The sequence below is a fragment of the Sarcophilus harrisii genome, chromosome 4 (genome assembly GCF_902635505.1).
Source record: "Sarcophilus harrisii chromosome 4, mSarHar1.11, whole genome shotgun sequence".
Taxonomy (NCBI): Eukaryota; Metazoa; Chordata; class Mammalia; order Dasyuromorphia; family Dasyuridae; genus Sarcophilus; species Sarcophilus harrisii.
Window position 1 is genome coordinate 153,799,916 of NC_045429.1, and position 144,179 is coordinate 153,944,094.

Consider the following 144,179-nt stretch of genomic DNA (forward strand, 5'->3'; position numbering starts at 1 on the left):
TGGAGATGATTTTCTGTAGTCTTTTGCTAATATCTTATTTAAGATTTTAGCATCAATATTCTAGGAGATTGGTCTATAGTTTTCTTTCTCTTTTCAACCTCCTGGTTTAGGTTCAGGACCATGTTTCTTAGAAGGAATTTGGTAGGATCCTTCATTCCATTTTATCAAATAATTTATAACATTGGGACCAATTGTTCTTTAAATGTTTGGTAGAATTCACATGTAAACCATCTGGTCACGGATTTTCTTGGGGAGTTGTTTAATTGCCTGTTCATTTCTTTTCTGAAATGGGACTTTCAACAATTTATTCCTCTGTTAGTCTGGGAAGTCTATATTTTTGGAGGTAGTCATCCATTTCTTGTTATCAAATTTTTGGCATACAGTTAACAAGATAACTCATTATTTCTCAATTTCCCTTCATTGGTAAAGTTCTCCTTTCATTTTGAGACTACTAATTTCATTTTCCTCCCTCCTTTGTCTAATCAGATTTACCAAGGTTTATCAATTTTATTTGTTTTTCATAAAACCAACTCTTAGTTTTATTTATTAGTTCAATAGTTTTTTTTAGTTTCAATATTATTAATTTATACTTTTAATTTTAGAATTTCAAGTATAGTAATTGATTGGGGGTTTTTAATTTGGTCTTTTTCTAGCTTTTTAAGTTGCAAGCCCAATTCATTGACCTTCTTTTCTCTATTTTGTTCAAGTACCTCTGAGGATATAAAAGGTTCCCTTATTACTGCTTTGGCTGCATCCCACAAATTTTAGTATGATGTCTCACCTTTTCATTATCTTGAGTGAAGTTATTAATTGGTCTATAATTTGCTGTTTCACCCAATCATTCTTTAAGATGGATTATTTAGTTTCCAATTACTTCTCGATTTATTTTACACCTCTTTTTGTTGAATGTAGTTTTTTTGCATTTTGATCTGAAAGAAAACATTTACTATTTCTGCCTTCCTGCATTTTAATTTTAGGTCTTTATGTCCTAATATGGTCAATTTTGTGTAGATTCCATGAGCTGCTAAGAAGAAAGTATATCCTTTCTATCACCATTCAGTTTTCTCAGGATCTATCATACCTAGTCTTTCTAATATTCTATTTTCTTTAATTTCTTTCTTATTTGTTTTGTGATTTGATTTATCTAAATCTGAGGTGCAAGATTGAGGTCTCCACTATTATAGTTTTACTGTCTTTTCTTCTCATAACCTCTTACTTCTCCTTTAAGATTTAGATGATATACCACTTGGTGCATATATGTTTAATACTGATATTGCTTCATTGTCCATAGTACCTTTTGAATATGGTTTCCTTCCTTATCTCTTTAAGTAGATCCAATTTTGCTTTTCTTGATCTGAGATAGGATGGCTAATCCTTTTTGACTTCACCTGAAGCATAATAGATTCTCTCCAGCCTTTTACCTTTACTCTGTATGTATCTCCCTGTTTTAAATGTGTTTCTTGTAAACAACATATTGTAGGGTTCTGACTTTTGATCCAATCTGTCCGCTCCTCTTTATGGGAGTTCATCCCATTCACATTTATGGTTAAGATCACTAATTCTGTTTTCCTGCCATCCTAATCCCCCAGATTATGTTTTCTTTTCTTGCCCTCCTTCCCACTTCCTTAGTATTAAACTTATTGGTTCCACTTGTGTCACCAGCCTCCTCTTTAGTATCCCTCCTTCTCCCTTTGAATCCTTCCCTTTCTTGTACTCTTCCTTATTACTTTTTCCTTTCTCTTTTCCTCTCCCACTTTTTAATGAGGTGAGAAGATTCTCTATAAAACAAATGTTCAATTATTTCCTTTTTGAGCCAACTCTGGTGGGTAAGATTTGCCTGTTCCTCCCCCTCTCTAAGTTCCCTCCAGATATGATAGATTTCCTTTGCCTCATCAATGCAGAAGTTTCCCTCTTTTATCTCCCTTTCACCTTTTCTGGCCTATCCTTTCCATTTCTACTTCCCTTTTTTATGCTATATCAGTAAAATCAAATTATACATTGATTTTATATATATCCACAACAGAAATACAGTTCTCAAGGTTCAATTTTCTACTTGTCTCAGGTCCTGTTTTTGGAGATCAAATTTTTTGTTTAAGTCTGGTTTTTCTTTAAAAACAGATGGTCTCCGTTTCATTAAATGTCCCATCTTCTTCAATGGAAAAAATGCTCAGCTTAGCTGGGTAGTTTATTCTTGGCTGCATTCCAAGTTCTTTTTGCCTTTCGGAATATCAAATTCCAGGCCCTTGATTCTTTAATGTTGAGGCAGCCAGATCTTGTGTGACCCTTATTTGGCACCTTGGTATTTCAACTGTTTTTCCTGGATGCTTGTAGAATTTTTTCTTTAATCTGGAAATTCTGAAGTTTGGCAATATTCCTTGGAGTCTTTATTTTGGGTCTTTTTCAGAAGGTGTTGATGGATTCTTTCCATCTATTTTACCTTCCGGTTCTAATTACTTCTGGGCAGTTCTCTTTAATAATTTCCTGTAAAATAGTATCTAGGCTCTTTTTCATCATATTTTTGGGTGTCCGATGATCCTTAGGTTTTCTCTCCTTGATCTATTTTCCAGGTCCGTTGTTTTCAAGTAAATATTTGACATTTTTCCAATCTTTCATTTTTTTGGTTTTGATTGACTGATCTTCCTGTCTCAATGGTCAGTCATTTCTATTTATTCAGTTCTGATTTTTAGCGTGTTATTTTCTTCATTAGCTTTTTACTTCTTTTGTATATGTCTGATTGAGTTTTAAATCGTCATTTTGCTCTATGATTTTTCCATTTTACTAATTTTTTTAGTGAGTTATTTTCTTCTCCAATTCCAAATTCTGTTTCCCTATTCTTGGGGTTTTACCTTTTCCAGTTCACATTTCAGGTTTGTTTTCTTTTTCCACTTTGTCAAATTTTTCTTTTATGAGTTATATATCTTTTCTGTACTCTCTTGAAGGCTTCTCTTCCTTTCCTTTTCTTCTAGTTCTCTTTTTAAGGCTTTTAATAGTCTCTTCTAGGACAGCCTTTTGTATTAGGAAACAATTGTCCTGGGATTCTACTATTAGTCTCTTCAGGGTTGAAAGCTGTTTCTTTCTGAGTAGAAACTATCAATTGTCCTTTTGTTTTCTTACTCATTTTTTAAAGCCTGTAGGATCTGCCTTTTTGCCAGGGGTTCAACTTCCTCTGCAGGCAGTGAGCAATGTATGGACAGGTAGCTGACCTGCTGGCGGCTGCAAACCAGCAAGGTACTGGGTGCTCTGGGAAAGGTTCCCCACCTGGAAGTAACTCAGGCCATCAGGGCAGAGCTGGGAAAGTGCCCTGCAAAGAACCCCTGCTGTGTGAGATAATGACTGCCCTGGGGCTAGACATTGAGCAGTGAGAGTTTCACTAGCCCAAGCCAAATCCCGTCCTGGGGCTGTGGGTTTTAGCAGTTGAGCAGTGAATGGATTTTCAGGGACTGGAAGTGTCTCTGCTCCTGGGAAGCACGTCCTGTTGGGTAATTCTATTGCCCCAGGCCGAGGCCCCCACTGTGCTGATTAGAGGCTGCCTGGCTGCCCCTGCCCTGTGGGTTTGTAATCCCTGCAAAAGCCCCTGAACGGATGAGCTGCAGGGCTGTGTTTCAGTCTCCTGAGTCCTTCGAGGTTTGAGTATTACAGCCAGTATTAGGTTCTGGCGTTTTTTAAGAAGTACCCTCTGTTCCAGGCTTAATTTCTCTGCCTGTTTACTCGGTAATCAAGGGGCAGTTTACCCTAGCAGGTGGTCTATAACTTCTCTAGCCACATAGATCACCCCCGCCCCTGGTCTGCTCAGGACGCTAGCCTCTCCCTGCCTGAGCTGGTCTGTTTCTGGCCCCTCAGGACAAACCTTTCCTGGCGATCTTCCAGATTGACTTCAGCAGGTAAGTTGTATGCTTCTGTTCTTCAAGAATTTAAGAAGTGAAGAGCTATTTCTGAGGCTGGATAATAGTTGGTTATGAGGGGAATGAGGGGAGCTTAGAAAGTCGCGTGTGCCTTCTCCGACATCTTGGCTCCGCCTCCCATCATATTTCTTAAGAATGTCTTTTATATGCATTCTAGAAGAATCTTTCAAATCCCCATGGAACCTTTGACATGAGTTGTAGTCTCAAGTTTTGACAAATTTTGGAAGAGTCTCTCATATCTTGGATACATGTTCTAGGAAGACAACATATTTTCTGATTATGGTTATGAGATTAACAATAAAAACCTTAGAACACCGCAGGATATGAGGTTACTGTTTGCCATCATAACTCCTTTTCCTATGACCCCTTCTTAACATACTGTTTCCTTGTGACTTTTATGAATTTTGTTCCTTAGAGAAAAATAAGTTTCATCATCTGTGAAATGTTCAAGTTAAGTTGGTAGCAAAAGTCCTAAATTCATTACATAGTTTAAATGATTTAGTAGAAAAAATTGGAAGAGATCTATTCATTTAACATTACTTTTATAGTAAAAACTGCAACTGTAGTTTAAAACTAGTATACAAATATTGTAATATAAAAATTTGCAACTGAAGCCTTCAAAGATAAAGTGGCCTTCCAAAAGACACATAGATAGAAATAATATAGCTAGTACTCTCATTTCTTAGATTGACAATTCAGTGCTATTGCAAATACACCAAACAGCTTCAAATTTTTAACAATCTTACAGAAATGGACTTATAATCTTATATGAAAACAAAATTTTCATAATAATGTTTTTGAAAAAAATGATTTTAAAAATGACTCATTCCTCTATGCATGGATTTAGAAAGAAAAAGAAAAGTGGTGGAAAAATATTTGCTAAAATATCAATGGTAACTCTTAATTTTTAATATATTAAAACTGAATATGATGAACATATTAGATACTGGTGTTTCCTCCAGTGTTGCTCCACTGGTTTTCAGAACTGTTTTAAAAGATTTATTTTCATACAACTGGAAATAGTGGCCCCATGTAGAAAAAGGTGATTACCTCCATCTGTTGTATGCCACAATGACTCACTGATGGAAACTGGAAAGATTTAATTTAGATTCTTGAAAGAATGGGTATCTAGCTAAGTAAATTCACTTTTGAAAGTGCAAAGGCAGCATTTTGTTTCTGATCTGATGCACAAGTCCCTTCCCTGATTCCTCATTTATTGGATGTTACAGAAGTTACAGGACATGAATCTTCATCTTTCAACACACAGCCAGTCCCTGCCCCAATGGAGCTTACATTCTAGAAGGGGAAAGGTAACAGAGAAGGGCAAAGGACAAAGAACAGGAGATTTTTTTAAAATCTCAGGCCCCCAGCCCTGATTGCAAAAGTCATTCTATGCTCCCAAGGAGCTGACATTCTTTGGGGGAAAGATCACCTCCACTCTTGATTATTCCTTGATGTCTTTGTGGGTTTCAATTTTCTAATTTAAGTTGTATTTCCCCAATTTTATTTTAATAACTTTGGAAACAAAATAAATGCCCATCCATTTCTCACACATCCATGTCTCTTCTCCCCCCACTCCCAAAAAAAAAGAAAATGAAAAAAAAAATCTTCTTAGGTTTTAAGGTTTTTATTATCTACTAATGCTTCTGGATAAAAGATAATCTATTCAGAAAAAAAAAGGTTAAAACAGGAGAAATATCTACCTCTGGAGTTAAATTTTAATGTTTCTTTCTTATCTTATTTTTTTTTTTGATCAAGGGTATGCATATGAAAAAGAATGAAAAAGTAATACATAATATTCAGATAAAGTGAATTCTTTTGCTTAGATTTACAAAAGGCTAGCAAAAGGTGGAATAAGGATGTTATTAAGTACAAAAAGTAGGGATAATAGGGGATAATCTAGGTTTTCATTACATATTTGTGAGTATGACTCTGGATAACAATGGAATGCTTATATTTTTTTGATTATTTATCAAAAATCTTTGATATTGATTAAAATATTTTCATGAGAATTAAAGTTATTTTAGTTCATTACTGATTAAATAATGTCACTAAATAGCTTTTGATAGCTCTAACAATTACACTAATGTGTGTCATATTAATGTTTGAACAGGAGACCAAAGTCAACACATTCAAATATCTCAGGGATTATCATTAATGACTGTAAGTTCAAATGTGTAATATTGAGATTTACTCCCCAGTACTTCTAACAGCACTCGTGCATTTTCAGGTAATTAATTTAAGAACATAACATTTCACTTTCCCCCTTGGTAAATTTAAGACAATGATAGTTTCTCATTCAAGAGGATTTTCATGGTTGATATATACATAATGGTTTTCACATCCAGGGATAAAAAAGCTTTGGTACATAAAAAAAGAGTAAATATTTTAGTATTTATTTAACCATTTAAAGAGACTACAGCTATAAATAATTCAATTTTACAACTCATCTTAAATGTTACAATAACCAGTAGCACAATGCCCTTCAGATGTTTGTGGAAATAGCCAAAGTGCACTGAAACAATATATGGTGCATAATGAATACCCTATGTTCAAATAGAGAGAGCAAATGCCATTATACATACTGAATCAGGGAAACTATATAGCCTTAGTTTACATCTTTACTTTTGTATAAACATATGAATTTTTTAAAAACGAAATTTGCTTATTATTAGGTGTTATCACATGCCATAATTTTATGCACCAGTTAATTTCATTACCTATTTATATGAACAAGCTTTGTTTTTAGTGTGAGTGAAGGTTGAAGAATAGACTCATTCTGGCTATTTTTCCCTACTGCTTGACAGATAGTCAGCTACCAGTACCAAATGGTACCAGCTTTTTCAGAATCATTTTGTTCTCAAGAAATCTCTAGCCAGCATACATCACTTATTTCCTTGTTCTCTAGTAATGACTTCCATCTTGCTTTTCTTTCTATCCCAAAGCTTTCTAATATGGGAACTGGATATAATGAAATAAACAATCTATTCTTAGACTGGATTTATCAGTCTAATTACCTTTTGCCTCACTCACCTTTTCCGTGACTTTCTAGAACAAAGTAATTTACCTTGGCCATACCTCCCCTATGAATGTATGTATGGCACATTTCTTAAAGTTAGGGACTGAATTTACTTGGTATATAATAAATGCTAAATAAATCTCTTCACCTTTATCTTGGTTTTGAACTAGATCTTGACCAATAATCTATAATAGTGGACAGATTTACTTAAAACAGATGGTCTTCTTTATTTTCCACATCAATTTTTCTTTTACACCTGAAATTTACCCCTGAAATTTTAACAACTTTAAGTTCTGTTCCAGCAAAATTTAAGTGTCTAATCTACTTGTTAGGTAAATTTCATTGTTTCAAGAGTCCCAGAGTTACCTTCATTACAGTCTTGGAAGTAAAAACACAATAATCCAGGCTTCTCATTATGCTGAGGTTGTGGCTGCCAGAACCACTTAGCATATCTCAAGACAACTTGGATGCACACACACAAACACATAGAATCAAACTATCTTCCTTTAAACAGCCTGGGGCTGGGATCTGATTGGACATCAATAATTTTCTACCATTAATTTACTCATTTGTTCATTTATTTTTAATTTAATGGTAAAGGAAATTGAATTTAATGGTAAAAGAAATTCATGCACATGATTCCCTTCCATGGCACCTGCACTCTAGTCAAAGTGACCTCATTGCTCTTTCTCATGTGTAGCTTTCTGTTTATTTCCCACATAAAGAGAAACATAATAGTAGTCAAAAGGTTGGATTCTAGTCCTACTTATTCCCAAGAACCAAGAAGTAGATATGTGACCCAAGGAATGTCATATTTCTCCTCTGGGCCTTATTCTTTTTCATCTGAAAAATTAGGGGATTTTTTTTGATCAATGTTCCCAAAATATTTTGTCATGAAAACTTCTTTCAACTACTACAAAATGTATTCTATGATCACCAAAGAAATTTATTATTCAATTCCCAATATTATTTAGATTTATTCTTATTATAAATATTTAACTCTTATTATAAATATGATAATCATTGTCCCTTAAAAGTTATATATCAAAATTTAAATTATATAATAGAAATATCATGATATTAATATTTTATATGGAACAATCCATAAATTTAAAAAGAAATGGTTTATGAAGATCTCATATGATTACTTTTAGGCAAGATTTTATTTTGAATTTCTTTATTTTACAAAGTTTGTCAAATATAAATAATATTTTCATTAAATAAATTAAAAGTTGCTGGATATTTAAAATATATTAATAATACCTCAATTTAATATCAATGTTGAACTTTTTATTTGAAGAAATTTTTGCAACATCTCCCAATAAGCCAAATATTTTTGCATTGGATTTCAGATTTTGCTTCTTTCTGTATTTTCTTTTAAAGCAAGAATAAAATGGGAATATTAACATATAAGTAATAAAATTATAGGAGAAATTTATAAACTGAGAGGTAGACACACATTTTTAAAAGAAAGTATAAAGCAATTAAAAAGAATAACTTATCATGATAAAACATATTTTCTCCTTGCTAATAAAAATGTTATATTAGAAGATAAATTATGAAAAGTTCAGCTGCAAAGTTATTTTTTAATAACAATAAATAAACTAAGTTTCACAAGAAAAGTATGTATTCAGATGTGACTTTCTTGGCAGAAAATCTATTGAATCAATGTTCACTGTTGTCAATTAAGTCATTTAAAATCCCTCAAATAGAAGAATAATTATGTAAGGAATGAATGTTAAAATCAGAAAGTGACCTTAAAAGTACAAAAAGAGGAAATATAAATTTTTTTCTTCCAGAATGTTTGACAGAACATAATGATTTCAAGATGGCTTATGCCTGGCAAAACTGTTTTTGAAAGAGCTTGTCACTTGTGATAGAACAATGCAAACATCTATAATACCTTATTCATATGAAGCAATGGCTGATGAAGTATGATATAGGAAAACAGATGAACAACTCTGGAAAAATGTCTAGAAAAGGCATAGAACACAAATGAGAGTATGTGGATGCATCTGTTCATACATTAAAAATAAAATTGTATTGAAATGTCAAAACATTTGAGAGTTTGGAAACAACTTGATGAGAAGTTGAGAAACAAAAGTATTTGCTCTTAGAAGTAGTTAGATTCTAACTCAAAAAAAAAGATAGTTAATTCTCTATATATATTTTAGAAATGAAGCTTTTATCAGAACTCTAGGATGCAATTTTTCTGCAGTATTCTGCATCCCTTCTAATATTTTCAGCATTGGTATTTATACAAGAAAACTTTAGTTTAATATAATCATGGTTATCCATTTTGTACTACATAATATACTCTAGTTCCTCTTGAGCTACAACTTCCTTCCTTATCAATTGATATGAGAAGAAGACTATCTTTTCTTCTTCTAATTTGCTTATAATATCACTTTTTAAAAAATTTTTAATAGCTTTTTATTTACAAGTTATATGCATGGGTAATTTTACAGTACTGACAATTGCCAAACCTTTCATTCCAAGTTTTCCTCTGTTTCCCCCACCCTAGATGGCAGGATGACCAATACATGTTAAATATGTTAAAGTATAAATTAAATACAAAATAAGTATACATGTACAAACTGTTATTTTGGTGTAAAAAAAGAATAAGACTCTGAAATATTGTACAATTAGCCTGTGAAGGAAATCAAAAATGCAGGTAGGCAAAAATAGATAGATCTGGAATTCTATGTAATGGTTCTTAGTCATCTGCCAGAATTCTTTCACTGAGTGTAGCTGATTCAGTTCATTACTGCTCCATTGGAACTGATTTGGGTCATCTCATTGCTGAAGATGGCCAGGTCCATCAGAATTGATCATCATACAGTATTGTTGTTGAAGTATATAATGATCTCTTGGCCCTGCTCATTTCATTCATCATCAGTTCATGTAAGTCTCTCTGGGCCTTTCTGAAATCATCCTGTTGGTCATTTCTTACCAAACAAAAATATTCCTATACCACAATTTATTCAGCCATTCTCCAATTGATGGGCATCTACACAGTTTGCAGTTTCTGGCCACTATAAAGAGGGCTGCCACAACAATTCTTGCACATACAGGTTCTTTTCCCTTAAGAAAGATCTCTTTGGGATATAAGCCCAGTAATAACACTGCTGGATCAAAGATATGCACAGTTTGATAACTTTTTGAGTATAGTTGCAAATTGCTCTCCAGAATGGTTGGATGTATTCACAATTCCTCCAACAATGTATTAGTGTCACTATTTTCCCACATCCCCTCCAACATTTTGCATTATCTTTCTCTGTCATTCTAACCAGTCTGACAGGTGTGTAGTGGTATCTCAGAGTTTTCGTAATTTGCATTTCTCTGATTAATAATGACTTGGAGCATCTTTTCATATGGCTAGAAATAGTTTCAATTTCTTCATCTAAGAATTGTGTGTTCATATCCTTTGACCATTTATCAATTGGAGAATGGCTTGACTTCTTATGAATTAGAGTCAATTCTCTATATATTTTGGAAATGAGGCCTTTATCAGAAACTTTGACGTAAAAATATTTTCCCAGTTTATTGCTTCCCTTCTAATCTTGTCTGCATTAGTTTTGTTTGTACAAAAACTTTTCAATTTGACATAATCAAAATTTTATATTTTGTGATCAGTAATGATTTCTATTTCTTCTTTGGTAATAAATTCCTTCCTCTTCCCCAAGTCTGAGAGGTAAACTATCCTGTGTTCCTCGACTATATAATCTCATTCTTTATGCCTAGGTCATGAACCCATTTTGGCCTTATCTTGGTGTATGGTGTTAAGTGTGGGTCAATGCCTAATTTCTGCCATTATAGTTGCCAATTTTCCCAGCAATTTTTGTCAAACAGTGAGTTTTTATCCCCAAAGCTGAGGTCTTTGGGTTTGTCAAACACTAGAGTATTAAAGTTATTGACTGTTTTGTCCTTGAACCTAACTTTTCCACTGATCAACTAATCTATTTCTTAGGAAATAGCAGATGGTTTTGGTAACTGCTGCTTTATAATACAATTTTAAATTGGGTACAGCTAGGCCACTTCATTTAATTTTATTTTTCATTAATTCCCTTGAAATTCTTGACCTTTTGTTTTTCCATATGAACTTTTTATTATTTTTTCTAGGTCATTAAAATAATTTTGTGTGAGTCCGATTGGTATAGCGATAAAAAAATAGATTACTTTAGGTAGTATTGTCATCTTTATTATATTTGCTTGCCCTATCCAAGAGCATTTAATTTGTGTGGAAAGTGTTTTGTAGTTTTGCTCATAATGTTTCTGATTTTCCCTTGGCAAATAGATTCCTAAGTATTTTATAATATAAGTAACTCAGACTGTTGGATTTTATTAGTGATATATAAGAATGCTGATGACTTATGTGGGGTTTTTTTTGTATCCTGCAATATTGCTAAAGGTGTGGATTTTTTCTAATAACTTTTTATTAGAATCTCTGGGGTTCTCTAAGTATACCATCATATCATCAGCAAAGAATGATAATTTGGTTTCCTCATTGTCTACTTTACTTCCTTTAGCCTCTTTTTCAACTCTTATTGCCAAAGCTAGCATTTCTAATACAATATTGAATAGTAATGTGGACAACTGTGTGACAATCCTGATCTTATTGGGAATGGTTCCATTTTGTCCCCAATACATATTATGCTGACTGTTGGTTTTAAGTAGATGCTACTGATTATTTTAAGGAAAAGTCTATTTATTCCTATACTCTCAAGTGTTTTTAATAGTAAAGGATGTTGGATTTTATCAAATTCTTTTTCTGAATCTATTGAGATGATCATATGGTTTTTGTTAATTTGGTTATTAATACGGCCAGTTATACTGATAATTTTCCTAATATTGAACCAGCCCTGTATTCATGGTATAAATCCTACTTGACCATACTGTATTATCCTGGGGATGATTTTCTGTAGTCTTTTTGCTAATATCTTATTTAAGATTTTAGCATCAATATTCATTAGGGAGATTGGTCTATAATTTTCTTTCTCTGTTTTCAACTTACCTAGTTTAGATATCAGTACCATGTCTGAGTCATAAAAGGAATTTGGTAGGACTCCTTCATTCCATATTTTTTCAAATGATTTATATAGCCTTGGAGCTAATTGTTCTTTAAATGTTTGGTAGAATTCACATGTAAATCCATCTGGTCCTAGGAATTTTTTTCTTGGGGAGTTGATTAATAGCTTGTTCTATTTCTTTTTCTGAAATGGGACTATTTAAGCACTTTACTTTCTCCTCTGTTAATCTGGGAAGGTAGTCATCCATTTCACTTAGGTTATCAAATTTATTGGCATAAAGTTGGGCAAAGTAACTCCTTTATATTTCTCTAATTTCCTCTTCATTGGTGGAAACTTCTTTCTTTTCATTTTTAAGACCACTGATTTGATTTTTTTCTTCTCTTTTCCTAATCAGATTTACCAAAGTTTTGTCTATTTTATTGTTTTTTTTTCATAAAACCGACTCTTAGTTTTGTTTATTAATTCAATCCTTTTTTACTTTCAATATTATCAATTTCTCCTTTTAATTTTAGAATTTCAAATTTAATATTTGATTGGGGTTTTTTAGTTTGTTCTTTTTCTAGCTTTTTTTAGTTGCATGCCCAATTCATTGATCTTCTTTTTCTCTATTTTATTCAAGTAAACCTCTCAAGATATAAAATTTGCCCTTTTTACTGCTTTGGCTTCATCCCACAAATTTTGGTTTCTCATTGTTGTCATTTTCTTGAGTGAAATTATTAATTGTATCTATAATTTGTGGTTTCACCCAATCATTCTTTAAGATGAGATTGTTTACTTTCCAATTACTTTTTTACCCCTAACTTTTTGTTGAATGTAGTTTTTATAACATCGTGATCTGAAAATAAAGCATTTATTATTTCTGTCTTCCTGCATTTAATTTTGAGGTCTTTATGTCCTAATATGTGGTCAATTTTTGTATAGGTTCCATGAACTGCTGAGAAGAAAGTATATTCCTTTCTGTCCCATTCAGTTTTTTTCCAGATCTATCATACCTAAATTTTCTAATATTTTATTTATCTCTTTAATTTCTTTCTTATTTGTTTTGTGGTTGATTTATCTAATTCTGAGAGTGCAAGATTGAGATGTCCCACTATTACAGTTTTGCTGTCTATTTCTTCTTGCAACTCTCTTAACTTCTCCTTTAGGAAGTTAGATGCTATACCACTTGGTGCATATAAGTTTATTATTGATATTGCTTCATTGTCTATGCTACCCTTTAGCAAAATATAGTTTCCTTCCTTATCTCTTTTAATTATATCAATTTTTGCTTTTGCTTGATCTGAGATAAGGATGGCTACCCCTGCTTTTTTGACTTCATCTGAAGCATAATAGATTCTGCTGCAGCCTTTCACCTTTCCTCTTTATGGATCTCCCTGCTTCAGGTGTGTTTCCTGTAAACAACATTTTGTAGGGTTCTGCTGCAGCAGAAAATTATCCCCTTTCCATTTCTACTTCCTTTTTTTTTTAAATGTTATAACAATATAATGATTTTAAATTTATGTGCCCGTGCCCCACTTGTATCACGCCAGTGTGGTATTTTTAAGTTGCTTCTACAGACAGCAGGAAGTGGCAGTAAAGGGGCAGTGGGGCAGCACCCAATGGCTACACTAGGATTAGCAGTTGTGCTGAAATCAGCAGCAGCTGAAAGGCAGCTATTAGGGTTGCACTGGGATGAACAACTGCAGCTGTACTTGGATCCTACTAAGTCCCTCCAGGTGTTGGGTGGGTATGGCCAGGTCTAGAGAGACTCTAGCATATTGGGGTTATAGTCTTTACCCTCTATGTTTATAGCTTCTCTGCTGATCTTCTAACTTGCCAGTAGGGCAGAGTCGCTCACACTGTGATAAAGTTCTCCCCACAGATTTTCCACCAGTAGAGGCCACATCCTGCCCCCTTCTGGTCTGCTCAGCATGAGCTCTTTCCCATGCTCTCATTGCCTGCCTGAGGTCTGTGCCTGACCTATCCCTGTTCTTCCCCCATACATGAGCAAACAGACCTTTTCTGGAGAATTTTGAGATTATCTTTGGTGGTAATGTGTTGTACATCCAATATTCGTGGGTTCTTACAGTCAATCACTAATTCCAAGGTTGAATTTCATTCAAATAAATTGAGGGCAAAGGAGAGTTTAGTAAGATGTGTGTGTCCTCTTCTCCATCTTGGCTCTGTCCCTTAGTTCATTCTTTAAGATTCTCTCAGCATACCATGACATATTATCTACAAAGAGTAATAATTTTGTTTCCTCATTAGCTAATCTAATTCCTTTAATTTATTTTTCTTCTTTTATGGCTGAAGCTAACATATCTAATACAATATCAAATAGTGATGGTGATAGTGGCCAACAATATTTCACCCCTGATCTTATTGGGAATGGTTCATTTGTCCCCATTATATTTGATGCTTGCTGATTGTTTTAAATAGATACTACTGATCATTTTAATGGAAACTCATTTATTCCTGTACTGTCTAGTGTTTTTAATATGAATAGATGTTGGAATTTGTCAAATGCTTTTTCTGCATTTGGTGAAATAATCATATGTTTTTTGTTAGTTTTGTTATTGATATAGTCAATTATGCTAATAGTTTTCCTAATATTGAACCAATCCTGGATTCTTGGTCTAAATCTTACTTGGTGAAGATGTATTGATAATTTGTTGTAATCTTTTTGATACTATTTTATTTGAGATTTTTGCATCAATATTTTATTAGAGAAATTTGTTCCAGCCATTCTGGAGAGCAATCTGGAATTATGCCCCAAAAGTTATCAAACTGTGCATACCCTTTGATCCAGCAGTGTTTCTACTGGGCTTATACCCCAAGGAGATACTAAAGAAGGGAAAGGGACCAGTATGTGCCAAAATGTTTGGGGCAGCCCTGTTTGTAGTGGCTAGAAGCTGGAAACTGAGTGGATGCCCATCAATTGGAGAATGGTTGGGTAAATTGTGGTATATGAATGTTATGGAATATTATTGTTCTGTAAGAAATGACCAGCAAGATGAATACAGAAAAGCTTGGAGAGAATTACATGAACTGATGCTAAGTGAAATGAGCAGAACCAAGAGATCATTATATACGTCAACAACGATACTGTGTGAAGATGTAATCTGATGGAAGTGGATTTCTTTGACAAAGAGACCAAATTCAGTTTCAATTGATCAATGATGGACAGAAGCAGCTACACCTAAAGAAAAAACACTGGGAAATGAATGTAAACTGTTTGCATTTTTGTTTTTCTTCCCGGGTTATTTCTACCTTTTGAATCCAATTCTCCCTGTGCAACAAGAAAACTGTTTGGATCTGCACACATACATTGTATCTAGGATATACTAGGACATATTCAACATATATAGGACTGCTTGCCATCTAGGGGTGGGGGTGGAGGGTGGGAGGGAAAAATCGGAACAGAAGTGAGTGCAAGGGATAATGTTGTAAAAAAAAAATTACCCTGGCATGGATTCTGTCAATAAAAAGTTACTATAATAAAATTAAAAAAAAAAGAAATTTGTGTATAATTTTCTTTCTCAATTTTCACTCTACTGGTTTAGGTAGCAGCTAGATATCTGTATCATAAAATGAATTTGATACAACTTCTTTCTCTTTTTTTCCAAATATTTTACACACTATTGGAATTAATTTTTCTTAAATGTTTGGTAGTTGGTGGAACCAAGATGGAGGAAAGAAAATATTTCTTTTTCTGAGGTTTCCACATGATCCTCAAACTAACAGCAAATCCAGCCTCTGAACTGATTATGGAATGATAGAATCTATGAATATTGGAAGTGTAACAAATTATCAGCAGAAAATAATTTTGAAGATCTATAGAAAAGGTCTGTTTCAATAGAGCACAGATGCTGAGTACAGGGACCTGAAAGTCCCAGGGAAATGTAGGCTTCATATGCTGGAGAACTTTCCAGAAAGAATCAACAATGGTGTTGGCTACTCTGCCCTAGTTGCAAGCCAGTAGATCACCAGATTACTTATATGACATCCAACACAAATACAAAAGGCAAATAATTAACTCTGAAATGCCAGAATTTCATGAGACCTGGTCATGCCCAACCAACATCAGAAGTTAGTTTGCACTGACCTAATGAAGCCACTGCCACCTGTAGAGAAACTTGAACAATCTCTTCCTTGCCCTAAAAGCAGTTTTCAACATCAAAAAATATATATAAACAAAAAAGCAAAAAGAACTTTTAACACAGATAGTTTTTTTTTTCTTTATGGTAAAAGAAAAGAATAGATTTCAAAACCTAAGTTCACTAAAAGCAGATAATCTTCAGATAAAGCCCCAAAAGGTGAAATAAATTTATCCCTATCTCACAAGGCTCTCTTGGAAGAAATCAAATAGGATCTTAAAAGACAGCTAGAATAAAAATTGGGAAGGTAATGAGAATTTTGCAAGAGGGTTTGGAAAAGAAAACACAGACATTATCTGAAGAAAACACCATACAAAATAGATTTAGTAAAAAGGGGAAAAAGCACATTATTCCTTATAAAATAGATGTGACAAAATAGAAAAAGAAAATAATTACCTGAAAAAAACAGAATTTGTGAAATGGAAAAATCTGTAGAACAAAACAACACTTTTAAAAATTCAATTGGCCAAATACAAAAAGAACTAAAAAAGGTAACTGAAGAAAATAATTCACTAAAAATTAGAACTGAACAAATGGAAATGAATGACTCAATGAGACATCAAGAATCTGTCAAGCAAAAGTACAAAAAAAGAAAAAAATAGAAGAAACTATAAAATATCTCCTTAGAAAATAACCGACCTGGAAAATACATCTAGGAGAGACAACCTAAGGATGATTGGACTTCCTGAAAACTGTGATGAAAAAAAGAGCCCAGACATTATCTTTCTGGAAATCATCAAGCCATTGAAAGCATTCACTAATGCTCTCCTGAAAGAGACCTCAAAGTTAAAAGTCCAAGGAATATCACGGCTAAATTTCAGAACTATCAGACCAATGAAAAAATATCGCAAGTAACCAGAAAGAAATAATGAAAATATGAGGAAGCTACAATGAGAAAGACCTAGGACTTAGCAGCTTCCACCTTAAAGTATCAAAAGGCCTGGAATATCATATTTTAAGGTACTTGGAATGCAGCCACAAATAAACTGTCCAAAAAATTTGAACATTATCTTTCAGGGAAGAAGATGGACATTCAATGATACAGGTGAATTTCATTCATTTCTGATGAAAAGACCAGAGCTGAACAAAATTTTTTCTTCCAAATAGAGAAGTCAAAAGAAGCATAAAAAGATAAAAGGAAAGAACTCCTGAGAACCATATTTTTTTATGCATATACATAGACAGTGCAGGTATAATTTGATTTTTCTGTCACATTATGAAAAAAAAAAGAAAGTAGAAGCAGAAAGGGGGTTATACTGGAAAAAAGAGGAAAATGGAGGTAAAATGAGGGAAATTACATCTTATGAAGAAGGGGAAAACTATTATAATTGAGGGGAAAAAGGGAGGGAGGATGCACAATATATGAATCTATTTGAATCATCAGATTTGAATCAAGGAGAGAATATTAGACATATTTTGATTCACAGAAAAAATTATCTTACCTTATAGGGAAGTGGGAGGGGAAAGAGCAAAGGAAAGGGGGAGGCTAATATAAAGGGAAACAGAAATAATGGGGGAAAAGTATAAGGATGGAGAGAAATTATAAAAGGGGAGTGCCTCTGGAGGGAAGTGGGAGTTAGAAGCAAAATACTGGGAAGGAGGGAAAGGGTAAAAAAGAGAAAAAAAAAGAAAAAAAAAGTAAAAAAGAGAAGCATAACAGGGTAAATAAGCTGCAGAACTAGTCACTTTAATTGTGAATTTAAATGGAATGAACTCATACAAAAAACAGAAGGGGATAACAGACTAGATTAAAAGCCAGAATCATATAATATTTTGTTTATAAGAAACATATTTAAAGCAGATTGATACATACAGAAGAAAGATAAAAAACTGGAGTAGAATCTATTGTGCTTCAGATAAAGTTAAAAAAAAAAGCCAGTGTAGTGATCCTGATCTCAGCTCAAGCAAGTGCAAAAATAGATCTAATTAGATATAAGGAAGGAAGCCATATTTTGCTAAAGAGTATCATAGATAATGAAGTAATATCAATAATAAACATGTATAAACCAAGTAGTGTAGCATCTAAATTCCTAAAGGAGAAGTTAAGACAGTTGCAAGAAGAAATAGATATCAAACCTATAGTAGTGAGACCTCTCAACCTTGATCATTCAGAACTAGATATATCAAACCACAAAATAAATAAGAAAAAAGTTAAGGTGATAAATAGAATATTTTAAAAAGTTAGGTATAATAGATATTTGAAGAAAATTGAATGGAGACAGAAAGGAGTATACTTTTTTCTCAACAGTTCATGGGACCTATAAAAAAATTCCCAGTATTTTATGCCATAAACCACTCAAAAATCAAATGCAGAAAGGCAGAAATAGTAAAAGAACATTTTTTTTCAGATCATGTTGCAATAAAAATTACAATCAATAAAAGGTTAGGGGAAAAATAGACCAAAATTAATTTGAAACTAAATTATCTAATCTTAAAAATGAATGGATGCAATGGCAAAGCATAAACACAATCAATAATTTCATCCAAGAGAATGACAATAATGAGATAACATACCAAAATTTGTGAGATGCAATCAAAGCAACAAAAAGAGGAAATTTGTATCTGTAGATGCTTACTTGCATAAAAATGGAGAAAAAGAAGATCAATGAATTGGGCTTGAAACTAAAAAAGCTAGAAAAAAGAATAAGTTAAAATCCTCAATTAAAAACCAATTTTGAAATTCTAAAAATAAAAGGGGAAATTTGTAAAATTGAATGTAAAAAAGTTATTGAATTATTCAATAAATCTAAGAGTTGACTTTATGAAAAAACTAACAAAATAGATAAACCTCTAATTAATTTGATTAGAAAAAGGCAAGATAAAAGTCAAATTGTTAATCTGTAAAATGAAAAGGGAGAATTTTCCACCAATGAATAGGAAATTGGAGCAATAATTAGTAGTTATTTTGCCCAACTTTATGTCAATAAATTTTATAACCTAAATGAAACAGAGAAATACCTACAAAAATATAAATTGTCCAGATAAACAGAAAAGGAAATAAATCACTTAAACAGTCCTATTTTAGAAAAAGAAATAGAACAAGCTATTAATCAACTCCCTAAGGGAAAAAAAAAGAACTCCAAGACTATATGTATTTATATGTGAAGTCTACCAAACATTTAAAGAATAATGAACTCCAATACTATAAAAATTATTAAAAATAGGGAAATAATGACTCCTACCAAAATCTTTCTATGACTTAAATATGGTCTTAATACCTAAAAGAAGTAGGATGAAAACAGAGAAAAAAATTATAGACCAATTTCCCTAATGAATATTGATGCAAAAATGATAAATAAAATATTATCAAATTGATTATAGAAAGTCATCCCCAGGATAATAAACTATAACCAAGTAAGGTTTTTATAATCAAATAAGATTTATATCAGAAATTCAGGACCGGTTTAATATTAGGAAAACTATTAACATAATATCAATAATAAAATTAACACAAAACATATGATTATCTCAATAGATACAGAAAAAGCATTTGATAAAGTCCAACATCCATTTCTATTAAAAATGCGAGAGAGTACAGGACCAAAGGGATTTTTCCTTAAAATAGTAACATCTTTTTAAAACCATCAGCAAGCATCACATGTAATGGGGATAAACTGGAACCATTCCCAATAAGATCGGGAGTGAAACAAGTTTGCTCACTATCATCATTACTATTCAAAATGGAATTAGAAATATTTGCTTGGGGAATGAGAAGACAAAGAGATTAAAGGAATTAGAGTAGGTAATGAGGAAACCAAATTTTAACTCTTTGCAGATGATATGATGGTATACTTAGAGAAGCTTAGAAAATCCTTTAAAAAACTACTAGAAACAATCCACAACTTTAGCAAAGTTGCAGGATGCAAAATAAATCCACAGAAATCATCACCATTTGTATACATTACCAACAAAGTCCAGTAGCAAATATATGCAAAGAGAAATCCCATTTAAAATAACTGTTGATAGCACAAAATGTTTGGGTGTTTACCTGCCAATGCAAAGTCAAGAACTATATGAACACAACTACAAAACACTTTCTACACAAAGTCAGATCTAAACAAATGGAAAAATAGCAAGTGTTCTTGGTAGGCTGAATGAATATAATAAAAATGGCAATACTATCTAAATTAATGTACTTATTGAATTCTAAAGTAATCAAACTCCCAAGGAATTATTTTACAGATGTATAAAAAATAATAACAAAGTTCATCTGGAAGAACAAAAGGTCAAGAATTTTAAGGAAATTAATGAAAAAAAAATTCAAATGAAGATGGCTTAGCTATGCCAGATCTAAAACTATATTATAAAGCAACGGTTACCAAAATCATTTGGTACTGACTTAGAGAATAGTTGATTAGTGAAATAGGTTAGCTTCTCAGGAAAAAAAAATTAGTAAATGACTATAGTAATGTAGTGTTTGACAGACCCACAGACCTCAGCTTTTGGGGTCAGAACTCACTATTTGACAAAAACTGCAGGGAAAATTGGAAACTAATATGGTAGAAAATAGGCATTGACCTAACACCACATACCAAGATAAGGTTGAAATGGGTTCATGATAGAGAGATAAAGAGTGACATGATAAGCAAATTAGAAGAATATAGAATAGTTTACCACTCAGATCTATGGTGGAGGAAGAAATTTGTGACCAAAGAACAAATGAAGATCATTATTGATCATAAAAGAAATAATTTTGATTATATCAAGTTAAAAAGTTTTTGTACAAACAAAACTAATACAGAAAAGATTAGAAATGAAGACATAAATTGGGAAAACATTTTTAGATTCAAGTTTTCTGATTATGGCCTCATTTCTAAAATATTTAGAGAATTGATTGAAATTTGAAAGAATCCAAGCCATTCTCCAATTGGTAAATGGTCAAAGGATATGAATAGACAATTTTCAGATGAACAAATTGAAACCATTTCTAGTCATATGTAAAGGTGCTCTAAATTGTTATTGATTAGAGAAATGGAAATTAAGACAACTGTGAGATAAGTACTACACAATTCTCAGACTGGCAAAATGACAGGAAAAGCTAATGACAAATGTTGGAGGCAATGTGGGAAAACTGGGACATAAATACATTGTTATTGGAATTGTGAATAAATTCAACCATTCTTTTATTATTATTATTATTATAGCTTTTTATTACAAAACATATGCATGGGTAATTTTTTCAATATTGACCCTTGCAAAATCTTCGGGTTCCAACTTTTCTTCTCCTTCCTACCACCTCCTCCCTTAGATGGCAGATATTGCAATACATGCTAAATATGTTAAAATGTATGTTAAATCCAATATATGTATACATATTTATACTGTTATCTTGCTATACAAGAAAAATGGATTTAGAAAGAAAGGAAACAAAAAATCTGAGAAGGAAAACCAAAATGCAAACAAACAATAACAGAAAGAGTTAAAAGCTATTTTGTAGTCGACACTCATTTGCCTCTGGGTGTAGCTGATTCTCTTCATTACTGAACAACTGGAACTGGAAATCTCTTTGACCCTGGAGATTTTTTCTTAGGGAGTAGTATAATAGTTTGGTCTATTCTTTTTCTAAATTGGAACTATTTAAGTAAATTAATTCTTCTTCTGTTAACCTGGAAAATCTAAATTTTTCTAAGTATTTATCCATTTCATTTAGACTATCAGATTTATTGGCAAACAGTTGGGCAACCTAGGTCCAATTATTACTCAAATTTCCATTTCATTGTTGTTAAGTTCACCCTTTTCATTTTTGAAACCTACAATTGAATTTTTTCTTTCTATTTTAAAACCAAATTAACCTTAGTTTTATCTATTTTATTGTTTTTTTCTTAAAATCAACTCTTAGATTTATTTATTAGTTCTATAGTTTTCTTACTTTCAATTTTATTTATCTCCCCTTTTGTTTTTAGAATTTCAAATTTGATATTTATTTGGGTTTTTTACTTTTTCTAATTCTTTTTTAGTTGCATGTCTAATTCATTAGTCTTCTTTTTCTGTATTTTATGCAAGTAAACATCTAGAATTATAAAGCTTCCTCTGTGAACTGCATTAGCTGCTTCTCATAGATGTTAGTATATTGTTTCATTATTGCCATTCTCTTGAATAAAAGTTTTGTTTGTATTGATGATTTGTTGTTTCACTCACTCTTTAAGATTAGATTACTTAGTTTCCAATTAATTTTTGGTCTCTTTTTCTTCTGCCCTTTATTACATGCAATTTTTATTGTATCACGATCTGAAAAAATTGCACTTACTGTTTGTAACTTTCTGAATTTCATTTTGAGGTTTTATGTTCAAATATATGATCAATTTTTGCATAGGTATCAAGTACCATCAAGAAAAAAAATATTCCTTTCTGTCTCCATTCAATTTTTTTCAAAAGATAACATATCTATTTTTTCTAAAATTTTATTTACCTCCTTACCTTCTTTTTATTTATTTTGTGGTTTGATCTATCTAGTTCTGAGAGAGCAAGGTTGATATCCTCCACTGGTATAATTTTGCTGTCTGTCTACTTTTTGTTGCAATTTTTAAAAATTTCTCCTCTAGGAATTTAGATGCTATACCTTTAGGTGCATATATGCATTATATTATATCTTAGTATGTTATATATTAGTATTGATGTTACTTCATCATTGATGGTCTCTTTCAACAAAATATAGGTTCCTTCCTTATCTCTTTTTTATTAGATTTTTTTTTTCTTTTACTTGACCTGAGGTCAGGAATGTTATCCCTGATTTTTTTTTTTTTATACTTCAGCTGAAGCATAATAGATTCTCTTTTATCCTTTTAAATTTAGTTTGTATATATTACTTTGCTTTAAACATGTTTCTTGTAAACAACATATTGTTGGATTCTGGCTTTTGGTTCAGTGTGTTATTTATTTCCTTTTTATGGGAGAATTCATGCCATTCACATTCTCACTTAAAATGATTAACATTTTATTTCCTACCATACAATTTTCCCCAAGTTATATTTTTTCTTTCCTTTCCCTCTTTTCCCTTCTCCACAGTGTTTTGATTATGACCACCACCTCTTTCAAAAATCCTTCTCCTTTTACAGGTTCTCCTTCTTTCTCTTCCCTTTCCTCTTCTACTTCTGTTCTTTCTATTAGCCTCCCCATTTCCTTTCCCCTTTCTCCTCCTACTTCCTTATGGGCTAAGACAAATTTGTCTATGAAATTAATATATTTGACATTCTCTCCTTCAGCCAAATCCAATGAGATTAAGATTCATACAATGCTCATCTTCCTCCCTTTATTCCCTCATTTGTAATAAGTGTTGATTTATCTCCCCTTTCCTCTTCTTTCAGGACATTCCTTTATTCATTCCTAGGTTCTTTTTTATGTCAACACAATAAAGTCAGATTTTACCTACACCCTCTAAGGATACTCCTAGCAAAAATACAGTTCTGAAGATTTAATCATATTATCTTCACATATAGGGTGTAAACTTTTTAACTTATAAAAATTGTTGTTTTATCTTTCCTTTTTACTTTTTTGTGCTTCTATTGAATTCTGTATTTGAAAATCAAATTTTCTGATCATCTCTGGTTTTTTCATCAAAAATAAATGAAATTCACTTATTTCATGGAATGTCTACCTTTTTCCTGAAAGATAATGCTTGGTTTTGCCTAAGAGTTGATTCATGGCTGCAGTCTAAGCTCCCTTGCCCTCTAGAATATCATATTCCAGGCTATTTGATCCTTTAAAGTGGAAGCTGCTAAGTCCTGGGAATTGTGACTCTTTGATATCTGAATTGTTTCTTTCTGGCTACTTGCAGTATTTTCTCATTGATCTGATAATTATGAAATTTAGTTATGATATTCCTTGGAGTTTTCATTTGGGATTTTCTTTCAGGAAGTCATTGGTAAATTTTTTCAATGGCTATTTTTAATATCCATTTCTAGAAAATCATGGCAGTTTTCCTTTATGATTTTCTGATTTCATCTAGGCTCTTTTTTTTCATATCATTTTCAGGTAATCTAATAATTCTTAGATTTTCTCTCCTGGATATTTTTTCTGGGTCAGTTTTATTTCTAATAAGGTATTTTACATTTTCTTCTATTTTAATTTTTGTGTGTGTTGTTTTGCTGATTTTTGATGTGTCAGTGAGACATTGATATCCATTTTTTCAACTCTAATTTTTAGTAAATTATTTTCTTCATTTAGTTTTTTTTATTTCCTCTTGTATTTGTCCAATTGAAGTTTTAAATGAGTTATTTTGTTCACTGTAATTTTTTCTATTTCACAAATTTTGTTTTTCAAAGAGTTGTTTTCTTTTTTTATTTCATCAAATCTATTGTTTAAGGAGTTATATGCTTTTTCCATTTCAAATCTACTTTTAAAGGAATTTTCTTCAGATATTTCCATGTTTCTTTTTCCAAACTGCCCTGTAAAGTTTTCATGCTCTTTCCATATTTGTCTTCTAACTCTTTTTAAAGGTCCTTTTTGAATTCTTCCAAGAGATTCTTGTGAGATGGAGACCAACTCATATCACCTTTTGAAGCTTCAATATAAAATATTTTGCCTTTAGTTTCCTCAAGTTTTGAGATCTGTTCTTCCCTGTCTCCAAAAAGCTATCTATGGTCAGAGCTCATTTTTTTTTGTTCATTTTTAAAGGTTGAACTTTACTCTAAAGGCAAAGAAGTTATTGTCCCAAGGTTCTTCTACAGATGACAGTGACTTCATGCAGCCTTGTCCCCAGTGCTGGCTTCCTTCTGGTGATGGATGGTCATTGCTTGATCCCACATTATTCTGGATTTCAGGGGGTCTCTATTTATCTTCTGTAGTTTTATTGAAAGTCTCCAGCTACTCTTCTGATTGAAACAGACCTATTTTTTATTATAGCTTTTTATTTATAAGATATATGTATGGGTAATTTTTAAGCATTGACTCTTGAAAAACCTTCTGTACCAACTTTTCCCTTTCTTTCCCCTACCCACTGTTCCAGATGGAAGGTAGACCAATACATATTAAATATGTTAAAGTATATGTTAAATACAATATATGTATACATATTCATACAGTCATTTTACTGCACAAGAAAAACTGGACTTTGATTTTTTTTTTCAACCTGAGAAGGAAATCAAAAATGCAAGTAGACAAAAATAGAGGGATTAGAAATGCTATGTTGTGGTTAACATTCATTTCCTAGAGTTCTTTCACTGGGTGTAGCTGTTTCTATTCATTACTGAACAAATGCAACTGATTTGATTCATCTCATTGTTGAAGAGAGTCACATCCATCAGAATTGATCATCGTATAGTATTGTTGTTGAAGTATATAATGATCTCCTGTTCCTGCTCATTTCTTTCAGCATCAGTTCATGTAAGTCTCCCCAGGCATTTCTGAAATCCTCCTGCTGGTCCTTTCTTACAACACAATAATATTCCATAACATTCATATATCACAATTTGTTCAGCCATTCTCCAATTGATGGGCATCCATTTAATTTCCAGTGAAATAGATCTTTTCTGAAGTTCTTCCAAAATATTTTCTGGTGGAAATTTGTTTCATTACAAGTATTTGTGAGTTATGTCAATACAAAATCAGTTCAGAGGCTATTGATCTGAGTGAAACCAGGGAGAGTTCAAAGACCTATGTATTCTCCTCTGTCTTGCCTCAATCCCCAAAAACCTAAATTTTTGTAAGAGAAGTAGGTAATCATTGACTGCTTTTAGATATAATTACAGAATTTTGAGTTGAAATCTCTTGGACTATTGCCAGGAAGTCCCAATAGAAGCATTAAATGGGAATCATTTATCTGTATGGCCCTTAAGGTCCCTTTCAAATTTGAAATGTAATGATTGTTAATATTTTGGTTATCTCAATATTTGTTTTTACCCTATGTTTTCTATAAATCAATCAATCAGCATTTATTAAAGACCTATCAAATGACATGTACTGCATTTAGAGGCACAAAGATAAACAAAACAAAACAATTCCTAAGATTTAACTAAGAGAGACAATATGTATATATGCAAAATACATATAGGTATATGCAAAATACATTCAAAATAGCTATAAAGTTACTGTAAGAAGTCACCATTTGCTATCACAATTGGGAATCTTCATGTAGTAGGTAGTGATTGAACTGAGTTGGACCAGTGGAAGGGTAAGGAGTTAGAAGAAAGAGTGTTATATATAAAAAACAGTATTAAATTCAGTTTGACAAGATCACAGGATGGGGAAAATGAGTTATGATAGATAGGCTGCCCAGTTGTCAGGGAGTTTAAACAAGAGATTAGTTTATGTTTGATCCTAAAATTACTAGGCCACTTTGCAATTTTAGGGAAGTGATATTTTAAACTTGAAACACAAGGATTTTTTAAATTGACATACGCTAAGATTTTTTTTTTTTTAGAAAGTTGTAGTTGTGAAGATTAAGGTATAATTGGATTCTCTAAAACTTGGCATGATGAGGATTAAGAAGAAAAAGGTTGCATTTTCTTCACTAAGAGTTAGCCCACAGGTCTTTGATGGTATTTAGCAAAAATGGTAAGCAATATGATACACTAAACTTATCTTCAAATCACTACAAACATTAAAGCTCAGACTAATGTTCTGATACAACTGAAATATCCAAAAGATATAAAATGGCACAAATGTGTTTTTAACATAGAAATGGAGGGAGGGAGAAAGAGAGAAAGAAAGAGAGAAACAGAAATAGAGAGACCAACAGTGAGAGATAGAAAGACAGAGAGACAGAGAGACTCAAATATAATTTGATATGTTTTATACTTCTCTGTATAGGTAAAAATTATCACAAGCATATATTTTCAAATTTAAAACTATTCTAATATTTCCAAAACTCAAGAACATCATGGCTATAATATTAGCTGTTAATTTTTATAATATTCTAAAGTTTGCAAATACTTTATATATATATATTGTCTCAGTTGAGTTTCCCCACAACCTATAAGAGAGGTATTCTAGGAATGATTACTCCTTCTTTTTAAGAATTAGAAAACTAACATTCAAAGAAGTTAATTGCCACACAATTAGACTTTTTACAGTATGTTCTTATTTTTTTTCTATTGTCTATTGTCTTTATTCATCTCCTCATGGACTTTTTTTTACCTCTATGTGACCCTGATTTATCTGGCATGTTCCTGCTGTTGCTCCCAAGAGTTCCTCTCACAATCACTAGGAGAAGAGCATTCTCATCGTAGAGCCTTAAATGAGACCATCACTTTTTCTCTAGAGGCTCCTTTCTCAAAACAACAATTTTTTCTGATGGGGATCTAAGAATTCATTTGAGCATTGTGGCAGTAGCAAAACCACAAAAATCTTTCTACTTACTAGTCACTTTATCATTTAATTTGAAAAAAGAAATGGCAACATTTTCTTCTCTTCCCTGTATGTTTAGAAGATACTCTCTTTATTTGCAGCACCTACTGACAATTTACTAGCTGAAGATGACAAATTTAAAAAAAAATCAGATACAAGCATCTTTAAGAAAAAGTAGTAGCACAAGTTTCTAGTTAGGAGACAGCAACACAAAAGACATATCTTGGGAGTTACAAAGGCAAACTCTAAAGAAAGAAGAGTAATGAAAAAGAGAGTTTATAAGTGATAAAATTGTCAGGTCTCTCAAAATAATATTTTATGGGTCAATTAGTGAGCATTAACAAAGTTATATCATTTGGAGGTTGATTAAAAAAACTATAAAGACAAAGAATTTTCTTCTTTGATGATCAGCACTGCAGTAGAAAAAAAAGCAATTTAAAATATGAAGAGATATTTCTCTATATTACATGGATTTATTTATTTTTATTCTGGAGTACATGTTCATGCCTTGAATTTGAAAGATAGGTTCCTTTTAGGCATTGTATGTTAGGGGAAAAAAACCCCAAGAGACATAAACTATAAAAGACAACCTCTGGGAATAGGCTCCCTTTCCAATTAGTATAAGTGTGTGTGTATACATATGTGTATGTATACACACATATGTAAATGTACACATCATATATACAATGTGTTTTTGAGCATATAGTCATGCACAAATATATTCACATGCATGTTTGTAAATTTTTGATATTGTTACACACATATATACGCTATATCTGTGTGTCTATATGTAGATATACATATAATTTTATTTATGTATTTCTTCATATAGGTGTTTTATGTATGCATGTGTGTATACAAACAAATAATATGTGTGTGTGTATAGATAGATAGGTAGAAAAATAGATATACTCACACTTTTATTTAATTTATTTTTTTCCTGCCCCAATTGTAATGAGTATCAACTGAATATTATTATGTGACAAAGTCAATGCTATATTATTTTAATGAGGGGAGAACAAGTCAAAGTGATGTATAAGTTATTGTTCTAATTAACTTAAATGTTTTTCTTTAGAAAATATTTATTCAGTGGTTGTCATGTTAGATTGGGAAACCACCTTGAAAGCCACAATACAACATGAAGATGTGAGATATGACTCTGTCTCCATTTCATTACACAACCACTGGGGCTACTGGCAGAATATTTTTAGATGGGTCATAGAATGGATTTTTATTATATTATAGCTAGAAGATGTATGCTCCTCTCATTCATGTCTCTTCTTTGGTTTTGTTCTATCAGATATTTTTTCTCTCCTTACTAAGACACATACTCTTTCAGATTTCACATAACAAATGTTTATATTTTGAAACCTGTCTTATCTACTCTATTCTGAAATTTCAACTTAAAAAATGATCTTCTCTCTTTAAACAAAGTCAAAGTGAAAACAGTAATAATAGCCCCACAGTCTTCCCTATATCCCAGGGAAATGGTAGTCACTAAGGATTCAAATTCATCATTGAAAGGATATGTGACTTAATGATTCCTAGGGTTTGCCCATTTGCACAATTCACAGTGAGCTAATCAGCATGGTATTTTTTAAAATAAGATTTCTACCACTTCCCAAAGCTTTCTCATTCCCCAACTGACTTTAGCTAGCTAAAAAAGAAATCTATGGAGCTTTTCCAAGGACTATGATCACACTGGGTATCACTTATTTGATCTCTGTTTTTATATCCCCCTTTGTTATTATAGATATATTTTTGATAGAACAGAATAAGAGAAATGCTAGAAAAGGGCGACTCAAAATGATCAAGGGAGTGGGGATCAATAGACGTAGAGGGGCCAGCCTAAAAAAAAGTTTCATTTTTAGTTTAAAAGGACAAAAGCTAAGGAAAGTTAGGATCAAGGCCTGGGGTGGGGGGAATACATGAGAAATATTTAAGAGTAGGAACATTTAGGTGTTCATTATCTCCAAGAACACTTGAATGAAGACATATCTTGTAGTTTTAAAAAGCTGAAATTTACTCAGCAGTAGCAAACTTAATAAACTTGTAACTCCAAAAAGATACTGCAGTCTGAACATATAAATAATTTTATTGCATGAAAGATAGCTCTGTAAGAGATTATTCAAAAAAAATGGGATTTTAAGAAGAATCAGAGTAAATATCCTTGACTTCCCAGCATTCTCCATTTCATTACACATCTTCTGGGGCTACTATGGCAGAATACTGTCAGATGGGCCACCATTATGATCTGGCATGGATTTTTTAATATATATATATATATATATATATATATATATATATATATATATATATATATATATATATATATATATATATATATATATATATTATAGGTAACACATATATACTCCTCTCATCCATGTGTCTCCTTTGAGACTATTCTGGGAAAAATAATATAAGTTCATAAAAATTGATCAATAAAAGATTTAAGAAAATAATCTTTTACCTTTTTTCTTGGTATTCATCCTAGAGGCATATGTGCCATGCCCTGTCATTTTCAGAAGTTAAAGAAAAAGAAAATAGCTAATGACCAACACCCAGGATACCATGAGGAAACTAAGAGCAATGTTTTCCAGAAACACATGCAATGGACAACAAGATATTTAGAAGTCATCCTCACTTATCTCTAGTTTATTATACTTCTTTCATTATTTATTTCACATTGAAAACCTTGTGTTAGTTTCTTAACTTAATACTTTCAGTGTTCTTTACATTTTCTTCTGACTTTCTTTCATTTCAGTTACTTTGGATTTTTAAAAATGAGCCTTTCTATATCTGCCTTTAATTTATATAATTTCTCCTGAAATATTATCAGGTGCACAGGCAAGGAGCCAGATATGAAATTTCTGCAAAGCTCTGCATATCTTTAAAAAGAGAAAGTTAGAATTTCAAATACTAAGAATGTGCAGGTCTGTCGCAAAGGAAACTTGAATTTTAAACAGCAAACAGTTGAGAAAAATTTATTCAAATACTATTTTAAGCCATCTTTAAAAAATGTCCATTTTTTCTATATGAGAGGAATTGAGTAAGGTGGGAAGAATTTGTTGAATCATAAACTGACATCAAATAGCATAAATTTAATAACTGTGACTAATGATATAGTTCTCTAAATAATTATATTGAATAATTATATGAAAGGTAACATTTTTAAACTAAATTCGACCCAGACTTCTCATTATATCAATTAAAATATATACCAACTTTAACCTACATATACTCTTTTTATAACCTTTTTAATTCTCTTCTTCCTCCATGCTTTCACTTCCCCTTTATCTTTTTATCTATCATAGCAGTAGTTATCATAGTCGGAATTAGAATGACAGGCAGGGTAGAGAACAACCTAAATATCATGATGTATGAAGAATGGCACTGTTTCCCCCAATAATACTCTTCTTACTTTTTGAATGATTCTTAAACTCCCATGAATAAAAAACTTCATTATTTTGGCTGGACATGATCGAACTGTCAAAATACAATAGCAATAACTTCAGTCTGTTGTGAGTCAGTGACACTTTAGTGTGAGTTTTTTCCAGATCCATTTATACAAATAAGTTTTGATTGAGGAAAAAAAAAGTAATCAAAAAGGATAAAAATGTGGATCTAATATCTGAGGGGAAAAGAAAATATTCTTTAGGGATGGGGATAGGGAAGTAAGAAATAGAATAAAGAACATGATATACCAAAGACAAAATTTTTCCTCCTTTATACTTTTTTCACAGTGTCATACACAGCATGAGGGTTCATTCAAGTTTATAAATAAAAATAATGTTATGAATTGTGCCTTGTAGCAATCTGTCTTATTCTTCCAGAGCAGGAGCAAAAGTATCATGGGACATTTCATTGTGGTTCTGGAATCCTCTGATGAGTAGCAACTTTGAATTTCCAGATAGTAAGAGTCAAAGGAAAGTCGGGGATTGGAAACTATATCAAAAATATTTTATCAACAGGACACAAAGGCTGAAGGGGCCAGAATGGGTATATTTACAAAAGGGTAAAACATGTATGAAATATAAACCTGATTTTATTTGATAATGAGCACATATAACATATATGTGCAATATAAAGGAAAGCTTACTTCATCAGGATTCAGAGGAACTATATACAAATCCTATTTGACTATCTACTATCAATGTGACTTTCAACAAATTGTTTCACATTTTTGTGTCTACTTTTCTTCATCTGTAAAATAATGAGGTCAGCTTAGATGATCTTTCTTTAGATCTAAGTGACAGAGTGTTTGGAACAGTGGACATCAGAAGGACTTGAGTTTAAATGAGGTTTTAGATTCTGACTATGTAATCTTGGGAAAGTATTTTTATGTTAGTTTGATCATCACTAAAAATGAGATTATAGTAGCACCTAAATTCCAGAGTTGATGTAAGGACAAAATTAAATAATATATGTAATTTTCTTTGCAAATTTTAAATATATAAACACGAGTTATATAAATACTAGCTATTCATCATGAACTGTACTTTTAAATGGGATCTTTAACCACTATATGAGGGCAATTTTAAAATTATTTTCTGAATAGTTTCCACTGACCTAATTATCATTTTGCTTCTAGGATCAATTAATATAATGCCCTCATACTTGATTATACAGAGCTTTTCTCATTCTGAATCTGTCTCTGTCTCTTTCTCCTTTTCCTCTTCTTCTTTCTCCTCTTCTTCTTTCTCCTCTTCCTCTTTCTCCTCCTCCTCCTCCTCCTCACCTTTATTCTTCTCTTCCTCCTCTTCCTCCTCCTCCTCTTTGATTCTTCTTTTTTCTTTACCTATTTAAAAATATCTCTTTTTTACATCATATTCATTTCAATGTGTCTTTCCCTATTAACAATAAAAACACATTACACATTTTAAATGATCTTTAAAATATACTTATTACACTTTTCATCTCAATTAAAAAAACCCAACTTCTAAATATTATTTTTCTTTTGAAAAAGAGTACCTAATGAATGATTAACATCAGATTAACATTCCCACAAAGTGAACACATGTTGAAAATAGCCTCTGAAGATATTGGGACATTGACTTTATCTTGAGAATTACTAGGAGATGACTAGTTTAGAATGGATAATATTGCTAAAAATAAAGTAAAAATGGGATTTTGTGAAACAGGATAGTATCTGTTTTTGACTTCTTTTCCATCCTCTCCCTTTTCAGTTCACTAATAAGAAAGGGTCAAAGTGAAAACAAAACAGCTTGGCCCTGCCATGAGCTCATTTAGTTGGGTAGGGATAAGAAGACACATGGGAAACATTACTGAATAGCAGCTGCTACTTCCTTTGATCAGTCCCAAGAGAATTATTTACTTAGTTCCAATGGAAATATTCTATTTGTTGAATTAAAACATCAAGATCAGTTCTATATATTTAGTGACTGAGGATTTAGAATATTCCATTTTATAGCATTAATAACACATCTAAGCATTCTCTATAAAATGTTCATCTTTATCTATAACTGCATTTGTTTCCAGTGGAATCATGCTTCATATTTTTTCTCAGGATATGTGCTGTGGGGCTATCATCATGTGGAAGAAGGCATCTTCTACTACAAGGGGGGTCCCAAAAGTCTTAATTCCATTTTAAGCTAATAATAGTTATATAACAAGCTTTGTTATACCTCTATAATAAGTTCCCTCATCTATTTTTAGTAATCAAACCCTTATGGGTGTAGTACATGATGGACCTGTCTTATATTGGATCTCATGTTAAAAAGGGATATTATGATAATGTTTTAGAGCTTATCTCTGTGTGTATGTGTGTATATATATGTGTGTGTGTGTGTGTGTGTGTGTGTGTCTCTTTAGCTTTGCTGCTTATTTTGTCAGCAAAGAGTTTGAAGCATACTAGAATCTGTGAGCTCCCTAATTCTGGCTCTGATGTGAGATGAAAAGGCAAGGCATACCTCCTAATGTTGCATAAGTGGCAACTCCTCAGCTCTTTACAATCAAATTTAAGAGGAATCTTGAGAAGTAGGTTTAGTTGCTGAGATGACTTTGTCCATCCCTGGGCGACAACCAATGACCTAAGACAATATTTCCTGATGTATCTTGGGAGATATATGTTCAAATGTAAGTAGTAGTACAGAGAAAGAAAAGAAAAAGGAGAAAGAAAAGGAAAAAAAAGAACCATGAGTCAGCCATAAGCAAAACACAATGTCTATTAGTGAGATTGATGGTCAGGGCATTGTGAAGACTCTAATGATAAGTTAGTGTAAAGACCAGGATGGGGCTCAAGCATTGACTAACAGGGAGGATGGGGAAAGAAACTTTTATACTCTATTTTATATAGTTCAGGAAGAAATGGAGTTTCTCTGGAGGGCACTGATAATAATTCAGGTATCTGCAGGTGAGATATAGTTGCTTTCCTTAGATTCCTTTAGACTTCTTTTGGCAACTTGTTATTTTCACATCAAAAATGTATGACTATACATGAACAATGAACAATATAATGAGATGTATGCACATACACTTTCACACTTTACATTTATATACTCTATATTCGTGTATACATAATACATGTTTATGTACATAGATAGATACCCATGAATGTCAATGAATGTATTCATATGAATTTGTGTACAATAGATACCAAAATATACACACATACATATAGAAACATCTATAAATTTCTATCTAACTTTCTACATCACACACATCCATGCTTCCCTATCTATTAACTAGCAGTGTTTCCCATGTTATGTGTACATGAAATTGCTTATTCAAAGGTCATTATGGAGGAACCAATAACCAAGATGTCACAATATATTGAGCAGATAATTAAGAAACATTTCTCTAAATATGGGATTTTCTTCTTTTCTTTAATCTCCACCTATTTTCTTTCCATGTCTACCATAGGATCATAGGTTTAAGGCAGAAAAGATCTTGAGAGTTCATTTCGTCTAACCTCCTTCAGCTTGTTCTGTTTGGTCTGTAGACAAGAGGGGATGAAGAGAAGGGAAGTAACCTGGGAACATTTATTGAGGCAGGAAAAAGAATGTTTCAAGTAGGAATTTAGAATCTCTTTACTCTAAATGAGAGTAAGGAAGAGAAGGCTAAGGGTCTCTTGCCTTTCTTCAGGAGCCACTATTTTTAGAGGTGACTTTTTTTAAGCACAGTTTCTTTGCCTTGTAGGCCTCTAAAGGCCCAACTTATCTCTGATACACTTGACCCAGTTTGCCTTCTTGCTTCTGTGTTGTCTCCCACCATTCAAAAAACACCTTACTTTTTTACTTAGATCGTCATATTTTATTTGATTCTTATTGTACTAACTCAGTTTTAGACGATCCTGTGTTTGCTTAGCTATCCTAGAAACATTCAGTTTATATATATAGAATCACAGGATTTCTAGACAAAGGGAATATTATAAGCTATCCAATCCAATTCTCTCATTTTATAGAAGAAAAGGAGAGAAATTAAATGGCTTTCTAAATTATACTCCTGGCAAAATCAGAAACTGTACTCTTGACCTATTACTGGTTCAGTATAGAACTCTTATGACATCAGTCAACTTTGTATCCATCGATTTCTATCTACATTGCCTAATATTTAGAAGTCCTTGGTTAGCCTACTAATCTAATCACTGAATGTTAAGTGACTTATCAAAGGAGTGTTTTTACTAAATTGACTTTACTATATAACTAGTTTCTGATTATCAGTATTACAGCCTCTTAAACTATAATGTAACTCATTTCCTATGTCTTCTGCTTGGATAAGAATTTTGACTTGAAGATCTTGCAGCTGGTAGAACAAGTATTTAAACTATTCCCACTCATATAATGTGACTATATTCCACAGATTCACACATGCATTGTGAGATGACGGAATTAAAAGTCTCATCCATGATACCATGTAACATAGAGATATTTCATGTTTATAACATTTCAGTGCTGGAGTTTTGTTGTTGCAGCTAAAGTCAGGAATGACACAATTTGATGACAGAAGGAAAAATCTAATGTCATCCAAAACCACCACCCATAACTCTCAAAAACAGCTGAGTTGAAAGGTTAAACATACTGATGTAAGTATTCAACCTAGAAAAGCAAACTCAAATTTTGAGTGTAAATTTTCTGAGGAATGGAAGGGGATGGGAAAGTTTACTAAGGTTCAACTATGTGTTAGTAACTACTAAGCACTTTATAACTTTATATTATTTGATCCTCTCAACTACCCTGTGAGATAGGGAATATTTCCATTTTACTGAGTCAGATAGAGATTACATGCCCAAGGTCACAAACCTAGAAAGATCTTGAGGCAGGTTTTGAATTTATGCTTTCCTGACCTGAAGTTTAGGAGGAAAGCTTCATTTTTGTAGTTGGATTCCCTGAGCTTGACACAATATTGCAGAGAGTAGGTGTTTGTATTTTTCATTTGATTGAAGAAGTGATTTAAGTATCATCTTAATCCCCAAAGGTGTGGGGGGAGGAGAAAAGATTAAATGGAAAGAAAATGTTTAAGGGAAAACAGGCAAGACTGAATTTTATTTTTAAAAGTAGGGATGTTAAATGTTAGTTCTGCCAAACAAAGGAGACCACCACTCTCCTTTTGTGAAGATTTATAAAGGCAGATGTTAAAGACTGTTTTACTTAGGAGATAATTTTAATCCCTATTTATTAGAGGTTTTTAAGGATTGACTAATAAAGCCATTATAAGGGATCTCTGCTACATTTTACATTCTGTATGATCACAAAAGTAGTGATGTTTAAAATAAATTTTAGCCTTCCTATAAATCATCATGAAGAAATCAAGCTGTCTCAGAATGCAAAGCTAGGGAGAACTGACAGCAGTCCTGACTGCCTGGAAATCTTCACAGTTAGGTGGCCCAGAAGTGTTGAATTTTCTTTCTCTACACATCCATATCTCTGAGATTTGAGATGGAAAGTTGGACCCAAAAGAAATGGAAACCAACAGTCTCTCACTTAATTCACAAGCTTCATCTTTTTGATAGAGCAGAAATCTAACAGAGGACTGAAGGTATGACTCAGAAATTCTCTGCATGTAATAGGTAACTCAGAAGATACAAATGGTTATTATAAGATCTGAGTCCATTAAAAATAGCTAGAACTTTACAAGAACTAAAAACAACTTCCTATTTTCCCCCTTATCATTGTGTACCTTGGGATTGCACTTGTTTAAGAAAGAATCAAGAATAAGAATGTCATTGATGTATAAGGATTTTTCTGTTCTGCATTAGCTAGATCAATGGTTTTTAATCTGGGGTCTGTGAATTTCTGTTTTTAAATATTTTGGTAATCAAATTTCAATATAATTGATTTCTTTTTTTTAATCTTATGTATTTCATTTTAAGCACTGAAATATCACTGAGAAATGTTGTGTAGGATTCAGCAGACTGCCCAAAGGTTCCATGACATGAAAACATTTAAGGGCCTCTGGACTCAAGGAAGGTAATAGTCAACAACTATTTTCTGAGTGGGTCAATAAAATAAGGACAATGCCATTCTCAACCATAGTCAGAACAGATAGAGAGCTATATTTTGTGATTTCATGGGTCAGGAGGATCTTCAAGCAAAAGAAACAACTCCCTATCTGTATGTCCATACTTTTAATTATTTCAATGCAGCTGAGCCCAACTTGAAGGTCTGCTTCTTTGGGCTACCCTGAGGCAGAGAGAGTTATAACGACAATGCCAGCAGGGGCTGAGTCCAAAAATTGCTGCCTCCCTTTCCTCCCTCCCCCCAGCAAATGAAAGGATGACAGCAGCAAATAAATCTCTTCTCTCTCTCTCTCTCTCTCTCTCTCTCTCTCTCTCTCTCATCCTCGCTTATTTTTTTTTTGCCTTTAATCCTTTTGCCTTCCAGTGAATCCTTCCCAATCTATTTCCCATCCCCCTTCCCACAACTCTCTGCAGTTTTTCCCTGCTATTTGCAGCTAAATAACTGTCTTGGGGCTCATTTGAATTGTCTCTACCAGTCCCATTGCAAAGCAAGAATAGGGGGCTACATATCTCCATACTCCACTGGCTCCCTCTTTTACTTACTTGTCCTTCTTCCTTGTTCTCTTTCTCAGACTACTAAATCAATCTACCAAGGTAAAAACTTTTCAAACTTCTTTGATTTAAGCGGGTTTCTATTACAAGATATGGGAAAGCTTGTATTTTTTTTAAATGACACTGTGAGAATTATGACTCTATTTAATAGGGAAAAGAGTATCCCATCTGGTGACAGAAAATAAGGCTTCATAGAAAAGCTGCAATTCTTAGTTATTTCTCCCAAGTAAAGTAAATTTCCCCAAATACATGAGAAAATAATTTTCATCATTCACCCATGCAAAACCCCATGTTCTAAATTTTTCTCCTCCTCTTCCTCCCTCTCCTCTTTCCAATAAAACAAACAATCCACATAGGCCAAACGTGCAATTCTTCTAAACATATTTCCATATTCATTGTTGCACAAGAAAAATCAGATCAAAAAAGGAAAAATAAGAAAGAAACAATTCTCCAGAAAACAAAACAATGACAAAAAAAAAAAACTACAAAAAAGGTGAAAATGATCTACTATGGAAATTTACTATGGAAACATCTCTTTCTGGATGTGGTTAGTACTCTCTATTACAGTCAATTGGAATTGTCTTGACTCATCTCATTACTTTATATTGACCATCACATACACTTGTTACTATTTACAATGTTCTCTTGGCACTGCTCACTTCATTTATCATCAGTTCTTTTTTTTTTTTTGGTCTCATATTATCTCTCTCTTTTTAAAATAATAGTTTTTTTTTTATTTACAAGTTATATGTATGGCTAATTTTACAGCATTGACAATTGGCAAACTTTTTTTTTCCAATTTTTCCCCTCCTTCCCCCCACCCCCTCCCCTAGATGGCAGGGTACCAGTAGATGTTAAATATATTAAAGTATAAATTAGATACACCAAAAGTATACATGACCAAGCCATTATTTTGCTGTACAAAAAGAATCGGACTCTGAAATATTGTACAATTAGCCTGTGAAGGAAATCCAAAATGCAGGCAGGCAAAAATATAGAGATTGGGAATTCAATGTAATGGTTCTTAGTCATCTCCCAGACTTCTTTCACTGGGTGTAGCTGGTTCAGTTCATTACTGCTCCATTGGAACTGATTTGGTTCATCCCATTGCTGAAGATGGCCAGGTCCACCATAATTGGTCATCATATAGTAATGTTGTTGAAGTATATAATGATCTCCTGGTCCTGCTCGTTTCACTACAACTGATGGGCATCCACTCAATTTTCAATTCCTTGCTGCCACAAAAAGAGCTATTATAAACACTTTTGCACATCTGGGTCCTTTCCCCTCTTTTAAGATCTTTTTGGGATACAGACCCAGTAGAGATACTGCTAGGTCAAAGGATATGCACAGTTCCATAGCCCTTTGGGAGCATTTCCAAATTGTTCTCCAGAATGGTTGCATCATTTCACAATTCCACCAACAATATATTAGTGTCCCAGTTTTCCTACATTTCCTCCAACATTTAGCATTATCTTTTCCTGTCATCTTAACCAGTCTGAAAAATGTGAAGTGGTACTTCAGAGTCCAACTCTATAGAACTTACTAACACAGCCACCTCAAACTCAACCTGTCTAAAACATAGCATCATACCACTTGAAAAATTCTCTTCCTCCTTGTGGCTTCACTACTTCTATCCAAAACATCACTGTTCACATTTCCATGTTCATATCTTTTTGATTCTTTTTCTTCTATTATCTATTCAATCTTGTTGCAAGATTTATTCTTTCAATTTCTGTAACATTTCTTAAAAACATCCTGTCTTCTCTGTTGACATAATTATCAGTTACCAACAATTTTGACCGTTGTTGTAAAGCACTGACGTCAAGCTCAAATAAAAATGGGGCTGATTTACAGTGCTAGTCCTTTTTCGGTAATCTTGGTGTTGTATTTTAGGACTAGCACTGTAAATCAACAACAAAGTGTGTAAGTAGAAGCATACCAACTATCTTCACCAGAAATAATAAATGGGATTTTAGGCTTCAGACTTGTTGGGTCTTTCCCTTGACCTTGCTGTCTTTTCTCTTCTTGATGAGGATAATAGTAGGCTTTCAGTTCCACTGTGAGTTGAAAAGGGAACTCAATTGACTCTGTATAGTAATTCTATTCTCTAGTGGTTCTTCAGTTTTTCTAATAAGGAGAACAAACTTTTTTTTTTTATCTTGTTGCTGGGAGTTAGTAAGTTCATATGGATTTATTATCAAGGCAAACAATATTATGTATCAGATTATTTTTAATTCATAATTATTCTTTTTATATTACATGTATGGTTTTATATCTGTTACATAGTTGAGGGTCATGAAGTCTGGGAGTGAACAATTGTGTCTGGAATGTTCAAGCTCAGTATTATATTGAAGAAAGAGATTTGCACCTAGATATGAGAGGATGAAGAGAGGCTAGAATGAGTGCAATACTTATACCACCCCTAACCCCACCTTGTCTTCCCATATATTAGTTATTTTAAAAGAACTGGACAAGTAGAAGAAAATGCATCCCAATGAAAGCTGAAAGGCAAATCAAAGACAAACTAAACATGATAGGAGAAAGAGAGGGAGGGTATAAAGAAAAAGACAAATTCAATAAGGATAACAATTCTCAGAGTGCAGGAGAGAGCAAGAGGACAATGTGCATCAAGTTGAAGTTTTGACTGACCCTTAACCTTACATGGGTCTTTATACTTTTGTCTCTTTGTCATTTTACTCTCAATATATGAATACTTTTACCATGGACTTATATATACTTGTGGCACATTGTATCTCAGGTTTTAGGGAGCATTTCATGTGCTTAATATTATATTAGTAATACTCTTTTCTAAAACCAAAGTGTCTGATTGAGAATCAGTAAGGAGTATACTGAATTGGGGTCTATGAATAATAGCAATAAACTCTTCACCTTCTTATGGTTACAACTAGAGCCTGACAGGCAAAATAACAGTGTAATAGATTGTATGAATATTCCTATATACATGCCTGTGTACAAAACACATCCATGTGTATATTGACATAATATACAAGTTCATGTATGTGCATGTGCAATATACATATAAGTTTGTATACTATACTCATATATACATATAGAAATGCCATACCATTGTACATACACATATACATAAACACATTTGCTTGAATGGCTTTTTTAATATTATACCAATAGGTAAGAAAAAAATGTATACACTCATGTGTAATATTATATACATTGATATGATATTATTTGATTAATATACTAAGTATAATGCAAATAAATAAATGTATATCATTTAGATATGTATATATCAACATATAATATAGGAATTTAACATATGCACAAGTATAATATAATTGATTTGTAATTGTATGTATCTCTAGGTATACATATATACACGCATATACTTAATACATATATACATGAGCTTAGTAAAACAAATTATGAATTTGAGGAATTCAGAGAAAGATTGTGATATTGTGTGTAGACCTAAGAAACAGCACTAAGATATAATATAACTTCAATAATATAAACAATTGTACCACAAAAAAAATGTTTGAGGGAAAGACATTTTCCACTTGCTGAAAAAATTGAGGATCATGGATTTGGAGTACAGTATACACTTTCATATGGAATGATAGTGATAGTTCTTTAATATATGAGAAGATTACAGAATTTACAAGGTGATTAAGCTAAGAAGAAGTGACTATGTTATCAAAAAAAGACAATAAAAATTTAGATTTGAAAGCAAGTAAAAATAAAAGCATTATCTTACATTGTGCATATTACTTTATAATTTCATTGAAAATTAAGTACCAAAATGTTTATCTATGTATTTATTATATCTATCTAGGAAGCCTAGTATAACAAGTAAAGCACTTAGTGATCAATCAGTGTTGCCCCAAATAGAAGTAGAATGAGATTAAAATTTGTCAAATGAATTTGAATTTCTTCAATTGCTGTGTAAATGTGATCAGATTGGGGAAATAATCGAGCAGACGCTAATTCATCTGCTGACTAAATCATGCTATGAAATTGCTTTGGTCTTTAAATTGCTTAGTAAACTAATCTAGTTGCTTTATGTCTTTCTTTTCTTCTTTCCATTTCTAGTCATTTCTTTAAAATCTTATAGATATACTTTTAGAAACAGAATTTACTTTTAAGATATGATTTTGTATATTATCACAATAACAAAATATGTTTTTTGATGACTGAGAATTCTTAAAATATTTTGAGATTTTTAAAAATTATTTTATTGTTCATGCTGGTAGATATTCTTTTTTTTATTAGATTATCAATTTGTTCTCTGAGTTCTTTTTTGTTTGTTTAAGCAAAGATAAATTAGACACATGCAAAATTTCATCAAATTCTGATTTCTACTTGAGACAGTGTGTTGCATATTACTTTCTCAGCTCACAGCAATATTTTGGTTTAAGAAATATACATAGAGCCCTGTTTGAATACTATATATCAAGAGAACAGGTAAGTGTCCTCATTATTCATAAGTCAGACAGCACCCCAAGTGTACCTTGTCTTAAATTGCTTTTGAACCGTCTATAATCTCTAGAAATGTCTTCTTCCAAAATACATTTTGCAGGGAAACTCAATTTGAATTCTGCTTTTACTGTAGCTACATACAAAAGTCTACAGATAGTCTTGAAGGTCACTTTGACATTGTTCCCATAAGTATAACTTTGCTATATTTATAGAGCAAAAACACAGGAATGTTCTGCATGTCACAGGATAAGATTATAAGATGTCTTCTTCATGGACCCTTTCTTAGTAATAATGCAGTAAACCTCTCCCTTTCTTTAAAAATAGAAGCTTGTTCTCACTAAAACAAAACACTGAAGAGCGTTTTTTTTTTTTTCAAAAACACAAGCAGAATGCCATGAAATGAGTCATCAGCTGTGTTCAGTTACAGTGGATTTATCTGTGCCTCTGTGTAAAAGCCACTCAAAGAGTCAGCAAAAGAACAGCCAATCTGCTGAGAGCTAATCATGCTGGGTTATTCTTGGAGGAACATGGTGTTTGTACGTAATACTGACAGATACCAATTATTGCCTCCAATTGGCAAAATGAATGGATCTGAACAGTTATCTTAAAGGTGTTCTCAGCAAAGACTATATTTAAACTGCTGACACCCATAATTGTCTAGTGCTAACCCAATCCTGGGTTACATCTTAAGTATTTTGCAATATGTAGCTAGACTTGCTAAACTTAAACATCCTTTGTCCCTAGAAGAAATATGATAAAAAAGACTTTATGTTAGAATGCTGATTTACTTTTTACTTTCAGTTATTCTGCTCAATATTATAATTGGGATATTTGGCCTTCTCCCTCCCCCCCCCAAAGTAACTATATTTTGCTAAAAACCCATACTAGATGATCAATTTCTTTCCTGGTTGGGAAGGAACTTAGCCTTCGAATGACTTAAAACTCTTTGTGTTTTTGTTTTGTTTTGGTTTGGTTTGGTTTTGGTTTTGGTTTTTTAAGTAGAAAGTTGTTAAGTGGTGAGATCTAGCTCCTGAGTTCTTTTGAGAATCTTAATTCGTAAAAATTTTCAACTTAATGAAAATATTTATCAAACACTGATAATGTACACTGGAAAATTATATGGAATAGTAGATTCAGTGCCAGATCAGAAACAGCTAAGTACAAATCCAATCTTATACACTAACTAGCTGTGTGACTCTGGATAAGTCATTTTATCCTCTTTGTCTTATTTTCCTCATCTGTAACATGAGCTAGAGGAGGAAATAGCAAGTCATGATCATACCTTTGACATGAAAACCACCAATGGAATCACAAAAAGTACAACGTGACAAAAAAAAAAGTTGGATACAATTGAAATGACTGAACAAAATGACTGAACAACAACAACAAGAGCAAGCACAATGTATATTAAGCTGTTAGTTTCTAGGTTAGATACAAAATTTGATTCATTTCAATTTCATTTATTTCATTAAACATTGTCCATCTACTATATAAAATGTACTATACTAGATTCTAGGTGTTAAAAAACAAACAAAAGCAACAATAAGGAAACAATCCCTGCCTTGGAGGAACTGTCATTTTTCTGAGAGGTAAGACACAGATATATATGTATGAGGTGCATATCGACACAAATGCAAAAGCATTATAGAATAAATACACAGTATGGTAAAAAGAATGAGACCACTAAAAATGAAGAGTACCAGGAAAGACCTCATGCAAGAGGTTTCACCTAATGTGAGTCTTGCATGTAAATAAAGATTCCAAAATGCAGAGAATAGCAAGGAGAGCATTTTAAGAAGGAGGTATTGTATCACCAATACAAAGGCACAGAAAGAGGTATAGGATAAAATTTCACATACAGTGATGAGTGAGTTAAAGATTTAGATCTGGAAGAGACAACAGAGGCTATCTCAATTCCCAATTTTACAGAGAAGGAATTTGAAACTCAGAAGGGGGATGGAGCAAATGGCTTATGACAGGCTATCACACAAATAATATATATCTGATCTAAGAAACACTTTTGACTCTAAGCAAATAGACTGGTTAAGGAGGCATAGAGAGGTAGGGAACAATCTGAAATTAATTTGAAAGAAGTATATATATATATATATATGTATATATATATACATATACATATATATGCATATAAATGTGCACACACCCATATATGCCCACATTTAAATTTCTAAAATAAAATTAAGCCCTTACACTTGTCAGTTTCTTTTAATTGATAATATTGAACATATTCTGAAATAAAAAGAAAAATAGAAAAACTTTAAACTTTACTACATTTGTGAGATCTTACATATATTATTTGTGATAATGACTAACATTTTATTTTGATTTACTATACTTTTTTATTGTTATAATGGGAGGCATCTTTGGTAAAGTAGGAAGTCAACAACATCAATAGAAGAAAGAAAATAATATCAATAAGACTAATTGTAATTTTTAGAAGAAAACAACAAAAAGAAATAGTTGGGTTGAAAAATATATAATGATAAGGTTTGTCTTCAGAACTTATCCTTTTCATATTTTTGACTACTGGCATTTATAATAAAATTATCCTACAAAAAAGGATCTCACAATTTCTGTGTTAAACTTTTACAAATGAAAAAATCATAGATAGGCTGAGATTTATATATTGAAAACCACTTTGTTCTGATGCTAGCTCTTTTTATTGTTGTATATTTTATCTAAAGTGACAAGAATACAAGTCATTCCCCAATTGATAAATGGTCAAAGAATATGGACAATTTTCAGATGATGAAATTAAAACCATCTATAATTATATGGAAAAATGCTATAAATCACAATTGATTAAAGAAATGCAAATTAAAACAACTCTAAGGTACTACCTCACATTTCTACGGCTAAAATGGCAGGAAAATATAATGATAAATGTTGGAGGGGATGAGGGAAAACTAGGACACTAATACATTGTTAATGGAGTTGTAAAATGATCCAACCATTCTGCAGAGCAATATGAAATTATGCCCAAAGGGCTATCAAACTGTTTGCTCTTTGACAGCAGTGCCACGATTAGTTCTGTATTCCTAGAAAATGGAAAAGGAGGGAAAAGGACTCACATGTGCAAAAATATCTTCAGAAGCTCTTTTTGTAGTAACAAGAAATTGGAAAATGAGTAGATGCCCATCAATAGGGATGGTTGAATAATCTATGGTATGTGAAAGTAATGGAATATTATTGTTCTCCAAAACATGATGAACAAGCTTATTTCAAAAAGGCCTGGACAGACTTACATGAGCTGATGCTAAGTGAAACAAGCAGAAGTAGGAATACACTGCACACAATAACAATAAGAATGTGCTGTGATCAGTTATGAAAGATTTGGTTCTTCTCAATGGTTCAGTGATCCAAAGCAATTCCAATAGACTTTGGACAGAAATTACCATCTGCATTCAGAAAGAAAACAAAGGAGACTGAATGTAAATCAGTACATGTTGTGTTCTCTTCTTTTTTACTTTTTTTTTTTTTCTCTCCCATGGTTGTCCCTTTTGTTCTGATTTTTCTTTCCCAACATCATTCATGAAACAATTATTAAAAATAAAGTAATTAATTAAGAAAGAAAAATAAATAAAGTGCCAAGAAAATTTGGCAAGAAAATGTCAATTTGATAATTAGTCTACAAGTGATGGGTTTTCCTTTATACTAAGTACATTGAATGTGTTTCTTTGCTCTTTCTTCTTTTTTAAATTATTTTGATTCAAATTTGCTCATGCATGTGAAACAAAGGGGGGGTATCTTGGAATTTTACCATTATTATATGAGGCATTTCCTCTTCATCTCAATGCATGTTCAGTATAACTTTCTAAGCAAATGATGCTTAATTAGAAATGGTGAAGCCAACATGACCAATCTTTATTGTGTTATTAATTTAAGAAACAGATTTGTTTCTTTTCTAAATGGTGCCTTAGTTATCTAAAATATGTAAACCTTATGCTAAAATTTGCCTGGTTTTAATATTAAAATGTTTCTAGCAAACATCTGTACACTGGGAAAATAATTCAAGTAATAGTTACTGGTAATTGTTTTCATGGTGTCCCTACAACAGTAGCGATTATATTACAGCATCTGTTAAAAGTGAGAACACCTTTATTGTACATTGACTTCTGCAACAGGTTTCTCCAAAATAAAAAGAATTTAGTCAGGTATTCAGCAAAAATTTATTAAACACTTAATATGTGATCAAGTTATTATGTGTGTTTTACATCATTAAATATATCATGAAGAAGTGAACTAAATGCTAAAAAATTTTTTGATGATCTTAAAATTTGTACAGTTATAGTCTCACAAATATGTTTAATATTATATATATATATATATATGATACAGGACTAAAAATACTGCATACACTACTCCAGAGTATTAAAATAAATGCTTATTTTTCAGGGAAACAAGGAAGGAAACAATGAAAGAAAGAAGGAAAAAAGAAAGAAAAAATAAAGGAAAAAAGGAAGGAAGAGGAGTAATGAAATAAGGAAAAAAATACAAAGTGAGAAAGAAACAAAGAAAGAAGAAATATTCAATTCAATTCTCATTCTTGCAAATAGCTTAGGTCATGGTTGAAGACAGGACCTAGGGTCTGTTTTGTTTCTTTCCCAAGTATCATCTACATGCTATCATTACCCTCAAGAGTATATAAATTAAATTCAATAAACATTGTATTTTTGTATTTGTGTCCCCAGAACTTAGAATATTTCTTGGTACATAGTAGAGCTTAAAAATGCATATTCATTTATTGCAAAATTGAATCATGAAATCCACTTTCCACATATTTTCTCAAATTAAGTTGAAGAAAATTAACAAGTGCCATCATGCCAAATGCAAAGTTATGTTTACTTATTTTAATCTAAAATTCATTATTTCCTTGAATTATAATCCTCTCTAACATTCAGTTGTCTATATGTTGTCTTACAAAGGAAATTATCATTTATAGTTAAATGGTTGTTTATGTTCAGAGCTAATGACTTTTATCTGTATTAAATACTCTTTCTATTTCCTCTTCCCTTCAATCAGCCCTTACTTCTCTGGGACTCCTTTTCTTCATTTATTAAATGAGTAGGAATAGATTAGATGAGAATTAAAGCTCCTTCTAATGCTATATTGCTTAACCTCATTATCCTATTATTCAAGTTAATGGTATGATTCATAACTATTTTTAGTTTTTTTTTACAAAAATTATTAAATCTCAGAATATAATCTATAAATCATTTGTCTCCCCTCATGTTAGAACACTAGGGTTGTGTTGCACTATTTTTTTTTTTTTTTGGTTTTCCTAATATCAGAAACTTGAGAATGAGAAAACTCACTGATGTTACTTGGTACATTCTTTGTAACATTAGAGAGTTATGAGTAACTTGGCCAGAGTTATATAGCCAATATGTGTCAGAAATTGAATTGAAGTCTTCTTTTCTATACCAGGATGCTATTAAAAGTAGCAATTCCAACAGACTAAATCAATAAGATAAACAATCTACTTTCTCAGTCTCCTCCAAAATAAAGAAAAGATAGAAAAAAAATGCAATTGATATAATCTTTTTCTATCTATCAACAACAACAAAACAACACTTCTTCCAATCTGGATTCATTGAAAATAAATAAGCTGACTTTTTTTTAATACCATGAAGAAATTTTTGACATTTAAAAGTTTGGACTTATAGATGAAAGCATATTCACTTTCCAGATGTAAGATGCAGTTCAAAAAGAAAAATAAAATTTTACTGTAGTCATACCTACAGTTATTGGACCACTGGATTGTCTATTCCATTATAAGAAAATCTTTGTTTACAGCCAGCATTTCAGCAGGGGTTTACATAGAGAAAGACAAGTTTTGAATATTTTTATGGAGAACTCTTTTAATGTATATTAAAAATAAATTATGGGAAAGACGGAATTGCTTTAGTACATGAAACAAGATGTCCTTATAAAAAATCCTTTATCCATATAACAGAAAATTCTGATCTCAGTGGTGTGAAAATTCCTAGAACTTCATTGAAAGGCATAATGAGCAGCAAATTTTCTCTTTTTGTCAAATGATCAGAGGCAGATTGGTAGAAATGCACTTCTGATCTCAATAGAGCTAACCCATTGATTCATGAATAGCCCAGATTTCATAGAAATACTCCATATCTTTTAATAGTCTTCTAAGAAAACTGGCTTCCTAATGAATCTAGATTAACCTCATTGAATTTATTTTATATTATTCCCGGTTTTCTTTATAAATCTCACCTGCAGCTCCATTTTTAGCATAAAAGCTTATTAGTAGTCTATTAAAAACAATCACTAGCTTTTCAGCAAAATGTACAGGTGTAATTATTTTTTACAATAGCATATACTGACACTGTGAATACTGTTCTTGAAATATCAAAGTTTAAAGTTCATTCTTTTCTTCCTTCCTTTTTTTTTTTTTTTTTTTTTTTTTACTTTGGTGAACCACCATCTCCCTCAACTGTGAACTAAATAATTGCACATTTTTAAAGATTTTCAGTCTTTGGAAGTCTATATACAGATCCCAGACAATTTTTTTTTTCTGAATTGATGATTGATGTAGTCAAATAAGTACATTGACTTGCTCCACTTTCCCTCCTCCACTGAATTGATTAGATGTTTTGATATAATCTTATGTTAATCAGCATGGCAGTAAAATGTTTGATCCTATAAAAAAAGGGCCACTACTACTTTCTTCTCTAGGATTCTCTATTGCCACCCCACCTCAGAAAATAAAATAAATTTCATTTATATTTATATGTTTGAAGAAAATTATAAAGGTAATAATTAAATGACTAGACAATAGCAGGTTACTTCTTAAATAATATTTAAGAAACATTGTAGGAATGTCAAGTGCCAGAAATGCAAAGTTTCAGCTATCAAATTTCCTTATCATTCCTGGGAAATAAGGAAGCACTGTCATATAAAATCTCATCACAATTTGAAACCCAGAATATGGGTAGGTAAGAAGCACAAAATAAGGAGATAGATAGATAGGAAAGAGAAGGGGCAAGGGTATGCAATACTTGTGCACTTATTATATGCCAGCCTCTGTGCTAAGAGATACAGATATTAGCAACCAAAACATTATAGTATAATGAAGAAGATTTAAAAATGGGCAGGGGGTGAAATTTAGGAATATGATGAGACTTTAGCAGAAGTGGTATGGAAGTATGGGTCCTGAGAAGAGGCAAAATTCACTAAACCTGAGATTCTAGTAAAAGGTAAATAAAGTATAATGGATTTGGATAATGGATAATGGAAAGAGAGCAAATGGAGTAATAAAAGGAAGTTTGGAAAGGGAAGAGAGCATTTTATTTATAGCATTAAAACTCACTTCTGAGAAGTATTCAACTTTAAGATTTCATTAAATTTATTCATTTATCTGTCTATTTATTTATGTTAAATTTCATGATGGACAGGAATGGAATAGGAAAATAAGGATTGGAGTGTCTCTTAATATGGAAAAATAAATTGTGAATTCTTTGTAGACCATTGGCCTGGTCCTAGAAAACAAGGAATACCAGTTTCACTTAATTCTGGGGGTATGGATGCCCTGGGCTTAATGCTTAACTTTGTCATTTCATTTTATTGCCAGTCATTCCTTTAAAGTTTTTTACAATTTTTTTCACCCTTGAAAATAAAATACTTAATGCATTTATGTTTAGCCATAACTGATCACATGAACTTAATATTTCTTGTAAATTAAAGTGATTTTGTTAGAAATATTTAATATATAAAATTAATGACAAAGGAAACAGAAAGATTTAATGTTTGTTTTTAATGTCCTATATTCATCAATCCTTGCCATAACTTATGATTTGGGAAATAGATAATACAATTATGATTCTTCCATATAAAAGTTAGATGATTTAGAAAAATCATCATGGCAGATATTTGATCTTGGAGATATTGATTTTAGAAAGAGGTACTGAATCTGTTTCCCACAAAGTGACATAAATGAAACATAATAGTTGAGATAAATATTCCATAATGTATTTCATACATGTATTTCATACAAAACTTCAAATTATTTTTAGCTAAAGACTTATAGCTCTTTGGCTTTCAGGAAAAATTAAGAATCTCTGTTAAATATATTGCTTTGGGAAGCTGCATTGAATTTCTGGATTCCATTTTGGGAATGCATTGATTTTATTTCCGTATTGAGTGGCAAAAATATGTACTGATTTAAAGACTACATAAAGATGAATTGATTTCTATATATAAAAATCACATTTTACTTTTAAGTTGACTGAAAAGGCAGAAAAAGGTTAGTGTTAACATAATTATTTCAGTGTGAATCAAAACTATTGATATAAAAAGGCCTTAAAATCTTTGCAGTTTTCTTTTACTATGTTGTTTTACACATGAAGGAAAATGTTTGGCTATGAGTACAGCTGAGATTAGATTTGAATAAAGATTTGAAAGCAGTGTGGAATTGTCATAGAGGAATTCTATTTAGAAACTTTTTTTTCTTCAGCATTATCGTTTTTTGTATGTGTATTTATTTTCCTTTTAGTTTATTGTTTAAAAATTTGCATTAAAATAGCTATTTGTTTCATAGTTCATCTGTTCCTGCTGAAGTCCTACTCTTATGATTATGATATCCCAATTGTTTACTGTAGGAATTATAATAATATGAGAAACAGATTATGGCTTCACAATGAATGCAAATAGCAAGACTAGATAAATTCATAGGGAATGAAAAGAGTGTTTTCATGCAAAGTTTGTGTATTATTAAAGAACAAAGGAAAGTAAAAACAGGAGAAAGGGACATTACAAATAAAATTAGTGGGCAAATTATAACCTGTCTACCAAAAGTCCCCTCACTTTCCAATCAGTTCCTTATTTTTGCTTTCTGTTCTAAATAAATATGTATTGATGGCAATCTTGCTATCTGATTAAATAGATCTGATATGTTCTAACTCATTTGTAACTATATTTGTTATTAATAAAATATTTTATTTTGTCATTTTTTTTTGGTATTCTTATGATATTGTATATAATATTTTATTCCTGGCTGCTGCCAAAAAGAAAATTTCTAGAAGATAGATATAACTATATGTATAAAATTGAAGAGCTGGTAGAATTTGAATCCACTGGTATACACATAAGGTAATTAAGGCAAAAAGGAGTTACATGAGTCTCCAAGTATTATACAAAAACACTGATTTCTTTATTTTGAATCTCCAAAGAGTATTATCCCAACTAATCACATAATCTATACAAGATTTGGTTTAGAATGATTTTATTATTTCTTTTTTTTAAAAAAAGGTTTTAATTTTCAACTATGCATAGTTTTCAACCTTTGCCCTTGCAAAACCTTGTGTTCCATTTGTTTTCTCCCTTCCTTACCCCCACCCCTCCCCTAGCTAGACAGCAAAGAATCAAATATATGTTAAACATGTGCAATTCTTCTATACATATCTCCACAAATATCATGCTGCACAAGAAAAATCAGATTAAAAAGGAAAAAAATAGAAATAAAACAAAATACAAGCTAACAACAACAAAATGTGAAAAATACTATGTTGTGATCTATTCTCAGTCCCCACAACCCTCTATCTGAATGTGGACAGCTCTCTCTGTCATAACACCACTGGACCTGGCATGAATCACTTTAGTGTTGAAAAGAGCCACTTCATTCAGAATTGATCATCATATAATCTTGCTGCTTCTGTGTTCTCTTGGTTCTGCTCATTTCATTTAGCATCAGTTCATAAAAATCTCCCGAGGCCATTCTGAAATCATTCTGCTGATCATTTCTCATAGAACAATAATATTCCATAATGTTAATATACTATAACTTATTCATCCATTCTCCAACTGATGGGCATCCACTCTGTTTCTAATTCCTTGCCACTACAAAAAGGGCTGCTACAAATATTTTTGCATTTGCGAGCCTTTTTCTCTTTTTTATGATCTCTTTGGGATACAGCCCCAGTGAAGACACTGCTGGATCAAAGAGTATGCACACCCTTGGAAATGGTTCCATATTGCTCTCCAGAGTGGTTGGTTCAGGCCACAATTACATCAAAAATATATTACTGCCCCAGTTTTTCCACATTCCCTCCAACATTCATCATTTTCCTGTCATTTTAGCCAATCTGAGAGGTATGAGGTGGTATCTCACAATTTGAATATCTCTAATCAATAGTGATTTAGAGCATATTTCATATAATTATAAATGGCTTTAATTTCATCATATGAAAAATGTCTATTCATATCTTATGTCTTACCATATCAATTGTAGAATGGCTTAAATTATTATAAATTTGAATCAATTCTATATATTTTAGAAGAGGCCTTTATTAGAACTCTTGGATGTATTTTTTTTGCCCAACTCACTGTTTCCTTTTTAATCTTGTCTCCTTTGGTTTTGTTGATTTTTAGTTATTTCTCAAAAAAAAAAAATCTCTAAAAAATTCTAAAAAAAGATCAATGTCCCAAGATGAAAATATGTTTACATTGAAATTTGAAAGAATATAAAACAATTTCCTAAAACAATTCCAAATGAGGAGTTCCACAAATATTCTGAACAATTAAATCTCTATTGCAAAATGTCTTACTTCCCCATTAAAATCAAATCATTTTCTCCAAGGTTACCAAAAATTTCTTTAAAGGCTAAATCTGATTGACTTTACTTAGCCTTTTTTCCTTTTGACACTCTCCTTCTGCTGTGTAATCATTCTTCTCTAAGCTTGTGTCCCACTTCTTTTTCCTGGTTTTCCTCTTAAAACACTACCTGTTCTTTTTTGGTCTCCTTTCTTGGATCAAAATTCATTCCCTGCTCACGAACCTTGGATGTCTTGCAATTCAGGAATAGGAATTTGTTAAGTATTAAATATACTGAGTTGTCTCTGGGGGAGAGGGTCAAAAGTAAAGTTAAAAAAAAACCCAAAAAAGCAAAAGTAGTCTAATGAGAGAAGGGACAATATGCAAATAACTATAAACAACAAAGATATATCAAGGAAAAACTAGAAATAATCAACAGAGTCAAAGTATTATTACAATTGAGGGAGATTGGGAGAAAAAATTCTTGTAGTAGACATTTTACAGTAGACAAGTATGTATGAGAGTCTTTGGTCTTTGGTTCCTCTAATTTAAATATATCTTTTTTTTATTTCATTTGCTCCCAAACGTTTAAGTAGTATCTCTATATAGATAACTTAAATTTTAATACTGAAGTATAATATTTTTCCTGGAATTCCAGCCCTACATCACCAAGGACCTGCTAAACATTTGTTCCTACACTACAAACTTATCCTTCTCTACCTCAAACTCATTATATCTAAAATATTGTTTCTACCCCTACTTATCCCAGTTTCTTGCTTCTCCTCAGTCCCATGTCTGATGAGTGTTCCATCATTTTCTAGTCAATCAAATTTATAACTTCATAGTAATCCCTGACTCTTTTTTCTTTATTTTTGCCTTATTCCTTGTAACCAGAACTATTACTAGGGAAGGGAATCTAGAATATCAATATAGCACATTGATATTTAGATTGTATTGATAGTACTTATAATCCTTCAGAAGTAATAATACAACAACACTATTTATGAAAAATAATCTGTTGAAATTGGAAATTTTCAGATGCCATTGCTTCCTAAGCTTTTAGTTGAGTAGCTTCACTTTGTCTGTCTCCATGTGAAATGGGGAGGGAGACGTAAGGGAAACATATTTCTAATCATTTATTGAGTATTCTCTTATCCTTTCCTATCCTTTGTCTTGTGAAACTCCTTTGGGTTTTTGGGAAGCTTACTATAGGCCTGAAAATAGTTACGCTTTGTCCATACCCTTTCAGTTGTCATGTTGTACTCCCAACATCTATTAAGAGTGTCCTCTCCTTTCCACCCTGTTGGAAAATAGAGACCTGGACCTCAGCAAGTTATGGCAAAAGAACAACAACAATAAATAACAATATTAAAAAAAAACTTTATAAGTGTGAGATTGGAGAGACATGGCTAGACAGATCATCTGAAAAAATAAACAAACTTAAATTTGTAGTAAACTAAAGTGATTTGAGTTATCAGTGTAATGTGAAAGTCACAAAAACTATTTATTAGACTGAACTAATGAAAGCATATTGTTTAGACTTAGAAAGATGATGGTCTCATTGTATTCTATAAGTTCATGACATATTGGGAATATCCTATTTTCTTTTGGGCTTAATATTTAATTAAGAACACTGGCAAACTGAAGAGAAGTTAGAAGTGGACTATAAGGATAGAATAATATTAGAATTAAGAAAATATATTTTTCCAACATGGTATATTAGAACAAATTATTTTGAGTGAGACCAAATACCATTTACATTTCTAAAAATATTAATTGCTCAAAGGTAGGAGATGCTTTTTATTCTTGCTTTTGCACTGCAAATATCAGAATAGTTTCTTGAACATACCTAATGATTAATACATATGTATCAATTGAAATGCATACATATGTATTAAATATGAGACTCAATGTTCCAATACTTGATTTTATCAACACAATAATCTTTATGAAGAGAAGAACAAGAAAAAACTCAAAATCTGGGGGAGGGCATCTTCCATTATGATCTGATTTGAAATACCTTTTGCTGGGTTCAATTGATATTAATAATCACATAATTTTAAAAATTAAATTATTCCTGTGGTTAGTTATATGAAGAAATATTATATAATATTATTCACATACATTAAGAATATTTTGACAGTCTTCATTTTATACTCCCAAATCACTTTTTAAAATCAATTAACAAATATTTATAAAGTGCTTACTCTGTATGGACTCTGTATAGATTCAGATCCTGCCATTAACATGCACTTATGTAATTTTTCAGTGATGCATATGGCTCCATAAGGCTTTAAGTTGTCAAATAGATGCAGATATGATTTGGTAGAGGACATTTCTTCTTTGAATATTTTACACAGATAGCTCCCCCCCAAAACATACCACCTTCCAGGAAAATATATCATATAAAATAAAAGAGGAGTAAAGTAATAGACTATTTCTGCTATCTCTGATTATAATCTCATTCCCAAGTAATAGCATTCTTTCATATTCCATTTTCCTACCTTTTCTATCTAGCAATGATTCAAATGTTCAAGTCAAAATTTTCTTAGAACTTCAACTTTTCATTGAGTGTTAACTATCCCTTTCAACTCTGTGATACTTAGAAATCTGATAAGTATCCCTTCGATGCATTTAATCAGATAACTGGCAAAAATAAATTTAATACCACATGTCAAAGGCATATTCTATAGTACTTACTTCAGTAAGCTGCTAATGACTTTTTTTTTGGTTAGTCATTCAACAATATCTCTATCATATTTTTGTCCAGCTTGTATATTTCCACATTTTTCACAAAAAAATAGAATAAGATTCTTTGTTATATGTTTTGCTAAATGTCCAGGAAAGTATTTCAATTGCATTTCCCTGATCTATAAGACTAGTAGCCCTGACTAAATAAGAAATATGATAAGTTTGGTAGAAGCAATTATTGCTTGAAGCCATGCTGTTTTTCTGTGATTACTACTTCCTTGTTTGAGATAGTCATTGTTTTAGTATTATATTCTGAAACTTTTAGCAAACAAAATATAACTCACTGATATAGTGTTTGCAAATTCTACTTGCTTTACTTTTATGAAAATGAAGAAAATTATTCTTCCCAAAGGTATGGTTCTTTTCCTTTCCTTCTATTCATTCTCTCCCCTTCTTTTCCCTTCTCTTCTCTTACCACAATTACTTTGTAATGGTGTATAGAACTGCATCTTTCATTCTTTGTGGTTTCTTACAATATTCTCCTTTTCCTTCATGCTTCCTGAATTTTTATTTTTATTCTTCAGTCATTTGTTATTTTCATTGGTAGCATTTATAGGAGGGAACTCTTCAAAACATAGTTTCTGGAACTATGTAAAAACAAATGGTGTGAATGATAGATATAGTGAACAACTCTATGTTTGTCTGTGTATGTGATAATTTAAAGTAGGATAATTTTAAAAATGTCTCTTCAAACAACTATGCAGGGACTTACTTACTCTAGGAGACCTCAAAGCATCCACAAAAGCTCATTTTTTGCAAAGGAGAATCAAGATCATTCCAATTAATTTGGAAGTTATAGAAATTTGTTATTTAATACAAACTTAAAGTTCAGAAATAGCTCAGATTATTTGAATTTGGCCTGTGCATGTTTTCATATGAAAATTATAAGAATAATATAAAGTTTTGACTTCTGATTTTAGCTGGATATTTCCACTTTTATTATAATATTTTTTTTCTTTTTCCTGAGAAATATTTCAGTATTGGATCCATTACATTTATTTTATCAGTTTTAATGCAAGGATTATTACTGTAATTTACATTTCTCAGTAAGAAGCAAGGGATTCCTGCTGTGGCTCTTTCCCCCCAGTATGCCACAAATTAACAACAGAGATACATTAAAGCCAATACAAGAAAAAAAGTTAATTCTTTTCAATATAAGAAAAATTATCTGCCCATGGGGCTACATAATTCCCTCAATAATATTCACAGAAAGAAGAAAACAGAGTTTATTGTAGAAGCTGCATTAATATTTTAGTTGCATATAAGACAAGATCATAAATCTTAAGATAATGTAGTAAAATCAATATTGATCACTGAAAATAGAAGCATTATCTTTAAGGCCATGAACCATTAAAAAATCCCAAGAGAAAAAAAGGTACACTTGTATTTACCAAGAATTACTAGAGTCTTAATAATATATTAAATACATATGCTAGATGTGGATTGTGTCCTTTATTTTATATTGACATCAATGGAATATGTTCTTAATAACAAACAAACAAACATTTATTCTAAATGTAATTACTAGGAATTTCATCTTATAGATATCAAATCCAGGATCTAGCTTGAAATAATAAATGTTGGCATATGGATGGTCCATTTTGTGAAAAACAAATATTTTTTTTTGCTTGTTTGTGTTTCTTTTTCTCCACTAAACTATGCTAAGTAATTTTAATTTAATCAATAGGTTTTTCAAGAATTCTTAATATATGGTATAGGAAAACTTAGTAACAGTGTATCTTTTAGAAATGAGAGTCCATTCCCCCATGAATCATGGTATGCGTGGCACACAGACTTAAAAATCAGTTGGGATATTCATATTTGTGAGTATCTATAGTTATAAGTGTATCCATTGCCATCCTTAAACTCCCATGGCATTGATACTTTTGTTAACCTGAGACAATTATGCAGTTTTAAAATCTAAAATAGGAATAAGTCTTTTGAGCAGGCAAGGGATAAAAACAGTCTAATATAGGTTTTCACAAAATTCTGATGTCTATTTTTTATTTAAAGTTTTTTTTTTTAAATTTTCAAAATATGTCAGTAGTTTTCAATATTCACCATTGCAAAACCTTGTGTTCCATTTTTTTTTTCTCCTTCTCCTCATCCTTCCCCCTTCCTTAGGTAGAAAATAATTCAACATATGTTAAACATGTGAAATTCTTTTATTTTCACTATTATCATGCTACACAAGAAATATTGGGTCAAAAAGGGAAAAAAATGAGAATGAAAACAAAAAACAAACAACATAAAATAAAAATACTATTTTGGGACACTCAGTCCTCACAGTTCTCTCTAGGTGCAGGTGGCTATATTCATCACAAATCCATTGGAACTGATCTGAATCACTCAGTGTTGAAAAAAGCCACATCCATCAGAATTGATCATCATATAATTTTGTTGTTGCTATGTAGAATGCTCTCTTTGTCCTACTTACTTCACTTAGCATCATTTCATATAAGTCTCTCCAGGTCTTTCTGAAATCATCCTGCTGAACATTTTCATAGAACAACAACATTCTATGACATTCATATGCCATAATTTATTCAGCCAGCTGATGGGCATTCACTCGGTTTCCAGTTCCTTGACACTACAAAAAGCACTGCCACAAACATTTTTTCTACATTGTATTCTAGATAGGAAAATAAAACATGTTTATAGGTTTAGCAACAATATGTTGGATGTTGTATTTTTCTACTATTCCACCCTTATTGAATGTTTCCCTTTTTACCATCTTTGGAAAATTCATAGGCTCTTTATCTCATACTCCCAACTCATGGAAGAAGACATTATAGCTAGCATATCCCTTGCTCCCTAATCAGCTGTTCTCGGAGTAAAAATGATCTTACTTTAAATTTGTTTTTCATTGTCAATTTAAATCCTTTATTTCTTCTCTGAATAACTCATTGATATAGTTTGTCCTTTCATTAATTAGGGGATGTCAGTCTTACAGATTACTTTCAGATATTCAATTCATAGATTTTTCTCATTCCATTAAATTTATTTTTATTCTAGCTATATTGAAATTTCTTTGGAAAAAAGGTTTTTTTAGATATATAATTGATATTATATGATTTATTTGTCTATGCTATTCTTAATCTATTTATGATTTTTCCCTCTTAATGTCATTTGTGAAAAATGTAAATGATTTTTAGTTGTAAAAGATCATGTGATTATTTGAAATATATTATAGCATATAATATGATACTAATCTATGCCTATTTTATTTTATTTTTAAAAAAATCACAATTACTGTTATATTCCAGCAGTTCTAAATGATCAAAAAGTCATCAAAAACTACTGGAGGATCCCTCCCGTTTAATTTTTTTTTTAAATTTAAGATCTGAGAATCTATTTAAGACAATGTTCTTGGGACATCATTATTACCAATAAATCATTTTTTTCATTATAGATACTTCTCTAGTGCCTTAAAGTTTCCACATACATTACATACACTATTTCATTTTGTTACCACATTAGTAACACAAGGTAAGTACTGTTGTAATACAGGAGCCACCTGACAGTGGCTGCTGAAGATCCAACCCAGACCTGCAGAATGTATCTCCTTGTGTGAGAGGATGATACAAGGAGACTGAGAGGCAGTTGCTGTTCTCTGACCTCTCTGACTAAGAAGCCTTTGAGTTGTCTGACCTCTCTCCTCTTCCCTCTGCCTCCAATTTATCTCATTCCCAGTCCACAACACCTGTGTCAGCAAAGGCTGCCTTGCATCTTCTTCAGATGCTATGATCCAGAGCTGTGGAGGCTCTCTGAGAATTGACCTGTGCCTTAACAAAGTACTATAGTTATTATTGCCATTTGTCACATACAAATACAGACTTATGGAGGGTAAATATCTTGGCCATTGTCACAAATCTAATAAATATTAGATAGGTTTCAAAACCAGATGATGTGCATTGGTTTTGTCTCATACTTTAGTAAATGTAGAAGGTACAAACAATTCACAAAGGTCACATAAACAAATATAAAAGTCTAGCACATTTGATTTGCTTGTGAGTTTTCTTTGAAGGAAATTTACTTTTTATTTCTTTCTTATTATTTTCTTCATCTTTCCCTATTGTATAAGATATAGTTCTTTACATAATTGTATGTCTGTGTATGTGTATGTATGTGTGAATATGTTTATATAATCTTCCTATCTTTGAACAATTCAGTAGACAATGAGGTTTAGTATTGTCAGTATTCACTGACCTTGTTTTATAAATTTTTCTTTGTGCCTGCTGTTTGTAGAAGATAATTTTCCCTATTGCCTCTTTTCCGGTATGTTCCTCTTTGCCCTTTTTTCCCCTTTAATTTGATTTCACTGAAACAAAACAGTATCATTCCCAGGTTACTGTTCTAATTAGATTTCCTTTATGACCCCTGAATTCTGAGTTGTGAGTTTATATATGTACAATATATGTAGGATTATATTCAGTTTTGCTGGGTAGGTTATTTTCAGTTGCAATCCTAGATCTTTTTCATTCTGGAATATCATCTTCAATTATCTCTGCTTCTTTATAGTTGTGACTTCTATATCTTGTGTAATCTTGAGCGAGCCTCTTTACTACGTATCTTCTTTATTTCTATTTGCAGTATTATTTTTTGAGCTTGATGTTTTAGATTTTGATTATAATATTCATGGAAGTTTTCATTTTGAAGTTTATTTCAAGTGCTAATCTGTGGATTATTTAAATTTCTATTTGAAACATATTTCTTTGGAAATGACCAACAGGATGATTTCGGAAAGGCCTGGAGAGACTTACACGAACTGATGCTGAGTGAAATGAGCAGGACCAGGAGATCATTATATACTTCAAGAACAATTCTATATGATGACCAGTTCTGATGGACCAGGCCATCCTCAGCAACGAGATCAACCAAATCATTTCCAAAGGAGCAGTAATGAACTGAACCAGCTATGCCCAGAAAAAGAACTCTGGGAGATGACTAAAAACCATTACATTGAATTCCCAATCCCTATATTTATGCACACCTGCATTTTTGATTTCCTTCACAAGCTAATTGTACAATATTTCAGAGTCTGATTCTTTTTGTACAGCAAAATAACGTTTTGGTCATGTATACTTATTGTGTATCTAATTTATATTTTAATATATTTAACATCTACTGGTCATCCTGCCATCTAGGGGAGGGGGTGGGGGGGTAAGAGGTGAAAAATTGGAACAAGAGGTTTGGCAATTGTTAATGCTGTAAAGTTACCCATGCATATATTCTGTAAATAAAAGGCTATTTAAAAAAAAGTAAAAAAAAAAAAGAAATATATTTCTTTGGAATATTACGTCTAATTGTTTTCAGTTCATATTTTTCAGGTAGCCTAAATATCTTATTACTCTATCTCAATCTATTTTCTAAGTCAGTTGTTTTTTTTTCCCTGTAAGATATTTCTCATTTTCCACTTTTATTATTTTGTCTTTTTAATTATTTGTCTCATAGAGTAATTAGCTTAACCAATTCTAATTTTCAAGAACATATTTCTTCAATAGATTTTCTACTTCTTTTCCTAATATATAAGTACCATTTTGATATCTTTCTTCCCTGACTACCATTTGTTTTTCCTATTCTACTACCTTTATTCCTCTCATTTGATTTTCCCAATCATTTTTTAACTTTTTAAAAATGCTTTAACGTATATATTAATGTTATATGTGAATCCAAGTTGTTTTATACTTTAGGGTTTTGCTTTTATTCATTTTTTGAATCAATTCTCTTCTGTGTCTGTAGCTTGAGCTTTCTCATCACTTTTTTCAAAAACATTTTATTGGATCATTTCTCTATTTGTTCATTCTAAGAATTCTAATTATTACCTCTTGACATTATTTGAGTTCTGGGTTCTCTGCACTTCTTGAGGGCAAATATTATGTAGACTTCTTTCCTCTTCTAATGATTTTTACTCCTAATTATTTCACATCTCTATTTGGGTTATATGTATAAGTTTATGATACTCCTGAAGTGATATAATCTGAGGGTTGTATGGGAAAGGAAAAAGTCTGTTTAATGCTCTTTTAATTTGAGATCTGCAAGTTCCTACTCCAGATTTGACTCTGTTTCCTTCATTTGTAGGTTTCACTATACAACCCGGTGGACTCATCCATTATTAGTCTATTGGGAGTCTCTGCAGATTTAGAGTGACTGAACAGTTGTCTCAATTTTGGTAAAGATCTCGTTTCCTGGTTATTATACTGCAGGCTTCTACACTAAGCTGGAGGCTAGAAGTGAACCACTGCTCTAAACCTGGTATCAGAGACATTAAGTTGTTATTTTTCTATTCCTTGTGTGTTCCTTACTCAATATATAGAGAAGACCCATGCTGGTTCATTTCTATCTGTCCTGGATCAATAAATCAGAACTAGGTGGTGAGCAATAAAACTGCCAGACAGTAACTGTTCTTCCAACTAACAGTAGTTCAGGAATCTCATAGGATCTCTTTCTGTTTTGGTGCTTCTTGTTCAGATGCCCTGTTTCAAACTTCCTTCAGTTTCTGGCTGCTACAATGTAACTGAATATACTTAGGGCTACACCACTGGTCCAGTTTCCATAAACTTTTGTGCTTAGTTCACTATATTCTGAGTTAAAAAATACTCACTGTGACTTTTTCTTGGCTTTTATGCTGAGAATTTGGTTTGGTGCATTTTGTAAATCTTTGTATAGACGTTTTTGGAGGAAGGGGTTAGACTGGTCTTCCTTCTCTTTTGGATTTTGATGCTACCTGCCTAGATGATGGGTGGATTTACAAAGAAGCCACAGATATCTGATATACTCTATGATGCTGCTTTTTTTCTCATAATCCCTACTCATGGGAGAAGAATTTAGTATTAACATATCCCTTGCTCTTTAATCAACTGATCTAGGGGTCAAAATTATCTTGCTCTTTTTATTTTCTTTTTTCACTGCCAGTTCAAATCCTCTTTCTTTCTGATCTTCATATACTAATCCTCACTACTACAATAAATTAATTTCTTGTTATCATTTATGAACTTCCTGGTCATATGCTCCCTCTGTCCCAAGAAATTAGAGGAAGTTTTCCCTTCAAACTCCCTGGCTTCATGGTCTCTTTAACATGAAATATTGATAGGGTCATACATTAGAAATTCTCTTTTTCTTATTTTCAAAAGAATTGACACTATATCCCAGAATTCTTAATTATAATTCTGAAAAAATACAAAATCTTACTCTAAAGCAAAAAACAAAACAAAACAAAATAAAACTCAAGTCCCAAGCAAACAAATAACAATAACAACAACAAGAAAACCAAATCTTTACCTTTCAAAGTATGGAATCACTGCTAGAACAAACAATTTGAAAATGCTATTAGAGTTTTAATGAATAAAAATGAATAAAAAATGAAAAATAATGAAAAAATATGAATCAAAGGTATGATAAGGTATCAAAGAAATAGATTGAATGAAAGATACATAGTTACTTAGATAGATAGACAAATAGATAAAAGCTATTGTGATCTTAGGTTGTCATAATGGTAAATTGTTCAAAACAAGGAAGGTACCAATATTACTGAGCTCCATCTATTATAGTCAGAAAATGAATACTATGTTAAGTTCCACATAACACATTTTTAAGAAAGATATTTATTTAATGAAAATAGTTTACCAGAGAAAAATGTGATGCTGAACATTTTAGAAAATATGTTATATTAATATTTGTTGAAAGAAATGAGAATGTTCACCCTATGGAAGGAAAGGCTCAGTGAAATCATGATATTTGAAAGACTGCTATTTGGTAGGAAAGTTAGACTTGTTTTATTGATTACAGAAAGGACAATGACAAATGATGGTTGAAGTTAAAAAAATCAAATTTTAGCTTTATACATGTTTAAAAAAGACATTAAAATCTTCAAAATTGAAGAGATGTCTTCAATTTAATATACTGGAAGGCTTTAAATAGAGTCTAGAATAAGTATCAGAAAAAAAATAAAAGCACATTTTTCCCCTTAAAATTTTAATAATATTCTTTGATTCCTTATGATACCTGTCTTTGGGGAGTTCTAAAGACTTCTGACACTGATTATGTATTTATTTTGTTGATGCTCTGCTGCTTTTAAAATCAAGAAGGGCAAATGCTTTTCATTATCAAAGTCAATTATTTGAAAAAAAAAACTCTATGATCTTTTAAAATTAGTAGAAAATTTATATGTATATATCCAATAATTAATTTTCTTATAGAGCTCATTTGTATAAGTGTTGGAGTTAGATCTTGTCCTTATTTATTTATTATTATTGTGTGTGTGTGTGTGTGTGTGTGTATAGTATGATTTCATTTTGTCAGACTCTTGGGCCACATTTAACTGAATTCTTCATTAGGACAAAATTTGTAAATAAAGACTCCATTATCCGATTCCACAAAAAATAAACAAACAAAACATGTTGTTAGGGGAAGCAACGTTATAGGGGCCAGTTAGTTCCAGAGGAACAATGGTATAATTAGGACAGTAAGGACACTGATCCTCAGGAGATTAACAGTACAAGGGCTCAAGTGCCAAGTTGGATATGTGCCGAATATCCACTGTGTCTCAGGCAATTGGCCATATGGTATTACAGCAGGGTTTTGTGACATTACAGTGGGGTTTGGTTATAACATATCAATAATGTTATCTTGAAATTATCTTGGTGGAGACCATGTTTAACCGAGCATAACTAAAGTTGTTAGTAGAATACATATTAACCATCTACAGAAATACTAAAAAAAATGAATAAAGAATAAATGAATAAAATGAAACAAAAAGAATACATGAATAAACAAGACCCCCTAAACAAATTAAGAACAAAGAAATAAATGATCTGAAATTAAAGATAATGAAATAGGGGAAATTAGATTTGATGTCCTGAGAAGAGTGCAATAAATCACTACTATTTTTATTTTCCTAGTCTATGTATTAACATACACACACACTATAAACTAACATAAACATTTCTTTGGGATATAATATACTGATTTCTCTTAGGCAACAAATATCACTTTGAATCAGTGATTCTGCAAAAGAATAAGGATTATTTATTGATTCAGAAGCACTATCATTAGGTAGATCACAATTTACAAATAAACTATTGGAGGGAAAAAATTTGAGAACTTTATCTACATGTGTTAGTGAAGTAATGAATTTTATAACGCTTACACCAAAATCTATATTTTTAGAGTGAAAACTCCTGCTAGTTTCCATGGAAATTTAGGGTTTCCCTGTTTCAGAAATATAATTATTCTGGATTTCTCTCTATTCCTGCTTCAATTGTCATTATTTTTCCTGCTAAAGTATGGAGGGGTAGTGTGGGAAGATGTTGGTATTCCAGTTGATTTGGACACAAAGACTGTGTCTTTGAAATTCCTTTTTTTTCATATCCATTTAAACAGTAAGTTTAGGTGTTGAAAGTGTTTCTTTTTTCTTATAAAACTTCTGATAGTCATTTAGTTTGAGGTAAATATTATTCATGCATATGCAGAATTGAAAAGAATACAACTCAGTGAATAGAAGTTTCTATCCATCTTAGCCTGAACAAAAACTTCCACCCAACACATACACACATACACACAATTTTTTTTGTTAAAGCATTTTATTTCCAAAATATAGCATAGATAATTTTCAACAATTTCCTTTGCAAAACTTTGTGTTCCAATTTTTTCCTTCCCTTCGCCTCATCTCCTCTCCTAGATGGCAAGTAATACAATATATGTTAAACATGTGCAATTCTTCTATACACATTTCCATAATTATCATACTGCAAAAGAAAAAAAAAATCAGATCACAAAGGAAAAGAGAAAAAACAAAATCAAAGCAAACAACAATAAAAAAGGTAAAAATAAGCCATGATTTCATAGAGGCCTGAAGAGACTTACATGAACTGATGAAACATCACAAGGCCATTGGAACTTACCTGAATCACTGTTGAAAAGAGCCATGTCCATAAGAATTGATCATAATAAAATGTTGCTGTTGCTGTTTGCAATGTTTTCATGTTCCTACTCACTTCACTTAGCATCAGTTCATGTAAGGTTCTCCAGGACTCTATGAAATTATGTTTTATTATATAAGAATTATATTCTATACCATTCATGTATCATAAATTATTCAGCCATTATCAAACTGATAGGTATTCATTGATTTTTCAGTTTCTTGCCAACACACACATTTTTAAAATTTACCAAATAGCGTCAAAAATACATAATTTAAAAGTTTTTGTAAAATACTTATATATTTCAAGTACTCCATTTCTATTCAAAAATTTAAATACACAATGAAGCACAAAGATAGATCATTTTCAAATAGGACTTAAGTATTCATCTTTGAATTGCCTATAAGTGAAAAATGAAAGTACAGCATTGAATCACATAGGCTTGTTTTTAGTAGTCAAATTACATATTGTATATGATGGTTTTTATTTGATGTCTAGCTCAGCTACACACATATGTTGCAAATAAAAAATTCCATAGAAGTCTCTATTTTGTTAACACATGAACATTTGGTCTTCATATGTATAATGGGCATAACTGATCTATAGGTAGAAATCACTCATGAGTGGTAGATGATAAAAAAAAATCCTAAAGAATCCACTAATAAAAGATCCACTTTCTGAAAACAGTGCAGTGACAATATTCATTCAAATCAAAGTTTACAGCCATGAAGAGATAATAGAGCAGAATTCATTAACTCCTTAAAAAAATCAAGTAACAGCCAATTTTTTTTTATTTAATAGCCTTTTATTTACAGGTTATATGTATGGGTAACTTTACAGCATTAACAATTGCCAAACCTCTTGTTCCAGTTTTTCACCTCTTAGCCCCCCACCCCCTCCCCCAGATGGCAGGATGACCAGTAGATGTAACAGCCAATTTTTAAGTACAATGCCTTAAATAGCAGATCTGGTGCCCTGTCTGCTTTCAAAAGTGTGAAACTCAATATAGTAAATCAATTGTCAATGTTATTTTCTCTTGTGTATTAAATTAAAGAACCAGGGGATCAAAGTTTTGGATATAAACATTTAGAAAGAAAATGTGAAAAGTAAAATCCAGAGATCTTGAGTATGTTGTCCAATTTTTCTCCTCATTCCATCCCCAACTAGAACAATGGCATATCATTATGTCACAATAGTCAAAGTTGGAAATTTAACATATATGCTGCTTATATAGGACATGAATCCCAAGATTACCTTTTGAATGTACAGTAAGTATCATCTAGGGTAATACACCACAGGAGTTCTCTTGTGTCACTGTATGTTGGAGTTGATATATGAACTGTGTTAGACAGCAAGACAGAATTGTTTTCAATGTAATCCTCAGGGAGTCCTTCAGGAAAGGGAAAACAATGATTTTGAAGGTTCATTTCAGTGCCAGTTGGCAGAGATCTTAAAGGTTATTCTATTTTACCCATACTGCATAGTTGTTTAAATGTGTCCATGTGCAAGATGCCAAAGCAATGTTTATTTAGAACCAGTGGGATCGAAAAGTACATTCAAGGCAACAGAATTAGGGAAAATGGGAGTCGGTCTTCTGACTTACATCCTTAAAACCTCACATGTATTCTGAACAAAAGGATTTAATATCAGTGTTTTAAAGATTCTACCTCAATTTTGAATAAAAAAGCTGCTGGTTAAAGACTTTCAATTCTGTCCCTAGCTTAGCTGGACACTCAGAAATCTGCTGCCAAATTATTTATGGACATTCTTCTTTTCTATAAAGGTATGTGCATATATGTGAGTATGTGTATGTGTGTTTGTGTGTGTAACACACATGCATGTAAGCACACACCTGACTTGTCTAAAAGCAACAGGTATGAAGAAACATATTAGCTAGATGACACAGTGGGAAAGGTGCTGAATATGGATTGTGGAATATTCAAATTCAAATCTAGCCTCTAGTTTTTATTGCTCTATAATTATGTGATCTTGAGTAAATACATTAATTTCTGTTTGACCTTGTTTTCTCAACAGTAAAGTTGGGAAAATAATAGCTATTACTTCTCAGAGTCCTTATAGAATCAAAAAAGATAATAAAGTGCTTAAGACAATGAGTGGTACATAGAAAACACTGTGTTAACTATAATAATACTAATAACAAATAATCATTTTGTTTCTATTATTATCATTTTTCAAAATGAAAATGATTTTAGATATAATGGCAAATAATTAAGTTTAGGTTAAATATGTATGTTAATGTAGGGATACATACAGAGATGTGTCCATTTATGTAGTATGTATTATACTTATGCATATAATGTGCATATATACATGATAAATATATAAATATATATATATATATATATATATATATATATATAGTTTTGCTGTACTTGTATGCATATATGTGTATATGAAGGATAATTGATGACAGTGATGATGATAAATGATGGACATATACCGAGCACAATGTAAAACCTTTTACATATATTATCTTATTTGATCCTCACAATAATCCTAGGAGGCAGGTGTTATTATTAACACTATTTTACAGATGAGGAAACTGGTATAAACTGAGGTGAAGTATCTTATTCAAAGAATTACAAAAAGTATAATAAGTGTCTAAGATCAGATGTGAGTTCAGGTTTTCTTGACTATAGTTCCAGTACTCTATGTACTGTGCCATTTAGTTCTTTAGCCAAAACCAGTCTATGTATATGTGTGTGTGTGGACAGAAAAGTGTGATTAATTTTCCTTCTTACTTCTCTGGTGCAGATCTTTCTTCCCCAGTTCTGAGAATAACTTCTCTAAGGCTGTGGTGTAAAGTGTCTTCCTACAACTTCTTGCCTGTCCCCCTGCCCCAGCCTACTTTCTTCTTACTGTGCCACAGTGGTGCTGATTCCCTAAGAAACAGTAACCTGTTTTCTCCTGTTGGGAATGCAAATAGTGTGGAATATACTTTACACCTCACCTCTCCTTTATTATATTTGTCTTTGCTAAAAGGGAATCAAGGCAAAAGAGGTGATCTGTGCAAAGCTGGAGGAAAGGGCAAGATACATTCTATTTATAATCAGGTAAATGATTAGTTTGATTAGAATATACACAAAAAAGAAATTTATAATGAGTCTAGAAATTTAGTTGTAAGCCTAGTTTCAAAGAACGTTAACCCCTAATTTCATCTATACATAGATTTGTAGGATGGATAAATAGGGAAATGATAGATAAAGAGAGAGAGACAGATGGGTGGATAGAAATAAATTTCCCTATATTAAATATATTTTTATGTAAATATATTGTCTATATGTATGTATATATACAAACACATATGGAGAGAAAGCAAGAGACAGAGAGATAAGATAGAGAGGTATAAAGACAGAGATAGGGAGACAGAGACAGAGACAAGAGTTCCATAGACTTTTATTTCCCTAAGTATTTTAGAGACAATAATAGAAAACCCATGAAGACTTTTGAGTAGCATCATCCATGCTCAGACCTTAGAAATAATTTTATTTCAATGATCATAGAAGTTAGAATATATACATATGCATGTATCTATATTATACATACATATATGTATAATTTTAAATAAAATTAATTTTCCTGAAAAGTAATTCCATATAAAATTTTTTCCATTCTTTTTTTGGATAACTGAGTTCACAATTTGGTAGCAAGTCTAGACCTTTTTCTTCCCTTCTTATCTAATCCCTTGGCAAGACTTGTCAATACTTTACCTTCTGCATTTTGCACATCTTTCCTGTTTTTTTTTTTCAGTTAATGTTGCCCCAATAGTAGTTCAACCTTTTATTATATGAATTGTTAGATTAATTTTTTCAAATATTTCCTTTTCTTTCTATGTTATTGCCCCTTCAAACCATCCTCTCCACAGAGGCCACAATGACACTATTAAAATATACATCAAAACAGGTCTCTATCTTACTAAATGTGGAAAAAACATTGGCGATTCAGTTAGAAGACCTGGATTCAAATTCCTGCCCTGCCATAAACCATGTGATATTGGACTACAGTGAATTTATCTGTAAAATTATGAGATTGGATTAAGTGACAACTAATATAACTATAAATCTGCATTCCCTGTTTCATTCTTTCTTTTTTTTTTTTTTTTTTTTATTTAATAGCCTTTTATTTACAGGATATATACATGGGTAACTTTACAGAATTAACAATTGCCAAACCTCTTGTTCCAATTTTCACCTCTTACCCCACCCCCCCCTAAATGGCAGGATGACCAGTAGATGTTAAATATATTAAAATATAACTTAGATACACAATAAGTATACATGACCAAAACATTATTTTGCTGTACAAAAAGAATCAGACTCTGAATTATTGTACAATTAGCTTGTGAAGGAAATCAAAGATGCAGGTGTGCATAAATATAGGGATTAGAATTCAATGTAATGGTTTTAGTCCTCTCCCAGAGTTCTTTTTCTGGGTATAGCTAGCTCAGTTCATTACTGCTCCATTAGAAATGATTTGGTTGATCTCGTTGCTGAGGATGGCCTGATCCATCAGAACTGGTCATCATCTAGTATTTTGTTGAAGTACATAATGATCTCCTGGTCCTGCTCATTTCACTCAGCATGAGTTCGTGTAAGTCTTCCAGGCCTTTCTGAAATCATCCTGTTGGTCATTTCTTACAGAACAGTAATATTCCATAATTTTCATATACCACAATTTATTCAGCCATTCTCCAACTGATGGACATCCATTCAGTTTCCAGTTTCTAGCCACTACAAAAGGGCTGCCACAAACATTCGTGCACATACAGGTCCCTTTCCTTCTTTATAATCTCTTTGGGATATAATCCCAGTAGTAACACTGCTGGATCAAAGGGTATGCACAGTTTGATAACTTTTTGAGCATAGTTCAAACTACTCTCCAAAATGGTTGGATTCATTCACAACTCCACCAACAATGCATCAATGTCCCAGTTTTCCCACATCCCCTCCAACAACCATCATTATTTTTTCCTGTCATCTTAGCCAATCTGACAGGTGTGTAGTGGTATCTTAGTGTTGTCTTAATTTGCATTTCTCTGATTAATAATGACTTGGAGCATCTTTTCATATGACTAGAAATAGTTTCAATTTCTTCATCTGAGAATTGTCTGTTCATATCCTTTGACCATTTTCAATTGGAGAATGGCTTGATTTTTTATAAATTAGAGTTAATTATCTATGTATTTTGGAAATGAGGCCTTTATCAGAACCTTTGACTGTAAAAATATTTTCCCAGTTTATTGCTTCCCTTCTAATCTTGTCTGCATTAGTTTTGTTTGTACAAAACTTTTCAGTTTGTATAATCGAAATTTTCTATTTTGTGATCAGTAATGATCTCTAGTTCTGCTTTGGTCATAAAGACCTTCCCCTTCCACAGGTCTGAGAGGTAAACTATCCTATGTTCCTCTAATTTAATAATAATTTCATTCTTTATGCCTAGGTCATGAACCCATTTTGACCTTATCTTGGTGTACGGCGTTAAGTATGGATCAATGCCTAATTTCTGCCATATTAGTTTCCAATTTTCCCAGCAATTTTTATCAAACAGTAAGTTCTTATCCCAAAGCTGGGATCTTTGGGTTTAGTCAAAGACTAGGTTGCTATATTTGTTGACTGTTTTATCCCTTGAACCTAATCTATTCCACTGATCAACTAATCTATTCCTTAGCCAATACCAAATAGTTTTGGTAACTGCTGCTCTATAATATAATTTTAGATCTGGTACAGCTAAGCCACCATCATTTGATTTTTTCATTAATTCCCTTGAAATTCTTGACCTTTTGTTTTCCATATGAACTTTTTGTTATTTTTTCTAGGTCATTAAAATAGATTTTTGGGAGTCTGATTGGTATAGCGCTAAATAAATAGATTAGTTTAGGTAATATTTTCATCTTTATTATATTTGCTCGCCCTATCCAAGAGCATTTAATATTTTTCCAATTGGTTAGATCAGACTTAATTTGTGTGAAAAGTGGTCTGTAATTTTGCTCATAAAGTTTCTGATTTTCCCTTGACAGATAGATTCCTAAATATTTTATATTATCAGTAGTTACTTTAAATGGAATTTCTCTTTGTAACTCTGACTGTTGGATTTTGTTAGTGATATATAAGAATGCTGATGACTTATGTGGATTTATTTTATAACCATCAACTTTGCTAAAGTTGTGGATTATTTCTAATAACTTTTTAGCAGAATCTCTGGGGTTCTCTAAGTATACCATCATGTCATCGGCAAAGAGTGATAATTTGGCTTCCTCATGGCCTATTCTTATTCCTTTAATCTCTTTCTCAGCTCTTATTGCTATAGCTAGCGTTTCTAATACAATATTAAATAGTAACGGTGATAGTGGGCAACCTTGTTTCACTCCAGATCTTATTGGGAATGTTTGCAGTTTGTCTCCATTACATATGATGCTTACTGATGGTTTTAAATAGATGCTGCTGATTATTTTAAGGAAAAGTCCATTTATTCCTATACTCTCAAGTGTTTTAATAGGAATGGATGTTGGATTTTATCAAATGCTTTTTCTGCATCTATTGAGATGATCATATGGTTTTTGTTAATTTGGTTATTAACATGGCCAATTATATTGATAGTTTTCCTAATATTGAACCAGCCCTGCATTCCTGGTCTAAATCCTACTTGATCATAGTGTATTATCTTGGAGATGATTTTCTGTAGTCTTTTTGCTAATATCTTATTTAAGATTTTAGCATCAATATTCATTAGGGAGATTGGTCTATAATGTTCTTTCTCTGTTTTCAGCCTACCTAGTTTAGGTATCAGTACCATGTCTGTGTCACAGAAGGAATTTGGTAGGACTCCTTCATTCCCTATTTTATCAAATAATTTATATAGCATTGAGGCCAATTGTTCTTTAAATGTTTGGTAAAATTCACATGTAAATCCATCTGGTCCTGGGGATTTTTTCTTAGGGAGTTGTTTAATTGCCTGTTCTATTTCTTTTTCTGAAATGGGACTATTCAAGCAATTTATTTCTTCCTCTGTTAGTCTGGGAAGTCTGTATTTTTGGAGGTAGTCATCCATTTCACTTAGGTTATCAAATTTATTGGCATAAAGTTGAGCAAAATAACTCCTTATTATTTCTCTAATTTCCTCTTCATTGGTGGAAAGTTCTCCCTTTTTATTTTTAAGACTACTAATTTCATTTTCCTCTCTCCTTTTTCTAATCAGATTTACCAAAGGCTTATCTATTTTATTGGCTTTTTCATAGAACCAACTCTTAGTTTTATTAATTGGTTCAATAATTTTTTTACTTTCAATATTTTTAATTTCTCCTTTTAATTTTAGAATTTCCAATTTAGTATTTGATTGGGGTTTTAATTTGGTCTTTTTAGTTTTTAGTTGCAAGCCCAATTCATTAATCTTTTCTTTCTCTTTTTATTCAAGTAAGCCTCTAAGGATATAAAATTCCCTCTTATTACCGCTTTGGCTGCATCCCACAAATTTTGGTATGATGTCTCATCATTGTCATTATCTTGAGTGAAATTATTAATTGTATCTATAATTTGCTGCTTCACCCAATCATTTTTAAGACAGAAATTGTTTAGTTTCCAATTACTTTTTGGTCTATTTCCCCTAACTTTTTGTTGAATGTAGTTTTATTGCATCATGATCTGAAAAGAAAGCATTTACTATTTCTGCTTTCTTGCATTTAATTTTGAGGTCTTTATGTCCTAATATATGGTCAATTTTGAATAGGTTCCATGAACTACTGAGAAGAAAGTATATTCCTTCTATCTCCATTCAATTTTCTCCAAAGATCCAACATACCTAATTTTTCTAATATTCTATTTACTTCTTTAATTTCTTTCTTATTTGTTTTGTGGTTTGATTTGTCTAATTCTGAGAGTGCAAGGTTGAGATCTCCTACTATTACAGTTTTGTTGTCTATTTCTTCTTGCAACTCTCTTAACTTCTCCTTTAGGAAGTTGAGTGCCATACCATTTGGTGCATATATGTTTAGTATTGATATTGCTTCGTTGTTTATGCTACCCTTTAGCAGGATGTAGTTACCTTTCTTATCTCTTTTAATTAGATCAATTTTTACTTTTGCTTGATCTGAGATAAGGATGGCTACCCCTGCTTTTTTGACTTCACCTGAAGCATAATAGATTTTGCTCCAGCCTTTTACTTTTACTCTATATGTATCCCCTGCTTTAAATGTGTTTCTTGTAAACAACATATTGTAGGGTTCTGACTTTTGATCCAGTCTGCTATCTGCCTCCTCTTTATGGGGGAGTTCATCCCATTCACATTTTCGGTTAGAATTACTAACTCTGTATTTCCTGCCATCCTAATAACCCCAGATTGTGCTTTACTTATTCTTGCCTCCCCCAACCCTCTTTCCCCCTTTTAAACTTATGTACCCCTCTTGTATCACGATACTTATCCTCTTTATAATCCTCCCTCCCCGCTTTGAGTCTTTCCCCTTCCTTCCCTTATTACTCTTTTCTTTTCCTTTTCCTCTCCCCATTTTTAATGAGGCGAGGAGAATTTTCTCTAAAACAAATGTCAATTATTTTTTCTTTGAGCCAACTCTGATGAAAGTAAGATTCACACCATGTTCCTCCCCCTCTCTAAATTCCCTCAGATATGATAAGTTTCCTTAGTCTCTTTGTGGGATGTGGTTTCCCTTTTTATCCCTCCTTCCCACCTTGTTCTGCCATCATCCCTTTTCCATATCTACTTCCCTTTTTATGTTATATCAGTACAATCACATTATACATGTATTCTTTTGTATATCCACAACAGAAATACAATTCTCAAGAGTTATTTTACCTTTTCTGCATCTCTTGAGTTCTATTCTTGGAGATCAAATTTTTGTTTAGTTCTGGTTTTTCTTCAGAAACAAATGGAATTCATTTGTTTCATTAAATGATCCATCTTCTTCCCTGGAAGAAAATGCTCAGCTTAGCTGGGTAGTTTATTCTTGGCTGCATCTCAAGTTCTTGTGCCTTTCGAATATCATATTCCAGGCCCTTCTTTCCTTTAATGTAGAGGCAGCCAGATCTTGGGTGATCCTTATTGTGGCACCTCAGTATTTAAATGGTTTTTTTTGGCTGCTTGTATAATTTTTCCTTAATCTGATAGTTCTGAAATTTTGCCACAATATTCCTTGGGGTTTTTATTTTAGGGTTTCTTTCCGAAGGTGTTCGATGAATTCTTTCAATGCCTATTTTACCTTCTGATTCTATTACATCTGGGCAGTTCTCTTTGATGATTTCTTGTAAAATAGTATCTAGGCTCTTTTTTTCATCATAGTTTTCTGAAAGTCCAATAATCCTCAGATTCTCTCTCCTAGATCTATTTTCCAAGTCTGCCATTTTCGCAAGTAGATAATTCATGGTTTTTTCCAGTTTGTCATTTTTTTTGTTTTGCTTGACTGTTTCTTGCTGTCTTGATGAATCATTAGCTTCTATTTATTTAGTTCTAATTTTTAAAGAATTATTTTCTTCATTAGCTTTTTTTACTTCTTTCTGTATATGTCCAATTGAGTTTTAAATGTTGTGTTTTGGTCTGTGGAATTTTTTCCATTTCACTAATTTTTTTAGTGAATTATTTTCTTTTCAATTCACAGATCCTACTTTCTTGCGTGTTCTTTGTCTTTTCCAATTCACTAATCCTACTTTGTAGTGAATTCTTCATTTTTCAATTTCGTATTTCAGGAAGTTGTTGCTCTCTTGTAAGGCTTCTCTTTCCTTTCCCCATTTATCTTCTAACTCTCTTTTGAGACTTTTAATTGTCTCTTCTATGAGAGCATTATGTAAGGAGGACAGTCTGATGCATTTTTGCTGTTTGAGGTCTCTTCAGGTTTGCTGACCTGCTCTTTTTCTGCATAGAAGCTGTCGATTGTTCTTTTCATCTTTTTATTCATGTTTTAAAGCCTTTAGGGTAGGTCTCCTAGGCAAGGGGTTACCAGCTTCCTCTGCAGAGCAGGGAGAGATGTAAACCGATTTCCGGCTCCGAGGTATGGGAGTGCTCTGGGTGAGAGTTTTCCCTTCCCCCAACAGGAAGTGGATTCAGCATTGGCCGAGCTATCAAACTGCTTAGTAGGGCTGAGTGGATTATCGATTGCCCTTGGCTAGAGACTAAGGGGTGAAAGTGTCACTGCCCCAGGCCGGAGCCTCTTGTGGGACTGTGAGTATCAGCAGCTGACCGCAGACCGCAGACCACTGACCACAGACTGCAGACCGCAGACCGCAGACCGCCACAAACTCTGCCCAGGGTCTCTGCCTGATGCAAATCGGCCCTGGAAAAGCTCTATGGCCCCAAGCCGAGCTCCCCACTGGGCAGATTGGAGGTTAACCCGGGCTGTGTCCTCCTGCTGTGCAGGATCACAACTGCCCAAAGAAAAGCCCATTACTGGGTTGGGGCTGCAGCTTGTGCTGAGATCTGTGGCTTCACCCTCGGTTTGAGACTCTCCTTGGAACCTAATTTCTCTCCCAGTCTGCCGATCTCCCCTGGCCCGAACTAACCTTTTTGGCGAGACAGCAGATTTTCTTGACGGTGAGTTGTTCTACTTCTTATCTTTCTGAATTGTAGCAGTCAAGACTATTTTTGAGGCTCGATATAATATTGATAAAGAGGGTAAGAGAAGAGCTTAGAAAGTCGCGTGTGTCTTCTCCGCCATCTTGGCTCCGCCCCCTCATTCTTTCTTTATGACATACGAGCTAACAATATTTTTATTCCAAACTAACTAAACTAGTATCTATGCTGTCTGGAATGCTTTATTTTCTATTTCTACAATTTTACACAAGTGTTCACAAATCTGGACTGTACTCCTGAAACCTGATGTGTAAAATCTATTATTTCCTTTAAATCCTAGCTCAAGTACTACTTTTTTGTTTGTACATTTCTAGAAAATAAATAAAAATATTGATTAGTTCTCAATGTTCCTTGTGTACCTACTGTAGCTTTGCAGTAGAAATGAAATCTCTTGACCATAGGGAATCATGTTGTTTTATCTCAGTAACCCCAACACATAATGTGTTGTACATTATACATACATAATAAAATTAATTGGTGAGTAAATACACATCTGGTAGGTATTTTTTTTTTACTACAAGTGCAAATTGACAACGATTTTCAGGTATGATGCCATTTTACTACTCTTCAATAATTTATTTAGAATTTTAAAATTTAACAGTTCTAGAATTCACATGACCAGTATAGTATCTGCTAATGAAACAAGGAGATAATTAAAGAATAGTTTTAACTATATGAGTTAAGGCTAAGAAAAAAAAATAGAATTCATGTTCTATTGGCAAAATAATCTGAACACAAATGAGGATCACAAGATAAAAAATAAAAATTGTGATAAATTTCACATGTAAAGTCATAAGGAGTTATTATGAATCTAAGAAGTTGAAAGATTTAATACATTAATAATTATTATAAAATTACTATATAGTAAGTAGTTGAAAATATTTATAAATTGATTAATTTTAATTCAAACTTTTTATTTTCTTTTTTATTATAGCTTTTTATTGACAAAACATATTCATGGGTAATTTTTCAATATTTAGTTTTGCAAAAATTTCTGTTCCAACTTTTCCCCTCCTTCCCTCCAGCCCCTCCCCTAGATGGCAAGCAGTCCCATACATGTTAAACATGTTAAAGTATATGTTAAATACAATATATATATACCTATTTATACAGTTATCTTGTTGCATAAGAAAAATCAAATTTAGAAAGAAGGTAATAATAACTTGGGAAGAAAAACAAAATGCAAGCAAACAACAACAAAAATGTACAAATGCTATGTTGTGGTCTGCACTCATTTCCCAGTGTTCTTTTTCTGGGTGTAGCTGGTTCTGTTCCTCATGGAAAAAATTGAACTGATTTGAATCCTCTCATTGCCAAAGATAGCCACTTCCATCAGAATTGATCCTCATATATTATTGTTGTTGAAGTGTATAATGATCTCCTGGTTCTGCTCATTTCTCATAGCATCAGTTCATGTAAATCTCTCAAAGCCTCTCTGTATTCATCCTGCCAGTAATTTCTTTTTTTTTTTTAATTATATCTTTTAATTGACAGAACACATGGATGGGTAATGTTTCAACATTGTCCCTTGCACTCACTTCTATTCCAACTTTTCATTTCCCTACCTCCACCCCCTCCCCTAGATGGCAGGCAGTATCATATATGCTAAATATGATAAAGTATATGTTAGATAAAATATATGTGTGCAGATTTAAACAGTTCTCTTGTTGCACAAGAAAAATTGGATTCAGAAGGTAAAAAATAACCTGGGAAGAAAAACAAAAATGCAAGAAGTCCACATTCATTTCCCAATGTTCATTCTCTGGATGTAGCTAACTTGGTCCATCATTGATCAATTGGAACTGAATTGGATCTTCTCTTTGTCGAAGATAGACACTTCCATCAAAATATATTCTCATACAATATTGTTGTTGAAGTGTATAATGATCGCCTGTTTCTGCTCATTTCATTAGCATCAGTTCATGTAAGTCTCTTCAAACTTCTCTGTATTCATCCTGCTGGTCATTTCTTACAAAACAATAATATTCCATAACATTCATATACCACAATTTACCCAACCATTCTCCAATAGATGGACATCCATTCATGTTCCAGTTTCTAGCCATTAAAAAAAGGGCTGCCACAAACATATTGGCACATACAAGTCCCTTTCCTTTCCCTTCTTTAAGATCTCTCTGGGATATAAGCCCAGTAATAACACTGCTGGATCAAAGGGTATTCACAGTTTGATAACTTTTTGAGCATAATTCCAAATTACTTTCCAGAATGGCTGGATCCATTCACAACTCCACCAACAACGTATGAGTATCCCAGTTTTCCTGCATCCCCTCAAACATTCATCGTTATTTTTTCCTGTTATCTTAGCCAATCTGACAGGTGTATACTGGTATCTCAGCGTTGTCTTAATTTGCATTTCTCTGATCAATATTGATTTGGAACACCCTTTCATGTGAGTAGATTTCATCATCTGAAAATTATTCATATTTTGATTATTTATGAATTGGAGAATGGCTTGATTTCTTATAAAATAGAATCGATTCTCTATACATTTTGGAAATGGGGGCTTTATCAGAAACTTTAACTATAAAAATGTTTTCTCAGTTTATTGCTCCCCTTTTAAACTTGTATGCATTAGTTTTGTTGGTACAAAAGCTTTTTAATTTGATATAATCAAAATTGTTTATTTTACAATCAATGATGATCTCTAGTTCTTTTTTGCTCACAAATTCCATCCTCCTCCACAAGTCTGAGAGGCAAACTATCCTATGTTTATCTAATTTATTTATAATCTTGTTCTTTATGCCTATATCATGAACCCATTTTGATCTTATCTTGGTATAGAGTGTTAAGTGTGGGTCCATGCCTAGTTTCTGCCATACTGATTTCCAGTTTTCCCAGCAGTTTTTGTCAAATAGTGAATTGTTTTTTGGTAGTCTAAATTGTATAGCACTAAATAAATAGATTAGTTTAGGGAATTTTGTCATCTTTATGATATTTGGTTGTCCTATCAAAGAGCATTTAATATTTTTCCAATTAGTTAGATTTGACTTTATTTTTGTGGAAAGAGTTTTGTAGTTTTGCTCATAAAGTTTCTGATTTTCCCTTGGCAGATAGATTCCTAAAAATTTTATTTTATCGGTAGTAACTTTAAATGGAATTTCTCTTTGTAATTCTAATGATGGATTTTTTTAGTGATATATAAGAGCTGAGGATTTTAGTGGGTTTATTTTATATTCTGCAACTTTGCTAAAGTTGTGGATTATTTCTAATAGTTTTTTAGTAGAATCTCTGGGTTTCTCTAAGTATACAATTTTCTTTTTCTGTTTTCATTCTACCTGGTTTAGGTATCAGTACCATGTCTATGTCATAAAAGGAATTTGGTCAGACTCCTTCAATCCCTATTTAAAAAAATAGTTTATACAGCATTGAGGCTAATCCCACACATTACAGTATGATGTTTCATTATTCTCATTTTCTTGGGTGAAATTATTAATTATGTCTATGATTTGCTTTTTTTCCCAATCATTCTTTAGAAGGAGATTATTTAATTTCCAATTATTTTTGGTCTTATTTATTTTGTGGTTTGATTTATCTAATTCTGAGAGTGCAAGGTTGAGATTTCCCACTATTATAGTTTTGCTGTCTATTTCTTCTCCGCATCTAAATTCTTAAAAGAGAAATTAAGAGACCTGTAAGAAGAAATAGACAGCAAAAGTATAATAGCGGGAGATCTCAACCTTGCACTCTCAGAATTAGATCAAACCAAAACAATCAATAAGAAAGAAGTCAAATAGGTAAATAGAATACTAGAAAAGTTAGGTATGATAGATCTTTGAAAAAAAAAAAAACAACAAAACAAAATGTATACAGAAAGAAGTACACTTTCTTCTAGGCAGTTCATGGATCCTACACAAAATTTGACCATATATTAGGACATAAAAACCTCAAATTCAAATGCAAAAAGGCCAAAATAGTAAATGCATGTTTTTCAGATCACAATGCAATGAAAATTACAACCACAAAATAAATAAGAAAGAAGTCAAAGAGGTAAATAGAATACTAGAAAAGTATAGAAAAGATATGATAGCTCTCTGGAGAAAACAAATGGAGACAGAAAGGAATACCCTTTCTTTTCAGCAGTTCATGGCACCTATACAAAAATAGACCATATATTAGGACATAAAAACCTCAAACTCAAATGCAGTAAGGCAGAAATAGTAAATACATCCTTTTTCAGACCATGATGCAATAAAAATTACATTCAACAAAAAACCAGGGAAATGTATACCAAAAAATAATTGGAAACAAAATAATTTCATACTAAAGAATGATTGTGTGAAACAGAAAATCAGAGACATAATTAACAACTTCACCCAAGAAAATGACAATAATGAAATGTCATAGCAAAATGTGTGCGATGCAGCCAAAGTGGTAATAAGGGGAAATTTCATATCTCTAGAGGCCTACTTGCATAAAACAGAGAAAGAGAAGGTCAATGAATTGGGCTTGCAACTAAAAATGCTAGAAAAGGAACAAATTAAAAAACCCCAGTCAAACACTAAACTTGAAATTCTAAAAATAAAAGGAGAAATCTGATAATATAAAATTTTTAGGAATCTATCTGCCAAGGGAAAATCAGAAACTTTATGAGCAAAATTACAGACCACTTTTCACACAAATTAAGTCTGACCTAACCAATTGGAAAAATATTAAATGCTCTTGGATAGGGCGAGCAAATATAATAAAGATGACAATATTACCTAAACTAATCTATTTATTTAGCGCTATACCAATCAGACTCCCAAAAAACTATTTTAATGACCTAGAAAAAATAACAACAAAGTTCATATGGAAAAACAAAAGGTCAAGAATTTCAAGGGAATTAATGAAAAAAAAATCAAATGATGGTGGCCTATGTAAGATCTAAAATTATATTATAGAGGAGTTACCAAAACTATTTGGTATTAGCTAAGGAATAGATTAGTTGATCAGTGGAATAGATTAGGTTCAAGGGATAAAACAGTCAACAAATATAGCAAACTAGTCTTTGACAAACCCAAAGACCCCAATTCTCAGATGAAGAAATTGAAACTATTTCTAGTCATATGAAAAGATGCTCCAAGTCATTATTAATCAGAGAAATGCAAATTAAGACAACTCTAAGATACTATTTACACACCTGTCAGATTGGCTAAGATGACAGGAAAAATAATGATGATTGTTGAGGGGATGGAAAACTGGGACATTGATTCATTGTTGGTGGAGTTGTGAACGAATCCAACCATTTTGGAGAGAGTTTGAACTATGCTCAAAAGTTATCAAACCGTCATACCCTTTGATCCAGCAGTGTTACTCTGTATATATCCCAAAGAGATTATAAAGAAGGAAAGGGACCTGTATGTGCACGAATTTGTAGCCCCTTATTGTAGTGGTTAGAAACTGAAACTGAATGGATGTCCATCAGTTGAGAATGGCTGAATAAATTGTGGTATATGAAAATTATGGAAATACTGTTCTGTAAGAAATGACCAACAGGATGATTTCAGAAAGGCCTGAGAGACTCATACCTAACTGATGCTGAGTGAAATGAGCAGGACCAGGAGATCATTATGTACTTCAACAATAATACTAGATGAGACCAGTCTTGATGGACAGGTCATCCTCAGCAACAGATCAACCAAACATTTCTAATGGAGAAATGAACTGAACTAGCTTATACCGAGAAAAAGAACTCTGGGAGATGACTAAAACTATTACATTGAATTCTAATCCTATATTTATGACACCTGCATCTTTGATTTCTTCACAAGCTAATTGTACAATAATTCAGAGTCTGATTCTTTTTGTACAGCAAAATAATGTTTTGGTCATGTATACTTTATTGTGTATCTAAGTTATATTTAATATATTTAACATCTACTGGTCATCCTGCCATTTAGGAGGTGGGGGGTAAGAGGTGAAAAATTGGAACAAGAGGTTTGGCAATTGTTAATGCTGTAAAGTTACCCATGTATATATCCTGTAAATAAAAGGCTATTAAATTAAAAAAAAAAATAAATAAATAAAAAATAAAAGGAGAAATCAGTAAAATTGAAAGTAAAAAAACCATTGAATTAATTAATGAGTCTAAGAGTTGGTTCTATGAAAAAACCAACAAAACAGACAAACACTTAATAAATCTGATTAAAAAAAGGAAAGAGGAAAATCAAATTATTAGTCTTAAAAATGAAAAGGGAGATCTCACCACTAACAAAGAGGAAATTAGAGCAATAATTAAGAATTAATTTGGCCAACTTTATGCCAATAAATTCGACAACTTAAATGAAATGGAAGAATACTTTCAAAAATGTAGCTTGCCCAGATTAACAGAGGAAGAAGTAAATATCCTAACAGTCCCATCCTAGAAAAAGAAATAGAACAAGCTATTAAGCAACTCCCTAAGAAAAAATCCCCAGGACCAGATGGATTTACATGTGAATTCTTCCAAACATTTAAAGAACAATTAACTCCAATGCTATATAAATTATTTGAAAAAATAGGGATTGAAGGAGTCTTACCAAACTTCTTTTATGACACAGACATGGTACTGATACCTAAACCAGGTAGGCTGAAAAAGAGAAAGAAAAATTATAGACCAATCTCCTAATGAATATTATCTAAAATCCTAAAATAAAATATTAGCAAAAAGATTACAAAAAATCATTCCCAGGATAATACACTATGACCAAGTAGGTTTATACCAAAATAGGGGCTGGTTCAATATTGGAAAACTATTGCATAATTGACTATAGCAATAACCAAACTAAAGAAACCATATATCATCTCAATGATGCAGAAAAAGTTTCAAAAATCTTCATCCATTCCTAATAAAAACATTTAGAGTATAGGAAAAAATGGGCTTTTCTTAAAATAGTTAAATATATTTTTTCTTTTTTTATTATATCTTTTTATTGAAGAACCTTCCGGATTTTTTAAAATTTTCTTTCCTCATTCTCTTAATTTTCCCTTTCTCCCCCTCCTCCCAGATGGCAAGCATCCTATATTGTTGAATATGTCATATATCCCAATCAAATATGTGGCCCAAAAAATTCTCTTTTGACAGAAAAATTATTCAAAGGAAAAATAACCTGGGAAGAAAAACAAATATAAAAGTTTAATTCATTTCCCATGTTCTTTATTTGGGTGTAGCTGCTTCTGTCCATCATTGATCAATTAAACTGGTTAGGTCTTTTTAAAAAATCTACTTCCATCAGAATCATCTTCAACATATCGTTAAATATAATGATCTCCTGATTTGCTCATTTTTAGTATCAGTTCATTAAGCTACCAAGTCTCTGTATTCATCCTGCTGGTCTTTCACAGAACAATAATATTCCATAACATTCATATCCCATTTCCCAAATTTCCAACTGAAGGGCCCATTTTTTCCAGTTTCTGCCATCTGGGGGCTGCCACAAACATTTTGGCACAACAGGTCCCTTTCCCTTCTTAGTTTCTCCTTGAATAAGACCAGTTGTAGATGCTGGGTCAAAGGTTATGCAAGTTTGATAACTTTTTGGGATAATTCCAGTTGTTCCAGAATGGTTGGATTCGTTAACAACTCCATCAAGAATGCATCAGTGTCCCAGTTTTCCTGCATCCCCTCCAACATTTGTCAGGACAATTTAACAATTTACTTCCTCCTCTATTAAACTGGGCAGCCTATATTTTTAAGGTAGTTATCCATTTCACTATGATTCCTAAATTTATTGGCATAAAATTGAGGCAAAGTAACTCAAATTGTCAATTTCCCTTCAGGGGAAAGTTTCCTTTTCATTTTTAAGACTAACAATTTGCTTTTCTTCTTTCCTTTTTCTAATCATATTTACCAAAGATTTATCTATTTTTTCCATAAAACCAATTCTTAGTTTTATTTATTAAATCAATAATTTTTTAATTTAAATTTTATTAATTTCTCCTTTTAATTTTTGAATTTCAAGTTTAGTATTTAATTGGGGGGGGGTTAATTTGGTCTTTTTCTAGCTTTTTGAGTTGTAAGCCCAATTTATTGATCTTCTCTTTTGCTAATTTATTCAAGTAATCCTCTAGTGATATAAAATTTCCCCTTATTACCACTTTGGCTGCATCCCACAAATTTTGGTATGTTGTCTTGTTGTCATTCTCTTGGGTGATATTAATTCTGCCTATGATTTGCTGTTTCACCCATTCATTCTTTAGGATAAGATTATTTAGTTTCCAATGACTTTTTTGTCTATTTACCCCTAGGTTTTTATTGAATGTAAATTTTATTGCATTGTGAATTGCATTGAAAAGAATGCATTTATAATTTCTGACTTTCTGCATTTATTTTTGAGGTTTTACCTATTTTTTCCCCAATATTCTATTTACCTCTTTAACTTCTTTCTTATTTGTTTTGTGTGAAATCTGGATTAGCTCCCTGGATGCTTCAGAATCAGCTGGAGTCAGGATAAGCAAAAGTCCTTGGTCTTTAGGGGGAAAAGTGAAGGGGACCGATAAAATTGCCTCTTGCTCTCCATTGACTAACCTCCCTTCTCCTCCTCCTGCTCCAAAGTGACTCTGGCTTGCTTTACTCCACCCCCTAATCCCTCTGATGATTATCTGTAAACACCAAAAGTTCAAGCCAGCACAGAATAGTGAGAAGTGCCATTCTTCTGAGCATATGCTAATACAGTATTTCCCAATAGGTAATTAACCTTAAGTGCTTGGTTGTCTGATTCTGGTGCACTTATTCAGTTTCAGTCCATTATAGTTTTGTGGTTTAATTTATCTAATTCTGAGAGTGTAAGGTTGAGATCTCCCACTATTATAGTTTTGCTGTGATTTCTTTTTGCAACTTTCTTAACTTCTCCTTTAGGAAGTTAGATGCTATACCACTTGGTGCATATATGTTTAGTATTGATATTTCTTCATTGTCTATGCTACCCTTTTGCAAGGTATAGTTTCCTTCCTTATCTCTTTTAATTAGATCAATATTTGCTTTTGCTTGATCTGAGAATAATGATGGCTACCTCTACTTTTCACTTGAAGCATAATAGATTCGACTCCAGCCTTTTTCCTTTACTCTGTATGTGTCACCCTGCTTTAAATGTGTTTCCCTGCAAACAACATATTGTAGGATTCTGGCTTTTGATCCATTCTTCTATCTGCCTCCACTTTATGACAGAGTTTATCCCATTCACATTTATGGTTAAAACTACTAATTCTGTATTTTCTGTCATCTTTTTATCCCTAGATTGTACTTTTCTTTTCCTTTCACCCCTTAACCCCCTGCCCAGTATTAAACTTATGGGCACCACTTGCCACACTCAACTCTCCTCTTTAGAATCACTCCAAACCCTCATTCTCATACCTTTCTCTTATTTTTCTGTTCCCTTCTATTTTGCCTACTGTTTTCCTTTTCCCTTTTCCTTCCCCACTTTTTAATGTGGTGAAAGATGTTTCTCAGTAAACAAAATATGTCTAATATTTCCTCTTTGAGCCAAATCGGATGAGAGAAATATTCACACAATCTTCCTCCTCCTCCTTTAATTCCCTCAGATATGATAGGTTTCTTTTGCCTCTTTGTGGGATGTAATTTCCCTCTTTTTATCTTCCCTTTTCCTTTTTTCTGATACAATCCTCTTTCCCCTTCTACTTTCCTTTTTATATATTATATCAGTAAAATCAAATTATGCATACATCTATGTATGGCCATAAAATAATTACAGTTACCAAGAGTTCTTTTTACCTTTTTCTGCATCTCTTGTGTCCTATAGATGGAGGTCAAGTTTTTTTTTTTTTTTTTTTTTCCCTTGTTTACCTCAGCTTTTTTCATTAGAAACAAATGGAATTCACCTGTTTCATTAAATGTCCATCTTCTTTCCTGGAAGAAAATGCTCATATTAGCTGGATAGTTTATTCTTGGCTGCATTCCAACTTCTTTTGCCTTTCAGAATATTAGATTCCAGGTCCTTTGATTTTTTAATGTGGAAGCAGCTAGATCCTGAGTGATCCTAATTGTGGCTTCTCTGTATTTGATTTTTTTTTCCTGGTTTCTTAGTCTGAGAGTTCTGAAATTTACCCACAATATTCCTTGGAGTTTTTATTTGATGTTCTCTTTCAGAAGGTGTTCGATGAATTATTTCAATGCCTATTTTACCTTCTGTTTCTATTATATATGGACAGTTCTCTTTGATGATTTCCTATAAAATAGTGTCTAGGTTCTTTTTTTCATCGTGATTTTCAGGAAGTCCAATAACCCTCAGATCATCTCTCCTAGATCTATTTTCCAGGTCCGTTGTTTCTCCAAGTGGATATTTAACCTTTTTTTTTTCCATTTTTTTTTTTTTGGTTTTGCTTGACTGATTCTTCATTTCTCAACAAATCATTCATTTCTATTTGTTCAATTCTGATTTTTATTGAGTTATTTTCTTGATTTTTTTTTTTTTACTTTTTTGTACATGTCCAATTGAGTTTTTAAATGAGTTGTTTTGCTCTATGAATTTTTTTCCATTTCACTTTTTTGAATGAGTTATTTTATTTTTCCAATTCACAAATCCTACTTACCTGGGATTTTCTTTATCTTTTCTAATTCAGAAATCCCACTTTCTTGGGAGTTCTTTATCTTTTCCAGTTCACTAATTCTGTTTCCCTGGGAGTTCTTTACCTTTTCCATTTCACACTTTAGGAAGTTGATTTCTTTTCCCAATATTTCTTTTAATGAGTTACATGCTTTTCTGTACTTTCTTTCATAGCTTCTCTTTCCTTTACCATTTTTCTTCTAACTCTCTCTTAAGATCTTTTCTAATTTCTTCTAAAAGATCCTTGTGTAATGGGGACCAGGTTTTGCTGGAAACTGTCTGCCATTAGTCTCCTCAGGGTTGGAAATCTGCTCTCTTTTGGTATAGAAGCTATCTATAGTTCCCTTGGATTTTTTACTCATTTTTCAAAAGCCCTTGAGGTCTGCCTTCAGGACAAGGAGGTTCTCAGCTTCCTCTACAGACAGGGATAGAAGAACAGTAGCTGTCCTGCTAAGGGGCTATGAAGAATTGCCACCTGCTGGGAAAGTGTTGCTGCTCTGGGTGGAGTCCCAGCTCTGCAGGAGGTACTACTGCCCTGGGAAGAGTCTCACTTTGTGGATCAGAGGCTGCCCTGGGATGACTGGCTGAACAGTGAAAATGTCACTGCCCTGGGCAGAACCCCCCTGTGTACTCAGTGGAGTGCTGGGTGGGTGTGGCCAGGTCTTGTTTAACTCTGGGGTTTTTGGGTACACTCTACCGTTGGCATTTGTGTAACTTCTCTGATGATCTACTGCTTTGCAACCAACGCAGAGCAGTCAACCTGTGGTGCAAACTCTCCACCCATGGTGATCACACCCGCCCTTGTTCTCTCAGCATGGTCTAGCTTCTGTGTTCTGTCTCTCTGCCTGCACTGGCCTCCATCCACTGATCAAGACTGACCTTTTCTGGCACTCTTTCAAATTATCTTCAGCTGGTAATTTGTTGTACTTCCAATATCCATGTATTTTACCAGTTAAGCATTATTTCTTATCCTGAATTAGGTAATGAGTAAGTGAGGGTAAAAGGGAGCTCAGAATGAAGCTTGTGGTATTTATTATTTTGTATGATTTATACAAAACCTTAAAAGAAAAATACACAAAATATATCACATCTATTTATAACTAAAATACTTCTATCATTGTAGTTTGAGAAGAATGGAAAAAAAAGAATAATGAATTCTTTGGTTATCCAATAATATCGTGGAATAAAAAGGATTCCTAGAATTTAAACTTAGAATTTTAATTAAGCATTATATGAAATTTAAAAGAATGGAGAGAGAGATATTTTTCATTCTCACATAAATACAAGTAGTTAACTCAAAATTCTAAACATACTATATATAAACCAGAGCATTTCACTTTAAGAAATATTTATCAAAACCAATAATGAATAAGACACTAGCATACTTTCTGGATCTCCAACTTGTGATATACTCTGTATATGTCTGTAGATATGTGTATAGACATATGTTGCTATAATATTATATAATTATATGTGGCAGTGAATCAGGAAGCTATGACTTCAAATTTCTTTTTGCATACTGAGAAGTGTGACCTTGAGAAGTTGTAATTAACATTTATCCCCCCTCCCCAACCTTAGTTTCCTTCCTTTAGAGGTAAAATCAATGTCATAATAACATGTATCTCATAGAAACATTGAGAATTTCAATTGAGATGATATTTATAAGAAACTTTGCAAATTTAAAGTGTGACATAAGCCTCAGTTATCATTTTCTTCAGTGGAATCCAGATGGAAACAGTCCAGTAAAATTAACTCTCTTGCTATTATTCTTTCATATTTTATATTCAGAAGAATTTTGCCAAAATGGATGAATTAAAAACTTTTTTTTTTAATGGAGATATTTTCATATAGAATTTCATTTTCTGTAGACTCTGACAATATTTTCAGCAGTACTTCTCAAAGAGGTGATAGATATATACGTCTGATTTTTCAAGGTATTTTTATTCTGCTAGATTTTTATATTTTCCAAGATTCTCACGTCATATAGTATGGCGATTGTGAGCACTTGGTATAAAAGCATCTATTTAATTATTCATAAAATGTATGGATTCTGTTTATTACAAGCATGAAAAAAATGCTTCATTCTCTTCTTCTTTCCCTAAAAAATCAACCTCTTTTTAGGACATTCATATTTTTGTTTTGTGTGAGATCCACCTTCTAATCTCCTAGATTTCAAATCTGGTCACATATCCAATCATTTTATAAATCTTAGGGTTCTACATCTGCATTATTTCTGGCATATTTTCCTTTCTTTCTATTTACATAGCCATTATCCTAGTTCAAGTCATCATCATGTATCACCCAGACCTTATAATATCCTTCTAATTATTATTCCTGCCTCAAGATTTTCATCTATGCCATCTATCTTCCCCAGAATTTGCATAGTGATCTGAATATGTACAAGTGTGAATATGTAATTCCCCAACTCAATAAACTTAAGTTTCAATAAACTGGTTTAAGTTTACCTTTCTAACCTAGTTATGACAAGGTTATATTATTTTCTACCCTGTATATTATGTCCAGGACAAAATAATATTGCTATTTTGTTATTCTTGTTTGTTTTTCCCACATTGCACTCGATCTCTAGAATCCATGCCTTTACACGTTCTGTCTGTCATGGTTAGGTGCATTCCCAACTCACTTCCATCTTCTGCAATCAGTTTCATTCAAACTATGCTTAAAACACACCTTCTACATGATATCTATCTTTATTTCTCCAGATTCTAATCCTCCTCTTCTACAACTTTATCATTCATTCGTTTTGTATACATTTATATATTTACACCACTTTTTTTATTTTTTATTTAATAGCCTTTTATTTACAGGATATATGCATGGGTAACTTTACAGCATTAACAATTGCCAAAACTCTTGTTCCAATTTTACACCTCTTACCCCCCACCTCCTCCCCCAGATGGCAGGATGACCAGTAGATGTTAAGTACATTAAAATATAAATTAGATACACAATAAGTATACATGACAAAAACGTTATTTTGCTGTACAAAAAGAATCAGACTCTGAAATATTGTACAATTAGACAAATCAAACCACAAAACAAATAAGAAAGTCTCTCCAGACCTTTCTGAAATCGTCCTGCTGGTCATTTCTTACAGAACAATAATATTCCATAATATTCATATACCACAATTTATTCAGCCATTCTCCAATTGATAAGCATCTACTCAGTTTCCAGTTTCTGGCCACTGCAAAGAGGGCTGCCACAAACATTCGTGCACATACAGATCCCTTTCCCTTCTTTATGATCTCTTTGGGATATAAGTCCAGTAGGAACACTGTTGGATCAAAGGATAGGCACAGTTTGATAACTTTTTGAGCATAGCTCCAAATTGCTCTCCAGAATGGTTGGATGTATTCACAATTCCACCAACAATTCATTAGTGTCCCTGTTTTCCCACATCCCCTCCAACATTCCTCATTATCTTTCCCTATCATTCTAGCCAGTCTGACAGGTGTATAGTGGTATCTCAGAGTTGTCTTACTTTGCATTCTCTGATTAATAATGACTTGGAGCATCTTTTCATATGGCTAGAAATAGTTTCAATTTCTTCATCTGAGAATTGTCTGTTCATATCATTTGACCATTTATCAAATAGAGAATGGCTTGATTTCTTATAGACTAGAGTCAATTCTCTATATATTTTGGAAATGAGTCATTTATCAGAACCTAGGAAAGGAAAATTCTAATGTGTAGGACAGTATTGAAAGATGGTAAAAGAAAGAAATGAGAAAGATTTTTATTTTATGTGACTACGGCAATTTTCCTTGAAATTTGTTGAAATGACCTAGGCATATAGAATGAAATTATTAATAAATTAGAGGAACACAGGATAGTTTACCTCTCAGACCTGTGGAAGGGGAAGGACTTTATGACCAAAGAAGAACTAGAGATCATTACTGATCACAAAATAGAAAATTTCGAATATACCAAACTGAAAAGTTTTTGTATAAACAAAACTAATGCAGACAAGATTAGAAGGGAAGCAATAAACTGGGAAAATATTTTTACAGTCAAAGGTTCTGATAAAGGCCTCATTTCCAAAATATATAGAGAATTAATTCTAATTTATAAAAAATCAAGCCATTCTCCAAATGAAAAATGGTCAAAGGATATGAACAGACAATTCTCAGATGAAGAAATTGAAACTATTTCTAGTCATATGAAAAGATGCTCCAAGGCATTATTAATCAGAGAAATGCAAATTAAGACAACTCTAAGATACCACTACACACCTGTCAGATTGGCTAAGATGACAGGAAAAAATAATGATGATAGTTGGAGGGGATGCGGGAAAACTGGGACATTGATGCATTGTTGGTGGAGTTGTGAACGAATCCAACCATTCTGGAGAGTAATTTGGAACTATGCTCAAAAAGTTATCAAATTGTGCATACCCTTTGATCCAGCAGTGTTACTACTGGGCTTATATCCCAAAGAGATCATAAATAAGGGAAAGGGACCTGTATGTGCGCGAATGTTTGTGGCAGCCCTCTTTGTAGTGGCTAGAAACTGGAAACTGAGTGGATGCCCATCAGTTGGAGAATGGCTGAATAAATTGTGGTATATGAATATTATGGAATATTATTGTTCTGTAAGAAATGACCAACAGGATGATTTCAGAAAGGCCTGGAGAGACTTACACGAACTGATGCTGAGTGAAACGAGCAGGACCAGGAGATCATTATATACTTCAACAACAATACTATATGAGACCAGTTCTGATGGACCTGGCCATCCTCAGTAATGAGATGAACCAAATCAGTTCCAATGGAGCAGTAATGAACTGAACCAGCTATGCCCAGAGAAAGAACTCTGGGAGATGACTAAAAACCATTACATTGAATTCCCAATCCCTATATTTTCGCCTGCCTGAATTTTGGATTTCTTTCACAGGCTAATTGTACAATATTTCAGAGTCTGATTCTTTTTGTACAGCAAAATAACAGTTGGTCATATATACTTATTGTATATCTAATTTATATTTTAGTATATTTAACATCTACTGGTCATCCTGCCATCTGGGGGAGGGGATGGAGGGTAAGAGGTGAAAAATTGTAACAAGAGGTTTGGCAATTGTTAATGCTGTAAAGTTACCCATACATATAACCTGTGAATAAAAGGCTATTAAAAAAAAAGAAATAGTAAAAAAAAAGAAAAAAAATAAAAATTAAATTAAATTAAAATAAAATAAAATAAAAATAAAAAAAAGAAATTTGTTGAAATGCAAAATGACAAAGAATCCCTGTAGATAAGTTCTCTTGATTTGGGGGACAGGGAAAGAAGGAAAAGAAAAATTATTGATGAGCTCATTATCCTACTAAAATTTCAAAAGTTGGAGAAAAAAATAAGATAAAAGACAAAAAATATCTCTCCTTCAAAAGTTGGTAATTTATTGGGGGAGGAAGAAGTCAGCACATAAATATGAAATTTCATATAAAATATACACATCATACATACAAGATAAATTTTACTTGAACAAGTGTTGTAGATATTAATAAACTGCATGCTAATGCATCTTCAGCATCATTTCTTAGTTTCAATCCATTTTACCATTCATTGCACACATGGAGTTAACATCCTTTTTTAATTTGGCCTTAATCAGCCTATCTTTTTAAAGTTACCTTTGTATCAAATTTCTCTCCATTTTGGAATCTTTTTATGACCTTTATGTGCTAAAATAATTCAAGTAGACATCTGACTTGGTTTAATGGACCAAGGAATAAGTCTAAGTAGAGGAGAGGACAGTGATTTACATTCCTTAGGGTTCTCACTATCAACTATACAATCACAAATTCATCACAGTCCTATTTCCCCCTTCAGTTGACAGCTGTCAGTCAGACAAGAGTGATCTAACTTCACCAATCAAGACGCCAGCATGAAACCATGGATGATAGCCCAGTGTGACAAACTATTTCAGTCACTTTTACAAAACAATAATTTACCAGTTTGTATGATAAGTTGTCCTTTTTAGGAGAGCACAATGATTTTCTAGCCATGTTTTTATGGAAAGTTTCTTCAAATAGATCTCCTTATGATCCTCATATATTTCAGTTTACTCTCTCCTATTTTTGGTATTTTGTGGAAATAGAATTTAGTGAATTATGCATAAAGAAAATCTGAGTAAGTACTCATTGCAAATAATTCCTTATGACTTAAACAGCAATTCTCTTTTTAACACTGAAGTTTATGTGGTTATTTTGCTTTTAACATTGATGCTTTAAATTATCCCCATGCAACCAATGAAAATGCAAAAAAATGAGGTTGTTTAAGTGCCATAATTTCCCTAAATACTCTCTGGATATATCCAAGGATTAGAACAATCAGTCAAGATTTATGTAATGCTACAAAATGACCTTTCTTTTATTGTTAGTGGAAATTGTCAGTGATGTTACTTTATAAGAAAGGTGTGTCAGAACATGTTAATAATAAAAATTGTAATGCTAGGACTCTGGGATATTATGTCTTTAAAACAGCAATTCACAAAATGTAGTCTCTGAAGTCTGGGTGGTCCTGGAAACCTTTTCATGGATTCTCTGAGGTAAAAACTATTTTCATAATAATAATAACATGGTATTTATTAGAATCATATTAAAAAACACTTTTGAGATCTTCAATAATTTTAAAAAGTGTATAGGTTTCCTGAGATCACAGTTTGTGAATCACTGCTTGGGAGAGTATGAGAGATAATAATATAAATTATATTGAGTGGAAGTGAATAGAGACAGAAAGAGTGCTTCTCTACTGTTATATTTTGCATTCCCATGGATTTTAAAATACACATGCACAAGTATACATATAGAAATATATGTGTACATGTATATATATGCTCACATATACACTTTGAATTAAGTATGATGAAGTATATATTTATAATGAGTAGTCACTGAAATAAGCTATAAATGTATATATACGTATACACATATATCTGCATATGCATATACACATGTATATATAAAATTTAATTCAATGATGTCTCAAAAACATATAAACCATGTCAGCTCTGCATTTGAGCAAAGACCTAGAGTTTGATACAAGAAATAAAAATAGAGTGGGGGCTTAGATAGGTCTATGAAATACAAAGACAAGAAAAAAATCTTGTATAATATGGCCTTAAGAATAGAAAGCTCCTCTACTGATCTCCCTGGCTTCAAATTACACTCAAAACCTAATCTTCTACAGAAAGCCTTTCTCCTCTTTCTTTTTTCTTTAAGAACTGTGTGTATTTGTGAATGCACATGAATGCTACATTCCTTTCCACAAGGATTTGGAATACATATGGAATGGATGCTTGAAGGACTAAACAGAAATCTTCAGTATATTGTAATTTATGGATTATTAGGGCTGAATTTATTTTTTGATTATTTTTTAATAATTATAGCTTTTTATTGACAGAGCCCATGCCTGGGTAATTTTTTACAACATTATCCCTTACAACATTACAACAGAATCACTTCTGTTCTGACTTTTCCTCTGTCTCCATCCACGCCCTCCCCCAGATGTCAAGCAGTCCTATAATGTTAAATATGTCACAGTATAGCCTAGATACAGTATATGTATTCAAGACCTAATAGTTCTCTTGTTTCACAGGAAGAATTGGATTCAGAAGGTAAAAATAACCCGGGAAGAAAAACAAAAATTCAAACAGTTTACATTCATTTCCCAGTGTTCTTTCTTTGAGTGTAGCTGCTTCTGTCCATCATTGATCAATTGGAACTGAATTAGATCTTCTCTTTGTTGAATAAATCTACTTCCATCAGAATACATCCTCATACAGTATCGTTGTTGAGGTATATAATGATCTCCTGGTTCTGCTCATTTCAATTAAGATCAGTTCATGTAAGTCTCTCCAAGCCTCTCTGCATTCATCCTGCTGGTCATTTCTTACAGAAAAATAATATTCCATAATATTCATATACCACAATTTATCCAACAATTCTCCAATTGAGGGGCATCCATTCATTTTCCAATTTCTAGCCACTACAAATGGGGCTGCCACAAACATTTTGCCACATACAGGTCCCTTTTCCTTCTTTCATATCTCTTTGGGGTATAAGCACAAGAGTAGTACTGCTGGATCAAAGGGTATGCATAGTTTGATAACTTTTGGGGCATAATTCCTGATTACTATCCAGAATGATTGGATTCGTTCACAACTCCACCAAAAATACATCAGTGTCCCTGTTTTCCCACATTCCCTCCAACAATCATCATTATTTTTTCCTGTCATCTTAGCCAATCTTGACAGGTGTGTAGTGGTATCTCAGAGTTGTCTTAATTTGCATTTCTCTGATTAATAATGACTTGGAGCATCTTTTCATATGGCTAGAAATAGTTTCAATTTCTTTACTAGAGAATTGTCTATTCATATCCTCTGACCATTTATCAATTGGAGAATGGCTTGATTTCTTATAAACTAGAATCAATTCTCTATGTATTTTTGGAAATGAGACCTTTATAAGAACCTCTGACTATAAAAATGTTTTCCCAGTTTATTGCTTCCCTTCTAATCTTGTCTATAATAGTTTTGTTTGTACAAAAATTTTCAATTTGATATAAGCAGAATTTTCTATTTTGTGATCAATAATAATCTCTATTTCTTCTTTGGTTGTAAATTCCTTCCTCTTCCACAGGTGTGAGGGTTAAACTATCCTATGCTCTTCCAATTTCTTTATAATCTCATTCTTTATGCCTAGGTCATGAATCCATTTTGACCTTATCAAGGTGTATGGTATTAAGTGTGGGTGAATGCCTAAAATCTGCCATACTAATTTTCAATTTTCCCAGCAATTTTTGTCAAATAGTGAGTTCTTATCCAAAAAACTGGGGTTCTTAGGTTTGTCAAAGACTAGATTATTAAAGTTATTGGTTGTTTTGTCCTTTGAACCTAACCTATTCCATTGAGCACCTAATCTATTTCTTGGCCTATACCAATTTGTTTTGGTAACTACTGCTTTATAATATAATTTTAGACCTGGTAAAGGTAGGCCACCTTCCTTTGATTTTTTTTTTTTCATTAATTCCCTTGAAATTCTTGACCTTTTGTTTTTCCATATGAACTTTGTGTTATTTCTTCTAGGTCATTAAAATAGTTGTTTTTTTTTTTTGTTTTGTTTTTTTTTTTTTGGCAGTGTGATTGCTATAGTGCTAAATAAATAGATTAGTTTTGGTAATATTGTCATCTTTATTATATTTGTTCTCCCTATCCAAGAGCATTTAATATTTTTTTCCAATTGGTTAGAACTGACTTTAGTTTTGTGGAAAGTGTTTTGTAGTTTTGCTCATATAGTTTCTGATGTTCCCTTGGCAGATAGATTCCTAAATATTTTATACTATCAGTGGTTACTTCAAATGGAATTTCTTTTTGTAACTCTAACTGTTGGATTTTGTTAGTGATATATAAGAATGCTGATGACTTTTGTGGGTTTATTTTATAACCAGCAACTTTGCTAAAGCTGTGGCTTATTTCTAATAACTTTTTAGTAGAATCTCTGGGGTTCTCTAAGTATACCATCATATCATCAGCAAAGAGTGATAATTTAGTTTCCTCATTGGCTACTCTGATTCCTTCAATCTCTTTTTCAACTCTTATTGCCAAAGCTAGAATTTCTAATACAGTATTGAATAGTAACAATGATAGTGAGCAACCTTGTTTCACTCCTGATTTTATTGGGAATGGCTTCAGATTGTCCCTATTACATATGATGCTTATGGATGGTTTTAAATAGATGCTACTGATTATTTTAAGGAAAAGTCGATTTATTCCTATATTCTCAAGTGTTTTTAATAGTAATGGATGTTGGATTTTATCAAATGCTTTTTCTGCATCTATTGAGATGATCATATGTTTTTTGTTAATTTGGTTATTAATATGGTCAATTATACTGATAATTTTCCTAATATTGAACCAGCCCTGCATTCCTGGTATAAATCCTTCTTGATCATGGTGTATTATTCTGGGGAAGATTTTCTGAAGTCTTTTTACTGATATCTTAGTTAAGATTTTAGCATCAATATTCATTAGGGAGATTTCTTTCTCTGTTTTCAACTTACCTGGCTTAGGTATCAGTATCATGTCTGTTTCATAAAAGGAATTGGGTAGGACTCCTTCATTCCCTATTTTTTCAAATAGTTTATATAGCACTGGGGCTAATTGTTCTGTAATGGTTTGGTAGAATTCACATGTAAATCCATCTGGTCCTAGAGATTTTTTTTAGGGAGTTGATTAATAGCTTGTTCTATTTCTTTTTCTGAAATGGGACTGTTTAAGCAATTTACTTTCTCCTCTGTTAATCTGCAAAGCCTATATTTTCGGAGGTAATCATCCATTTCACTTAGGTTACCAAATTTATTGGCATAAAGTTGGGCAAAGTGACCCTTTTTTATTTCTTTAATTTGCTCTTCATTGGTGGATAGTTCTCTCTTTTCATTTTTAAGACTACTAATTTGATTTTCCTCTCTCCTTTTTCTAATCAGATTTACCAAAGGTTTTTTCAAATTCACAATATTTTATTGGTTTTTTCATAAAATCAACTCAATTTTATTTATTAGTTAAATAGTTGTTTTTATTTTCAATATTATTGATTTCTCCTTTCAATTTTAGAATTTCAAGTTTAGTAATTGATTGGGGGGGTTTAATTTGGTCTTTTTCTAGCTTTTTAAGTTGCAAGCCCAATTCATTGATCTTCTCTTTCTCTATTTTGTTCAAGTAAGTCTCTAAGGATATAAAATTTCCCATATTACCACTTTGGCTGCATCCCACAAATTTTGGTATGATGTCTCATCATTGTCATTATCTTGAGTGAAATTATTAATTGTGTCTATAATTTGCTGTTTCACCCAATCATTCTTTAAGATGAGATTATTAAGTTTCCAATTGCTTATTAGTCTATTTACTCCTAACTTTTTGCTGAATGTAGTTTTTTTTTTTTTTTTTTGCATTGTGATCTGAAAAGAAAGCATTTGCTATTTCTGCAATTCTGAATTTAATTTTGAGGTCTTATGTCCTGACATATGGTCAATTTTTGTATAGGTTCTATGAACTGTTGAGAAGAAAGTATATTCCTTTCTGTCCTATTCAATTTTCTCCAAGTTCTATCATACCTAATTTTCTCTGCACTTCTTGGGAGTTTTTTACCTTTTCAAATTCACACTTCAGGAGTTGTTGCTCTCTTGCATAGCTTCTCTTTCCTTTCCCCATTTTTCTTCTAGTTCATTTTTAAGGTTTTTTTTTCATTTTTAAGGTTTTTGATAGTCTCTTCTAGGAAAGCTTTTTGTGTTGGGTAGCACCAATTGTCTGGAGACTGTCTGCTATTAGTCTCCTCGGGGTTGAAAAGCTGCTCTCTTTCTGTATAGAAGCTATCAATTGTCCTTTCAATTTTTTTACTCATTTTGTTTAAGCCTGTCGGGTCTCCCCTCAGGGCCAGGAGGTTACCAGCTTCCTCTGCAGTGCAAGGATAGATGTCCTGCCAACCAGTTAAAAAGAGCGGTAAGGTACGGGAGTGCTCTTGGAAAGAGTTCCCTGTGTAGTAACTCAGGTCTGCCTTTCAGAGCTGTGGAAATGCCATGCAAAGAACTCCACTGTCAGAATTAAGGACTGACCTGGGGCTTGATGCTGAGCAGTTGAAGTTTTACTACCCCAAGCCAAAGCCCACCCTGGGACTGTGGGTATTAGTGGCTTAGCAGTGAATAGCCCTGCAGGGATCAGAAGTGTCTCTGCCCCAGGAAGTACAGTTGTGCTGAGAAAGTTCTATTGCTCCAGACCAAGACCCCCTGTGCAGATTAGAGGCTGCCCCAGGCTGTGCCCCCCTGCTGTGTAGATTTGTAACTGCCCCCGCAAAAGCCCCGAACTCTAGAATGTGGTTATAGGGCTGTGTTTAGGGCCTGCCTGAGTTACTTCCAGTTTTGAGTAGTTAAAGCCAGATCTTTTTATGTTCTGGCATTTTTTAGAGAGTACCTTCTGTCTTTGGCTTTAATTTCTCTGCCACTTTACGGCTTTATAATTAAGACAGAGCAGTTAGCCTATGGGAGAGTCGTGTCTAGCCTCAGAGGTCACCCCTGCCCCTGGTCTGTTCTGGACGCTAGTCTCTCCCTGCACTGGTTTGTTCCTAGCCCCTCAGCACAAACCTTTCCTGGTGATCTTCCAGATTATCTTCGGCTGGTGAGTTCTTCTAATCTTGTTGTGCTTCTAATCTTCATGGGTTTTACCAGTCAAGCACTATTTTTGAGATTGAATTTAATCTTGGTCATGAGGGCATGAGAGGAGCTTAGAAAGTCGCATGTGCCTTCTCCATCATCTTAGCTCCCTCTCTTTACTTTTTAATTCTAGTGTCCTTCTTCTGTTAATTACTTTTTTATTTATCCCATATATAGCTTGTTTTGTATATATTTATTCCCATTTATGTCTTCCATGATATTGGAAGTTCCTTGAAAGCAGGGACCATCTTTTGCTTCTTTTTGTATCCTTGGAGCTTAGCACATTGCATAGCATCAAGATATATGAAATAAATGTTTATTGATCACGTCATTTATTTATTTATTTATAGTCTTTGTCACTTCTAGAAGAATCAATTTGTTTTCTAGTCCACTGAAGCCTTCACTAGTACCCTGAATACTTTAGAATCAGCTGGAGTCAGGAGAAGCAATCTTTATTCATTTTCGAAGCCAGAGGAGTAAGAGTGGACACAGAAATCTCCTCTTTTTTCTCCCACCTGGAGCCATCTCGTTTGTCCTACCACCCTCTAAATCCTCCACCCAATCTCTCTATAAGCCAACAAATCAAGCCTGCACAGAGTAGTGGGCAGGGTTATTCTTTCTCCAAGCATATGCTAATAGAGTATTGTCCAATTGATAATTAGCCTTAAGTGCTTGGACCTCAATGTATAAATTCAGTTTCAGCCCATTACAGTCACCAATATTAGATTTAAAAAAAATTCTGAGATTCATCTAAAAAGTAGATGTGAGAGGTGGCCTGGTATAATGGATAGAACATTGAACTAGAAAACAGGAAAGAAAATTTCTTTCTATTTTTTGCCACTAATTACATTAATTTTAGCAACAATTTTATGTCTTTTGTTGCCATTTTCTTATTCATAAAGATGTCTAAGATTCCTTTCAAATATTAACTTTGACTATTGGCAATTGAATTATTTTCAGTCAAACTGAATTGACTAAGAAGATCAAGGCTTCAAGCATGTTGGTAGGTTTTCTAGGGAGCAAGATTAACTGTGACTTCCACAGAAGGAAAAAGTATGATAAGGTCAGTTCAGTTTGACAAAAAACCAGTAGGAGGATTATTATATTTTGGAAAGAGCAAATGGAATCAACATTTTTACAAAGTAAGGTACAATACCAAAAGATAATACTAGGTAGCAAATTTGGCAATCTAAACATACCTTAATCTAATGTATGATAAATTAATTTCATGTAAAATGCAGAGAAATTTTTGGTAAGTCTGACTAAAGGGGAAGAGAAAAAAAAAATTGAGCTAAGTGGTACAAGGATAAAGCAACAGATCAGGAATCAGAAAGATTTGAATTCAAATTTGGCCTCAGATACTTTTTCATTTTTTTGACTCTATACAAGTAATTTCTGGTTGCCTCAGCTTCCTTATCTATACAATATCGGGGTTAATAATAATATCTATCTCCCAGCATTGTGAAGACCAAATGAGATAATAACCAAATATTATAAAGAACTTATTAGAATACCTGAATTTGTTGATGGCTCTTTTCTGTCATTCTTCAGTTGTGTTTGACTCTTTGTGATCCCATTTGGAGTGTTTTTGGCAGAGATAATGTAGTGGATTACCATTTCCTTCTTCGGCTCATTTTACTTGAAGAAATTAAGCCTACCAGTGTTTAGGGATTTGCTTATGGCCATAAAGTTAGTAAAAATCTGAAACTTGATTTGAACTTAGAAAGAAGAAGGTTTCTGACACAAGCTTGTCATTATGTACCACCTAGTTGCCCCTAAATTCCTGCCACATAATGTATATAAAAGTTAGTTATCATTATTATTATTAGATTGGGAATTAGAAAGTTAGGAGTTTTGGTCTAGCTTAGTCACTAACCAAGTTTGGACTTAGACAAATGGCTTAAATTCTCTGTTTTAGTTTCTTTATTTGAAAAAGAAACAAATTTCCATAGATAAACCATATGGATTCATTTAAATTTATATTTCCATTATGATATTTTCCATTGAAATTCAACATTATTTATTTTTGTTAAGTTTTTGAAAAATTACACTTTATTATGTTTTCCTTTAATCTATTATTTTTTATCTCACTTTTTTTTTCTTATGAGAGGTAGTAGAGTATAATGTTTAGAGAGCTGGATTTAGAATTAGAGTGATGTGAGTACAAGATATGCCTTGGACACATGTTGAGTATATTATCCTAAGCAAGTGTAATTTTTCAGTGGCCTAGGCAACTCTCTAAACTTTACATTTCAAAGAAGATGATGGTTTGCTTTGATATAAAGTTCCTCTTCAGGAGGTCCTTACCTCAGTGAAATCAGAAATCTAATTAAAAACAACTAATAAATTCTATGTTTTTTGTGCTCCTCTTCACAAAACCAGTTGGCAAATATAGAAAAAAATACATTTCATTTCAGAGACAGCAAATGATAGGTTAGACAAAATGTATTTTTTTTCTTTTTGGTAAGTTCATTCATTTAGTGAAAAATATAAATATGAAAACTTGGTAAGTTGAAAGAAACATTATTTCAAACAATTAAATTTCTGAATGAATATTTATAACTTGGATAAGAAAAATTAGCCATCTAAAATTATCTTTTGACAGCATTAAGCACGGTATATGGCTTAATAAATTCTTTCCTACTGACTGACTGAGGGTTCCTCTGATATATTTCAAGAAATATAACCCCTTTCAAAAGATTTAAATGAAAGGAATTCAAGATGAGAATAATGCTTATAATGGTAAATAGATGGTTAATGTGCTAGTCAATTAAGAAGAAGAATGTAGGGATGAAGTGTCTTCATGGGATTAAAACACAGTACAGTAAGATAATTCCTTTCCATTCAAGCACATAACAAATCATTGAAATGCATAGAAAAAGCCAACTTAATATAAAACATTTGTAATGACAAGTCAAGAGAGGAAATATGATTACATCAAAAAAGCATGGAGCCAGGAATCATGAGACCTGAATCTTAGTTCCAACTCTTACCAACAAGCTGTGGCCCTCTAAAGGAATTAATAAAATTTTCTTATCTTGAAATAAACTAATAGAAGTCTTTCCTTAACAGATTCATGATACTCCAACTTCCAATTTGTGAGTCAAAAATCAATTTTATTGAATTTACTAACACTAATTTCTAATATATAGATATAGATATAGGTATATATATATATATATATATATATATATATAACTTTGTTGTCATGTATCTATTTTTTAGTCACTAAACTACATGCTATCAATTGTTTCATTTCCCAGGTTACTTGTTCTTCTACTTTGGAGAAATGACACTTTCTTGTCTTTTGAAGTAGACATTTCAATTTCCTACTCAGTTGTTATCATTGGCATGGACTGTACAAGTTCACACCTAGAATTAGTTGTTTGGAGCAGTTAATGATCTAATTAATCCTTGTTGATAAAATTCAAAGCACTGAGTAATTTGTCATAATGGACTAATTTCCTTATTTCATACTTAAAGATTTACCTGAACAAAGAAAAGAAGCAGTAGTAAATATTTTACAAAGTATGTAATTTAAATATGTTAGAGGGGCCACAAGTGCCTTCCAATGAGGAGTAATCTAACTATCCATTATCCACTCATGTTGTAGGTTTTTTGTTGTTGTTATTTGTTTGTTTTGTTTTTTACTTTAATACAGGAAATCTTATTTCATTTTCTAGAGCATGCTGAAGAAGACATGCTTCAATTTATAAATCACTGCAGGTTTACAAGAATGCAAGTTTAGTGCAGCTAGTTGGTGTAGTGGATAGAGGACTAGCCCTGAAGTCAGAAAAACCTGAGTTCAAAAATCTGGTCTCAGTCACAAAAAAAGGATGCAACTTTATTTGATCAATGTGCCAAACAGAAAAGGTGAAATTCTTTTGTTTCTCATCCCACATTTAGCCCAACATTTTATTATGTTTTGAGAGAAAAATTGTGTAATTTCTAACTTTTAGGGAGAGATTATATACATTTTAGTGAAACATCTTTAAACTTTGCTAATTCATTGATACTTAAATAAAATTATTAGAATATTATAAGCAAATGATAATAACTCTGCAATTTCCTCTCTAAGTTAAAAGAAATAATCCCACCTATATTAAATTGTAAAATGCCATATAAATATGAAGTTTTGCAAGTGTAATCATCAAATGGTTCTGTGAGAATAGCTCAGGTGAAATGTTTTTTTCTGAAGCTAGTTCCTTATTTAAAATATTACAGACAGACAATGGGATCCAAAGTTTTCATATTTATATTTTTCACTAAATGAATGAACAAGGGATTAGTTAATCAACTACTCTCCACTAGGTACTGGGGGGCACAAGCATAAAAATAAAACAGTTTTTATCTTGAAGAATGTTAGATTCTTTGGAGGAGAGAAAACAAATATATATATATGTGTGTGTGTGTGTGTGTGTGTGTGTGTGTATACACAAATATACACACATGCAAATTTTAATAATTTAAAACTTTAGGAAGAAACAAACCTGTATATACAAAACAAACAAACAAACAAACAAAACGGATATGAAACAAATCCAAGGACATTTTATGGGGAAGAGAGTACTAGCAAACTATGAAAATGTATTTTATTATTCGAAAGAGTATTTGTTGGGACTTTATTCCATGTATTATTTCTGTAATATTAAACACTCTCTAGGATTCTGTGTATCTTAATTGGTAAATTAAATTGAAAAAAAATAGAGAATATATATTAGATTATTCCCATTGAATCTTTGATCCCATCACTGTTAGTATCTACTCTAAACATATATATTTCTGAAGTTATGCCCTTCCTGGACAATTGTCCATCCATGTAACAACCCTTGTGACTTTCCTCATTTTCTTTATATTGTATGCCTGTTTATTTTAGTTGTTCAATCATTTGTGAATTTTCTGAGATTTCCTTAGAAGGAAATACCAGTAGCAAATAATTGCAACTCAAAACTTCATGTGGAATTCTGAAAATAATGATACTATCACTGTTTTCTACTTTTTCAAACCCTTTCTGATTAGGTACTTTAAGAAAGGATGACACTAAGCATAACTTTACAAAATTATTAAAAAATACAGACCATCCAGCCTCTATGTGTTCTTTGAAAATATCCCATCCAATTATTCTATTTTATAGATAAGGATATTAAGGTACAGAATAAGGTATAATTTTTTAACCAAAGTTAAAGCTTATTTTTTGACATAATATGAACTCTTATACAGAAAGAATGTTTTAAAATTCCCATAGGTTATTAAATGGAGGTTACCCTCATCATTACCAACTTGAGCTCTGAGTTGCAAGGTGACTTATTTAATTAAAATGAGTTCAGTAGTGTTTTATAAATTATACTTATGATTTTCATTTCAGTCTCAGAAGAACTATAATCACATATAAACTATTTTTGAGTAGACTACAAAACATTGAAATTCTGATTAGAAAAGCTTTGTGTAAACAATCTGATAAAGATCTATATCCCATGTAAACTCTACCTTGGTGCTTCTTTTAGTGAAACTTATATCTGATTTATTGAGTTTTAATAAATAACAGATATAAATGGTTACTATAAATAATAACACTGATTATCCTGTGTAATCAAACCCTTCACCTGCTGCGATATGCAGCACATTTATGCAGATCAGCTGTAGGCCTTTCATCCATGAAATTATAGAATGTATAATGTGATGGGCCATGATATATTCAGCATAATTGCTTATTTATAAAAAGAGCTATCAACAGCCCACTTTAAATAAATTCAGAAATCACCGTAGGGCATTTAGAAATGAATATTTTATATGACATTTTAAAAAGATTATGAGCGTTTCTTTGAACAGTAAAATTAATGGCTGTTTTGGTGTTTAAACTCATCCAATGTAGATTTGGGATAATAGCATATAAACTGTAATTACTGTATTTGTGTTTTAATTAGAAATACCCATTTACCTTTTGAGTAATTCAGGATGTTAAGAAATCATAAAATTTTAACAAAGGGAAAAACAAATTTACAAGTGTGGATTTTTTCTTATAAATCATTTGAAAATGACTATTCAAATTATCCAGAAGGAAATATGTATCAGACAAATTTTGAGTACTTCTTCCCATCTAACTGAAGATCTCAAACCAGACAGAATTATTTTTTCTGCATATAATATGTATCAAATATTCAGAACAAGCATTTATTTGCATGTTTTGTTATAATGATATATTCTTGGAACAAGTGAATTATGTAATAAAATTAAATATATTCTCAGTATTGGAAATTTCAAGTGTATTACCAAAGACAAGATGAAAGAAGTTCCAATATAATTAATTCATTAAGAAATAATGGCAAAAATAATTTGTTGGCATTTGTAGCTGTGGTAATAGTCATTTGACAAAATGAAAAGATTTTGACTAACGTTAATTTGGAATCTAAGATTATTGTAGAAAGATGATCCAAATGACAAGGTTGTTTGAAAGATTCAATAAACTTATTTGGTACCTATTGTGTGCATGACACTTTATTAGGGGTTATTGGGAAAGTCAAAGATTTTCTTCCTGTCAAAGAAGATTTGAGTTTATCAAAATACCCTTAAAGACATTCTGGATCTATTTCAATGCATTTATTATCAAAATAATCTGATCATTGAGTAAAACAATAGAGTGATAGATCAGTGTGAATAGTTTAGATACACAATACACTCTAGTAACTAACCATAGTAGTCTAATGTTTGATAGGATTACAGATCCAAGATTTGAGGGCCACAATTCACCATTTGACCCCACAAAAAATCATGAGAAAATGAAAGCAGTGTTCAGGAAACTAGGCATAGACATTATTTCACATCATATAACAAGATCAAAATGGATACATGATCTAAAATAATGGAAGATATCATAAGTAAATTAGTGATACATGTAAAAATTTTCTGGTCAGATAAATGGATATGGAAAGAATTTATGACCAGACATAAGATCACAGGAAGAAAAAATGATAATTTTAATTATATTAAATTAAAAATGTTTTGTGCAAACAGAAACAATACAGCCAACATTAAAAGGAAAAAAAAAAACTCAGGAGAAAATTTTATAGTAAGTTTCTCTGACACAGGCCTCATTTACTAAATACATAGAAAACTGAGTCAAATACATATGATTCATTCCTCAGTTGATTAATAGCCAAAGGATCTAAACAGGCAGTTTTCAGAAGAAACCAATGCTCTCTATAGTCATATAAAAAATTTCTAAATCATTATTGATTAGAGAAATGCAAATTAAAACAATTTTGAGGTACCAATTTATATCTATAAGATTGACTAATATGACAGAATAGAAAAATGAAAAATATTGGATGAGATATTTAAAAATTGGAACACTAATGTAGTGTCTATAGAGTTTTGAAGTAGTATAATCATTTTGGAGAGCAATTTGGAGTCTTATCTAATAGATTATAAAACTGTACATACTTTTTGACCCACTACTAAAGTTGTGTCCCAAAGAGATCAAAGTAAAGGGACAATGACCTGTTTATATAAAAATGTTTGTGGATTATCATTTTTTGGTGGTGGCAAATGAGTGGAATTTTAGGAGATGCCCATCAATTGGGGAATGGCTGAGCAAGCTGGGGTATATGACTTTGATGAGATGCTATTGTTCTATAAGAAATAGTAAGCAGAATGATTCCGAAAAATCCAGGAAGATTTATATGAACTAATGCAAAATGAAATGAGCAGAACAGAGGATATTGTAGACAGCAAAAACAATATTGTAATGATGATTAACTGTTAATGACTTAACTGTTTTGATTCATATAGTGATCCAAGACAATAATGAAGGACTTATAATGAAAATCAATATCTATCTCTACAGAAAGAGTTGATGATGTCTTAGTGAAGATTTAAACTTTTCCTCCCATTTTCTTTTCTTTTTTTTTTTTTTTCATTTTTGGCACCATTTTAGAAAACATGGAAATATTGCTTACATGATTTCATGTGCATAATTGATGTCAGTTCTAGACTTCATAACATATAGGGAAGTGGTCAAAGAAGAAAGAATTCAGAAATTTTTTTTTTTTTAATTTAATAGCCTTTAATTTACAGGATATATACATGGGTAACTTTACAGCATTAACAATTGCCAAACCTCTTGTTCCAATTTTTCACCTCTTACCCCCCACCCCTCCCTAAATGGCAGGATGACCAGTAGATGTTAAATATACTAAAATATAACTTAGATACACAATAAGTATACATGACCAAAACATTATTTTGCTGTACAAAAAGAATCAGACTCTGAATTATTGTACAATTAGCTTGTGAAGGAAATCAAAGATGCAGGTGTGCATAAATATAGGGACTGGGAATTCAATGTAATGGTTTTTAGTCATCTCCCAGAGTTCTTTTTCTGGGTATAGCTAGTTCAGTTCATTACTGCTCCATTAGAAATGATTTGGTTGATCTCGTTGCTGAGGATGGCCTGATCCATCAGGACTGGTCATCATCTAGTATTGTTGTTGAAGTATATAATGATCTCCTGGTCCTGCTCACCTCACTTAGCATCAGTTCGTGTAAGTCTCTCCAGGCCTTTCTGAAATCATCCTGTTGGTCATTTCTTACAGAACAGTAATATTCCATAATTTTCATATACCACAATTTATTGAGCCATTCTCCAACTGATGGACATCCATTCAGTTTCCAGTTTCTAGCCACTACAAAAAGGGCTGCCACAAACATTCGTGCACATACAGGTCCCTTTCCCTTCTTTATAATCTCTTTGGGATATAATCCCAGTAGTAACACTGCTGGATCAAAGGGTATGCACAGTTTGATAACTTTTTGAGCATAGTTCCAAACTACTCTCCAAATTCACTAATTTTGTTTCCCTGCACTTCCTGAGAATTTTTTAACTTTTCCAATTCGTATTTCAGGAAGTTGTTGCTCTCTTGTAAGGCTTCTCTTTCCTTTCCCCATTTATCTTCTAACTCTCTTTTGAGACTTTTAATGGCCTCTTCTATGAGAGCATTCTGTAAAGGAGGACAGTCTGATGCATTTTTGCTGTTTGAGGTCTCTTCAGGTTTGCTGACCTGCTCTTTTTCTGCATAGAAGCTGTCGATTGTTCTTTTCATCTTTTTATTCATGTTTTAAAGCCTTTAGTGTAGGTCTCCTAGGCAAGGGGGTTACCAGCTTCCTCTGCAGAATAGGGAGAGATGTAAACCGATTTCAGGCTCCAAGGTATGGGAGTGCTCTGTGTTAGAGTTTTCCCTTCCCCCAACAGGAGGTAAATTCAGCACTGGTCTAGCTATCAAACTGCTTAGTAGGGCTGAGTGGATTATCGATTGCCCTTGGCTAGAGACTAAGTGGTGAAAGTGTCACCGCCCAGGCCAGAGCCTCTTGTGGGTCTGTGAGTATTAGCAGCTGAGTGCAGACCACAGAACGCAGACAGCCACAAACTCTGCCCAGCTTCTCTGCCTGATGCAAATCGGCCCTGGAAAAGCTCTATGGCCCCAAGCCGAGCTCCCCCCTGGGCAGATTGTAGGCTAACCGGCTGCGTCCTCCTGCGTCAGGATCACAACTGCCCCAAGGAAAAGCCCCTTACTGCGGGTTGGGGCTGCACGCTGTGCTGAGATCTGTGCCTTCACCCTCGGTTTGAGACTCTCCTCGAACCTAATTTCTCTCCCAGTCTCGCCGATCTCCCCCTGGCCCCGAACCAACCTTTTTGGCAGACTGCAGATTTTCTTCGGCCGGTGAGTTGTTCTACTTCTTATCTTTACGAATTGTAGCAGTCAAGACTATTTTTGAGGCTCGATATAATATGGATAAAGAGGGTAAGAGAAGAGCTTAGAAAGACGCGCGTGTCTTCTCCGCCATCTTGGCTCCGCCCCCAGAGAGTATCAGAATTCAGAAATTTTAATTGAATATTCAAAATAAATTAAATTTTAAAATACATTTTCAAGCTTTTCTTTTGGAAAAAATGGTCAGGATTCACATCATTTATTAATATAAGTATTTAGTATATAACTTAGTTAATATGTAATACAGTTAATATGATAGTTAAAAGTAAAGGGAGAAGGAAGGATTCAAAGGGAAAAAATGTCAGTTCTAAATTATGAGACTCATAAGTCAGAAAAAGAAAAAAAAAAGTTGAATCTAATAAATCCTTATGATTGCTTCTGTATCCTCAGGCAAAGAAAAGTCATTAATGTTGTTTATATAACATCTAAATTTTATTTTCTATAGGGTAAGAACTTTAGATATGGTTGTGGCTAGATGAAATGTCTTAATGCTTCAATTGATTTGGTTAAGGTATGTTCTCAACAATGCTATGTAGAAGATCTAGACTGTGGAATTATTATAAAAATTAAAGCCTTATTGGAGTCTGTCATGGGTCTGGCATGTGTAGGTACTTATCTTCAGCAAACATAATTTAAAAAGTACTTTGTAAGGGTCAAGGAAAATCATTGAGTTAAACTACTTGGCAAGTGTTTTTGTCAGTCTTTCTCTTTTTTTTTTCTGATTAGGAATATATGGGTAAGTTTGTTTCTGGACATGGGCTATAAGATCTATAATGGAAGGAAGAAATGAAAGATTTTAGCCCTTCTTTCCAGGAATTCATTATTTTTTCTCCTTCTTGTAGTTAGAATTGAAATTGGTTGTAGAGAGAGAAAATATGACTAATCCTTTTATTTTGTGCTTAACATTTCACGGTATCTACATTAATTCTCTTTTTTCCGTGAAAATTTTTTTCTGAAAACTAGAGCTCTATTAATTATCAACATCTTAATCCATGCAAATCTTCTAGAATTAACCTTTCTGGGATTATATTTTTACAATAGGTCTGTTTTATAATATGAAGCTGTAAGAGTTGATTGAAAAGTAAAAGAATATTTTTATAAAAAAAATCAGAGACACTTGTAAGAAATTTACATTATAAATACTTTGTTGCATATCATTGATTTAATTTGAATAAAACTTCTGGAAGAGTACTGCTTAGAAAGGTAATAGATATGATTCAGTGGTAAGTACTGGATCTAGAGTCAAGATGATTCTAGATGACTCAAATATTTTCTTATACATTCAGAAACTAAGCGATCCTATTCAAGTTACTTGATCTTTGACTGCCTTGATTTCCCCATTTGAAAAATAGAAATAATGCCTATCTCCCAGATCTGTTGTGAGGTAAGACAATTTTTGTAAAGTGCATAGGAGCATTTGCCCAAATATCAGAATAGAAGTATTTGAAATTGAAATGTTCCCACTTTTATCATTTCTTAGATTATTTTTTGATTAATCTGAAAGCTTAATGGACATTATTTCAGTTCAAAAAAGTAATTCCTATCTTTAACATTTTTAAGGTAAAGAATGTCTTTGATTCGTATAAAGTAAATAGTATTCTAAACATTACGCTTTTTTTTTTTTTTAATAAGCTGTGGTTCAAAAAGGATGAGTGTTTTGTCCATAATCAAAAAGGAAATAAAGATTTGAATTATAATTTAAACTAAGAATCTTTGGCTCCAAATAAAGTATTCCAGGCTTTTTAAAATTATTATTTATACTTATAATATAAAACCTTACATTTTCTTTCTTTATTTTCTTCTTTGATATGGAAATGAAAACATCAGTGAATGAATTGATACAATCAGAAATGTATAGTTTAAGATTATTATATGACTATTAAGAATTGCATTATATACTACAAAACTGGTAGGGTACTAATTTTATTTTGAAAATCAGAACTGCTTACATTTTACATATGACTCTTTCTATTGTGATACATACACTATTTTGAACTTCATTTTCAAGTGCTAAAGAGAAATAATTGGATGTGGGTACATATGAAAAAGTTGCAGAAATATTGTATTAAAATATTACATTAAATGTACATTATCCAATTATAGTAAACTGTATATGATAACCTATTTAATACTTTTTCTTTTTAATTCTTTCCTCATTATGACTCTGAAGTTGTTATACATATTTTATGGATTAAAAAGCTAAAGAAGAATAAGTGACTTGTACACAATGATTTTTAGTATAGTATCCAAGATTTAGACCAATAATTTTTAATTTCAAGTTTAAATAACTCTTCATGTGGGAGTGGTTTATGCTGCGTAGTTTACGTTAATCGTTTTTCATACCATAACATGTGATGACTGCGTATTTAAAAATCAGCCGGAGTCAGGAATTCAGTTTAGGGGAAAATCGTCAATCTTTATTCTCAGTGAAGAAAGATCAAAGGTAGAAGGGAATCGGCAATAGCAATGTGTGCAGCTGAGTCAAGAAGCTAGCTAGACAAGAAGCCACATGACCAGCAGCTACCAGAGTAGAACCCAGGCCCACTCTTTCCCAGCCTCCCTTCCTGTCTCTCTGCCTCCACCCACCAAAATCGTCATTTCCTATACAACACATCAGGACTTGCACAGAGAGTGGGTGGGGGCCATTCTTTATCCAAGCATATATATTAATAGAGTACAGTCCAATTGCTATTTAGCCTCACGTACTTGGGACCTCAGTGCATCAACTCAAGCCTCAGGCCATTATAATAGTAATCTAATGTCAAGTCTTTATCAACTCACATATTATAATAGATTCTTTATTTGTCTTCCTGAATCCATCCTATTCTATCCCTCATGCATCTTTCAGTGAATTGTCAAATGGCTATTCAAAAAGCAAAGTATGATAATGTTACCCCTTTCTATAATAATTTTAGGGGCTCTCCATTGCTTTAAAGAGAAATCTCATTTAAGCTCTGAAGAATCTTCTCATAGCACCTGCTCTCATAGATGAGTTTTAGGTGGGGGGGCGGAGCCAAGATGGCAGAGAAGGCACACTAGACTTTCTAAGCTCTTCTCTAACCCTCTTTATCAATATTATATCGAGCCTCAAAAATAGTCTTGAGTACTACAATTTTGTAAAGACAAGGAGTATAACAACTCACCAGCCAAAGAAAATACGCAGTCTTGCCAAAAAAGATTTGTTCTGGGGCTATGGGGGAGATCAGTGCAGACTGGGAGAGAAATTAGGTTCCTGGGAGAGAAATTAGGTTCGGAGGAGAGCCTCAAATCGAAAGTGAAAGCACAGATCTCAGCAGGAGCTCGCAGCCCCAACCCACAGTACAGGGCTTTTCCTTGGGGCAGTTGAGAACCTGCACGGCAGGAGGGAACAGCCCAGATTAGCCTCTAATCTGCGCAGTGAGGAGCTCGGCTTGGGGCCATAGAGCTTGCACAGGGCCAATTTGTTGAGCAGAGATGTTGGGGCAAAGACTGTGGAGCAGAGACTGCGGGGCAGAATCCCGGTAGAATCAGAGGTTTGAGATCAGCTGCTAATGCCCACAGTCCCACAAGAGGCTCTGGCCTGGGGCAGTGACACATTCACCCCTTAGTGTTTAGCCTAGGGCAATCGCTAACCCACACAACCCAACTGGGCACTTCAATAGCTCGGCCAGTGCTGAATCCACCTCCTGTTGGGGGAAGGGAAAACTCTCACTCAGAGCATTCCCATACCTCAGAGCCAGAAACCGGTTTACATCTCCACTGTTCTGCAGAGGAAGCTGGTAACCCCCTTGCTTAGGAGGCATACCCTAAAGGCTTTAAAACATGAATAAAAAGATGAAAAGAAGGCAAGAAAAAAGGAGGCAAGAAAAAATGATCAATTTTCAGTTTAGTTCTGATTTATTTAATTGAAATTATTTCAAGTCATTATCTTCATTGAAGGTACCTATCCTCCCCAGAAATGTGATGCTCAATATCCCTAGGTATTTGATTTTTAGTTCTAATCAATTTCCTTTGCCTTCCAAAATATAGTATTCCAGACAATTGCCAAATCCTGGCTAATTTCATGGCTCCTTAATACTTGAATTGTGTTTTTGTTGTTGCCATTGTTTTGTTTTGTTTTGTTTTCTGAAATCTTATGGTATTTTTAAGTTGACGTTATAGTTTTGGAGATTTCCTTCTGTGATCTCCTTCAGGAAATGATCAATTAATTCTGTCAATGACTCTTTCCCCCTCTAGTTCTAGTATATTAGGATAAGTTTTTTTTGTTTTGTTTTGTTTTGTTTTGTTTTTTTTGTGGATGACCTTTTGAAAAATGCTGTCTAGAATAATTTTCTTTTGGCCTTGGCTTAAGGTACTGCAAAATTTTAAAATTATCTCTTCTGGATCTATTTTCTGAATCTGTGGTTTTTCCAATGAGTTATTTTACAGTTTTTCTCTTTTCCCCAAATATTGTAGTTTGTTTCACTGATTATTGATTCCTTATGGAACCATTAGTTGTCTGATTCTAGTTTTTAATGTATGATATTATTCAGTTTGCTTTTAAGTTCTTTTCTGCTTGGTTAATTTTATTTCTGTGAGTTTTTTTTTTTTTTTCATTTGGCCAATTATAATTTTTATAATTTTTTTAATTTTTAAAATATATGCTAAGATAGTTTTTGTGATTATTTTTAAAAATTCTTTTCTTTAGTCATTTTTTTTTTTTGTTTTTTTGTATTCCAGTCTGTTGACTATCTCTTGCTTCACTCTCATTTCTATTCCCAATATCTCTTCTCTCTCTCTTATTGAACTTTTAAAATCCTTTTTGGGATCTTCCAAGAAGGTGCTTTGGGCCTGAGACCAATTCATATCCCCTTTTGAGGTTAGGCATTTTGTCTTATTCTCAGTTGGTTTTTTAGTTTTCCTTGTCACCATGGTAATTTACTATGGTCAAGATTTGTTTGTGTGTTTTGTTGTTATTTATTTGTTTATTTTTGTCTGTTTTTCTTTCTTTTTTCATTCTTTCTTCCTGTTTTCTGACTTTTATCTTCAAGCTCTGCTCCTGGGGCACAGAGATTGCTTTCTCAAGTTTCTTGTGTAGCTTTGAGCTTTGGTTTTAAGCACAAAGGCCCCTTCCATTTGGGGATTTTCCCATAGTTCTAGGGGTAGTCCTACTCTCACATGTTGTTGTCTGCTTTTAAAGACTAGCAATTTTCCTTATTCACTAGGTCTTGTGGCTGCCCCACTGATTTGCTCTGATATTATTCTACTGAGTCAGAATCAAGAATATACTTGTTGATCCTCAGTGTTTGATCCTCAATGTCTAAGATGCTCCCATTGGCCTTTCCAGACATTGTCTCAGCTGGGTTTCACACCCCTTTCATCCTAGTGAGAATCACTTTTCTTGAAGTCCTTTCAACCTATCTTGAACTGGAAAATTGCTTCATTCTATCTCTTGATAGTCTCTATCATTTTAGACTTTGTTCAGAGGTTTGGTTTCATGTGGTTGTTGATGAAACTCGGAGACTTCAAGCAACTTCCTGGCTTCCCTCTACAGATTTTGGTTCTGCCTTTTTATGCATGCATTTAAACTGATGTTTTCTAATGCAAAATATGAAATCATTTTAAATTATCTATTTATTAGTACTTTGGAGAATATGAAAATTCTATAGGACCACCAAAAGAAAGAAGAGTCTCCAAATTATTTCCTTCAGGGAACTTAAGAGAGTAGGAAAAATAGAAAATTGACATCCCTAAAACTGGAAAGTGAATTTGTTTGCTGTGTCATCTATTGACATTAGAAAAAGACTTTGTTTTAGTAATAAAGGAATCAGCCTTCTTGATTGTCTTACATATAAATCATAAGATTCACTAAAAAGCACTAAGGTGATCAAAAACTTTTATGAATGTATCTATCTATAATTTATCTTTCTATTTATTTACTTTTATGGAATTATAAAGAAAAGTTTTTTAAAATTGGGATAATTTAGTGAGAATGAGAGATAGTTGATAACTTTCTAATGAATTGATATAAAGAGAACACTGACTGTTTAGATGTTGTTATTAAAAGGCCTTCATGTAAGTAAAATGATTTAAGATATTGTTTTGAAGGATGCCTACACAATTTGTACATCTCCATTTATAAATATAGGTTGCAAACCATTCATAATCTTAATTCTCTGGTTTTCATTTCAAAAAAAATGCAAGATTCTTTAGTAGATCTGAGTTTTTTTTTCTCTTTGTTCACAATGCTTTTCTGTCTTTCTTTCATAAGCAATTAGCAGAGCTGATTAAAAAACAAAACTCTACAATATGTTGTTTATAAAAAACACATTTGACACAGAGAGACACATACATAGTAAAGGTCAGAGGCTGGAACAGAATTTCTTATGCTTCAGCTGAATCAAAAAAAGTAGTGGTAACAATTCTTATCTTAGATAAAAGAAAAGTAAAAATAGATTTCATTAAAAAGGGTAATAAGGGAAAGTGCATTTTCTCTAGAGATATAAACAGTTTAACTGTTAAATGTATATTTTCCCTATTTGTCTTTTTAGAATTCTCTTGTGCCCTGTGTTTATAGATCAAATTTTCTGTTTACATCTGTTTTTTTTTTCAGTAGAAGTGATTGAAAATTTCTTATTTCATTGAAGTTACATGCCCTCCCTGGAAAGATGATGCTGAATTTCTCTGGGTAGTTAATTCTTTGGTTGTAACCCCAGATCCTTTGTCATCTGGAATATGGTCTTCCAGACTCTCAAAACCTTTTTTTGACTAGCAGCTTGCTGTATTTTTTCCTTAAGATATAGTTTTGAAGTTTTGTAACAATTTTCCTTGGAGTTTGCCTTATGGGATTTCTTTCTAGAGATGATGGATGAATTATTTCAATGAATATTTCCCCCTCTGTTTCTATAATTTTGGGCAATTTCCCTTAATGAACTCTTGCAGAATGATATCCTAGATGGTTTTTTGATTATGGCCTTCAGGTAGGCCAATTTTTAAAAAAAAAATTTTCTTCTGGATCTATTTTCCAAATCGGCTGTTTTGCCCCTGAGATATTTCACATTTTCTTGCATTTTTTCATTCTTTTTAGTTTGTTTGAATGATTCTTGCTGTCTCACAAAGTCATTAGCTTCCATTGTCCTGTTCTAATTTTTAATGTGAGATTTTCTTCAGTTATCTTTTATCTCTTTTTTCCCCCACTTGCTTTATTTTACTGTTTAAGGAGTTGTTTTCTTCAGACAATTTTTCCCATACTTTTCCAAATTGTCAACTCATGCAAACCTTTCATTACTTTTCTCAATTTTTCTTCTACCTTTGTTATTTGCCTTTTGAAATCTTTTATGAGCATTTTCAAGAAGCCTCTTTAGGCTTCAGATCAATTTATATCACTCTTTGAGATTTTTGCTGTAGATATTCCATCCTAGTCTGAGTTTATGTCAAGGTTCTTTTCTGTTACTTTTTCATTTTCTTTCCTTTTCTTTTTTTTCCTTTTAAGGTGAAGTTCTGCTTTTAAGATAAAGGTGACTCTGTCCCAAACTTTCTATGCTTCTCTGAGCCTTGGCTTTTAGCACAGTGGAAGTTTGTTTTTGTAGTGCATAGCTTTTTAGGAAACAACCTGGTTTCCCAGAGTTTGTCTTCCGAGCTGGGACTGGAAACTGCTCCATTTATCTACTCCTTTACTGAGCCAGGATTGAAGGTCTTAGTTACTGATTTTGTGTGATTAAGACCCTCTCACAGGCTTTCCTAACATCCATCTGACTTGGGCTGAACACCCTTTTCACCCCAGTTTGACAGACTTTTATTGAAGTTTTTCAGTCCATCTTGAGGTGAAAATGATTTCATTCTGTTAAGACTATTCAGAGGCTTTGTTTCATGGGTTTTTGAAGGAAACTGGGAGAGCTTGAGTAGGTTTGTGCCTTTACTTCCCACATCTTGGCTCCATCCCTGGAACTAGCCAACTACACACATAAAAAAAAAAATGACCATGTATTAAGCCATAAGAATCTCAGAATAAAATGCAAAAAGGCAGAGATATAAATGTTTCCTTTTTAGACCACAAGTAATATATGTTAACCATGTGCAATTCTTCTATGCACATTTCCACACTTATCATCTGCACAAGAAAAATCAGATCAAAAAAGAAAAAAAATGAGAAAGGAAATGCAATGCAAGTAAACAACAACAACAACAACAAAATTGAAAATGCTGTGTTGTAAAAACACTCAGTTTCCATAGTCCTCTCTTTGGGTGCAGATGATTTTCTTCATCACAAGATGGAACTGGTCTGAATCATATCACTGTTGAAAAGAGCCACATTCCTCAGAATTGATCTTTGCATAATCTTGCTGCTGTGTATAATGATCTCTTGGTTCTAATCACTTTACTTAACCTCAGTCTCTCCAGGCTTTTCTGAAATCTTCCTGCTGCTTGTTTCTTATAGAACAATAATATTCCATAACATTCACATACCAAAACTTATTCAGCCATTCTCCAACTGATGAACATTTACTCAGTTTCCACTTTCTTGCCACTACAAAAAGAGCTGCCTCAAACATTTTTGCACATATGGGTCCCTTTCCCTCCTTTATTATCTCTTTGGGATACAGGCCCAAGAGACACTTCTGGATCAAATGGTATACACATTTTGATAACACTTTAGGTCTTCAAATTACTCTCAATAATGGTTGAATCAGTTCACAACTTCAACAACAATGTATTAGTGTCACAGTTTTACCACATCCCCTCCAACATTTGGCATTAACTTTTACTGTCATTTTAGCCAATCTGAATGGTATATACTGTTCCTTGGAGTTGTTTAAATCTGCATTCCTCTGATAAATAGTGAATTAGAGCATCTTTTCACATAACTAGAAAGGGTTTCAATTTCTTTATGTAAAAAAATTGTTCATATCTTTCAGCCATTTATCAATTGGAGAATGACTTGAATTCTTATAAAGTTGAGTGAATTTTCTATTTATTATATAAATGAAGACTTTATCAGAACCCTGGAATGTAAAATAAGATTTTCTTTCTGAAAGCACCCTATCTGTCATTTCTTGCAGTACATTAGTATTCTATCACAGTCATATACTAGAACTTCTGGTTTTTTCTTCAGAAACAAATGGAATTCATTTGTTTCATTAAATGTCCATCTTCTTCCCTGGAAGAAAATGCTCAGCTTAGCTGGGTAGTTTATTCTTGGCTGCATCTCAAGTTCTTGTGCCTTTCGGAATATCATATTCCAGGCCCTTCTTTCCTTTAATTTAGAGGCAGCCAGATCTTGGGTGATCCTTATTGTGGCACCTCGGTATTTAAATGGTTTTTTTTTGGCTGCTTGTAAAATTTTTTCCTTAATCTTATAGTTCTGAAATTTTGCCACAATATTCCTTGGGGTTTTTATTTTAGGGTTTCTTTCAGAAGGTGTTTGATGAATTCTTTCAAAGCCTATTTTACCTTCTGATTCTATTACATCTGGGCAGTTCTCTTTGATGATTTCTTGTAAAATAGTATCTAGGCTCTTTTTTTCATCATAGTTTTCAGAAAGTCCAATAATCCTCAGATTCTCTCTCCTAGATCTATTTTCCAAGTCTGTCGTTTTTGCAAGTAGATAATTCATGGTTTTTTCCAGTTTGTCATTTTTTTGTTTTTGCTTGACTGATTCTTGCTGTCTCAATGAATCATTAGTTTCAATTTGTTCAGTTCTAATTTTTAAAGAATTATTTTCTTCAATAGCTTTTTTTACTTCTTTCTGTATATGTCCAATTGAGTTTTTGAATGTATTGTTTTGGTCTGTGGAATTTTTTTCCATTTCACTAATTTTTTTTTTTTAGTGAATTATTTTCTTTTTCCAATTCACAGATCCTACTTTCTTGCGTGTTCTTTGTCTTTTCCAATTCACGGATCCTACTTTCTTGCGAGTTCTTTGTCTTTTCCAATTCACAAATCCTACTTTCTAGTGAATTCTTTATTTTTTCCAATTCGTATTTCAGGAAGTTGTTGCTCTCTTGTAAGGCTTCTCTTTCCTTTCCCCATTTATCTTCTAACTCTCTTTTGAGACTTTTAATGGTCTCTTCTATGAGGGCATTATGTAAAGGAGGACAGTCTGATGCATTTTTGCTGTTTGAGGTCTCTTCAGGTTTGCTGACCTGCTCTTTTTCTGCATAGAAGCTGTCGATTGTTCTTTTCATCTTTTTATTCATGTTTTAAAGCCTTTAGGGTAGGTTTCCTAGGCAAGGGGATTACCAGCTTCCTCTGCAGAGCAGGGAAAGATTTAAACCGATTTCTGGCTCCGAGTTATGGGAGTGCTCTGGGTGAGAGTTTTCCCTTCCCCCAACAGGAAGTGGATTCAGCACTGGCCAAGCTATCAAACTGCTTAGTAGGGCTGAGTGGATTATCGATTGCCCTTGGCTAGAGACTAAGTGGTGAAAGTGTCACCGCCCCAGGCCAGAGCCTCTTGTGGGACTGTGAGTATTAGCAGCTGACCACAGACCACAGACCGCCACAAACTCTGCCCAGCATCTCTGCCTGATGCAAATCGGCCCTGGAAAAGCTCTATGGCCCCAAGCCGAGCTCCCCACTGCGCAGATTGTAGGCTAACCCGGGCTGTGTCCTCCTGCTGTGCAGGATCACAACTGCCCCAAGGAAAAGCCCGTACTGCGGGTTGGGGCTGCGCGCTTGTGCTGAGATCTGTGCCTTCACCCTCGGTTTGAGACTCTCCTCGGAACCTAATTTCTCTCCCAGTCTGCGCCGATCTCCCCCCTGGCCCCGGAACCAACCTTTTTTGGCGAGACTGCAGATTTTCTTCGGCCGGTGAGTTGTTCTACTTCTTATCTTTACAAATTGTAGCAGTCAAGACTATTTTTGAGGCTCGATATAATATTGATAAAGAGGGTAAGAGAAGAGCTTAGAAAGTCGCGTGTGTCTTCTCCGCCATCTTGGCTCCGCCCATATACTAGAACTTTCATCTGAAAATTGTCTCTTCATATTCTTTGACAATTTATCAAAATGGAGAATGTTTGTATAATTCACTTGTGAATCCATCTGGTCCTGGAGATATTCATTAATGATTTGTTATATTTCTTTTTCTAAAATTGGACTATTTAAGTATTTTATTTCCTTTTTTGTTATCCTTGGCAATTTAAACTATTGTAAACACTCAATCATTTAGGTTAGATTGTTCAGACCTGCTACCATAGAATTGGGCAAAGCAGCTTCTAAGTATTGCTTTAATGTCTTTTTCATTGATGATGAGTTTATTCCTTTCATATTTGATGCTGGTGATTTTTTTCTTTATTTTTTTCTGATCAAATTCACCAAAGATTTATCTATTTTGTTAGTTTTTTTTTCATAAAATCAACTTTTAGTTTTGTTTATTAGATGTGTAGTGGCACTTTGTATTAATTTACATTTCTCTGATCAATACTATATCTATATCTATCTGCACTATTGATTTTGATACTTTTTTATGTCAAAAAATTCAACATTGTGGGAATTTTCTTTAATTGGAGAATAGAGTAACAAGTTCTTGTATATGACTGTGATAGAATAGTAATGTTCTGCAAGAAATGACAAATAGGGTATTTAAAAAAAACCTGGATAGAATTACATGAACTAATGCAAGCAAAGTGAGCAGACCTAAAAAAACATTACATATAGTAATATCAATATTGTAAGGATGATCAACTGTGAAACACTTAACCTACTTTGAGCAACACAACAATTGAAGACAATTCTAAAGGACTTGTGAAGAGAAATGCCTTTTATTTCAGAGAGAAAAATGATGAATTCTAAATGCATACTGAAGAATATTTATTTTACTCTATTTTCTTGGGGGATTTGTCTGTTTTCTTTTGCAACTTGACTAATGTGAAAATGTTTTGCATTACTTTACATATGTTATTTATATCATTTTGCCTACTTTTTCAAGGTATATGAGGGAGCGAAGGATGGAGAGAATTTGAAATGCAGAATTTTTCAGTCAATGTTAAAATTTTACATGTGTCGAGAAATATGTAATATAATAAATTATATTAGAAATTTTAAAATAGCATAATATTTAATTGTTGGAAAAATATTTTTTAGGAATTTACTTGATTAATGTAAAACACAATATTTTTAATGTAAATCATTTATATGGCAGGTAAGGAACTTAATAGATACAGCACTGGCCTTGCCATTGAGAGAATCTGAGTTCAAATCCAGCCTTAGATACTAGATACTTATTAGATATGTGACTGAATGTAATCCCCTCACAAAAAAACAAAGTAAATAATTTACATGTGTGCATATACATAAATCTATAGAATAAGTAAAAAGAAAGTCGTAAGTTATGGAAGCACAATCACAACTATTTCACAATGTCTTAAGAATATCATATACTTTTTAAATAATATTATTCATCAATCCCCAAACAAATAACTATTCAGGCAGACAGTATCTAGGGAACAACCTTTGGAATGAAAGAATGAATTTGTCTTTACATAGAGAAAATCCTACAGCTTAAGGGAGATCCATATGAACACATACAGAGAGAGTGTTCCTGCTCTTATTTACTCTGAATACACTTGGGGGTGGGGGAGAGAGATGTCTATACTGGAACTCATGTATATACTGTAGTGATCAAAGTAAGGCAGCCACCAATTTAAATTTAATCATACATTTTTCATGACACATTTTGGTCTTTGGGTTTCTCCCTATATTTCAATCATAAGCTCAACAAGGAAGAAATGAAAGGAATTGGAAAAAAAATTATCAGGGATTAGAGGAACAATGGAGAACAGATTCTGTTAACTTTAAAACAGACTAAACTATTACAACATAACCCTACCTACAGGTTTTGTGGAGCATAGTCATTTTTTTCCATTCTTTTATCGATCCTTCCTCCCCCCCTCCTATCTTTCCTTATTCTTTCTTTTTCTTTTTTCCCTCCTTCCCTCTGTCCCTTCTTTCTTTCCTTCCTTCTTTCTTTCTTTCTTTCTTTCTCACTTTGTCCCTTCCTTCCTTTCTTTTGAATTGAGCTTTTCCATCACTTCAGGCTTTTGGTGACAAGGGAATTCAGATAAGCAATTATAAAACTGAAAGTTTTAACAAACTAGTAAAAAAATAGCATTAGGGAATAGTGTGTTTATTTGATCATATTCTCCTTTAATATGAGAATTTATTCTTTGGCTTTTGTCCCAAAGAAATCTCTGGGCAAGATGAAGTTGATATGTCATTAATCATATTCAGGATCAGAGTCACTAAAGAACTACATTTTCTTCTTTTTGTATTCTCTCTTATACTCATTGTTGGATGAAGTATTGGGGTGATTATGTCTTATGCTTAAGCCCAAGGCAAATCATGAGTATTGTCTGATCATTTTCTGCTCCATACTTAAACCTTAAGATCTAAAATTGTACAACAGCAAGGAATGAAAACCACATAAATGTGCTGCTTTCCTTAATGAATATATAAAGTATATTTATTTTTCAAAGCAATTTTAAAGGGAAAATATGTGTGCATGTACTCTTTAGGGAAAATTTTCTATCATTGCTTGTACAAAAAGGTTTTACAGCATTCTACACAAGATGTAACTTTAGATTATGTATGTCTTATCTAATCTACATAGCAATTGAATCAATTGTTCCCTCTTATAATCTCTAATATTTTTCTAGGCTCTGTTCCACCTACTGTAGCATAATTATATAAAAATAACCATCATAATAATGAGAATTTATCATTTTAAGAATTATAAATAATTTAATAATGTAAATTCATTTGATATTCACAAAAAATACTGTGTGGTGAATACTATTTTCATTCTGATTTTCAGAAGAGGAAACTAGAGAAATAGAAAATAGAGAATCTAAAGAGCTTTCTGGGAGGCTTTTTTTTTTTTTTTATAATTTTCTGATACAGGTTTTGAATAAGAATTTCCTGATTCTAAGGCACCACTACACACTCTATCCATTCCATCACCTAACTGCTTACACAGGTGACTAGTTTCTTCCACTTTTTAATATTGCATATAATTTGTGAGAATTTATTTGTGTTTATGCTGTTTTCCTCCCAAAAGAATGTAAGCTTCCTGTGTACAAGGATCCTGTGTCTAGAAGAATATTATGTAATATCCTCACTGATTTAGTGTCTATTTATTTACTCCCTACTACTACATTATAATTTGGAACTAAGTTGATAACTTGCAGTTCTTCTTTTGAAAACTGATAATGTACTCTGAATATTTAACTCCTGGATGATGACATATAATTTTTATATTTTTATATACTTGATGGATATGAAGATAGAAAAATATCAATATGAATTATAGATAATATATAAATACATATGATGTAAAAACATGACAGGAGAAATTTGTTTTAAAGATCATTTCCAATTTAACAATGTTTCTTCTAATTATAACTATACTGATTTTAATTGTAAAAATTTTACTTAATCAGAATTATTCATTTTATCTTCTATAATTATTTTTGTCTTTCCTGGATCAAGATATTATGCTATATCAAGGGTCACAAAAATATTTTTAACTCTTTCATATGAATTTCTTTGCATTCTTGTATCTTTTCCTGTGTCATTCCTTCTCATATGTTCTGTAAATATCTTATATGTAGGTACTTATTTACATGGTGTGTCCCCTGCTAGAATGTAAGCTTCTTTAGGGTGCAGGCTTTAAAAACAAAACAAAACAAACAAACAAACAAACAAAAAAAAAACTTCCTTTGTATCCTTATGAGACAAATACTCAAATAGTAAGTTTTAAATAAATACTTATTCATTAATTATGATATGACATTTTATAACAGAATATATTCAGTGTAATGCCCGGGCTAGTTTACTGGAGGTCCTTTGGACAGGCCTTGATCTCAGCAGGATAAACTCCATGAGAATGGTCAGGAATAGAGTCTAGAGTCTTTATTCTGGCCCAGTGTTGATTTTAATGGAGGAGTACAGGAGACAGGAGAGCTACCAGGAGGATGGTCAAAAATGGAATGTCTCATTCCAGTCCTTCTCAGCCCTTAAATACTCTATTGTAATTACATCATTACAGCATACTGATTATGTGTGAACTAGAGAACCATTACATCACCATGCTAAGTACTAAGTATATGTATACTAAAGAACCACTATATCATCAATTCCACTAAGTTAGCACTTTGTTATAAGTATCCTTGTTTCAAGTACACAATTTTTTGCAAAAATAATTTTCAGTTTTCCTAGAAGTGGGGAATTCTTAATGGGGAATTCTTATATCTGTAATTAATATCTTATCCTTTAAGGAACACTATGCCATTATATCCATTTGCTTTTATACGTTATGAATCTAATTTTTGACATAACTTTTATATTTTAAATGGTAAAATATTGTTTGAATTGTAATGTCCAGACTAGCTCTCTGAAGGATTGCTGAATGAGCCTTGGTCTTAGATGGAGGAGTGATGAAGGCAGGAGAGCCACCAGAAGGATCTTTGATTCTGTCTCTGACTTCTGTGACTCCTCTCTGTCTGTGTCTGAGTCTGAGCCTGATATTGAGCTTGACCTTGAACTTGAGCTTTAACTTGAGATTCTGAGCTTGATAGCTTTTCTCTCCAGCCGTCTCAGCACTTAAATATCTTAGTGTGATTACATCACTACAGCACACTGAGCATGTGCCAACTGTAGAACCATTACATCACAATAAGTATATGCCAACTAGAGTGATTATAGCATTATATCACACTAAGTATATGTGAACTAGAAAATCATTATCTCATGAATCACATTGAGTAAACATCCTGCTGTATCTTTGCTTCAAGTATACTTTTCCCAGAGTTCCCCACTATCTGCGAAAACAGTGGTATCTTTAAGGAAACTATGACACCATCTGACATAAGTGATGTTTGATTTTCTTTTTTATTTATAATTATTCTTTCAATTTCCTTTTCTGTCTTACTCCAATTGCTGACATTTCTAGAACTTTATCAGGATATAAAGGTAACAATTTACATTCTTGTTTTCTCCTTGTTCTTTCCAGAGTTGTCTCTACTATTTCTCAATCAGTAATAATGCTAGTTGATGCCTAAGGAAAAATGTTGGAGTATGGAATGAGATCCAGATGAACTCTCCAAACATTCCCCTCCTGCCAACTTTGAAACAACACCTGAAATTTTTTTTCTGTGTGCAATAGATCAACAAAAGGCCAGAAGTAGACATTTTTCCTGCATAGGACATCTTGTGAGGTCCACATAAAAAGTATTAATACCAGGATGGGTTCAAATCCGGAGCATGGCAGGAATACAGATGTTAAACCTTGGAAGTGGATATAATAGCTGTAGCAATAGTAGGAGCAGAGAATCTTAAAGGAAAGGTTGAATTCTGGGAGTAAGTAGTTAGAAACTAGAAAGACTTAAAGAAAGTAAAATGTTTTATAAGAAAAAATCAAAGCTATCAATAAAATATCACATAAAAATGTTCTATATCACTATTGATTAGAGTAAGCCAAATTAAAATCAACTCATTAAAATCTATCTCATACCTATCAGAAATCACAAATGTTTGAGAAGATGAGAAATAATAGGTTTTTAATGAATTGGTTGTGGAGTAGTGAATTGGTCAAATGAGTCTGGAAAACAATATTGCACCAAAGAATTACTTTCAAATTTAATTTAATTTGTCTTTTGTTACATTTTAAGTTCTGAAGTCTCCCTCCTCTTCTCTCCACCTCACATTAGAGAAGATGGTCATTTGTCACAGAATTAAATGTAAAATCATACTTCTCTGAATCAGTTTTTATTTTCCTCTGCAGGTAGAATAAATCTTCCTTTATTAAGTCCTTTTATAGTTGATTTAAATATTGATAATACTCAGAATACTTTAGTCACCAAAAATATTCTTCAAATATGTCCTAATAAATATTAAATGCAGCATAACTTTTGATACAGCAATACCACTCCTAAATCTGTTTTCCAAAGAGCTCAAATACAAAGGAAAATAATAATTTGAACAAAAATATTTATAACAGTTTCTTTTTCTAGTGGCAAAAATAAGAAATTGAAGGGATGCTTATAAAAATGAAAATGCTTAAACCAATTGTGGCATAACATTGTGATGGAATACTATTGTGCTCTATGAAATAATGATAGGTGGTTTCAGGACTAAAAAATCATGGCAAACTTATATGAAGTTATGAAAAGTGCAGTTGAGAAGAACTTGAAGTTTTTGTGAAGTAATGATGATCACCTGAAAGAATTGGCTACTCTGGCCAACATAGTTATCAAAGAAAATTCCAAAGGGCTCATGATAAAAAAAATAAATGCTCTCCAACTCCAGAGAGACTACTTTCTCTAAAATAACCAGTTAACCAGTTATCTTTTAAATGTCAAATATCTGGTCTTTGAGTCTTTACTCTACTTTTCGGCTACATTTGACAATGTTGACTATCCTCTTTAAAGAGTACTCTCTTCTCAGTGTTTTTTAATGAAAGTAACCTCTTCTGGTTCTACTTCTTTGGTCACTCCTTAGATTCTTTTTCTTTCTTTCTTTGTTTTTTTTTTTGTTTGTTTGTTTTTTGGTTTTTGGTTTTTTTTGGTTCTCATAAGTGTCATGCTGTTTAACTATGATGGTCTTACCCAAAGCTTTGCCACTTCTGCTCTTTTATTACCTTCCTATACTTTACTTTTAGTTATATCATTATTTACCATAGATTAAATTATCATCTTAAGGTAAATGGTTTCCAGATTTCTTCTATTTAAAATGTCAATTTCTTTATTTTTTTATTTTATTATTATTTTTTTTTATTTAATAGCCCTTTATTTACAGGATATATGTATGGGTAATTTTACAGCACTGACAATTGCCAAACCTCTTGTTCCAATTTTTCACCTATTACCCCCACCTCCTCCCCCAGATGGCAGGATGACCAGTAGGTGTTAAATATATTACAATATAAATTAGATACACAATAAGTATACATGACCAAACAGTTATTTTGCAGTACAAAAAGAATCAGACTCTGAAATATTGTACAATTAGCTTGTGAAGGAAATAAAAAATGCAGGTGGGCATAAATATAGAGATTGGGAATTCAATGTAATGGTTTTTAGTCATCTCCCAGAGTTCTTTCTCTGAGCATAGCTGGTTCATTTCATTACTGCTACATTGGAAATGATTTGGTTGATCTCATTGCTGAGGATGGCCAGGTGAATCAGAATTGGCCATCATATAGTATTGTTGTTGAAGTATATAATAATCTCCCGGTCCTGCTCATTTCACTCAGTATCAGTTCGTGTAAGTCTCTCCAGGCCTTTCTGAAATCATCCTGTTGGTCATTTCTTACAGAACAATAATATTCCATAATATTCATATACCACAGTTTATTCAGCCATTCTCCAACTGATGGACATCCATTCAGTTCCAGTTTCTAGCCACTACAAAGAGGGCTGCCACAAACATTCGTGCACATACATGTCCCTTTCTCTTCTTTATGATCTCTTTGGGATATAAGCCCAGGAGTAACACTGCTGGATCAAAGGGTATGCACAATTTGATAACTTTTTGAGCATAGTTCCAAACTACTCTCCAGAATGGTTGGATTCATTCATAGTTTGATAACTTTTTGAGCATAGTTCCAAACTACTCTCCAGAATGGTTGGATTCATTCACAACTCCACCAAAAAAGCATTAATGTCCCAGTTTTCCTGCATCACCTCCAATAATCATCATTATTTTTTTCTGTCAGCTTAGCCAATCTGACAGGTGTGTAGTGGTATCTTAGAGTTGTCTTAATTTGCATTTCTCTGATTAATAATGACTTGGAGCATCTTGTCATATGACTAGAAATAGTTTCAATTTCTTCATCTGAGAATGGTCTGTTCATATCCTTTGACCATTTTTCAACTGGAGAATGGCTTGATTTTTTATAAATTAGAGTTAATTCTTTATATATTTTAAAAATGAGGCCTTTATCAGAACCTTTGACTGTAAAAATATTTTCCCAGTTTATTGCTTCCCTTCTAATCTTGTCTGCATTAGTTTTGTTTGTACAAAAACTTTTCAGTTTGGTATAATCGAAATTTTCTATTTTGTGATCAGTAATGATCTCTAGTTCTGCTTTGGTCATAAAGACCTTCCCCTTCCACAGGTCTGAGAGGTAAACTATCCTATGTTCCTCTAATTTATTAATAATTTCATTCTTTATGCCTAGGTCATGAACCCATTTTGACCTTATCTTGGTGTACGTTGTTAAGTATGGATCAATGCCTAGTTTCTGCCATATTAGTTTCCAATTTTCCCAGCAATTTTGGTCAAACAGTAAGTTCTTATCCCAAAAGTTGGGGTCTTTGGGTTTGTCAAAGACTAGGTTGCTATAGTTGTTGACTGTTTTGTCCCTTAAACCTAACCTATTCCACTGATCAACTAATCTATTCCTTAGCCAATACCAAATGATTTTGGTAACTGCTACTCTATAATATAATTTTAGATCTGGTACAGCTAAGCTACCTTCATTTGATTTTTGTTTTTCATTAATTCCCTTGAAATTCTTGACCTTTGTTTTTCCATAGGAACTTTGTTGTTATTTTTTCTAGGTCATTAAAATAGTATTTTGGGAGTCTGATTGGTATAGAGCTAAATAAATAGATTACTTTAGGTAATATTGTCATCTTTATTATATATGCTCGCCCTATCCAAGAGCATTTAATATTTTTCTAATTGGATACATCAGACTTAATTTGCATGAAAAGTTGTCTGTAATTTTGCTCAAAAAGTTTCTGATTTTCCCTTGGTAGATAGATTCCTAAATATTTTATATTATCAGTAGTTACTTTATTTTTTTATTATTTATTTTTTTAATAGCCTTTTATTTACAGGATATATGCATGGGTAACTTTACAGCATTAACAATTGCCAAACCTCTTGTTCCAATTTTTCACCTCTTACCTTCCACCTCCCTAGATAGCAGGATGACCAGTAGGTGTTAAATACATTAAAATATAAATTAGATACACAATAAGTATACATGACCAAAACGTTATTTTGCTGTACAAAAAGAATCAGACTCTGAAATATTGTACAATTAGCTTCTGAAGGAAATCAAAAATGCAGGTGTGCATAAATATAGGGATTAGAATTCAATGTAATGGTTTTATTCATCTCCCAGAGTTCTTTTTCTAGGGCATAGCTAGTTCAGTTCATTACTGCTCCTTTGGAAATGATTTGGTTGATCTCGTTGCTGAGGATGGCCTGGTCCATCAGAACTGGTCATCATATAGTATTGTTGTTGAAGTATATAATGATCTCCTGGTACTGCACATTTCACTCAGCATCAGTTCATGTAAGTCTCTCCAGGCCTTTCTGAAATCATCCTGTTGGTCATTTCTTACAGAACAGTAATATTCCATAATATTCATATACCATAATTTATTCAGCCATTCTCCAATATGGACATCCATTTCGGTTTCCAGTTTTTTAACCAATTACCAAAAGGGCTGCCACAAAACATTCATGCACATACAAGGTCCCTTTCCCTTTTTTTAATAATCTCTTTGGGATATAATCCCAGTAGTAACTCTGCTGGATCAAAAGGGGTATGAACAGTTTTGATAACTTTTTGACATAGTTCCAAACTAGTCTCCACAATGGTTAATTCGTTCACAACTCCAAACAATGCATCCAATGTCCCAGTTTTCCCACATACCCTCCAACAATCCCATCATTATTTTTTTCCTGTCATCTTGAATCTGACAGGTGTGTAGGGTTATCTTAGAGTTTGTCTTAATTTGCATTTCTCCTGATTAAATATGACTTTGGGCATCTTTTCATATGACTAGAAATAGTTTCCAATTTCTTCATCTGAGGAATTGTCTGTTCATATCCTTTGACCATTTTTCAATTGGAGAATGGCTTTTTTTATAAATTAGAGTTAATTCTCTATATATTTTGGAAATGAGGCCCTTTATCAAGAACCTTTGACTGTAAAAATATTTTCCCAGTTTATTCTTCCTTCTAATCTTGTCTGCATTAGTTTTGTTTGTACAAAAAATTTCAAGGTTGGTATAATCAAGAAATTTTCTATTTTTTGATCAATAATGATCTCTAGTTCTGCTTTGGTCGTAAAGACCTTCCCCTTCCACAGGTCTGAGAGGTAAACTATCCTGTGTTCCTGTAATTTATTAATAATTTCATTCTTTATGCCTAGGTCATGAACCCATTTTGACCTTTAAATACCGAGGTGCCACAATAAGGATCACCCAAGATCTGGCTGCCTCTACATTAAAGGAAAGAAGGGCCTTGAATATGATATTCTGAAAGGCACAAGAACTTGGGATGCAGCCAAGGAATAAACTACCCAGCTAAACTGAGCATTTTCTTCCAGGGAAGGAAAATGGACATTTAATGAAAAAATGAATTCCATTTTGTTTCGGAAGAAAAAAACCAAATTTTATTTCTTTTGTGGATATACAAAAAAAAACATTGAATTTAATTGTCTAAATATAACATAAAAAATAGATATGGAAAAGGGATGATGGGGAATAAGGTGGGAAGGAGGGATAAAAAAAAGGGAAACCACATCCCACAAAGAGGCCCTGAAACTTATATATCTGGGGAATTTAGAGAGGGGGAGGAAACATTGGGAATCTTACTCTCATCAGGGTTAATCTCAAAAGAAAAAATTTACATTTATTTTAGAGAAAATTCTCCTTGCCTCATTAAAAAAGAGGAAAAGGGAAAAAGAAAAAAGTAATAAAGGGAAGGAAGGGGAAAAGATAAAAAGGGGAGGAGGGTTATAAAGAAGGGATAAATATCGTGTTAGAAAAATTTTAATAAGTTTAAAAAAGGGAAAAGGGGTTAGGGGAGGCCAAAAGAATAAGTAAAAGCACAATCTGGGGTTATTAAGGATGGCAAGGAAATACAATTTAAGTAATTCTAACCGTAAATTGAATGGGATGAACTACCCCATAAAGGAGGCAGATAACAACTGGATCAAAAAAGTCAGAACCCTACAATATTTTTTTTACAAAAACACATTTAAAAGCAGGGGGATACATATAGAGTAAAAGGTAAAAGGCTGGACAAAATCTATTATGCTTCAAGGTGAAGTCAAAAAAAAAGCAGGGGGTAGCCATCCTTATCTCAGATCAAGCAAAAAAATTGGATTTAATTAAAAAGAATAAGGAAAGGAAACTACATCCTGCTAAAGGGTAACATAAACAACAACAATATCAATATTAAACATATATACCAAGTGGTAATGGCACTCAACTTCCCTAAAAAGGAGAAGTTAAGAGGTTGCAAGAAGAAATAGACAACAAAACTGTAATAGTAGGAGAATCTCAACCTTGCACTCTCAAATTAGACAAATCAAACCACAAAACAAATAAGAAAAAATTAAAAGGTAAAATAGAATATTAGAAAAATTAAGGTAATGTTGGATCTTTTTGGAGAAAAGGTTGAATGGAGATAAAAGGAATATACTTTCTTCTCAGCAGTTCATGGAACCTTTAAAAATTTTGACCTATTAGAACATAAAGAACCTCAAAATTAAATGCAAGAAAGCAGAAATAGTAAATGCTTTTCTTTTCAGATCATGATCAATAAAACTACATTCAACAAAAAAACTAGGGGGAAATAGACCAAAAAAGTAATTGGAAACTAAACAATCTCATCTTAAAAAGAATGATTGGGTGAAGCAGCAAATTATACATACAATTAATAATTTCCTCAAGATAAGCAATGATGAGACATCATACCAAAATTTGGCTGGGATGCGGCCAAAGGGAAAATAAGAGGGTTTATATCCTTAGAGGCTTACTTGAATAAAAAACAAGAAAAATAAAAGATTAATAGCGGGCTTGCAACTAAAGAAACTAAAAAAAAGACCAAATTAAAAACCCCCAATCAAATACTAAATTGGAAATTCTAAAAATTAAAAAGGGAGAAATTAAAAATATTGAAAGTAAAAAATATATTGAACCAATTAATAAAACTAAGAGTTGGTTCTATGAAAAAAGCCAATAAAATAGATAAGCCTTTGGTAAAATTTGATTAAGAAAAAGGAGGGAGGAAAATGAAAATTAATAATCTTAAAAATGAAAAGGGAGAACTTTCCACCAAGGAAGAGGAAATTAGAAAATAATAAGGGAGTTATTTTGCTCAACTTTATGCCAATAAAATTTGATAACCTAAGTGGGAAATGGATGACTACCTCCAAAAATATAGACTTTAGACTAACAGAGGGAGGAAGAATTTGCCCGAATATTTCCATTTCAGAAAAAAAGAAGTAGAACAAAGGCAATTAAACCTCCCTAAGAAAAAATCCCCCAGGACCAGATGGTTTACATGTGAATTTTAAAACATTTAAATAACAATTGGCCCACAATGCTATAAAATTATTTGATAAAATAGGGAATGAAAGTCCACAAATTCCTTCTAGCCAAACATGGTACTGATACCTAAACCAGGTAGGCTGAAAAGGCAAGAAAAAATTATAGACCAATCTCCTAATGAATATTGTTCCTAAAATCTTAAATAAAATATTAGCAAAAAGACTACAGAAAATCATCTCCAAGATAATACACTAAGATCAAAGTAGGTTTATACCAGGAATGCCAGGGCTGGTTCAATATTAGGGGAAAACTATATAATATAATTGGCCATGTTATTAACCAAATTAAGAAAAACCATATGATCATCTCAATAGGTAAAAAAAGCATTTGATAAAATCCAACATCCATTCTTTTAAAAAACACTTGAGGAGTATAAGGAATAAATGGACCTTTCCTTAAAAAATCAACATCTATTTAAAACCATCAGTAAGCCATCATATTAATGGAGACAAACTGCCAATCATTCCCAATAAGTTCTAGGTGAAACAAAGGTTTGCCCACTATCACGTTACTATTTAATATTGTATAGAAAACTAGCTATAGCAATAAGAGCTGGAGAAAAAAGATTAACGGAATAATAATAAGGCAATAGGAAGCCAAATTATCACTCTTTTCCTTGAGCGATAGTATACTTAGAAAACCCAAGAATTCTCCTAAAAAAGATTAAAATAATCCACAACTTTTAGCAAAGTTGTGGTTATAAAAAATAAACCCACATAAGTCCTCAACATTCTTATATATCACTAACAAAAATCCAACAGTCCAGAGTTACAAAGAAATTCCACTTAAAAGTAACTACTGATAATATAAAATATTTAGGAATCTATCTGCCAAGGGAAAATCAGAAACTTTATAAGGAAAATATTACGAACCCTTTTCACACAAATTAAATTCACCAACCCCAATTGGAAAAATAAAAAATGCTCTTGGATAGGGCAAAAATATAATAAAAGACAAATTACCAAACTAATCTATTTATTTAAGGCTATACCAATTAGACTCCAAGAAAAACCAATTTAATGACCTAGAAAAAAATAACAACAAAGTTCATATGGAAAAAAAAAAGGCCAAAAATTTCAAAGGGAATTAATGAAAAAAAAAATCAAAGTGGTGGCAGCTGTACCAGATCTAAAAATTATATTATAGAGCAGCAGTTACCAAAAACTATTTGGTATTGGCTAAAGGGAATAGATTGGTTGATCAGTGGAATGGATTGGGTTCAAAGGGGACAAAACAAAACAAATATAAACCTAGTCTTTGACAAACCCAAAAAGATCCCAGCTGTTGGGATAAGAACTTAGTTTTGATAAAAATTGCTGGAAAATTGGAAACTAAATATGGCAGAAACAGGCATTGATCCATATTGCTTCCCGTACACCAAGAAAGGTCAAAATGGGTTCCTTGACCTAGGCATAAAGAATGAAATTATTAAATAAGTTGAGGAACATAGGATGGTTTACCTCTAACCTGTGGGAAGGGGAAAGGTCTTTTTAAAAAACAGAACTAGGAAATCATTACTGATCCCAAAAATAGAAAATTTAAATTTATACCAAACTGAAAAAGTTTTTTGTACAAACAAAACTAATGCAGACAAGATTAAGAAGGAAGCAATAAACTGGGGAAAATATTTTTTACAGTCAAAGGTTCCAAATAAACCCATTTCCAAAATATATAAAATTAACTCTAATTTTAAAAGGAATCAAGCCATTCTCCAATTGAAAAATGGTCCAAAGGATATGAACAGACAATTCTCAGATAAGAAAAGAAAACTATTTCTAAATTACTACTGGGATTATATCCCAAAGAAAATTATAAAGAAGGGAAAAGGGACCTGTTGCACGAATGTTTTGCGGTAGCCCTTTTTGTAGTGGCTAGAAACTGGAAACTGAATGGATTCCATCCAGTTGGAGAATGGCTGAATAAATTGTGGTTATAAAATTATGAAAAAAGTAATGGGAATTTAAAAATGGGCCCCTGTTCTGGTAAAAGGAGGCCGGGTTTATACTTCAACAACAATACTAGATGATGACCAGTTCTGATGGATCAGGCCATCCTCAACGAAGAATCAGCAAATCATTTTCTAATGGAGCAAATGAACTAAACTAGCTTCCCAGAAAAAAATAACTCTGGGAGATGACTAAAAACCATTACATTAAATCCCAATCCCTATAGTTATGCACACATGCATTTTGATTTCCTTCACAAGCTAATTGTACAATAATTCAGAGTCTGATTCTTTTTTTTTAACCAAAATAATTTTTGGTCATTATACTTATTGTGTATCTAAGTTATTTTTAATATATTTTAACATCTACTTGGTCATCCTGCCATCTAGGGGAGGGTTGGGGGGAGGGTAAGAGGTTGAAAAAGTGGAACAAGAGGTTTGGCAATTGTTAATTCTTAAAAAAGTTACCCATGTATAAATCCTGTAAATAAAAGGCTATTAAATAAAAAAAAAAAAAAAAAAAAAAAAGAATCCCTCCCTCCCCTCCTTTGCATCTTTTCCCCTTGCTTCCCTTATTACTCTTTTTTTTCCTTTTCCCTTTTTTCCCCTCTCCCCCCTTTTTTAACAGGCAAAGAAATTTTTCTCTAAAACAAATTCAATTATTTTCTCTTTAAAACTCTAATAAGGAAGTAAAGATTCACACAATGTTCCTCCCCCCTCTAAATTCCTTCAGATATTATAAGTTTCCTTTGCCTCTTGGTGGGATGTGATTTCCCTCTTTTTATCCCTCCTTCCCACCTTATTCTGCCATCATCACTTTTCCATATCTACTTCCCTTTTTTTATTTAAATCAGTAAAATCAAATTATACATTATTTTTTTTTTGTATATCCACAACAGAAATACAATTCTCAAGAGTTCTTTTTACCTTTTCTGCATTTCTTGAATCCTATATTTGGAGATCAAATTTTTTTTTTAGTTCTGGTTTTTACTTTAGAAACAAATGGAATTCATTGTTTCATTAAGTGTCCATCTTCTTCCCTGGAAGAAAATGCTCAGCTTAGCTGAGTAGTTTATTCTTGGCTGCATTCAAAGTTTTTTTGCCTTTCAGAATATCAGGTTAAACCCTTGATCCTTTAATGTGGAGGCCCCAAGATCTTGGGTGAATTCTTATTTGTGGCACCTGGTATTTTAAATTTTTTTTTGTTTTTGGCTGCTTTAAAATTTTTTCCCTTAATCAATGGTTCTGAAATTTGACAATAATTCTTGGGGTTTTTATTTTTAGGGTCTCTTTCGAAGGTTTCAATGAATTCTTTTCTGGCCCTCAACCTTCTCATTCTATTACATCTGGGCAGTTCTCTTTTTGATGATTTCTTGTAAAATAGTATCTAGGCTCTTTTTTTTCATCATAATTTTTTTAAAGTTCAATAATCACTAATTATCCTCCTAGATCTATTTTCCAAGTTGGTTTTACAAGTAAATAATTCATGGTTTTAGGTTTGTCCCATTTTTTGGTTTTCTTGACTGATTCTTTCTGTCTCAATGAATCATTAGTTTCTATTTTTTCAGTTCTAATTTTAAAGGATTATTTTTCTTTTTATTTTTTTATTTCTTTCTGTATGTGTCCAATTAGTTTTTTAAATGAATTTTTGGAATCTATGGAATTTTTTCCCATTTCACTAATTTTTTTTAGTCAATTATTTTCTTTTTCCAATTCCAAATCCTACTTTCTTGTAGTCCTTGTCTTTTTCCAATTCACAAATCCTAATTTCTAGTAATTCTTTATTTTTTTCTAATTCACAATTCTTACTTTCCCGAGATTTTTTTACTTTTCCAATTCCCAAAATTTTTTCCCCTCACTTCCGGGAATTTTTATCTTTCCAATCCGTATTTCAAGGAAGGTTGCTCTCTTGTAAGGCTTTTCTTTCCTTTTCCCCCATTTATCTTCTAACTCTCTTTTGAGACTTTTAATGGTTCTCTTCTATTAGAGCATCATGTAAAGAAGGGACAGTCTAATGCCTGTTTGCTATTAGTCTCTTCAGGTTTTCCTGACCTGCTCTTTTCTGCATAGAAGCTGTGGTTTTTCTTTTTCATCTTTTTTATTCATGTTTTAAAACCTTTAGTGTATGCCCTCGTGGCAAGGGGTTCCAGCTTCCTTTGCAGGAAAGGAGGAGATGCAAACCCCGGGGTTTCCAGCTCCTATATGGGAGTGCTCGTTTTCCCTTCCCCCAACAGGAGGTGGATTCAGCACTGGCCAAGTTATTGAAACGCCCAGTTGGGCTGTGTGGGTTAGCAATTGCCCTAGGCTAGACACTAAGGGGTGAAAGTGTCATTGCCCCAGGCTAGAGCCTCTTGTTGGGCTGTGGGTATTAGCATCTGACAGGAAACCACAGATTCTACCAGAATTCTACCCGGCAGTCTCTGCCCCAATGTCTCTGCCTGATGCAAATTGGCCCTGTGAAAGCTCTATGGCCCCAAACCGAGTCCCCCACTGCGCAGATTAGAGGCTAACCTGGGCTGTGTCCTCCTGCCATGCAGGTTTGCAACTGCTCCAAGGAAAAGCCCTGTACTGCGGGTTGGGCCTGCAAGCTTGTGCTGAGATCTGTGCTCTCACTTTCTGTTTGAGGCTCTCCTCGGAACCTAATTTCTCTCCCAGTCTACACTGATCTCCCCCCTAGCCCTGGAACAAACCTTTTGTTGGTGAGACTGCAGAATTTCTTCAGCTGGTGAGTTGTTATAATTTTTATCTTTATGAATTGTAGCAGTCAAGACTATTTTTGAGGCTCGATATAATTTTAATAGAGGGTAAGAGAAGAGCTTAAAAAGTCACATGTGCCTTCTCCACCATCTTGGCTCCATCCCCCCAGATGTTAAATATATTAAAACATAAATTAGATACACAATAAGTATACATGACTAAACCGTTATTTTGCTGTACAAAAAGAATCAGACTCTGAAATATTGTACAATTAGCCTCTGAAGCCTAAAAATGCAGGTGGGCAAAAATATAGGGATTGGGAATTCAGTGTAATGGTTTTTAGTCATCTCCCAGAGTTCTTTCACTAGGCGTAGCTAGTTCAGTTCATTACTGCTCCATTGGAAATGATTTGGTTGATCTCATTGCTGAGGGTGGCCAAGTCCATCAGAATTGTTCATCATATAGTATTGTTGTTGAAGTATATCATGATCTCTTGGCCCTGCTTGTTTCACTCAGCATCAGTTCATGTAAGTCTCTCCAGGCCTTTCTGAAATCATCCTGTTGGTCATTTCTTACAGAAAAATAATATTCCATAATATTCATATACCACAATTTATTCAGCCATTCTCCAACTGATGGGCATCCACTCAGTTTCCAGTTTCTAGCCACTACAAAGAGGGTTCCCACAATCATTTGTGCATATACAGGTCCCTTTCCCTTCTTTATGATCTCTTTGGGATATAAGCCCAGTAGTAACACTGCTGCATCAAAGGGTATGCACAATTTGATAACATTTTGAGCATAGTTACAAATTGCTCTCCAGAATGTTTGGATGTATTCACAGTTCCACCAACAATGTATTAGTATCCCTGTTTTCCCACATCCCTTCCAATATTCCACATTATCTTTCCCTGTCATTCTAGCCAATATGACAGGTGTGTAGTGGCATCTCAGAGTTGTCTTAATTTGCATTTCTCTTAATAATGACTTGGAGCATCTTTTCATAGGGCTAGAAATAGTTTCAATTTCTTCATCTGATAATTGTCTGTTCATATCTTTATGTGAATCTCTTTAACTCAGGCTTCATTTCCATGACACACAGTACCTATCAAGCATTTCAAATTGAAATAACTAGGAAAGAAGTTATTTTCTTTCCTCCCAAACCTAATACTTCTGAACTTTCCTATTTCTGTGGAAGCTATGACTATTTGGAGTTTGGAGTTTTATATCTTGAAATCATCCTTAGCTCATTTTGTTTCCTCTCTATACATTATCTAATCAATTTCCAAATCTTGTTATGCATTTCATTGCACCATCTCTCACATATGGCACTTCATTTGTATTCTTATTGCCAGGTATTTATTTTGTATCTTTATCAATGCATGCCAAGGGAAAAAAAAAAAACAAAAAACCAACCCTGACTCCTAACAGTTTTCCTTTCCTCCTCTTTTTTTTCTGCACTCCAATTGAATTTTCAAACACACACACACACACACACGCACACACACCCACACACGTATATATATGTATACACACACAATATGTATATCTATATATAAATTCTACTTACCATATTACTCAATATAGATGGGGTTTTCCTAATGTTCTAATTCCCCTCTGTGATAAAATATAAACTTTTCTGTTTAATTTCTACAGCTCTTCAGAGGCTGCTCCCAACCTATCTTTCTAGCCTCATTGAATGTTTTCCTTAGTCTCATAGCTTTTAATTCAGGAAATTTTCAGTCATTCAAACATAATATTACATTTTCTGCACATGTGTTTGTACTAAATGACGCTTATAATGAACCCCCTCTTCACCTCTGCCTCAAAGCCTCCAAAATTTTTTTTTTTATTTGATATTTAACTGAAGTGTCATGTTCTACCTGAAACCTTTTTTGGTTTCCCCAAATTAATAACACTTCACCCCACTTTTTATTTAACTCGTTAGTATTTGCATTTATAAAATTTAAATTTATTCTGTTTAAACTTGTATGTATATATATGTGTATGTATATACATATATATGTATGTATATATATATATATATATACGTATATATACATATACGTATATATATATATATATATATATATATATATATATATATATACTTGTTGCCTGGTATGTAAGCTACCTGAGTGTAAGGATTTTATTTTAAAATAATAACTATAATGCCTAATTCAATGATCACCACATAACAAACACTTTTTTAATACTTGTTTATTGATTTATTAGTTAACCATTGTGAGCTCATGTAACTTCCGTGGGTTCTGAAATATACTCTTTTCTCATAATAGACAAGTAGCATGCCATATGAAGGCAATTTTGAGTATCCTGTCAGATGGTTTCAGTTATTTTTACTTAATTATTTTTATTTGTTGTAAAGAAGCCTAATGGCATTAGGGAGCATATTTTAGGATTTTTTTATTATAGAAAACGAAACAATAAAACTTGAAAAAAATTTAATTCAATGAAAGTTGTTCACAAATTAAAATAATATTACTGTTGATACTTCATAATTTAAATTTTCTAGAGGACAGAAACTGTGAGCATTTATTTCAATTTATTTTTTTCAACCTAGTATTTAATAACTAGGTTCTCAGTATCTCAGTATACTCAGTATCAAACCAAAACCATCAGTAAAATATATTTTTTCCATTTGAAAAGTTTCTGTTATCCCTGGGAATATGAAGTGATTGATAAGTACATTTAACTTCTAAATGACTCACTCAAAATTCCCTCAGGCTGGCAATGGACAGTATGTCTCCAATTTTAATTTGTCTTTATGTCATGAGCTCCTCTTAGCCTAGTAAGAGCCATCACAAAAACAATCAGCCATGTTGATAATCATGACTGAGAAGAAAAACAACTGAAGGAAATAAAGACATGAGGCTCTTAGGGAAAAGTTAAAGGGATTATCTTATAGACAGATTGTCAGAAAGACTGATGCTCCAGTCATTCCAACAATTTGTATTAAACATGTCAATGTTGTGAAGGCTGTGGAAATAGCACCTTCATGTAAATCCATAAGTAAAAAAGAGAAACACATGGGAAAAATTGATATCCAGGTAAGTTAAATAGAGTTTCACCATGGTTTCAGGGCAAGAAACTAAAGACAATAAGCTTGAATGAATTAAGAAGTGGTATTTTTATTAAAACTATAGAAAATGTACTATTATGCTTCTGTATTCATTAAACTGTTAGTATATTAACCTTGCTTTCCAAGCATTAGAAACACTCAAGTAGATCACTACTATCTATTGATCATGAATTTTTTCTTGCAGTTTTCTTCTCTAATCTGTCCTTTCTGCATTTTACCAATTGAAGAGGGAGGAAATACATGTAATTTAATGTCTCTGTCTCTGAGAATATGGATGAATTCCCTGCATTCCTGGTATAAATCCTACTTGATCATAGTGTATTATCCTGGAGATGATTTTCTGTAGTCTTTTTGCTAATATCTTATTTAAGATTTTAGCATCAATATTCATTAGGGAGATTGATCTATAATTTTCTTTCTCTGTTTTCAACCTACCTGGTTTAGGTATCAGTACCATGTCTGTGTCATAGAAGGAATTTGGTAGGACTCCTTCATTCCCTATTTTATCAAATAATTTATATAGCATTGGGGCCAATTGTTCTTTAAATGTTTGGTAGAATTCACATGTAAATCCATCTGGTCCTGGGGATTTTTTCTTAGGGAGTTGTTTAATTGCCTGCTATATTTCTTTTTCTGAAATGGGACTATTCAAGCAATTTACTTCCTCCTCTGTTAGTCTGGGAAGTCTATATTTTTGGAGGTAGTCATCCATTTCACTTAGGTTATCAAATTTATTGGCATAAAGTTGAGCAAAATAACTCCTTATTATTTCTCTAATTTCCTCTTCATTGGTGGAAACTTCTCCCTTTTCATTTTTAAGACTACTAATTTCATTTTCCTCCCTCTTTTTTCTAATCAGATTTACCAAAGGCTTATCTATATTATTGGCTTTTTCATAGAAGCAACTCTTAGTTTTATTAATTAGTTCAATAGTTTTTTTTTTTTTTTTTACTTTCAATATTACTGGTTCAATATTAGGAAAACTATCAATATAATTGGCCATGTTAATAACCAAATTAACAAAAACCATATGATCATCTCAATAGATGCAGAAAAAACATTTGATAAAATCCAAAATCCATTCCTATTAAAAACACTTGAGAGTATAGGAATAAATGGAATTTTCCTTAAAATGATCAGCAGCATCTATTTAAAACCATAAGTAAGCATCATATGTAATGGAAACAAACTGCAACCATTCCCAATAAGATCTGGAGTGAAACAAGGTTGCCCACTATCACTGTTACTATTTAATATTGTATTAGAAACGCTAGCTTTGGCAATAAGAGCTGAGAAAGAGATTAAAGGAATAAGAATAGGCAATGAGGAAACCAATTATCACTCTTTGCCGATGACATGATGGTATACTTAGAGAACCCCAGAGATTCTGCTAAAAAGTTATTAGAAATAATCCACAACTTTAGCAAAGTTGCTGGTTATAAAATAAACCCACATAAGTCATCAGCATTCTTATATATCACTAACAAAATCCAACAGTCAGAGTTACAAAGAGAAATTCCATTTAAAGTAACTACTGATAATATAAAATATTTAGGAATCTATCTGCCAAGGGAAAATCAGAAACTTTATGAGCAAAATTACAGACCACTTTTCACACAAATTAAGTCTGATCTAACCAATTGGAAAAATATTAAATGCTCTTGGATAGGGCGAGCAAATATAATAAAGATGACAATATTACCTAAACTAATCTATTTATTTAGCGCTATACCAATCAGACTCCCAAAAAACTATTTTAATCACCTAGAAAAAATAACAACAAAATTCATATGGAAAAACAAAATTTCAAGAATTTCAAGGGAATTAATGAAAAAATCAAATGAACGTGGCTTAGCTGTACCAGATCTAAAATTATATTATAGAGCAGCAGTTACCAAAACCATTTGGTATTGGCTAAGGAATAGATTATTTGATCAGTAGAATAGGTTAGGTTCAAGGGATAAACAGTCAACAAATATAGCAACCTAGTCTTTGACAAACCCAAAGACCCCAGCTTTTGGGATAAGAACTTACTGTTTGATAAAAATTTCTGGGAAAATTGGAAACTAATATGGCAGAAACTAGGCATTGATCCACACTTAATACCGTACACCAAGAAAGGGGTTCATCACCTAGGCATAAAGAATGAAATTATTAATAAATTAGAGGAACACAGGATAGTTTACCTCTCAGACCTGTGGAAGGGGAAGATCTTTATGACCAAAGAAGAACTAGAGATCATTACTGATCACAAAATAGAAAATTTCGACTATACCAAAATGAAAAGTTTTTGTACAAACAAAACTAATGCAGACAAGATTAGAAGGGAAGCAATAAACTGGGAAAATATTTTTACAGTCAAAAGTTCTGATAAAGGCCTAATTTCCAAAATATATAGAGAATTAACTCTAATTTATAAAAAATCAAGCCATTCTCCAATTGAAAAATGGTCAAAGGATATGAACAGACAATTCTCAGATGAAGAAATTGAAACTATTTCTAGTCATATGAAAAGATGCTCCAAGGCATTATTAATCAGAGAAATGCAAATTAAGACAACTCTACGATACCACTACACACCTGTCAGATTGGCTAAAATGACAGGAAAACAAAATGATGATTGTTGGAGGGGATGCAGGAAAACTGGGATATTGATGCATTGTTGGTGGCGTTGTGAACAAATCCAACCATTCTGGAGAGTAGTTTGGAACTATGCTCAAAAAGTTATCAAATTGTGCATACCCTTTGATCCAGCAGTGATACTACTGGGATTATATCCCAAAGAGATTATAAAGAAGGGAAAGGGAGCTATATGTACACTAATGTTTGTGGCAGCCCTTTTTGTAGTGACTAGAAACTGGAAACTGAATGGATGTCCATCAGTTGGAGAATGGCTGAATAAATTGTGGTATATGAATATTATGGAATATTACTGTTCTGTAAGAAAGGACCAACAGGAATATTTCAGAAAGGCCTGGAGAGACTTACACAAACTGATGCTGAGTGAAATGACAGGACCAGGAGATCATTATATACTTCAACAACAATACTATATGAGGACCAGTTCTGATGGACCTGGCCATCCTCAGCATGGAGATCAACCAAATCATTTCCAATGGAGCAGTAATGAACTGAACCAGCTATGCCCAGAGAAAGAACTCTGGGAGATGACTAAAAACCATTACATTGAATTCCCAATCCCTATATTTATGCCCACCTGAATTTTTGATTTCCTTCACAAGCTAATTGTACAATATTTCAGAGTCTGATTCTTTTTGTACAGCAAAATAACATTTTGGTCATGTATACTTATTGTGTATCTAATTTATATTTTAATGTACTTAACATCTACTGGTCATCCTGCCATCTGGGGGAGGGGGTGGGGGTAAGAGGTGAAAAACTGGAACAAGAGGTTTGGCAATTGTTAATGCTGTAAAGTTACCCATGCATATATCCTGTAAATAAAAGGATATTAAATAAAAAAATTAACAAAATTTAAAAAAAAGAGAGAATATGGATGAATTCAAAACTAAATTGAAGTCACAAAATGATGAGAATTCAGAGAGGAAATGATGCACATTCTGAGGTCTGTCACTCAGGACTGATAAGATTAACAATAATATTAATAATAACAATGATGATCATTTTACCTTTTTTTTCTTCTGAATACCAATGTCTGTTGTCTTAGTAGAAATCACATGGTCTCAACTAAGACTAAAATGTGACTGTAAGTTTAAAAATAATCTTTATTTTAATCAATTTCTATCACAACTTTTGAGCAATAATTAACTATAATTTTATAGATTTCTGATAGGTTTTGTCAAGTATCTTAGAGTTATCTCATCCAACCCTCTTATTTTACATAAGATATTAAAATCCATTGAAAGTAGATATTTGGATTTATATTTGGAGATCTGTCTATATTCATAATAATTATAATGGATACTTCTATTTTGGATTTATATTGGATTTACATTTTGATTATATTCATATTCGTAGTTATACTATATTTTAAAATTTTGATTTTTAAATTTAAAGTCATCTCATCTTTTTGTATTCAAAAATTATTTTAAAATCCTACTATATGCAAAACAGCCTGTTAATGTTCAGAGTAAAATAACAGTGTTCCTGTGCTTTCAGTTTAGTAAGTATATACAAACAAAATGGCTGACAGTATGTACTAACAACAATTTCCAATTTTTTAGCTACATTGAAATTTCAGTGATGGCAGGAATTGCATATTTTATTTTGTATTTATTCTTGAAATTCCCAATATGTTATGAATACTATGAAAGATTAATAAAAGATTTCACTGGTTTCATAAAAAAGCTTTATGTTCATTTCTTTTTCAGAAAATAAATTTTTGTAACTGATGGCTTTTGTCACACAGCTGTTAAAATTATTTCATATGCTAAATAATATAATATGATACATATGAAATTACTATTTTTCATCTGCATTCTCACCAACTAAGTAGCTCAGAGTCTTAGGCATTCTGTCATATTTGGTGCAATGGAATACTTGGAGCTTGGAGATTAAGATACCTGATTTCTTTAATAAACTTATTTTAAATAATCCCCAGGTTAAGTAACCCCCTCAAAATTGAAAGCAAATAAGCAGCAATCAAAAAAATTAAAATATGGCTGGACAACAGTGATATTTTTGACATCAATCTACCTGGAGGAAAAGTTAAGTCAAACTCCTCTGTCTTTGTTTTAATGTTATTTTATAAAAATCTGGGTTCTAGTAATTGAATCGGGGTTAATTTTATGACAGTTTCATTGGTAATACAAGTGTATTCCTTCAGTGGTTATTTTGCCTTCTGATTCTATGACAACCAGGCAATTTTCCTTAATGATTTCCTGAAAAATAGTGTCTAGGATCTTTTTTTATTTTTCATCATAGTTTTCAGGGAGTCCAAT